This window comes from Semicossyphus pulcher, unplaced genomic scaffold (genome assembly GCF_022749685.1).
Source record: "Semicossyphus pulcher isolate SPU_LCO1_2020_fin unplaced genomic scaffold, fSemPul1.0.p SCAF_6, whole genome shotgun sequence".
NCBI classification, from domain to species: Eukaryota; Metazoa; Chordata; class Actinopteri; order Labriformes; family Labridae; genus Semicossyphus; species Semicossyphus pulcher.
The window spans coordinates 20,145,209-20,289,387 of NW_027211737.1; the positions used below are offsets into that span (position 1 = coordinate 20,145,209).

General features: G+C 43.9%; 1 protein-coding gene and 1 long non-coding RNA gene across 14 annotated transcripts; both read right to left on the reverse strand.

The window, feature by feature from the left end:
• Window positions 1-1,906: 1,906 nt before the first annotated feature.
• On the reverse strand, window positions 1,907-41,380 carry LOC138610717 (uncharacterized). 2 transcript variants are annotated; one of them, XR_011309584.1, is made up of 4 exons: window positions 41,304-41,380; window positions 25,547-25,642; window positions 7,632-7,731; window positions 1,907-2,518 (listed from the first exon to the last, which is right to left on the reverse strand). It is a non-coding gene; the product is annotated as an uncharacterized lncRNA (long non-coding RNA). The 2 variants fall into 2 exon arrangements; XR_011309583.1 differs by lacking the exon at window positions 41,304-41,380 and adding an exon at window positions 38,811-39,156 and having other exon boundaries at window positions 1,909-2,518.
• Window positions 41,381-45,822: 4,442 nt separating this feature from the next.
• On the reverse strand, window positions 45,823-114,590 carry mef2cb (myocyte enhancer factor 2cb). 12 transcript variants are annotated; one of them, XM_069683606.1, is made up of 12 exons: window positions 114,360-114,590; window positions 107,007-107,135; window positions 84,667-84,884; window positions 75,246-75,449; window positions 60,486-60,629; window positions 60,150-60,287; window positions 57,847-58,036; window positions 56,354-56,401; window positions 51,468-51,640; window positions 50,092-50,221; window positions 49,629-49,764; window positions 45,823-49,375 (listed from the first exon to the last, which is right to left on the reverse strand). In XM_069683606.1, the coding sequence occupies exons 3-12, from the start codon at window positions 84,718-84,720 to the stop codon at window positions 49,033-49,035; spliced, it is 1,560 nt and encodes a 519-aa protein (XP_069539707.1). In that variant the 5' UTR covers window positions 84,721-84,884; window positions 107,007-107,135; window positions 114,360-114,590; the 3' UTR covers window positions 45,823-49,032. The 12 variants fall into 12 exon arrangements, with proteins under 12 accessions (XP_069539707.1, XP_069539708.1, XP_069539706.1 ...); XM_069683607.1 differs by lacking the exons at window positions 107,007-107,135; window positions 114,360-114,590 and adding an exon at window positions 104,747-105,076 and having other exon boundaries at window positions 57,847-58,033; XM_069683605.1 differs by lacking the exons at window positions 107,007-107,135; window positions 114,360-114,590 and adding an exon at window positions 104,747-105,076.
• Window positions 114,591-144,179: the final 29,589 nt, after the last annotated feature.

Consider the following 144,179-nt stretch of genomic DNA (forward strand, 5'->3'; position numbering starts at 1 on the left):
TATGCCGTGAAACATTTGCCCTCCTATAGACATTGTCATGTCAAAATGACAGAATTTTCAGATTTAAGACCTACAGAAAATACACATTTCAACACTGAACTGTTGTTGTGATCTTATATCTTTCAGTGTCTTATGACTTTTATTTATCTGGATCAGGGCTGCACGATAAATCGTTTAACCAACGCAATTGCGATGTGCGCATGTGCAATAGTTACGTCACAGGGCGTGCGATTGTGAAAATTAACTGCACGTCAAGCTGCTTCTCTATTGTTGCTTGGTGCAAATGGAGTACTCATTTTCTCGTTTTCCATCACTAAACTACAGGAAAAGTCCGTCTGATAGCAGATTAGTGCAGCTCTTTATGAGAGCACAGAGTGAACTGACCGCTGTGCTGCAGAGTCTGTGCATCGCCTACCTGTAAACTGTAAACATGCACGCGACGCTGCTGCCGTCACTGATAATGTCTGCAGGATGATCGAGGCAGGCTTTTAATTAAGCGTTGGGTTTTAAGTGTGTGTATTACTGTTATCGGCGACACCTCCTCCAGGTGCTCGTCAACGCTGTGGCTACATATACGGGCCACGGAGTGTACACTTTTAGCGGCTAGGAGACGATGAGCTTTCATTTCCAAAAGTTACAGTCAATGAGCTGATCATGCTGCTAAAACACACGTCTGAACATCGTTAGAAATGGTTGATGACATACCGTAAAGTAATGCATCTGCAGCCCGTAAGTCTGCTTGTATTCATATTATAAAGAAATGTGTCGCTCCACTTGAACTCTCTACTTTTTCGTGTGGATGTGGAACCAAGTGGTCCAATATCGTGTTGCCCTAATCTGCATGAACTTAGCCTTTGGAAAACATGAAAACAACGTCCACCACAAACCCATGGCAGTGGCTAATTGTAACAGCATTTTCTACCAGCAGCAGGACTGACTGAATATCTTGCACGAGACTTCGTGTCGCATCCTTCACGTTGATCCTAAGACACGTTGGAGCTGTTTGAGCACTCCTGGGACACTTGTTTTTGTTCATGTTTCCTTTCCTTTCCTAGTTACCTGTAGATGTGACACTGCTGGCTCCAGGGCATCCTTTGTCTCATCACAAAAGCCACTAGCAGTTGATACAAACATCAGTGGACACTCGTGGAATACACACCATCTCACCTGTCACGCTGTAACAATCACATTGACAAGTTGGTGCAAACATGAGGTGTAAAATTGTAAACAGACACAGCCATCAGCTCTGATTCCTGTCCCATACGACCACCGATGTGTGTTTGTGTGAGCGTCATGCGTGTGCTTGTATGTGTGTGTCTGTCTGTCTGCGAGGGGATAGGTGGAGGCCATCTTTCATCTCTCGCTGTGATCAGATATTCTACATGATATGATATGATGATACAGGCCCAATTAAGGGATGGGGTTGTGTGAAAAATGTGATGACAGGGCAAGCGGAAGACTAGACTGTGATCTGACATCTGAGAGGGGGAGAAATACAAGGGAGAGAAAGGGAGACAGAGAATGGGTAAGGGCGGGGGAGGACGAGGGGGGGACAGACGGGACTGAAAGAGGGGAAGAGTGATGCTGGTAGAGGAAATGAAGATGGGGTAAGCGTGAGAAAAATAGTGAGAGTGAATGTTAAGTAGGGCCGGACAGTGAGAATTAATATGATTAGGAAGGAGAAGGGGATGGAGAGTAATGAAAGAGGCTTCTTTTTCCATAAGAAACTATTTGTCAAAAGTGTTATGGATCATACTTTTGAGTTGTAGTCTGAAACATGTTTCTGGGACGCTTTGACAGATTTTTCTTTTAAAAACATAAACCTGACTTTCAGCATGTGGAGGAAAAACAACAAAAGCACGAGAAGAAATATTCTACTTTTTAATTGTTTCACATTTTGCCAGATTTGACAGACATAAAGAAGTACACTAAAATCAGCCCCCAAATGTTGCTTTGAGCTGATGGAAACAGGCGCGCTTCTGGGTACTGTCTGAAATCTGTTTCCCCACGTTGCCTAAGTCAGTCTGGATAAACTACAACTGTGTCAGGTGTAGGATTTTGATCAGCACGCACAGCGCTTTGATCACCCTGCCTGCTTTTATCAGCACGCGCGCTCTTTTCATAACCAAATAGGACCCAATTATGTCAAGCACATTGTTCTTTACCTGGAGTGCCAAAGCTCTACACAGTAAGGAGGAAATAACTCAACTAAAACATCACCTGAGGGATAAAATGCTTTTATTTAGCTGTCAAAAAGTATACTTGTTAGACTCAATCAATTACAGGAAATAAATAGCGGTTACAATGTGCAGAAAAACTTTATCCTGTAGTGTTCTCCCGTGCAAGAATGTAAAAAAATAAATGCATTTGCATATTAGTGCAAGGTATCAAGATTTGCAAATTGACAGGAATACAAAAATATAGATGAAGTGCAGGTCAAAGAAACCTCTCGGACACCTTGGAGCTCCTGTTCCGATGAAATTCAGGCTCCTCTCGTTCATCAGGACGACTCGGTTACCTAAAAAACACAAAAAGGAACGTGATTAAAACACTTTCCAGAACATGCCGAAAATTTCAGGTTATCATTCACCTTCTAGTTACATCAAAGCTCTATAAAAAGCACATCCTGTATAACACGTTTAACAACAAACTTCTCCTAAAGCGCGGTACACACTACAAGATAATCGGGGTGATTTTGGGCCCGATTCCCCTCTTCCAACAATCACAAGCAAAGTCCCGATTTTTTTGATGGTTCTAAAGATGATCTCTCCAGATGTTCCTGTGGTGTGACTGATGTTAAGATTGATTTTACTTCCCCCGATCTGCTCAGAAGGCCATCAATCTGTTATCCTGTTGTGTGGGTGGAACCCCGATGACAGCCAAGCACGCACTCTGTGGGTCGTCACGTGGAACCAAACGATAGCCAATGGGGAAGCAAGCTGACTTAAGGAGGAAGCACGACAACGGCAGCCATGGCAACAAAAGCAAACATAAAGTAGCATGTACAGCCCGTGTTCATGCCGTCTCCACCACTTCATCCACGGTTCTTCCTGAATTTTCAGTAAAAAGTCCAAAAACTATCATCGCCAATTCTTCCTGCCCGTTGTCCGCCATGTTTGTTTACTCTAAAGTCTCGTTTGACCGTGAGAGTTTTGCTAGACTTCCTGATTTGAGTGTCGTGACTCCGTGAATGTAATCTCTTAGTGTGCGCTGTTTTGGCGTAATCGTTGCTCTCCACACACTGTAGGAGCAAAACTGTTCATTCTATGATTATGTATCGTCATGTGTGGGGTCTCTCACATTTTCATCATCTGTTAACATTTGAAACATCTTTTAGTGTGTGCCAGGCATTAGTCTTAATTTAGGAGTAAGACTGAACCGTTGTGGGGAGAGGAGATCTCAGCAACCAGCAGGTTACACTTTTAAGCACACGACCTCTAAAGATACAGTTTTCTGTTGCTAAAGCGTGAAGGACAGCACTTGTTGTAGACTTTCATCACATCCCAGAGCTCGTCCCTTGAATGAAAGGAGTTCACTGAGCTGTGAGTTCCCGGTGTACTTGACAGTGACAAAGACCTCGACAATAGCCGCTGACATTAGTCCCCCTCATATCACGCTGCACTTTCCTCCCATTGTTCACCCTGCACTTCTCACATGTATTGTCTTACGTGATATCCTTAGAACCTGATAAGACGCCCGCTGAAGGTTTTTTTGTAGCTGAGGACACAAGCCTGGGAGTGTCTCAGGGTTACAGCTGCTTATTATTCTCTCATAGAGGAGGCCGGGAGACTGTAGGGTCTGGGGAACGCCTTATCGGATCCCCTTTACACCCCGCCTAACCTGGGTTACCTGCACCTCCAGCCCTTCCTCCATTACTCTAGCCCTACCTGACACTCCCTTCCTCTTGAAAGACATTATGGTATTACATTTCCCCGAAACTATAGAGCCTGCTGACAAGCATGGGAGGTATTCTGGGGCCCGGTGTGAATGTATAGCTTGTACAGAACAGCTGGTGTAATTTGAGACAGTAAGGATGCCCTACTGGCTCAGTTAAATCTTCAATCTGTGCTGTCATTGTCTGCATGAGACAACAAAGGGAGAGCAACACGTCACTTTAGGATTCAATGACTTGAACAGAGTTGTTTCCGAAAGGTTTACTCAAAATGTATTTGCCGATTTTTTTTTTTTTTACGCTTGAAATCTCAAAATTAGATGCATCCCGTCCTTAAAGTCAGCATATCTCTGTTTTTTTTTTCTCCAGAATGTACAAAAGTAGTGTTTTTGGCCAGGCTGTCTCCTTCAACAAATTTCTCTGATGCTTGCTTGACAGTACAGAGCAGTCCAGAGTTGGCAGGAGGTCCCTGGGCCATCAACAGCCAAACTCTAAAAGATGAAGGGAGGTGGATTCAGACAACTCAAGCACAAACCTCTGCCTGCTCGCAGCACCTCAAGGGCACGCGCTGCACCGCCTGGCCTGCCTGTCTATCCTCGGCAGCTGATCTTAGTCAAAGCTACGTGTGCCCCTCTCTGCATCCTCCTCATCTTCACTGCTGACACTGCAGTTTAAGGCCTGGATATGAGGATGATGTCCGCAGTGTGGGTATGTGTGTGTACAGGGCTTTGCTCGTGTTTCTCAGTATTTCTGATCATTTTGTTACATCGAACAACGTGTGATAGTCACCAACTGAGCAGGTAGATTAGAGGTAATGTACATGCAGCAAAGGTTTGCATGTGAAATATCTGGCCTTTAATCTATCAGTGATGTCACAGCTGGTGTTTACCACGCAGGGTAATAACTTTATACGAAGACATGTTTGTATAACACAACAACACTATTACAGAGATTCATAATAAAGGGGTTATACTTTACTTCCATAGAATTGATTATGATATAGAATAGTTATTTTCCTCTCTCAGAATTGTGGGCATGTAAATTATAGTTTTTCATCAGCTGTCAACAGCAAAACATCATGTTGACATCATGATTGTGATGTAGCCTGAAATGTGAGATACTACTTTACCTCTGACTTACACACGGTATTTATAATACTTACAGGGTGTTTGATAGAAACAAGGTTTCTGACACAAACCAGCTTTTCAAAACAGGATAATGCACGTCATGTATTACAAACTGGGGCGTATTTTTATTGCTCGGCCTTCATCCTATCAGTTTCTAAGCATATCCTTGACTGTTTACTGCACTGATAGAAGGCTGGAGACAGCACATAACAGAGCTTTACATGAGACCGATCGGGTTAGGGTTAGTGCTTATTAATTAACTATAATTGACCCAATTTAACTGAATCAAACTGATGGTTACATGTGGTGTGGTTGGTGATTTAAACTGTTGGATCATAAATTTTACACTGCTCAACATCATCACACTCTGTGTTTATGACGTCATTGTTTTAGGCCCTTAGCAATCAAAATAGTGACTATATAGTACTGTATAGTTCCTTTCCCACTGGTGCTTAGTGGGAAAGGCTACAATCGGGATTCAGACCCGGGTCAAATGACTCAGCAGTAGACCCAGGTAATTATCCCCTCGGCTCCAATCTGCAATGATGGGAACACAAAACCCGGGTCTACACACTTATCTCCGCCCCCTTTTCCGACGGGATGCTATGCTCCGTCTGTGACTTCTGTGACTCCTTGTCATCTCAGCTACAAATTCCGCCCGTCTCCATCCAAGCAGCGCTTGAACATCGTTCCTAAATTGTCGGTGCTGAGTTTGATAAACAGGCTGAATGAGAATAAGATACAATAAAGACCTAACCACCGTAACATCTTCACTGTTTACTAACCCTGTTTGCGGCGCGTTTGTAACGTCAGATGGTGACGCAGCAGAAAAGAGACTGACAGGAGTATACTTCACTGTCAATGGGAAAAGAGACAACCGGCATTTATAAGTGGGTCTTCTCAGGTCTTAAAAACCTGGCGATACAATATGTTTCATAATACAGGGGTTACGATTCAATATATTGTGATATATTGAGATACTGTAAGCAAGGTGATGTATTGGGATTAAAAAAAAATCTAATTTAGCCGTCAGCTCTGCACGCCGTGGGAGCCGCTCTAATTCTTTCGAATCAGCTATCAGTGGTAATGTTTGCTAATGCTAGCGGCATGCTAGGGATATGGGTTAAACCTTTTCCTGTCTCAGTTGACGTTGTTACATTGGAGTGTTGGATACAAATGGCTGAACTGCCATCTAGCTGTCAGGGATTTAGCACAGGATATTTAAGTGTATCGACATTTTCTTACACCCCCATACTGTATTAGACGCGAGGAACAAAAGCCAAAACATGGAAAATGAAACTAGTTTTAAAAACAATTATCATCTAAATCTTTACCTCACCAAATAGAGAATCTAGAATTTAAGTGTAATGAAAAGAAATGTATACAGTTGTTTTGTTTATCTAAATTTGGGGATTCTTTACTGCCAGTCGACCCAGATTTTCCCAGAGCACTGCAAACATGGATAGTTGCCATGCTCTCCATCACAATGCGCATTTATGCAGAAAAATACAGAATTTTTTGGGGAGTGGTCTCCCCTCATCCACAAAAAAGGATTTCATGTCAAAGCGTCCCTGGGGAAATCGACAAAGGCAGAAAGTAGTGACTGGTGTTGCCCCAAGTCTGATAACATGGTGGAGGAGCTGTATGCCTTGCTCTCCTTCTGCTAACTACTCCCAGTAGACTGCAGTCAGATGCCTCCACTCAGCATGAGGAGGCAACTGATGCTGCTGCTGATCTGCAGAGAATAAGACTCGACTGAAGCCCATCAGGGCTCGGAGAGACTGCTTATACAGACTCAGCGCAGGAGGAACACGGTGCACTCGCATGCATTAATGCATACAGGTACAAACATGATCTTGCACTATGTGTAAGACTACTTCATTTGCATTCTATAATCTTGGACTGGGGAAGGTTTGGATGCATACTCGCATACATACAGATGCCAAAATACAGACTAGGGGCAAGAAGTAGACACACGTGCACAAATGCACAGACGTGGATACCCTACATGCACAAAGATATGACTGACACACACACAAACACATCTCCCCACCACCCTATTCACTCCCTCTCCTTTCTCTATCCGTCTATGTCCGTGCTTCTGAACCTGAGGGAGACATATTCTTTTTCATCTGTCACTATGGATGGAAACAGACATGTTCAAAACACACAACAATGGCCTCCCCAGCACAGAGGAGGCTCTATGTTTTGTATGCTTGAAGCACTGCATTATCTCCTAAGTGTCTAGCAACCCCAGTATAGTAAATAATGGATGCTCCTCTTCCTTCTGAAAAAAACCCCTTCTTTCACATCAGGGACCAGTCATGGTTTACCTGTATAAATGCCCTTTCTGTGTCTTTGGAGAAATGGATAGCACTAAAGGATGTGGGTCAGACGATTTCATTAGCACAGCATTTCTCTCTGTGTCTCCTTCAATCAGCCGTTTGACAGAAGCAATGTCACTCAAAATGTCTTACAGACACTTTCATATGGAAGTCTCTGAGAGAAAGGATGCATGGACTGCTGATCCATAGCGGGGAATTTGTAAAATATGGCCCATATAACAAGAGGGCAGGATGGTGAATGCTTGAGAGGAGAGAGCGTGTAGTCACCTCTGAGATCAGCTGAATATCCTTCATGTCTTTCGCTCGCTGAATCCAGTCGTTATGCTGTTTGTTTCTGGGTCATGATCTGTCAGGTCCCCATTTTACCCTATAAAAAGAGAATAAGCATAATGTTAGTGTTGTAGATGTTCATATACAATCAAACAAGCATAAATACACATGCGAAGAAGACGTACAGCTGAACAAGCGCGGAATCAGTCATCTATGCCTTACTGGATCTTGCTTTTTGACCTACTTGTTCATCCTTACTTTGTACAGTTAACACTAAGTGGGATTAGACAGGACTATTGTGTGCCACTATGTTACTAAGTCTCTTTGGTCTCCCTCCTCCCCCATTCATTCTGAGGGTAACATCGAAAGAGTTTCAGCTATTGTGAATTATTTACTTGATTCACCATACGGGCCTTTAACCTCTGAGCAAATGCACAGGCAGCCGGGGTTAAAAATACACTCCCACAGGATCCTAGTTGACTCCACGTTCATGTGTGTGTGCGTGCGTGTGCAGGGATATGGGCTGGAAATATAAAATAGTATATAACCTGTGACACATGGAGCACCTTCCATTCTCTCTCTCTTTTACACGCACACAGGAAGTCATCAGTGCATCATTATGTGCACACTTTCTGTGTGTGGAGCCAGGCCGTCCCAGATGGGATTATTATAACGCAGCTTGATCTGTGCAAGAGCTCGGAGTGTGTGTGTGTGTGTGTGTGTGTGTGTGTGTGTGTGTGTGTGTGTGTGTGTGAGAGTGTGTGTACATGTTTGTTAGGGAGTAAGTGAGTCCTGACCTGTGCTTCATGACCTGAGTGAATGTGAGGGCGCACCTCGCTTTGTCTGTGAAAGTATAAAATATATAGTACAAGCATAAAGTTGTGCCATGCCGCACCATTAGCAGGAAGGTGTTTTCCTCAACAGCTCTGTCACAACTACAGAAACTAGCTTACATACTGTGTGAAAACATGCATGTCTAACGGAAAACAGAACGAGGCTGCAGCCGCCTCCTTGTCCGAATGTGTGAATATTAATGCCACCAAGATAGGTGTGCCTTAATGGATCTACACACACACACACACACACACACACACATCGACACCAACTCTGCTTGGCCATGTTGCCGTGGTATGTCCCTGGCATGCAGCAGTGTTGTCATGGATACCCCCAGACACATCCGCCATCCCGTAAGCGGGGGGATGCTGAGCGCTTCAGAGGGGCTGGCGCCGAACTCGCCCCCTCCTCCCCCAAACCCTCAACCCCCATTCTCTATCCCCCTTCCCCCCCCAAAAAAACTGAATCCCCGTCCCTTATTCTCCCCGAAAAACTGGCTCAGCTTCATAAAAGGCTCGCTGCTTGTCAACGGGGCAGGCCTGGAAGCACACAGACACAATCCTGTCCTGGTGTTGGGGCATTGCTCTCACCTGGAACGGGCTGTTAAGTAACTAAAACATGGATGGTGCATGAGATACTGTATGAAGTTAGAATACCACCAAAAAAAGTAAGGATGCACGATGTTGGATTTTTTGCCGATATCAGATGTGCCGATATTTTCCAACCCTTTTTGCCGGTTGCCACTTTCGATACCGATATATTAGGCATGTGCTTTTTTCCACCTAATTGCAGAGAACATCAAGTCTCCCCTGTAGAGGAATTGATATCATGCCTACTCTAATTGTAGTGGCCAAAAACTGCCATACTGCAGACATCTTGCACCCGTCTTCACGCTTGACGAAAGAGGCGTGGTGCAGGCAGTGCGCGCACACTCACGCCGAGTCAATATCGTAGCATTACGTCAAGCTTTTTTAGGGAATCATCGAGCATTTAAGCATAATTAAAGCGTTGTTTTATCGGCGGAAAATATCGGCAGAAATATGACATATCTGTCGATGCTGATATGTCATTTTCAAGCCATAATCCGCTGATACCGATAACATGCCGATAATATCGTGCATCCCTAAAAAGAAGCCTTAAAATCGATGCTAAGCAGGGGAAATGGCGTTATGTGTGTGTGTGTGTGTAGGTGTGTGTGTTAGGCCTCAGGGCTCTGGTTAAGCCTGTAGTTTATCCTGAACTGATCCTTTTCATTAGCCATTATCAATAATTCAACATCGCACTTGCTTTAATGGTTTAACGTGGGCAAACCGTCAATCGGCACACATCCACACTGACACACACACACACTCTACTTAACAGCACTCACTCTCTTGGCCCTGTGCCACTAAGGTGAATATAGATGTGTAAACGTGCACATAACCCAGTCAGAGCACCTTAAAGCTTTCAAAGGTAAATCCCTATCAATGTGAAAAACCATTCTGCACCATCAGCGCCGTCACAGGACCCGCTGATTTAGAGAAGAAATCATTTACGAGTCCCCTACAAAAGTCTGTTTTACTGTATATAAAGTTATATTTCCAATAAAAAAGGCCACATCAAATCCTCCGCTCTGAGCTGAGGAAATGAAAGGGTTAATCTTTTATGACGCGTCCCCTCCCTCATCCGTGCTCTCTTTTGCCCTCCCTTTCATATTCTCCAGCATGGCAGCGCTCAGCGGCTGCACATATGCTGGAGAAAAAAAAGGAATCCTCTTTGATTGGAAGGCTAATTTGAAGTGTCAATTATTCTTATGCAAATGAGGGTACAGTTTCTCACATCTGAAATGGGTTGGGGGCACAGATGGGTGTGCCTGTGTGTGTGTGTGTGTGTGTACAAATCCAAAAAACATACAGCGCCATTCCTTCCCCCCCCCTCCCCTCCAACTCTATACCTCTTAGGGAAGAAAGCTGACATACAAAGACAGCCGGCATAATGGGACGAGGTTATTTGCATGCACATTGTCCGCGCTGAACGGCAAACAGATCATAAATTGAGAACACAATGCCAAAACAGTAACAAAGGCGGAGAAGTGCAAGTCAGCGCCCAAAAAAAACGGCGGCATTGGTTCCATGTTGTAACGTAAATAATGGAATGATGTTGGGTAAACAGGAACACAACGAAGGCTTTGGATGTACCACGGGAAGTATTGTGGGCAAACAAAACAATTTACTAAAGGTTTTTGTCATCGAAACGCTTTCCCCCGTTTTTGCTTTTCCACGCTGTAGGTGCAAGCAGGAAATATAATCCCAGAGAGAGAGGTACAAGGAGATCCTGTTTAAAGAAGAAGGTAGGGAGAGAATGGGGGAGAAATTGAGAGCGACAGAGTGTGCCTAAAAGCATATGTTCGCGTCTAAGTACAGTGTGCGAACGAGTGCACGCTCCTCTTTATGGTAATTAAAGCTCCAAACGTGAGTCTGGATGAGAGATTTAGACGCACAAAGAGAGACAAAGTGAGGATAAAAGAAAGAAGAAGCAGACAGACAGAGGACTCTACATATAGAGTCTGTTGTCTGACCCTCTCAGCTGATGTGTGCTTCAAGTAAAAAAAAAAAAAAAAAAAGCTTTTCAGGCCCAAAACAGGATCAAACAACCTGCTGTGGAGTCTGGTTACACCATAACAATGGCTTACATTCACTCCCAGCTTCAGCTCACAAGCTTTTCCCCCCTCAAAGGGTGTAGAGGGAGAGAGTCTGGTTTTGGAGGGTGGGTGCGTACGGGTATGGAGGGGAGTATAGCGATATCTTAGACGATAATGGTGTTGAACAGATTAGATGGTATCAGCCTACCATGTTTGTTTTCAGCTGTCTGCTTCTAGCAGCTCTACTGAGATCCATGGACAACCCCGCCGGCGCTCTCAATCTCAAGGAAACTTCTAGATATGGCTGCAGAAAGTAAAGCACTCTGATAGATAGCCGTCTCAGATAAAGAGGACGAAGGACTGATTATTTCCGATAAACCCGCCAGTGTCAAAACCAGTTATTGTCCGAGTGATCGCATCGAACGTTTCATGGACTTTTAATTGACTGCCGCCTGAATGAGTCGCTCTTTTACGCTCCTCTTCATTAGCTCGGGATTTTAAACTCGGACGTACTGACGGATTCCTAAAGATGTCTTATAGGACGTCCCTGTAAGCTTCTCTGTCCACAGCAGACAATCTGATTAATCACGGAGCCACAATAGACAGCTACTATCTGCTAACCTCCTGCTTCTCAAGCAGAGAAAAGCAGCCCGGGCAATTTGTATTTGTTTTGCATTGGTTCAGTAGTTCTGGAGGAAATTAGTATGCAGTCAGGGATGGGAGAGCTTGTCAAGATCAGGGTGGTGGAGGGGGATCTCTCCCCACCCACCGCGTGGATCTACATTCATGAACAAGGTTGACAAGAAAGCTGACTAGTGTAAAGACAAGGAGCAAATAAAATGGCGGAGAGCAGCATGAATATTCTTTTTCATATGAGTGCACCTTCACAGACAGGCCCCCTTCCTTTATCTGTCTGTCTTGCATGTCTGCTCATCTGTCAAGACGCTCAAGTCTCTCTTTTCCCTTCCAGCCCCTCGTCTCTTTTCTGAAACCATGTGTCATACGCGTCAAAAAATGCGAGGGCCGGTTTTCTTTTTTGAGGGTGTTCTGCTGGACCATAGAGCGAATAAACATCCATGTCAGGAGAAAGCGATCTGGGGCCCTTCTCTGGCTGAGCCCGAGCTCTCCTGGGAAACACACAGCTCACACAATGGATAGAGGAGGCCTTTTGTTGAGTCTCTGGGAGCTGCGGGGCTAGCTCTGGATCAAACAGGGGGTGTGTGTACATTTCTGAATTTTGCACACGCACACACACACACACAAGTACGAGGGCAAACCACACTGACACGCGAGAGTGAACACACACACACCTTCGCCCACACACACACACACACACACACAGAATCACAGACTTTCCTCGTCTCCGTAAACTCAGTGTGACTAAGTAAACTTCTTCACCCTTTTGCAGTAGTTACCCAGGGCAGGAAGATGAATTTGAAATAGCCAGCAGGAGAAGAGAGGAGAGACAAAAGAGGAGAATGGTGACGTAAATCAGTGTTGGACTGATTTAAACAGGTTTAGTGTCGGTCTGAAAGGGGGGGCTGTTGTGTTGTACGATATAGAAATCACAGTTCAAAGCCTGTGGCCGGGCTCCCTCCTGGGGTCCGAGGCAGGGAAACCCTGCAGGGTAGCATCTCATGCTCACCGGTAGCCTGTGTGTGGCACAGTTGTTTATCCCATCGTCATGAGATGTTTCTGAAACATATGATCTAATATTGGCATGAGATAACGGGGGAGGGGTTTGCACATTAGTAAGATGCTCTATCAGCTGGTTATGTAAGCATTGTCTAAGAGCTGTGCTTGTTGAGGCTGAATCCTGTGAACAAATGTGGTAAGAAAACAGACAATACAATGTAACACTGCTACACTTTACTTCCCAGAATGCATTTTAATACATTTTATCCGAGCCACTGCCTTGCTCCTGGCCGTCTGCCCCTCGTGCAGCATCTATGGGAATTCTCCTCACTGAAATGAACTCACACTGTCTGACCCTATTCATCCCCAGGACTGCACTTTCCCTGGGACTCCCCCTTTTCCAGTCCCGCTTTCCCACAGACCCCTCTCCCTCTCTTTCTCTCTCTTTGCATCCTCCCCTTCTTTCTCCCTACCTTCCCACTGCCCCCCCCCCCCCCCCTTTCCAAGTCTCTGCCTTGCTTTCAACTCCAATTTTGGGCACAATGAAGTTGTTCTGGCTGACAGTTTGGCCAGTAGAATAAGTGTTGTTTGAGCCTGCTGTGTGGCCCTGTAGTGGGCCCATTCTCCCCCTCGCCGGCTCAGTTACCGAGGGCCTTGTTGGTGGGACACGGAAGCCATCCGTCCCCACGCTCCCACCCTGACCCAAACAATTAGCCTGAAAGCGCACGCACGCTCACCTGCGCCTCCTCTTTGCACACTAGCACAAAATCTTGCGACGATGCACCAAAATGATGTAGTTCCCCTAATTCTCAGTGAGTGCAGCAGTGTTTAAAGTCTTCATCCTTCTGTCTTTCAGATGCTTCTCCTCCATATTGCATCTCTTCTGGTGCCCTCGCTGCTACACCACAGCCAGGTTGGCCTGATTTACTCAGTTACTCCATGTCTTGTAGGACGTGTCAGAAAGGATTCTGTATTGGGGTCAGCTGGAAAGACAAAGCCTGCAGCCCTCTCTCCTCCGTCGCTTTCAGTAAGCATCAACCAGCCTCTCTCTCCCCCCTCTCTGCGCCCCCTTATCCCCCTGTTTCCCTGTATTTCTTCTCCAGATCTCTGTCTCTGCGTTCCAATCAAAGAAATATAAAAAAAAATCACACTATAAATATTCCTGTTGTGTGTATCCATCCTGACCCATACACACACACAAAAGCGCACACACAAACACAGAAGCCAGGACATGAGAAAGTGGCCGGGAGAGGCCCTGATGGGGGGGGACCATATGTCCAGGCGTTGTATATCAGTCGGCTCGCCCTCAGCGCTCCGCCGGACCACCATAACTTAGTTTGTCTTCAGCACAAAGTTTGGTCCAAGCTTGGCTGGGTTCATTAGGAAGCTATTCTCTGCAGCCAATGAAGCTCAACAGACCTCCAACAAAGGAGCTAATCACACCCACTGCTGCTCTCTCTCTCTCTCCCTCGTCTTAGCTCTGTCTCAAAAAAAAATACCCCTATTTCTCACACCTTTCAGAAAAAGAGACCAAATATAAGAAATGAGTCTGTGCCAAACAGCTGTTAACCAAGTTTTTGACAATACAGAACAATCTGTAGGCTGTAGAGCGTGGAGAATAAACAACCACAGCAGAAAAGCTAAATAACGACAGAAGATACCTTTCACTCTTCTGTGTCTGGACTGAAACAAAAACAGATAATTGCGTCTCAAAAGAAGATTCACACCTGCACCTGTTTGTGTATGTGATTTGACCCGCAGAGTGTCATGTTCTCACCTGACAGACACTTCGCTGTCTCGGATGTGTTACCGAGATGCCGTGTGTAGAATGTACGCCCTTACCAACAATGTGTTTTGTGCGTGCAATTTGAGTGCATGTGCGAGCAAAAAAGGGGATGCAGCGCGCTGACAATGGAGAGCCCCGGGCTGCCGAATACTTGAAATGACCTTGAACCTCAGCGTTCTCCGTTCCCGTGGCTGCAGGGACGGTGAGCACGTCTGTACGTTTTGTGCATGTGTGTTTGAGGAGAAGAACAATGAGGCTTTGCACTTTTGTCTGTGCACATAATAGCTCTTCCAAAATTCTTAACGCAGACAGTCAAAATATTTCCTATAAATATGTAGGAAATGACGTGGGTGAGTTTTACGGCGATTATATTTATGAAAGAGCTAATGATCTCTGCTTGAGTTGGACTGTTTTTAACATTTGAGTGCAGATTTATCTCAACAAAATGAGCTGTCCACTTTCACATGTGTGTCCTTCCCAGCCGGCAGCGACTCTGTTTTCTCGCCCTGCATCCAGCAGAGAGAGAGGCTTGCTCCATACCATCTCCCCTACTGTGCACACAGACTACAGGCAAGCACGAACGTGGCTGATCTTGACATGGCTTAAACACACAGACACTGTACGCTAAGGGTGGTCTCAAACCACGCAAATGCACACACAGACAGACACACGTTTGATGCACGCCGATGAAGAGGACTTGGTGGGTTAAGGATGGTGGTAGGGGGTAGTGATGGCGGAGGGAGACCCAGCGAGGGGCGGTAAAGGCCATGTCACCGGGCCCTGCTCGGACACAAATGTCAGCAGCGGGACTACCTGTACGTGGAGACCCGGCGGTGAGAGAGCAGGGGATGATCGAGAAGAAAGGGATAAAGATGAGAGGAGCAGACAGAAAACAAATGAAGGTACAAGAAAAAACCTTAAAGCTAAAATGATTCGGGATTAAAAGAAACAGAAACAAGCTTTTTGAGCAACATGACAGAGCCAACCTCTTTCCATGCAACAACCATGAAAGAGTTTTTATTTTTACACGTCTGAACACCAGCGGAATATTAACTGATCCGACTCCCTTTGCAACATCAACACAGAAGGTAATTTTCCAGAACCTCAGTCTGAAGCGTTACTCAAACCGATGCAATCCCGTGTGCACCCCTCCCTCCCTCCCTCCCTCCCCTGCCCTGTGTTACCATCCCTGCTCCCCATCCATTAGACGTTGCACGTTTCAACTTCCAAAGTGGAAGGGGGGGGAACACAATGCCCTCTGCAGCCTAAAAAACACTGAATACATTATAAGTATTTTGCACTTGCACTTTAATATTCCAACGGATGCAAACAAACAAGCACGCATACAGTATACGCTGAGATCCTGCAATGTTTCTCTCTCTCTTTTTTAAAGGTCAAAACACAACCCTGCACCAGTGTGAGGCACTTTGAACACCAACAAAACACTTCAACACATGCTCTCTATGTTAAAGGAGATAAAATTCACTTTCCAGCTCCTCAGGTAACAACAGAATGGATGTACATTGTGATGCATTTTGCTATTCATCCATTCAGCATTAGTGCAGAAGCTCTTATATAGACAGAGAATGGGGGCTGTAAGTAGGGACCTTGTATTTCAGGTTCAGTGTAATCAACGTGTGGGTTATTTTTGTGTACGTACAAAACGCACGATTTAACTTCGGAAATTGGAAGTTCAGACACACATAGTCACAAGGTTACACACAGCCACACAATGTGGCTCTTATAGGAGCTTAGATCCTAACAGACAATAAAGAGGGAAAATAATACCAGTATAATTTATTATAACATAGGCATTCAATTTTACAAATAGAGAGCGTTTGAATGAGATGAACTTAATAGGATTTTTACTTCAGAGCTATATTTTAACGTTTAACGAAGGTCTTTCTGCTCTTATGGTCTGTTGTTGCTTTAAAGGGCCAGTTCGCCAATTTTCAACCTCAGTCCTATCATGCTATTATGGGGAGCTAATGTCATTATGGTAGGAAAAAAAATGCAGTTTGGCTGTGTGCCTTTGGAGGATGCTATCCACTTCTACAATGGGCCCTGGAAAACCTCAGGGAGGCCAGGGAGCTTGCTAATTACACTTCCTCAATCTAGGACGCCCGCCTCCGATGTCATGTTTTCTTTTAGACGATCCATCGGTATGTTCTCGTCATATTTCGGGTTCTATACCACTCTGAGCCATTGCCTGCAGCGTCTCTCGGTGGGCCGTTCCCTTCAGAGGGAGTGGCGCAATGCATGCTGGGTGTTGTAGGAATGTAGAATGGGCGAAACCACAAGCTGTTTGTACAACTTTCTCCACAGCTATGGCGACAATTTCAAATATCATTGCCTCTGTTGATTTCAGAGAAGAGATTGCTCCTTTATATGAAGTGTTTCCACTTTTAGGTTAAATGATAAAAATATTGAATAATTGTGAAATTATTGATCATGATTCTGAAGGAAATGTCTACACAGATTGTATATGCTATGATCCATTGCATAATTGCACAAAAATGTGATTGAAGTACACACAGACTTGCACACATATACACACACACTTAATTTCCAGATGGCCATAGTGTAAAAGGTCTGGCTAAAACCACAACAAAAGATTGCCTGAACCAAACCGGAGACCATCTTCCTCTCAGAGCTCGTCTTCAGAGAAAAACACGTCCTACACCCCAACTCTTAATACAATTTCCCCCCCCTCCCCTCTCCTTCATTTCCCTTTGTTTCCCCCATTTCTAACCTCTACCTGGAATCACAGCAGAGTTCCTCAGTGAAAGCACCGTGTTCTTCTACTCATCACCGACACTTTTATAGAATCCTCAGCCAGACAGTGGTGATTTGTGCCTGTGTTAAAGCAGAACTACTCCTTGCCTCTTTCACAATATAGATTGCTGCCATTATCTGGAGCCATTCCTCTATCTGACACACAGAAAAAGGAGGAGAAAACATGGGGAGGAAAAGGATGAAGGAATTTCAGCCAACCGCTGTATGAATTGCTGATGGGACCTGAGTGACAATTTGGTATGCAATTGTCAGTGTCAGTCACAGAGACGCTGTCATGTCTGAGTCGCGTCATGTAGAGCCAAGCTTTGGTTTGTCAGAGGACAGTTTTACATTCCATTGTCCAATCAGCATCAAGCTCGTATTTAAATGGGGACTAAATAGGGTTTTGTTCATATATACAAACACATACATTTGCATTGAGTTCGGACCTTTTGATTGTGGCGGAACCCGAGCAATATTTCAACTAATGTGGACTGAATGTGGCGGAAATGCAAATCCAACGCCGTCCCCTTTTCACATTCAAAGCTTTTGTGGCCGCTGGGCATTGAGGGTGGGAAAAACCTCGAGGCGAGGGGCTTCCACAGGCCACTCGTCCGGGCTGTGAATGAACCAGTGCCCAAGCGGGGAAAGATGGTGTGCCAGTGGTGCGCTCCCTGCTAATTGATTGCCTCTACTAACAAGAGCATAATGTATTCTATTGTGATCATCCTTTGCCCACGTTCATTAAGCCAGGAAGCAGCGTGATCTTTTTCTTTTTGTCTTGCTCCTGCCCCCTCCTCCCCTTCCTCCCATCCTCTTTTTTTTCTCTCGCTCCTCTCCACCCCCCCCTCCTTTCTCCCTCTCCCTCTCTCTCTCTCTTTCTCCCGTGCTGGATGGGAAAGGTGATGCAAAGGTGGTATGACAGGCAAAGCATCCCTCACCACCCCGAATGCAAAAACGAAGAGGAACAAAGGACAGATGGAAGGAATGGAGTAGGTGGCTGGTTGGATGGTGCTGGAAGGAAGTAGGGATGAGAGGATGAAGGGAGAAGACGAGGACGAGAATGGTAGAAGAATATGGAAACAAAAGGAAGAAGGCTGGAAAAGAAGACAGAATACAAGTGTGGAGAAAAAAAAGATCAAGTTCAGAGGAGCACCTCTCCCCCATCTCCCTCCATCCTCTCTCTTTTTCTGCACTCTCCACCCTCCCACTCCATCCTCTGTTCCTGTCAGGTTCCCACTCGCTCCTGCTCTCTTCTTTCTTACCCACCCCCCCCACCCCTTTTCCCCTCTTTCCCCCCTTTTCACCCACCTCCCCTTTTTCCCCGCTTCTGCTCCTCACCCCATCTCTGGATCGCCTGTTAATAAGAGCTGGCGGGACAATAGTGCCATTGTTGGCCGTGTTTGGGAACCCCGGACTGAAACAATCGCTGTTTACCCAAGCAGTGGCACAGCCCGGACCCTCTCCTTCATTACAGCCTGGGCCGAGTCTGATTAAGTCTGCTCCGCAAGTGCTACAATGAGACACTGAGCCAGCCACCAACACTCATCCTCTCTCCTCTCTCTTTTGGCTCTCCCTCTGTGTCCTTCTCCAACCCCTCTTTTTCTTACAGTCATAACTTTATTCTGATTTTTTCACACTCCGATTGCAAGTCTGTCGCCCTCTGAGCTACTAATTATTCATCAGCGTTGACCAGGAGAATCATATTAACCACAGCAAGAGAAATAAACACCGATAAGTATAAAGAAACGGAGCAGAGATGGCGTACAAGTATTTCCAAAACCATTAATCTGATCTATTTCCAAAATGACCTTCATAATCTAGGACAAAGCTAATTTCTATATCAAAAATTCCCACTAGGTTTGAACATGCTGCAGGCTGTAGCAATTTGACTGACTGCTGAGGAATAAGAGAAAACTCTCTCTCCATTATGGTTCGAGATCATAAAAAAAAAATCGGCATTGGAGGTAGCGTTATGAAGCAGATGCTCGTGGCGGAGACTCACTGAATCAGTGCATTGAAAGGCTTTTCACTCAGCCACGTCCCTCAGCTCTGTGGCTTGTAACAGAAGCATGCTAGCAGCACTATGCAAAACAGCATCATGAATATGCGTAATTAGGTGGGACTGGTGTAATTTTTCTGGGTTATGGGATGTGACATTTGTGGAGCAGGAACATACATCAGCGTAAGCACGACTGACAAATGCGTAATCCCCTTTCTCTGCAATAAGGCTTCTTTTTTTTTTTTACACTTCGTAATGCGGAATATAGTTGGGCTTCATACGCTTAACGGCTGCATGCAAAAATGCAGAAAATCATCCGGATAATCATAAACATGTAGTCGTGCGTGCGCAGACGCGCACAGTTGGTTACATAAAGAGACTAGAGAGCACACTTTGCATATGGCGCTGAAATAAATCTGTGCATTTCAACCACGGATACAAGCAGCACAACAACAGAGATGGATTTTTACACCATAGGAAAGGGAGAAAGTAGGATATCAGATATTTTTATCAAAGATAATGGAGGAAAGGGTTAATTAATAAATAAATAAAATACAATATGGCCCAGTCTTGCGCGGCAGATGAGCACAAAGACTGCTATTGCCAAGCAACACTGTTAAAAAGGACCGATGTGCATGGATGTTTAACATTATATGCTACTAGATATCGGTTGGTAACTATTGCTACTAGCCACCAGGGAATGCAGCACAGCTAAAGCAAATTTCTCTCCATTCGTACCAATTTTTATATGAAATCCCTGGAAAAGAAAAATCTAAGCATCCATTGTAATATATGTTTTTTTGTTGCATTAGTATCCAATTCAGATGAAAGGAACCGAACATGTGAATGCGCAATAAGGACATGGACATGGGCATAGGTACACTGACAAAAGCATCTATTAATAATTGGATCATATTCTTACACAACCAGACGCACGCACACACAGAAATGCGTGCACACTTTCAACACACCTCTCTCGCTCTTCAGAGAGAGCCAATTTATAGATACTGTACTGCACCCCCCCTCTCACCACCTCTCGCCTCTCTCTTTGCCTTGCCATGCCCCTTTCCCTTTCCCCCATTCACCCATACACACACACACCGGCACACACACACACACACACACACCACCCTGCCACAATCCACCGCCCTGCCACACATACGGAAGGGGAGGACACATCCCTCATAGCACCCAGGAAATTAACTTGACATTTGATGCAGACAGAAAAAATATATTTCAGTGGGGGGAGGGAAAAAAAAACAAAGTGTACTAACGCAGAGATAGCATAAACCCATCCCCTGTTCACCCTTCCCCACCCCACCCCCCTTAAGCCCAGGGACGCATTCGAGGGGGATTTCAGCGATCTGCAATGCAGACGCCACTGGGTGCCCACGGAAAAAATGAGCTTCATCTTTTGCCTGTCCTTTTCAGTGTATGCTGTCTGTCCCTCTTTGTTTCCATCTTTTATGATGCCGGCGCTCCATTTTCATATCCACCTCCCCTCCCCTCCAGTTTGCGTCTCTTTTTTTCCATTTGGGAGGAAGTTGAAAAAAAATGTAAAACAGTGTTGGAGGATCACTTGATGGTGCGTGCATTTGAAATTAAGGCACAGGCTTCAAGCCGCTCCTTGTGAATACAAAAAAAAAATGAATAAGATGTTTTGAATTGTTGTTGCCATGGCGTTTCTTTCAATTTAGCATTCATCTTCTAAAATCCTGACCACTGTCGCACCATTACATCCCTGCATTGAGCTATTATATCCAAAATGCTTTGTAAATCTGGGTTAATCACTTTTAAATAAACAACAAACATACGTCCACTGCTTGCAATTTAATACGAAGAAAAACTAACCGTCCTTTCATTTACTCAGATTACAGTGCGATTCCAATTTCAGGGCGAGCCGCGTAGAAAATAGCGTGCAGCGTGATCTTGCATATGCTTGATAAGATTAACGATCGCATCAAAGGCCCCGTAGTAACCTCGGCAAGGAGCCCAAACACCACGAGCGAGAGCGGGCCACAATTAATACATCATTACAGTTTATACCCGTGAACACACAACACACAGCAAGACCGCCGACCAGCCAGTGTCTGTCTCAATCTCCCCGGCATTAGACATGCAGGAATGTTAACATCATTATGCACAATTGTGAATGTCTGTCTGTGCCCTCCCCCTTTTCTTCCCCTGCCATATTGTGTCTGCTGTGTGTGTGTGTGTGTGTGTGTGAGATGTCTAAGAGGGCGGCATTATTTAAATATATTGTTTTTCGTATGCAAGATGAAGCAAATTACATATTGTTGTATATGAGAGCCTTTTACACATGGAAGTGTTAAACCACATTTACATTAATATCCGCATTTTGTCGAGGGAAGTGATGCTGCAGGAATTCATTTGATGTAAATATACTTTCTTTGCAAAATGATTGAATTTCTGTTTTAAGGTTTGATTACATAATTCAAGGATTTATCAGCAAATTAGCAACATTAGCATCAAAGCTTTGAATTAACTTGCCTCACTTTGAATATTGCAGCACACACACATTTTGAACTCTCTGCAGTGCTTTGTTGTATCATGAATTGTAGAAAATATAAAGGATTTAGTATAAAGTAAACTGACTTTTATTAAAAACATGTATGTTTTTGTACGTCCTGTGATGATGCATCTTTGCTGCAGCCCCGATGCTGTAATTAGGTGCTACTTTTTTTAAATACTCTTGTCGAATCTCCAGGAAAATAAATATGAGCATTCTGTTCTTGTGGGACTGACCTATTCCGCCATTACCTAATCCAGACGCTCACTGCCCGCGCTCATGAAAATGTCACATTTTTGATGAAGCTGAAGTTTTTAGCGGGAGGGCGAGGAGGTGAGGAAGAGAAGGATACATTCATTAGCGTCGCTAATATCTGCTCTGCATTTCTCCGAGGCGGCGTCGCCAAATTATTGCATCATCCTAACACGTACACGCACTGCGATGCTGTGTGCAGCCGCCGAATCACATTTGCATTCACTGCCTTTTGAATTAACACTTTTTGTTGCAGCCAATATAAAAGAAACAATACAAAGCTGCATATTATTTAAGCATTGTGGCAGATTTAACCAGGGAAGTCTACACATTCTTGTTTTGCAGAAGAGATTTAGAATCGCTTTCAAAACCAATATATATTTCTGCCAAAACTTAAAGGAAGATTGTCCAGCAAGTGTTGTATACAAAGTCCTTGGCATCCCTCTGCTTACACAAACAGCCCTCCTGCCACCTCGCTGTTCCTCGCTGCCAGCGATTTGCATTCATTTGCATGATTTTACGATGTGCATATCCTTTGTTCTGACTGTATGATGATGCAGAAGAAACCCTCCCTACGCAGCGCTATTACACGGCCCGCTGAAAGCTACTTGGATATTACTTTTTCTTTTTTTTAAAACCTGTAGTTTTATCTGTGTAATTATAAATTGACGAGACAAGATTTCACACAAATACTGGACTGATCCTGTGGCACAGCGGCGATAATGTAGTGCATCAGAATGAGGAGGAAAAAGATGAGCATGTTGTAGATTTGTGGAATTTTTGAGCAACCGTGGAAAGGACATATTGTGCTATCGCTAAGAGGCATGAGCATCTGCGATATATGGCACAGGGAAAGGATTGCATCCAAGCATGAAATATGGAATTACTTGACAAATAGGAAATAGGAAAATTATAGATGGAAACTAAATCATTGTAAAGGAAACACATTTTATAATATTTCCTCTTTTCTTCCTTCATAAACAATTAAGCTTTATTTACTGTACTCTGCACAATTGCTCAATTTGATGTTTGTGATTGGACCTCCTGCAAAGCCTGTCTGTATTCTGGCATCTTTTGTTCTCTGTTGTTGTTTTATCAGTGCAGACAACATGCACACTCACACACCTGCACATACAACATTGACGGTTTAGCGCTCCTTAATCATGCAGGCACATGCAGACGACTTCATTAATCGCAGTGGGCTTGCACCGATGATACAGAAGCCGGCCTACACTTGAGGGTTTATATTCACGAATGCGGGCGCCATATTATAAATACTCTCCCCCGCTGGCGCTGTGAATGTAAGCAGCTGTACTCCAAATATGCATGCCTGATAGATGATTATGGATATAGCATAGGAAATGAAGCAATGCAATGTAAACAAACCGTGCTGTTTAGTAAGCAGCCTGTATTTTCATCGGTGCTTATGTCAGTGTTAGGGCAAAATTTGTAGCGTGAATGTTTTTGTATTATATGAGATTAGAAAAATATTAACCATGAGACATTTTTGAAAGAGTGAAGAGAAACGTCACCCTCAAAATAACATCCTTGTGCTCATTTCAAGTGGGAATATTTACTAATGTTGCACATTTGGATCTGCGAAGATGAAAAGCTGTCCTGGTTTCCTGTTTCAACTTCAAACCCATGACCCCGACATATTCTGCACACACGCCAATAGCTGATGGGGGGTTAGATGTTAGAAGAAAACATATACCTTTCTAACTGAATAATGCAAAGTCACATATAGGGGGTCTGATGATCCCAACACACTTTAAGGGCTGGGCTTTTAGCAGAGAGAGCGAGGTCTGTCTGAGGTTACAGTTCAGTACGTATGAAGTGCGGTGAAAACGTTTGACGCTTCACAGATGTTGCATTTACTGTCTCTCGTCGGAGTCTCAAATGAAACTTGATGTGTTTTATTTTTTAGTGGTCGACATTTAAAGCCGTTGACCCGCCTCTACAGCTTCCTTTTAACGAATGCCCGGCAGTTTTTTTTTAACTTTTCTAACCCTTTAATATCTTTGGACAACCTGATTAACACCAACAACGATCCTGGCTACTCACAAAAGAAGCAGCATTCATTAACGCTGAATAACAATCTAAGATATTCCATTTAAAGCATTGCTATGGTTACCAAAGCTTTAATTCTATACATGAAGGTAATTTGTGGAGTTTCCTATAAGACGCGGAGTCTCTATAGTATAGTCTAAATGGCTACAGACTATAGCGCCGACTCTTCCTACCCGATGACTTGCCCTGACCTTCTAATTGGCCTTTCTGAGCATCACACCGCATGTGTGAGTATTGGGAGTAATTAGGACGAGTAACAGCACCGCGCACTGAGGCCCATGGGCGCTGACATACCACCTCAACTCTTCAGCCACTTATTTTTTTCCTGTCTTAGCATCTGCAAGAAAGAAACTTTTGACTGGGGGAACACGTAGAGTCACTCAGGTACATGTATTTAGTTGACTTTTTGTGTATTAACCACTGGTTGGTATGGTTCCATATCATCAAAGGCAAAAGCATGGCATAGGAACCAAGTGCACTGATATCCTGACACTTAAGCCCATTAGAGGTCATCTACTCATAGGGAAATTGGGGTCAAAGTTGAAATACAGAAAGCACAGATCGTGACCAGCGGCTGCTGCCAGCTGATATAATACATATTTCCTTGTCCTGAAAGCAAGCCCAGCTCATTAAAATGTTTGTCCGTCTTCAATAACACAAAATGTCACATTTAATAATGGCCGAAGGTCTAATTGATGGAGCAAGATGTTCCGCACGCAATGCAAACAATGCCACGGCCGAGCCCAATTAGTGTTACTGCGAGGACTCAACAGCTAGTGGAAATTTAAAAAATCACTTCCTGGTCGTAGCTACTGTTAGTGTGTGTGTTTTGTTGTGTTGCTGTGATGATGAACAGTGAACAGTAACCTCTGTTTCCCCTGTGCTTCTTGTCTTTGGTTTGGACCACAGGGCAAAGAATGGGTCATGGGATTTGATATTGCCCACGATCACATCGCCTGAGCTCCCTTCAAACCGCTGTTATTCTGTTTACTGTGTCCTCTGGACCACTACTAACATCTATGCCTTTATCCAACACACACACACACACACACACACAGGGGCTAACTTTGCTGCAGGCAAACAGACACACACGGACACACACTCGCACAACAGCAGAGATAGACACAGAGGAGAAAAACACTCACTGCCAACAAAGAAATTTAGCTGTTTTTGACAAAATGATCAATAATTTGTTGTAATTTCTGTCAGATAAATATGAAAATCATCTGTAAGTGGTTTGTGAATCTGAAAAATATAACATAAGTTGTTTCTACAAATTGTTGCAAGCAAATACACAAAAACCAAATGTTTCCATGGTATTGCACATGCCTATACATGTATACAATATAGGCTACTTCTCTATACACACATAAACACACATGCATTTCAGTCATCAACCCAAGCTCACCTCATGTGGGTCCATTTGAGAGCAAAATCCCAAAGATCTCGTGTTGACCTCTGCTCCCTGCTGCCTGCAGTCCTCCACAGCTCCCACTCCCCATCACTGCAGCAAAGAAAGACACACGCACACACACACAAGGAAGGAGTGAATACGTGTATCAAGAGGTAACCTTTACATGTTGAATAACTCTTCCTGAGCAAATCACAATTAACATGTTTCCACTAAAAAAAAGAAAGGAGGGGAGAGCAAACACACACTTCTATCTGTGGCAGAGGAAGGAAACAGAGGTAGCATTTACGGAGCTAAGGATTCAAATTGGCAATAACTTTGTGCAAATGTCGTCTCAACCTTTACACTTTGCCACAAATACAAACGTCAAACTTGGGGCCTTTTATATGGCACATGAGCGGCTGGTTTACAGATCATTTGAAGGTCATGGGAGGTGCTTTGTGTTACACTTCAAATTTTATATGAAACCTTCTTTAAATGTTAACTAGAGAGTCTAAAGTCGCTTCATTTAAATACCTCATATTAAACTGGTAATTTGGTCTAGGCAGTAAAGTCTTCAAGGCCCGTGTTGTTGAACCCAGCCACCCTTGACTTGTGCCTCCTCTCGCTAGAGTGAGGTCAAAGGTCAAATGTCAAGGCTAAAGGACAAGTCCATTAGAGGTCAAAGGCAACTATTATAGATTGTCTTTAGTTAGCCTGAGACCTGTTTGCTGACCTTGCACGGGAACATGCCGATGAACTTGAGTGCTTTCTATTTTATTTTTTCAAAGTCTCTCGTTTATGCGTTGATATATTTTTTAACAGTAAGCAGGAATACAAAGTGTTACACTGTACAGCTCCTGTCTCCTACGTCTCTTTCCTGCTGTGTTCCCGAGTGATCGTGAGGCTCTTCTGGCATGTCAATATCAAACTGACAGATGCCACATTTTATTAGAGCTCCATGTCAAAGCGTGCCTCACACTCACACACACGCATAGCCACTCGCTCGCACTGAGAGCCCTACTGTAAGGCTTTTTACATGGCAGGATTTAATAACACAGAGCACACAGAAGTCTTATGATTTAGTTCTCTGTTTTATTTAGATTTTATACAGCCTTCAAAAAAATGCATTAAAATAAAATATCCTGAAAAAAAACATTTAAATTCAATGAACCCTTTAGTCGCTATAAGAAGAAGCGATGCAAACAGTTAGGATCTCTTTACACAGGTCATATTCTCAAACACTCGTTGCAGTGTTCAACACAGTTCTGAGTGTGTTTTGCGGTTGTGTGGCAAACCAGTGTGTGTGTGTGCGTGTCGAGCCCTACGGCAGGGTTTAGGGTAACCATACAGCTCCCCCCCCCACCCTCCACCTTCAGCCCCGTTCCCTTTGCGGCTTGTGTGGCTTGTCTCATCCCATCTCCCTCCTGCTCCTCTATCTCCCTCCCCTCCCCAACCCCCCCTTCCTTCTCCTCACCACTGTTCTGCTTCTAGCCTACATGTGTGTGTAGGGTGGGTGGAAGTGTTGGGGGGGTGGGGGGGTTACACTGGCGACGGCGGTGCCAAGAATCAACCCCTGTGTTGAAGCAGGTGATGATGAATATAATGTAAATCGTGTAAAAAACACACACAGGAGTTATTCACACAGAGAAGGATTTCGTAGAGCGGAAAAACACACATTATGTTTTAGTAACTCGCTCTGATTTTAAACACAGTGTAAGATATTTCAAACAGGAAACACTACATATATCTTGGAGTGATACCGAGCTGTGCCTCCCTCACATCGTGCGACTCCTCACCGATTGCACCTGCTTATATGACAAGAAGAACCAGTCATAGAACAAAAGCATTTCCTTCCACGAGAGGTGTGTCTACTCTCCACCCCGGTGGCTCCCAGTGTTTCATTATCCAAAGTCGAGGTCTGCTTTGCCACCTAGCTCCCCCATGCTGCCTGTCTCATTTCCTCCCGGTAACAATCCATTAGCCAACGCCAGACTCAAACACGCACACGCTTAATTATTCGCACTTCTTTGGCAGCACGCCGGGGCGTACCACTCATCAGAGGAAACGGGGATACAGGGGAGGGAAACAGCTGATATTGTATGCATGTAAAAAAGGGACAACGCGCTGACTATGTAAGGACACGCAGCTCATATAGATATATCTGCCTATAAACAACACGCTGCACTGACACACAGAAATACGCATGTATGGACAGAAACAAATGTGCACGTTAACGACAAATATAAACCAAAACTCAAACTGCAATAATAGTCAAATACCTCTGATAGCACACCTTCCTAAACTGAACCGTAAGTGTGTGCGTGTGTGTGTGTGCGTCAATGCCCCCCCCAAAATAGGGATGATGTGTGTTATAATTCATCTTGAATAATTTCCTGCACATTCTTCTTCATGCTCTGCCTCAGGAGCACTTCAGGATGAAAGGAATGCTAATGCTGCGTCTGTATCTCACTGAACAATGTGTGTTTGTGTGCTGTAAATGTGTGTGTGTGTGTTAGTGTGTGTGTGTGTGAGTGTGCCGCCTCACTAAGCACATTTATGATAATTAACAGATAGGGGAGGTCAGCTACGGTGTGTGTATGTGACAGTGAGAGTGAGGAAGAGAGAAGGAGATGGAAAATGAGGGAGGGAACAGTAAAGCGCTGATTTACATACGCTGGAAATACTGTTACCGACTTCCTCTCTCTGCTTTGTGGCATTTGTGTTGTCGGGTGTTTTTTTTTTTTTACATTTAAAAAGATAGGTTTCCTCTCACAAAAGCAGACTGCAACTTTAAATTGACAATTAATCACCACAAATAGACACATAAATATATGTAACTTGATATATTTAGAGATGCTGTGTGTTCCTTTATAATGTAGCCAAACCGAGCTCAATGACAGCCGGCCTACACACGGTTTCTTGGGCTTAAAATAAATAGAAATACTTAATTGACATTCTTAAATTATAAATAAATAAGTTCTAATGACTGTGGTGCTACTATTAGCACCCGTGCCCAATAAACGGCGTGCAACAGAGAGCCAAGCACAGGCCGATCTCGTAGATGACAGTAATCGAGGGAATTAATACATGGAAATGAAATGCTCAGCATGCACAGCAGCCGACGACAGTAATTGAATAATTGACTCTCACAGCTCTGTGTTCCTGTCCATATACCCGCGCACAAATTTGTATGCGTTAATGTGTATGCGTGCGCGTGTCTATGCCAGCGGACATTTTAGGTCTACCCTCCTCACACTCTCACTACTGCCAAACGCCTTAAGATGGTGGCACCTTGAGGCAGAGAGAGACACTCGTAGAGAACCTCCTCCTCCCTTTCCCCCTTCTTCCACCTCGGGTCCTCACGACAACACAGGACAGGCCCCCCTTCCTAACCCTTAGCCCCCCTAATAAATATTTAATTCACCCCTCTCTAATAAGGATATTAGGCGAGTACACCCCAGCCCTGGCGTATATGCATGAGTCCTTTCTCATCAAATTTACATAAAAGGGCCAGATGCTAATGCGAGCGTAGCAACTACTGCTCACTATTCTATAAGCGCTGGTACTGGCTCTCCAGTCCGAGAGCCCATATAATTTAATTGCCGAACAGCATATATTTTTCAAATGGTTCCCCGTATTCAAATTGCACCGAGGCCTCAGTACCATATGCTTTACAAAGCGCGCAAAGACGGGCATATTTTAATTGTAGTGGCCGCATGTCTACAGTATTTATGCTTACTTAATGCAGCCTGAAGCCCCTCCCCTTTTATGCAGTGATCCATAATACAGGCGTGCTTATGCATAATATGAAAACGGACGAATCTGGATGCGCAGACAATGAACACGGCGTGTTCCGTTTAACATATGTCAGAGCTCGTTGGAATTATCTTTTAACAACAACAAAAATAAAACTATTTCAGGTTTAAAACCTGCAATATGCTGATCGTGTGAGGGGATATACTGATGGCAAATTAAGAGACACACAAATAGTGTTATCACTCAGAAAAAAAGTACATCCAGTGCACTGTATGTTAAAAAAACACACCTCACAGACCACTTAAAGGTAGAGTAAAGCATATGGCTCGAGCGCCCCGATGTTTGTAATTAATAGAGGATGAATAATGCAGTGACACGAGATATATTATTTACACCCTTTCATCTTCGAGGAGGATTCAAAGCATATTTCAGATGCAATTATACTAATTTATTTATAGTGCATAGTATTTGCATAATCAAAAGCCAGTGGAGCACAGAGATGCTACAGGACAGGCTGCAGCAGCTTTAGACATGAAGTGCTAAAATAGCATTTATACACACAGGCTTATTGTGCACTGCTGCTGCCACTGTATGGATATCTAATGATGCACTTACACAGCTGAGAGTGTATTCGACTAGTTGTTAGTGTTATTATAAATACAAAGTGTATCATGTGGCATTTTCATCATGTTGTGCGTTCAGGTTGATTTGTATGACAGCATCATCAAATGACTCGAGTATGAGCTCACACAGCACTGACTGCTTGTTTTAAACAGTTACCACCATGTTATCTATATTATAGATTATTATTATTTATGTTTTTTAAGACTGAAATTGCAAGTTCTTCTTCTTAAAATTATTTTTGCCTTCGTATTTGATTTATTTATGTATTTTTAACCAGGGATCAGGTTTAATGGTCGGTGCAAGAAAGGAGAGAAATCTAGAGAGTTGCTTGTGAGCATCCTGGGGACTATATTAGATTTATTTAAATGCAAATTCGTATCATAATTGGGTCAACCAAATTTTGTCTTCACATACTTTACCCTTAAATGTTGCAAATCTCAGCTAAATGGACAATTAAGGGAATAAACACAAGCGCAGATTTGCAGTTGTTGATAAAATTAGTCTGTTTCATTTTTTCTGGGACTCATTTTTAGTTGTAGGCACTTTGTAGTTTAACTGTAAAAGTTTGTCTGTACACATTTTATGTACGTCATAGAGATCCATTTAATACTGTAAGAGCCAAACAATCCCACCAAGCCGCACCACGACAAACAAACCCCGCACACACAACAACTTCAAACACATTATCTTGCATATTAACAGATCGTTGACAACGCGTAAGAGAGCAAGGTGCCTGTCTAACATGTCGGCCGTGCGTATCCACGCAGTACGCTGAAGGGGAGGGCCGTACAGCGTGGCAGAGCACAGCATGCCCGCTGCTCCCCACAAGACGCTCAAGTGGCCATGCATGATGTCATTAAAAAGGGCCCAACCATGACATTCCTCAGTGGATTATTGGCAAGTTATGGCTTGCTGGTCTGTTATGGAGGGAGGTCGATCGGATCCCTGCTAATCGCCAATGACACCATTAAGGGAGCCAGTGACACCTTTTGCGTGCTTGTGTGTCGGTATGTGTGTAAGAGACGGACGTACGATCTTAGCCTTATATATAAACCTCAAAGTCTCACAGCCTAATGAATTCATGGCTAAAACTAGAGAAACTTGAACTAAAACAATTAACCAATGCATGCGGCGACCTGACAGGAAACATTTAAATAGCGTAATGTGTGTGTACGTTGAGAAAGGGAGTGGGTGGCACTCTAGTTTCTCGCGTATAGCCCCACACACACATGCACAAACACACACACACACACACACACGCACAGAAAGCAGGAATCTGTCCTGCATTGGCAGGGGCTGATGCTGCCATGCGCACGGTGATCTCACCTACGGTTGCCGTGGCGACACCAACCAGAGGGAAAAGCCTTATTGTGTGTGCGCATGCGTGTGTGTGTGTGTGTGCTTGTGATTGTGACAGAAGCTTGAGCTGGAGGAAGAGAGGGAGGAGGAGGAGGAGGAGGAGAAGGAGGGCCTGCAGGAATTCACATTGTGCCCGGCTTGTTTAAGGTTTATGCCTCATTCACTTACTACCTTTTATCAGAGGGGAACACTGAACCGGCCCTTTCAATTATCAAGGCAGTAAATTCAGCATGGCTGTGTCGTTAAAAAAGCAGGCCAGTGGTTTAATAGGGAAAGGGCCAGTGTACGGGAAGAGGAAGGGGCCATGTCGATTAATTTGCATACGCTATATGGAGAGATGAAGATAAACAGGAAGGAGGACATGCAGGGAGACATGCTCAAGCTCTGACAGTCATACATGCATGTAACCTGCACACACCACTGTTCTTATTGCTCCTCCAAAATAAACTCCCCTGCTCCTACCAGCTGGTATTGTTGAATTCTATTAGTGATGAAGAGCTAACTCAGACTATAGGGGTCATCTGCTCATCAATGGGTGGCGGTGGCCCGGCTTGCTCCACAGCCATGAATGCACTGAATTCATTACCCCTGGTGCACAGATGGTGTCTGGCTGCCTGTCTCAAGTTCAAGTTCATGTCCAGGAGACGCACACACACACGGGAAGAGAGAGACAACATGGCCCAAGCCAGACAGACAGACGTTGTTGACTGAGACACAGCTATTGTTCCCCCTTTTCATCAACATGATGTAGTGGCCTCACTAGCTAGCCGAGACGCCTCGGTCAGTTAATCGCTGAGACAAAACATGCATGCAAACGCAGACGTACATGCAGAGATGCACATGGAGCTTCTCGCCCATTAAGGAGGATGAAAAAAGGCTCTGCTTTTCGGCTCAATAAAATAGCTTTGGCTAACGCTGCTGATGATGCTTCACGCTAGCTCTGAATATGACAACTTTCTCAACTGAAAAAGAAGCATACATCCAGCCACTGTTATTGCAAATCTGATCTGGGAAAAGGCCGCAATGAGGAGCAAAAAATCCAGACATGTATTACATATAATAACAAATAGCACCCGTATGACGACTATATTCACGCCTTTTGTCTAGCGCAGAAATTACCCATGGCACATACATATTATAAACCTGCTCCTGCACCTGCCATACAGGCCCAGAGGAAGCACATAAAAAAAAACCCCGCTCACGCTCACGTAAAATATGCTGATTGCCCGTCCAATGAATATGAAAACACCGTTCCATGGTCGCCATGGTTTTTTGTTACTCAACAAATCACGTGACAACAATGGCTGCGGCACAGTATACGTGTGAGCGTGGAAGGAGGGCACAGCCAAGCAGGCGCGTAGCTCCCTCATTTACTAAGGAGAAGTAGAAGGGACTGTCACCACCCATCTCTATAGTCAAATCACACGCCTGTTTTTATGAATATATGGAAATTTGGCACGGTGGAATGAATGGACCAGCTTTTTTTTCTCCCTGCAACATGCTACGTGTATAGCGTGGACGTTACAAATAATATAAAAGCATAGTTTGGGCCGGCTCAAACACTACAAGACACAATCCAGCCTCATTTACAGACACAGAGAGAAAAAGAAATGCACCTTTACACCATCAGGTTAGCTGTAAATTCCAGTTTAGAGGCCACGTCATCGTCACAAATAGAGACGCTTCATTATTTTTAGGGACTTAAACCAGCAGGGGTTTTCAGTGCTCATAAAAAGCACTAATGTGAAGCAAATTGCCGAGATTAACTTAATCTCCGGAGACAGGTAGCAAAGACCTGCATGCAAACCGCTGCCAACGCACTCTGCATCTCCCCCCCCACATGCAGCCCAGGAACACTTCCAGAGGCTGAGAGGGGGAGATGCATGCAAGTGTGATTTGCAGCGATGATGCTCAGTACAGTGCAGCTCACAGTTGCATTGCATTTCCTGTTCACTGCGAGGACTAAGGTGCTTTGTTATGTGATGCTTTGAAGGATGGACCTTCAGGTAAGTATTGTGGAGGGATGATTCAAGCCATAGTGAATCTACTGAATACTGGCTGTAAGCCTCTTAACCTCTAAAACAGAATAAACACAAGCTTAAATATAGAACAACGGGAAAACATTCTGCTATAAGAAAAATAGAAACACATTATGTAAAGGTTCGAGAAGCAATCTGGATGCGGTGTTGTTGCAAATTTACTGGCTGATATAAGCTGGTGGCTTGGTTTAGAGAGTTTTTTTCTTCTTCTCTGGGCTGACATTAAGTGTGGCCCCCAGACTTGGAAACAGTGTCCCCTTTCATAAAGCTTGAGGACGATTTCAATCGACTTAACCGAGCACAATAAGACTTGTTTTATTCAGCGCTGCTCAGCCCAAATTGTGTTCTCAAATTTTCTTTCGGGTAAACGACCTGGTATTGTGTGCCGTCTTTGACAGGGGTCGGGAACAAGAGACACTAGTTTTGTCTGACGGTGTGAGAAAGTCGGCAAGGGACCTTTTCAGCAGAGGCGGTGTTGAATTCAGCCTCTGTGGCTCTGCTTAACTCTGCACTCCAATAATCCTCTGTTGCAAAATAGCCAGATTCACAGATTTGTGAGTGCATGCTGGACTTGACTTAATCAGATACCTGAAATTTTAAAGAAGTACACACTTTCACCGAGGGTGCGTGATTGAAGATAAAATGTATTCTCAGCGAGCAGGCGTGTTTTAAACACGTGGCCTGAGCCGGAAACAGTCTGTCATCTGACAGAGCCAGCAGTCATCCAGTGCATAACAGCCTCCTCAAGCTGTGTGTATGGGTTGGAAAAAATTGCATTACTTATTTATTGCAAAATAAAACCCATGCAGCTTTAAGCTTTAGTAAAAAAATGTAAAAATATATATTTTATACAATATTTTTTGATATCAGAGAGTGGCCATATTTCCTAAAAATCTATTCAAATGTTGGGTTTGTAATTTAAACCACTTTTTTCTCTCACATATTTATGTTGCTTCTATAACATTTTCTTGCAGCAATTTTAATCTCACATCGCTCTCGTTCATGGCCAAGTTCAGACACAAACAATGCACCCTGATGTCACCTATTCAAACGCCCCAGACATCTTTGTGCAACATTATCTGCGCTCTTATTAATTCTCACGAGAAGTGAAAACGGCTGGATCCGCGCGCTCGAGAGGGGCCATGCAGGATTACAGAGTTGCAGCACATCCCTTTCAAATTCATAAACCCCGCATAGTTTTAAGATAATGACCCAAAGTCCTCATTATCAGTACAATTGGCGAGACATTACGCATTCAGGACCGTTACTACTCCAAGTTTAGGAGCGCCGCGTCGGCTGGGGCTGGGAAACGTCGCCTCTTTCTTTGGGGATGCAGATGAGTCTGGTGCACTTGACGTCTTTTCATGACCCCTGTCGGCCCCCATCCCCTCCCCTCCTCCCAGCCCCTCCAGGCCCTCACGGCGCTGTCTGTCATATTGGGCCGGGGCATGGCATTGCCACTTGCCCCACCGAGCGTGGGAATGGGATCGTCCAGTCGTTCACATCTCCTGCACTGCGGTTAACGGAATCAATTAAGCAGGCCCGACCCCCCCACGTCTCCCCAATCCCCTCACTCACTCCCTCCCTCCCTCCCTCTTCTGTCACCTCCCTCCTGCTCCTAACCCCACACTCCCCCACCTCTCTCTCTCCCTCTCTCTCTCTCCATTTTTGTCAGTTCACTATACGTCCTAATTATTACTGTTTGGGATGCCAGCGCCGTTTCCTGGCCGGACTCGATCATGCTGAAATTTAAAAAAAAAAAAGCGTGTAGGTGCACGTGGGATTTTACAGAATCTCTAAATGTCACCATGTGACTCTATTAAATTCTCAAGATAAGCTTAAATTTCATTCAGATGAAATAAAAAGTAAAATCATAGCTCATGTTAGAGGATCAAATAGGCTATAAATATTAACGTGCAATACCTGCCCTGAAGGGAAGTTCAGTGTGTGTGTGTGTGTGTGTGTGTGTGTGTGTGTGTGCATTAACATTTAAATATAGTTGACTGTACAACAATAATATGCATCATGTCCTCTGAAAAAGTTCTTAATTAAATTAACGGAAGTGCACAATTAAAGTTCCCTCCTGATGAGAATATCAAAATAAAATGAATTCAAAATAATTTCAAAATAAAGTCAGTGTTATGAATAGCTCTCGCATTCTGTGGTCCATGGGAGGGGAAATAGAGCACGAGTCCTCCACAAGTCCTCGACGAGTCTGGAAGTAGTTTTTACTTTCGGTTATCTAGCTTTATGACGAGCAGAACACTCATACAGCTAGATAACCAAAGATAACAACCCACTTCCCATCTTCAGCAATAATCCACATGTTCATTTCCTCTTCGTGGGCTCCAAGTTTCCACCTCTCAGAACTCAAATATATTAAGCAAAAGTCATCAGCATCCCTTTTCAAGTCACATTGTGCATTATATTCCTTATATTCCCACTATTGCACAGCCCGGACTGTCACACACACACACGGTGTAAAAAGGCGGCAAATCTTGGAAAAAAAATGATATATTATCCCAATGTTAATGTCACAGTCACTTGACATTAACCAATATTACTGAGTTGAAGCAGGCCTTGAAAATCGCGGGTAAGGTGCAGTCATCCTTGCACAGGGGCCCTAATTTGCAATGCAAATAGCTCCAATCCCACAAAAGGCTCTTTCGCCTCTATTAAGTCGTTGTGGCAGCAGCAATAGATATCCTGTGAGGCCGGCGGAGAAGAAACACGGCGGAGAAGGGGGGAAATCCGGTTTCCTGTGGAAAGTGCAATAACGGCACAGGGAATTAGGACGCAAATGTGTCGGATTATAAAGACAGAAGCTTGTTTTTTTGCCCAAAGAGTGTCAGGTTGTCCTTTCACATCCAGGAGCCGGTGACTCTGAGCCAAAGGGTCCGTTCTGCAGGTTGCATGGTCGCTCGGTCTGAAAAGAGTGTAGGGGGGGGAATAAGGGCCATCCCCAAACGATAGGGGGGCTGGGGGTGGCCAAAATATGGACCAACCCCGGTGAGGTCAAAGGCCTCGGACCACGACAATGTTACTGCGGTGATGTCATGAAAAAAAAACGCAAATGCACCCTCCTTTCCATGCACAATCTCCATCCATCCATTACACAGCGCGCGCTGGAATAAGTCCGCCTTGCATCGAGCAGTGTGCCTGCTTTCTCTCTCACACAGGGATGAAAATGGATGACAGGGAAACCATATGTTTTTTTTTCTTAAACAGAAAGAGAGCGATTCAGCTGCTTTTAATGGGAGATGCGTAAAGATTAAGCCAATTTAAAAAAAATATATCAAACAACTGAACGAAGGGAGCATCCTGGAGCGTCTTCTGTCTGTCCAATCAAGGCGATATTTTCTATTCGCAACAACACGCTACCCACTCGCTTATCGCCTCTTTCCTCATACACAAGGCACCCGTACAGGAGTTAAATCGCTCTCACGTTCTCGGTTTTGCGTCGAAATCCTTTCTAGCCTCGTGTGTTTTTGTCATCGTCGCATCCGAAGGGTAGACTACAATGCTATTCGGGTACAGGCTGGGTGAAGAAGTCGCCTCGCAGCGGAATAAAGCCCCAGCGCTTCTGCATCGTGCACGCGTGCTAACCTGCTCACTTTCCCCCGCCGATACACGAGAAAGTATAGTTAACGGATAGCTCGGCACAAACGGGTCAATGTATGGGATCTTTGGAACTGAGTCAACAATAACAGGCAGCGGAACATGTGATGGATCATGCGCAGGAGCATGAAGCTGCAGGGTACCGAGTCACTTCATGGCACCGCGTGCACAACTTTGATTCTGTTTGGACCATATAGCACTCCAATTAAAGGGGGGGGGGGGGGGGTTCAGCTCTTATTGCAGGCAACTTGATTCATGTGTGTGAATTCAAGTGAAATATCATGGTGATGAAGTAACACCGTATTATTTTCAATGGCATCATCTGCTTTTTTTTCTCTCTCTCTCTTCAGGTGTCCCATTCACTTGCTGTAGTTTTGCATCTGACTCTCAAGTTTACTCTCGTTTGGTTTGTGGGCGGGGCAAAGCAGAGGTGTCTTAATGAGCGAATATGAGTCACGAGGCCTGTGCATTTCAATAAGGGATTGCTTCCTTACTTTGTACCTTTTAAATGTTTAGCCACAGCGTTCATCTTTCTAAATCCAGTCATACATTAAATAACATATTCCATATTATGCGTATGACACAAGCTAGCAGCCTGAATATGCCCAAATGTCACCTGTATAAAGAATCTACCAAAAGAATCTCCTTTTACGCATACATTGTTCGTCTCTCCATTTCTCGCCCTGCATCGCCAATTTCCCCTCATCCACAGTCATTGTGTCCCCCTGATGAGGACGCGATGAAGAGTAAACTGCAAGGCCAACTTGATATCAGTGCGATCAGCATTATAAAGCGCACCTCATTAGGGTAAAGGAGGCTTCAGAACGGGCCTCCCACACAGAGGCCAGGCTTTAATCACTGCACACCAGTTTTTAAACTCACAACCTGCTGATCCTCTTGAAATTATAATAAGCTGTATTTCCGTAAAGGTTAACGACACAGTATTGATGAGTCGAAAAATATCCAAAGGGCGTAATTGTATTCGTGTTATAAGTTGTTTGAGCAAATGAGGCTTTCGTGCGTAAAAACATGGATAAACAAAACAATGAAGCTTTGTGTGTGTGTGTGTGTGTGTGTGTGTGTGTGTGTGTGTGTGTGTGTGTGTGTGTGTGTGTGTGTGTGTGTGTGAGACGTTATTGAACCAATGTTAAGCGAACTTTTAACTTTTGTTTTAGCAAATAATTTCCATTTAAAAAATAGTTGCAGTTATTTTTAGTGAGGTGTGTTTCTGTGCGTAAATGTGCCTTCCCATTTTGTCATTTCTCGAACACATCGGCACATAACTCCCAGTTCTCACACTGTATCCAGCCCAACAGCAACAGACAGTGTCTTAACTGGTATTGAAATGGGCCTGGTAATAATGATTATTTCACACATTACCAGTTTTAACGAGATGTTGTATTTTTAAAAAAGCGAGAGGAAAAGAAGCAGATAGCCAGAGACGCGTCTGCTGCTTTATATATACACACTGGCGAATAGAATTGGAGTAATTTGCAAAAGGCAGAATTCAACAAAAGAAACCTGTCATGAAGTGCCCAATATTAAAGTTATCATTAATAATACAAAGCACAAACGTGAGGCAGCCTTTACTAAGTTACCGGACAGTTTGAGTGCGTCTAAAAGGTGCCAAAAAAGTCTAATCAGTGCGCCTTCATTTCAGAGTGTGTGAGGAAACAATCACGCTCCCAAACTTCAGATTTCCGTCTAAATACGCAGAATCTCTCTTCGAATCATCAGTCCTTTGCACCTCTTCACAAAACATCTACGTTTAATTTCTGTTTTTTACCAATAGCCTTGTATTTAACTTTTGCGCACATGGGAAGCCTTTACGCACCAGATTTTCTCTACGCAGCTTATTATACAGGCACAAAAGTTGCACTTACTTCCTAACGGTGAGTCAAATCACTGCAGCCGGCCGGAAAGCGTCCCAAGCAGGAGAAGAAGAGCGGTTGGGTCCGTGTGTACCGTCATGTGGTATACGTTCCCCTCAAAGATCCCAGCCGTATTATTTGGTGGGGGGGCATCACTTTAAAACTGCCGCTAACACTCGGTAGCCTGCATTAGGCGTGCTTCAGCTGCTCTGTGCAAAGCACGAGCATATCCCCAGCACATGATAGCCGAAGAGGAGAAGAAGAAGCAGGAAGGGATGGGGAGAGGGAGAGAGACAACTTTCCCATAACGTCTACAAGCACCAAATAGAAAAGTGCATGCACAGTTGAGCTCTCAGAGTGTGCAAGTTTTTTTTTCTCCCTGTTGGTGGTGGTGGGGTGGGATGAGGAGGGAGGGAGGGGGTGATGATGATGATGATGGGGAGGAGGAGGAGTGGTGGGGGCTAGGAGGGGATGTAAAGTCCATCCTTCTGTGTGAGGAGAGGACGTGCTCTGAAATTCAAACAAGTTCCCTCGGTTCTTTTGTTGCACGCACGAACTGAGGCAGCATTGTTCGCGCTTTTGGCGTGGACCTCTCCCTCCGGTTCCCCTGACCAGGTTACGAAGTGAGCCTCGCAGTTGGGTGGTAATGAATTTGCTGCAGGCGTATTCGCTAACGCGCTTTGACAAACGGAACGCATTTACCGGTTTTTCAGACAGAGGGGGGAATGATTTGCTACATGCAATTCCCAAACTAAGTCTGGAATGAGGCCTATCATACAAAGGAAGGGGAAAATACAGCACTTTAAAGTTCACTCCAAAGGTTTGATTGGATCTGTGTGTACAGTTCGGGGCCTGTGCTGGACCTGTGAATTCACCTTGCTCCCAGAAGCCTAATAAGAGGTGATCTGATAAGACTCGCACAGAAGCGCGCGTGCCCCCTCCCAAAGTGGACACACACACACTCACGCAGCAAAGAGAGAGAAAAACAAGGGAAATCTATCACACAGAAAAAGTTGGAATGAGCTGACCTACTTGTCTGTAGCCTGTACCAGTAATCCTGTGTCTTCAGCTCATTCTCTTGGTGATGACACACTTTTTTTTTGTTTTTGTGAATAAATTATGATGCTTGACTTTTTCTGAAAAGCGAGTTGGAGCTCTTTACTCTGCAAGAAAACCACTTCTCCCCACCTCTGGCGCAAACGCGTCAGGTTACACCTGCCCTGTTATCATTTCACCAATACAAAAAAGAGATATACTGTATATATTTTTCTTTTTTCATAATGTTATTATTGTAAACGTTGGAAAACCATCATGTGACTGCAAGAACAGCAAACGCAAATCAACCATTTGTTATATTACTCCCCCCTTCTCTGCCTAATTGCAGGCGTATCCATTAGATTCAACCGGATTCACGTTTTAGTTTAACAGCGAGGGCACGTTCAATGACGTAGACAAGCATATCAGCTACGTGCAGCCATATTTAAATACATCAAGGCAATTAGCGCATCCAAATATGCAAATCCCGCTTACTACATAGTCCGCCCTGCTGCAGTCGGAGTAATTCCCCCCCAGCCGGGTCTTGGGTGTTTGATTGCCGTTTTGAAAGCCGACACAGCATTGTTTGTTTTTTCCAAGAGGCTTCGTTAATGTGACCGGGACGGAGCGGAGACATGAAGAGAAGGGGAACCGAGGCTCCTGCGTGGAAAGCCGCCCATGCGTAATGAGACGAGCCGCTCCGCCATTCTCTGTTCTCGGACGCCGTTGGCTGTGGTGTGCGTATTATTTTCAATATTGATGCATATTCAGTGGATCGATTTGCATTACATACTTCTAGCTCAGTGTTTATTTGTAGTCTTTTGCGTTACAGCAGATGTAAAGCGCTTGTTTAGCCTTTTATAGCGATTACATTTAATGCGTAAAATGTCAGTATTCATATTCAAATTGTAGCCTAATGTGATATTAACAGCAGATACATTAAATCGGCTTCACTTCAATCTTATTAACTGGAATTTTCTTGATTCTGAAAGATGTAAATCGGCGGAAGCCTTTGAATACTCAAATCCGGCATGCATGAACAAAGAGCTCTGTGCTGGGCAAACAATGGAGGAGATGCAGAGGTAAATCTGAGCAGGCGAGACTTTAACATGGAGCTCAGAGCAAGAGGAGAACACGGGCAGGCTGTGCACAAACTAATAACCAAAAAAAGTCTCCTGCCCAGTTTGTAAGAAAGCCAGTGACGCAGCGCTGACATTTAGGCTGCAATTGCTCTGGCTGTCTCCTCGGTGTCCGTGCACGCGCACAGTGGTGCCAGGGACGAGCGCGCGGAAGCAAGTGCAGTGCGCTTTAGAGATATATATCAAGAATAATCGCATAATATAAAAAGAAATCATTCCAATTTAAGCATCTCTATTACGTCTTTTTTTTTATTTAACAAATTGCACTTATTGCACCTCCACCTCTGTTTTCTTAGAGAGCGCGTGCCCTAAATCAAACGTTTTAACTCACCTCCAATTAACACAATCCGGTGCTGCTCCTGCTGCGCGCTTGTTTCCACCAAGTTGTTGGGACGTTTTCCGGAAGGACAAACTTTCTGCCACCAGCCTGAGCTGATGCAGTCCCTATAGGCTACTCCCCTCGTCATTGAACCCTGCTCTCAATCTGCTCGTGGCTCAACACTAGTGGTCAGGCTGGCTCACGTAAACACATTCAAAGCCACAGGAGTCCGTTTCCCCACCTATGCTGGGCTACTTACTATAAAGAGCAACATTTTTCCTATATATGATGTTACGGAAATAGGACATTGAAGAGTTCATTCATCATCCTCTGATTACCTGCGTTTTCATCATCACCTCCCAAAATCTGAAGGACACACACACACACCTTCGTTTACCCTCACAGGGCTCGTGTGTGTTTCACGCTTTTGCTGTAGACAAAATCAAAGCATTATTCTCCAAATGAGGCTGCGTTTGTGTTTTTATGTATTGTTTTTAATGCCAGGTCGACGTGAGAGCAGATTTTTACAGGGAGGGGGTTTGGAAAGGTGTGTGTGTGTTTGTAGATGATTTAGCAGAACTTGTGTAACCTCTTATTCTTTCGATTGGTGAGTGTTGCCTTCCCCTTAAAACCGAATCATTCGTTAACATCATTTCTTTCTGGGAAAGACGGACGTTCAAAATTAGCAGTGTAAATCACACGAGGTCTTTACTTTATTTCTTATTACTTCAGTGTTTCTATTTCCGGTGCTTGACCCATACACATGCGTTTAATGAAGGTTGGGGAGGAGAGAGGACCGCTGCTGGGTGATCTTTAGGCTATTTGAATCACGTCATTTATGGACTTCGGGTTCGCTGTTTGTGTTAATGAAACGACCTGGTTGCACTGAATGGAACAGCGTGTTGTTTTAATAGAGCCATCAGGCCGCGTGCTCGAGCCACAGATAAACAACTGATTCCAAACTGGTGAGGAGACGTGGTTTAAAAAAAAGACGATCATTTTAAATTATATCTCCATTTCTCTATAAAATGCTCGCATACGAAGACACGAGACAATAATTCGGCTACAAACAGATTTAATAAAAATGTAATCTAAAACGAGGAAAGCAAAATAAAAATGCTCCGTGGTTTTACTTTTAAGAAAATATCCGCGTGCCGGAAAACACTTTTTTCCTCCCAATTTTAAGGTCAGACATCAGTGTGTTGCGTTGCAGTCTGTTGAAAACAACAGTTTCGTCTGGCTCTGAAAACACTGTTTTGAAATAGTTGTAATGAAACACCTCCAAGATAAAGAAGCAGTTAGTTATTTCTCCAATAGCAAACCGGTAGATGGAAAGGTTAGGAGCCTCCTGCACGGTGTAATGGTCATCACTTTGCTTCTTTTATTGGACAGGCTTAGTGAATTTTATTACTATTATTATTATTATTTTTATTATTATAATTTGTATTATTATTATGCTGTTTTTACTTTTTATTGCACAATATCCTTTTTAAAACTCTTATCTGAAACATGTATGTGTAGATTTCAATCGTCAAAAGTACGAAAGAAATATTCCCTCTCCCAACACTCACTCACCGTGAGAACTGTTTGTGTGTCGGTTACTGACGTACACAAGCTGATTTATGTTCGGTCTGCATGAAAAGCATGGCAGACTGAGGAGGAGGATGAAGGATGAGGGATGAAGGTTAGTGGGGATCCGGCTACACGACTAAACGCTGACATCTAGTGGTGGTTTTGGAGAACGTCGCTGATGGCAGCCTCCACTGTCACTGCAGCACACGCGTGCACATGCCACACAACCGAGTAGGATCATACACATTATTAATGCGTAACAATGAGACACACATAATGCATGCACGTGACGAGTCTTAAAAAATACAAGATGTTCACTTGATCCTAAATCACCGCAGTTTATTTGCCGGATGTGTGGATCCTACAAAATAAATGTAGCCACATGTATAAAAACACTTCCTTTTCTGTTCAGGGATTGTAGTTATTTCATCTTAATTGGGTTTTATTCAATTTCAAAATGCAGTCTGCTTTATTTGAACGATAGAGCTTGTTATTTCATATGTTTTAATATTTTCTGACCTGCCTCTTGTTTTTTTATTCGCCTCGTGTCTGTACGTTTTTACCAGATTTAAGAAACCTGCCTGTTAAATCTGTGACGCGTCTGCTGACATCACCCTGACCTTTGAGAAACTGTGAGAACTGTTGTCACAACAGATTATTTCTGACATGTAATAAATTATATTGTGCCTACAGTGACTTTTATCAGCCGTCTTCACCACAGGCTGCTGGAATTTAACCCTCCGAATACACCGTAAACGCTGGAGACTTAATGTAACGAAGCAGTAGATGGACGTCATGAAGAGCGGCCTAATTAAAAGCTGCCAAAAGGCCTCAGGAGGCTTAAATTAGCGGACAGTTATGAAGAAAAGGTAAACGGCATTATTACTGTAGAATGTGTAAAACTATCACACCACAAAACTCACTGATTAAGAAGACACACACCCTATCGGAATACTGCAGTAATACAGCAGATACACCGCACCGTTACAGTAATGTCACACAAACCAACTCTTGATTACCGTAAATCACCTTGTAGAGTGACAGATAATTAGTCTATGTTGGATTGCAGCCTGTTGTAGACTGTGAAGGGCTTTCACTGGGGATAGGATTGCGTTATGTTCGATTTTGTTCACATTCAGTCAAAATAAAACGTGTGTTACATTACTTGTGAGATATCAAAACGCTGTCTAAAATGCATTTACTGTAGCCTACTTCTTCCTGGCAACATAATTCAATGTTTCAACAGTTTTTAGTGTTTGATTTTCTTTCAGATTTTGACTCTTTTTTTTATTATTTTATGTATTAAAAAAAAACATTGACTCCAATCTAAATGCTTAAAATGAATATGTTAATAAAGCTTTTTTTTCGCCACCCAGATGGAATATCTAACTTTCAATAGGCTATAATTTAATAGGAAGAGTCGCAATCACAGAAAAGAGAACCGAACTTTTAAGTGACATATTTAGAAAAAAAAAGGCTACATTGAAGCATTGTATTGCTTTTAAACAAGTAATATTAAATAAATCATATTGATACACTTAAACGTTTCATGATGATGAAACACTTGCTTCATCCTGTAGTTAGACCTACACTTACAGTTCTAATAATTTACGCACGTTTTTTTGAAATCTAATCGACGATACTAAAATTAAAGAGCTTTTTACATATATGTACAGAGCTGAAATAATATAGAAGACATTCCTATCTTTAATTTAAGCTCAGTTTGTTTCCCTTTTTTCTTTCAGCCTGGCTTATCAGGTGAAAGTTTTGATCCAAATGACACCTTTATGATAAAATAACGATTAGCCTAATTCTATGATTATATCACCTATCCCGGACTCTAACGAAAGAGAGAAAAAAACTCACAAAGATCAGAGATGCTATAGGCTGTTATAAAAAAATAACAGAGCAGAAACGCCACGTGAAACTCGCTATCCAATTTCAAAGACAGATAGGAAGTGTCAGTGGTAGATTTTCGTTTTGCTTGCTTGTTTTTTTATTCACCCTCTAAAAGTGACAGGCTACCGTGCACTTAAAACACACACGAACTGAATTTGACGTTAAAATAAAACATGAGTGCGTACCATGGGGTGGAAGAGAGAGACACGAAGGCCTTCAAAATAGGCGCGTCACAACCGGAACATTTAAAACATGACAGAAATAGTGATTTTAGATTTTTTCTAATAGGTGTCGGCGTTTAAACCGTAATTACACCATCATGTGTTAATAAAATGTGCAACTAGTGTTACCGATTGCTATATTTACAGGAGTCGAGAATGCGTCATCCGCCGCCATCTTTATTTAATACGCAGTATTAACGTCTTTTTTCAAATGACTCTGCGTCAGACTTTTACACCAGAAAATAGGAAGAAAATAATCGATTTTACAGAATGAACTCTTACTTCCGGTCTCTCTTGTTTTTTTTTTTCCTTCTCATTTTTCTTATTAAGGCATAAATGAGATAGCCCTGGAGTAGGCCAAGACCAAGTGAGTGTGTGTGCACGTGCATTTAATTGTGTGTGTGCGCGTTGGTGTTAAAGGGGGAATTCTACATCTCTCTGATTCGTAGGAGCAGATCACTGTTTGCATTCTTTATATGTTTTTCACTGTGAACTTAAGGTCCATGTTGTGTGTGTAATGTATCACAGTGAGAGATGATGCATTGCAATGTTAGATAAACCTCGGCCTTAAATGTCGAATAAATGTCTTAAGTATGAATACTTGTGTAAAAATGTTATATTTTTCAATGTACATGAAGCAAATGTGAAAATGATGCATTGCCATTAATATTTCAGTACCACTCAATGTATGATGTCTTAATGTGATGCTTCTGTATATAGCACTTTTTCACTGACTTCCTTTCATGTTGCTATTTTCTGAGTCTGCACAGTATGAAGCCACAGAGTCTGGAGATGCATGCAGAAACAAGTCAAACACAATGAATTCACACCGAGTCACGTCAGGATAACTAAGAAAGCCAGTAACTTTACTGAAATCTCTGCAAAATACAAATAGCCTTTTTTCCCTCCAGCAGAGGAGACTTTCACTTCACCCCCCCTCCATCCGTGTTCACTACATACAGCTGAATCAAGTCTCTCGACTTCTTACAGAGATGTGGGTTTAATTTAAAACCATCTTAGTCTCAAGTGGCGACAAAGGCCAGCTTATGCCGCTGAAAGCCGCTCTAGCGCTCCACAAAACATTAGTTCCAAACCTCCCCCAGTTTCAGGTTTATACAAGCTACATTTGATACTACAGACTGACTTTTTTTAAGCATTGTAACATATTACTCTTTTTTTTTTTCTTTTTTTTTTAAGAAATTCATTTTTCAGCTTTTGAATACAACTTAAATAAACCACAAACACGGTGGAGCAACAGAGAATCCCATGTGAATGCAGGGACCTTAAGCAATGTTATTACATGGTTATTACACATGGCTGTACAGATGTATGGTCTCCCCTTTTGACTGCAAAACATCAGCTGAGGTACTGAGCGGGTCAATTTTGAGGTACCAACATTAAGTCTATATTATAGTAATGAACATTAGAGAACAACTGATCAACAGGTGATGAAAAACAGAAAGAAAAAGAAACAAATATAGAAAGACAAGTTTACTGTCTTTTTTGTAAAACTACAGCACTTCTTTTGAGTTAAATTTTTGAATGCAATGCACAGGAGAGAGAACGGGCGAGTTATTGTGCTTGGTATCGACAATGCAGCTCGATGTTTGGAGCTGCACTGCACCGACTGAAATTGAAATGTGAAACCAATTGTACATTTGAGCAAATTCTTTTATTGTCTTGTTTCAATGCTTGCAAAAACCATAAATGAATGTGAAAATAAAAGTTGAGTTTACAACACAGAAATGCCACTGGCTTTGGTTTCTCCACACTTTCGCTGCCTGAAACATCATGTTTTTTTTCTCAACCTTTTTGTTATTGAGTTTAAAAAAAAAAAAAAAAGAGAGAGAGAAGAAGAAGAACACCATTATAGAGGCTCTGCCCCTGTTTGACTACACAGACTGTTTACAGTAACAACATAGTGAACCTGCATGAAATATGCACATAGAAATATCATAACACTTAAGTGACAGCAGATACGGGAGTGGGAGGCAGAGAGATATGTGGCTAGTTTCATTGTTTTTAAAAAAGAGAAAATCAAAACAGCTATTTTATTTCAAATAAACATTTGTGCTTCTGTCCGACCAGCATCATCAGTTTGTCCCTGTGTATCTGACGCTGAACACCTGCTGACTGATGTGGAACCCTGAAGACTGGAGCATGAGGAGACACAGGATCAGACTAGGTTTGCAAACAATCAGGGATAATTACCCATAATGCACTTTGATGCAAAATGATTTGACATGAATGCAATTCAAAATAAAATAGTTTAGATTGGGCTGGAGCTTGTGCAACATGAACACAAGCTGAGATGGAGCAAATAATGTCTTTAATATTGTCTAATTCTTTCTATTAGGTTACTGAATTGGATGATAAATGCGATGCGTTCAAATGCATCTCGAGGGTCATATGTCCTCATGAGTATGGCAGTCCTGTGCGTCCTGTCTCAGCATGTATCCCTGTGCCTCCCCTTGTTCCAGCCTCCCGACGTTTTCCACTAACAGGACGTTTTTCAGCATTCAGGCCCGTCTTTCCTCCGCCACACAAACCCTGGTGATGTTTCCCAGCTGGTTTTTTAAGGTTAGACTAAATACACCCCTGAACGCCACTGCTCAGGGCTCAAATGAAACAAACCAGACAACATGTGCAACTGCACATAGAAACTCCACTAAGAAACCAACAAAAATCATTAGTATATATATTTATATATTAGAAAGCTATACACAAGCATGTTAATTTCACAGATTTTTTTTTAAAGATTCTTAATATTACCATTATTATATATAATTAGAAATACACGTTTAAAAACAAACCTCTACAAAGATAAAACAGTTCAGCAAAGCATTGGATCTCAGTCTGTTTTCATGGCTTAGGGCTTCAGAGCCCCGTCGATTCCCCTCTGGGCGATCTATCCTTCTCTTATTAGCAAAGCTATCAAAAACACATTCTGGCTTATAGAAACTACAAAAAGCCACAAAAATGCTTTGCATTGTATTCCTTTCATATGAAAATATAAGCAAGTGTATCGTACAATTGTTTTTTCCTTTTTTTGTTTATTAACACTGAATATTAATACTAGATCCAGAGGTGTCTCGATTACACTAACGTAGCTCTCGGATCAAAGGGTGGTCCTCGCTCGGCTCCGGCCTGTCAGAGGAGCGCTAACATCCTCAAAGGTTTCCGCGTGTCTAGCATCGGGGCTGCCTGTTTACCTGTACAATCCTTCAAATGTTGCATAATAGCTTTTTCATTTAGTGAGTAAATAAATCTTGTAATGTCTGGCAACTTTTGACCCCCGCCCTTCCCCCCTCGACCCTCTATTTACATAAATACGTTGAACCTGCAACATGACATCATCTAATGTTAACACACATTTTTGCAAGGGAGAACTGCAGAGAAGGTATATAGCAATGAAACTGACACTGTACACATGTATTGTCTGTCCAACTCAAGTGCTAAGGTGTTTCCACTGGACACACTCACTCTCATGTTTTTTGTCTTTTTTTGTCTCTATCACTGATATATCGCTGAGGCAAAGTGTAAGTACGTTTTATGAAACAGAGTACCTGACTATTTTTTTTGTTTATTTGTTGATATGCATATATGTACACATACACACACGTGTAAAGATATATGCATATGTGATTCTTTTTAGCCACACACAATACAATTTATGCATAGTTCCCCAACAAAAATACCCCCGGATCCTAACCCAACCAACACCCGCCCCCTCCCAAACCCCCTTACAACACCCCACTGGTTTATATAATGTCAATATGTATAGCACACGCACACTCAGCAAAAAGAAAATAAAAAAGGAAAAGAAACTCAAACATATTTTAGAAAAGGGCTGTCCCTTTTCTTTCCTTCAGCGTTAAGAGATAAAGGAGGGAGGCCGTGGGGTCGGGCGGTGAGTGACTCATGATATTGAGTGAAAGGAGAAGGAGGAGGTGGTTGATTTGGGGAGGGGGGGGGGCATTGTAACGCTGCGTTGTTGTCAGGGGGGCTCAGGGCGACTCGGGGCACTTGCCGGGGAGAGGACAGAGCTATCATGTGGCCCATCCCTCTGACAGGCGCACCCGTTTAATGGAGGGGCTCTCGCGCTCGTCCAGGGCGGGCCGGGCCAGTCCCAGAGGTGAGTGGAACTCGTTCCTGTGCTCGTCACGGTCGCTGCCCTCGTGGGAGCTGCTACAACTGCTCAGGCTGTCGACGGGGGAGCGTCCCGAGTCCTGGCGGGACGAGGGGTTCTGTGGAGGTAACCCACCGTAGCCCCCCGGTGTGCTGCTGTTGCGATCTCTAGGAGGAGAAACAGGTTCGGACTTGATGTGCAGGCTTTGAGCAGAGGGCAGGGACAGATTTGAACCCTGACATAAGTGAGAGCTAGAGCAATTTCTGTAGGAAGGAAAGGAAACGCAAGGGGTTACAGAGTTACAGAGCAAGAAACAAAGTGATCTTAAAGTATGAATGAGCAATCATGCATGCACACACGCTCTTAACTTTTAAACAGGGAGGTGTCATATTTGTGCTGGACCTTGAATGTGAAGTTTGAAAACAGAGACTCTTGGCATCTTAAAAAAAAATAAGTCTCTGCGTGCAACATCATGCATTTGAAAGCAACACCTCAGATTAAGTTCAAGGCGCTCACCCTAGCTGTCCGAGGGCTGAATGCTGCATGTTCTGAAGGTGTTGCTGCTGCCACCCGCTCATCGAGCCGAGGTGAAGGGAGCTGCCGCTGTTGAAGCCAGAGAGGGAGGACAGGTCTGCGCTGTTGAGGGAGTACTCTGTGAACAAACACACGGGAGGAGGATTTAGATTATAGGTTGTTCACGGAAGTTCAAACAAAGCTGCAGAGAGAAAGCAGCTCTGATAAATGCTGCTGGGACGCATTAAGGGGATCTGTGGTAGATGATGGGACAATAGCACCCTCTGCTGTGCAACTGTTGCATTACACTTCAATTTGGGAAGGAGGATTCAAAAGGGACACACATCTAATTTTCTTTTGTTTTTTTTTTGTTATTATAAAGACTGGAAACATATTAGATTATTAAAAATAGTTTGTAAGAGAATAGTGGCATAAATGTATCAAAACAACACATAGTTGTACGCACCGGTACCATATGAAGTGGAGATGGCAGATGGGTATCCGCCCATGCCTTGTCCTGGTAGAGTGGGAGTTGCTACTGAGACCACGGGTGTGGCCAATGACTGAGCAGACTGCGAGTTGTTTATTCTCTGGTTCTGCGACAGAAGAAGAAAGAGGGAGAGGTTTGAGAACATGAAATCATCCCTCAGACAAAAACAAACAAAACACTGAAATAAAACCAGGAAAAAGTTTCTTTCATTTCTTTGTCTCGCTCAACAGATGCTGAGAGAATGAATGTGATGCCAACTTCAGGGGGAAATTAATCACTTGACACGCGGCACGGCTGAACCCTGCCAACCCTATCATTTACCACCCTTTCCGAGGGCCCGCTGTCGCTATAGTAACACCATCCGTCTCCACAGCAACGCAAGGTAGCGGCGGCAAGGGAGAGGCACTTTACAGCAGCGGAGGGGCAGGGAATAATGGAGGTTTGATGCAATATGGAAGTGTGCTCTTTTGTTCACCTTCATTTCTACAGTCTGAGTAATAAAGGCGGAGAGACGTGCGTGTGCAGCGAGGACTCTGTGTGGATTTGAGATGAAAAAAAAAGGAAGAAAGGGAGGAGAGGATACACAAGGGCCGAGGCAGAAAAGAGGCCAGGCTGCAGTTACTCTGACGCGCCACTGGGTGGCACTATTTACCCTCACAAAATGTCACGAGGCGACAGAGGAGGCTTCAGCAGAGTCAGCAACAAAAAAGGTGAAAGTTACTCTGGAGTTGGGACCGCTTTGATCAAAAAATGCAGGGATATTATGAATTTATCGCAAAAAATTAAGGAGTTAAACTTTAAATTAACTCAACTAGGGTGTGACTAGAAAAATGCTCAAGCTCCAGATCCTTAAAGCCCTTTCAGGGTTGTTCTGGTATTTAAATTTGAGTGACAATCTGACTTACCAAAAGCAGATCGACATCCTCGGACTGACGGCATTAAAAAGGGGAGGGCAATAAAGTCACATTAGTGAGTGTGAGAAAGAATGGACGAGTAGCTAAGTGTGGATCTAGGGATGGAGCTGCTAGAGGACGGAGCCAACAGAAGCAGGAATAAGGAGGACTACTGTAACTACACTAACTTTGCACACCTTATTAGAAAGCAAGAGACCAGGGCCTTTCGTATAAGCACTACAGCGACAGACACAGCAGAGGAAACTCATCTGACAGTATATCAGACTTGGGTTAAAGTGCATTTTAAAGAAAGTTGTTGGTTTGGAGCAAACAACAAAAATGTCACATACGTTTAGCCGGGCCTATCACAAATAACCTTATGAACCCAAGTCTGATATAAAAGGAAGATATACAGTAAGGAAGGTGGCAGGGGGAGGGAGGGAGGGAATGATTACTCACGATGGAGGGCATGTTGTTCTTGGCACCGGGCGGGATGAGCACACGTAGGTCAGGTTTGCGGTTGTTCATGCCTAAGTTCATGGGTGGAGGAGATTTAGCCTGCATGTTCTTGTTCATGCCTCCTGGAGAGACCAGCAGACCTGGGGAGTTGCGATGGTTTCCATATCCATTTCCTAAGAGAGCAACGACAGAAAGAAAAAGAAAGACATAAATACAAGAGTATTCTTCTTATGGAAGCTACATGTTCTTATTGAATCTTGGAAATCCCACTGTCCATGAAGAACCTTTATCGGCTTGTGCTCTTCGCTAATGTCTCTGTGTCAGATTGTATTGGCTCAGCGGTCTGAATAAACATGTAAACTGTTTCAGAAAGGGTACTCAAACAGACAAACTTTTCTTGCCATTAAGATCGCCACTGTTTGCTCGGCACTCGCACAACGCAGGCCCTTTCAAGCACCTCCACCCTCCACCTCTGTCACTGTCGCTGTCACTTAAGGCTACATGTGCCCTGCAACAGCCAGCGAGTCGTGTAAAAACATCTAATTACGGGTAGCAGAACCACAGAGAGGGATGGGACCCATCATTTGTCCATCAGAGCTAAACACATGTGCGGTTCCTCCAGACAAAGACCCTGCCTTAGGGCTGCCACCAGATCTGCATCCCCGCTAAGTTTGGCGGGCCAAGTGCAGCACCCATTTCCTCCTCAGAAACCAGTGGGGCCGAATCCCAGCAGCAACATCATTAAAAAAAAAACGAGAGTGGAGCATTCTTGCGAGCAACATAGTCTTTGTTTCTAACCCAATCCCGCAGGCTGTTTTTCCCCTTACTTCTGCTTCCTTCTTCCAGAGGGGTAGAACACAGGGCACTGTGTGGACGTTCCCACTTGAAAGACGGGCAGGAATTATACGTTAGACATAAATGAATTTCCTAATCATATACTCCGGGGGAAAATGAGTCGCAGATGTCTTCCTGGGCAATTTCCCTCGCTGATCTTTGTTTAATTTGAGAGCGAGGTTTTTGTTGTTTGGAAATGAAAAGTCTCAAAAGCTCAATTTGAACAATCTGAAGAGTAAACGACCGCTAGCGGTGAGAGAAAATGAGGCCGTCTGACAGAAAACGGGAAAAACAGTGTGTGTGTCTGCTGCTGAGCGTGTGTGTGTGTGTGTGTGTGTGTGTGTGTGTGCGTGCCTCTGCTGGCATGTGTGATGTGTGAGCTTGTAGGAGTTGATGTTGACAACATAGACTTTGTGCGTTTGAACGTTTTTCTGTATGCAATTTAATGCATGATTCTACATAAGCTCTCTTTTTGTGTACATAAGCACAGCGTGACTTTATCACACATGCTGTAAGAGTGATTTTGCATATGGATGCACGTGTGTGTTTTGTATTGGACCCTCTTAGTTCCAGTGTCAATCTCACATTAGCAAAGAGGCAGCTGCCTCTTCAGTTTTCCCGCTCTCTCATTCTCATGCTCGGCCCTTTGTGAGATCGAGTGGGTGCATGTGGAGATAGATGAATGAGACCTCACACACACATAAAACACACGCCGCACGCACACACACTTTGGTAAATAACCCAGCAGGAAGTACATCAGTGTTTCTGTACAGATGAATAAAAAAAGAGGCTGAGCTTTGCGGAGACATTAATACACACTTTGGTCAAGATGACACGGACTTCATCTTGGGGACAGTTAATCAGACATCTGTGTATCGCCGCCCTGTGGAGATGGCTGCCGTCCAGTCAATTATCCGCTAGATGACTGTGATCATGAGTGGCACAGGCCAGTCCTTAAGCACTTCAAAAGAAAAATCATTAGCTAATTAAGCTAATGAAGCAAGAGCTGGGACTCCAATCTTCCTATTCTGTAGCTTGATCAGCCTGATTTCAGGACAGTGGCATTCAAAGTCGAAGTGATTCGACTTTTACATCAGCTGAAGACAAGATATCAAGGTTTAATTTCCACTCTCCTCCTCTAAAGCTGCGTTCCTCGGTCGAGCTAGCATCAACCGTTTAGAGGAAGTACCAAAATTAAACACACAGCCCAGCCTGGAGTCTGCTTTGCTACAGCATAAAAGTCACACAACATGTGATCTGAGATTCAGATAAAGCAGCTCTTTGCTATTTCTGAGGTGTGTGAGGTCAAAGCTTGAAGGATTGCAATCTGCCTCCAAAGGTGCAATGGTTACAAGTTAGCACACTTCGACATGTTTGACAAGCCCCCCCCTGCAGCATCTATCACACACACAGGCTCACACACACACACACACACACACACACGCACACACACACACACACACAAAGGAGAGGAGTGGTTACACTCATGTACATTTTACTGTTACTGAACAAATTTCTGATGTCCTGTTGTGGTCTAACAGGCGCGCTCCGTTCTATTCCCCATTCACACACACTCTTCCGTTGCGGTTTGGCTAAATGTGCATTCAACCCTGAATTCTCCAACTGAACTAAGGTGTCACACTCAGGCTCACAAACTGTACAGTTGGTGTGAGGTGCTGCCAAACATTGAGACACACATTGTTTGATCTGCCGTTGTCAGTTGGCTCTCAGCTTTCATTTCTGTGCGATTCAGGCCGACGACGTCTTAAAGATGTTCAGTGTATGCTACTCATTTGAGGGAGTAATTGGTGCATGATGGAGGTGTGAGGTGAGTCTCTCGTTAGTTCCTCGCAGAGCGCTGATCGGAGCGGAGATGACAGCTACATAATTGCACAAATGGAGGTGGGAGGTTTTTACAAGCCGCGGCCTTGGTCTGGAGCTCCCTTCATCAGCTCTCTTTCACTCTGTCTGTATCCCTCCTCACCTCGCTCTCTCTCTCTCTCTCTCCCACCCGGCAAAGGAGTTAACAGATTGAACACATACTGTATATAAGGGAGCGAACATACACATGCACTTACACACTTTCCACAGTATTTCCACTGAAGAGACATGATGACTCAGCCTCGCAGTAACAGGCCCTGTTTGCACTGGACTAGAATTACTTTCAGACCACGTTTAATTTAGACTTAACCCACATTTAAGTCATAAAAGGACTGTTGCTAGGCAACGAACAACAAGATGAACTCAAATCTCGCAGGCTGTGAAACTTTTTCATTTACTTTTTTCTGTCACAAGTTGTTAAGCTGGTGTCAGAAAATCTACATAATGTCTGCATCAGAAGGCTGCTGTCACAAACAAGGAAACAATGACCCCATGGAAGCATATACATTTACATTAGCCCATTTTAAATGCACCAAATATGTGATTTTCACTAAGATGACAATTCACGCTATATTCAAATTATCAGGAGACTTTTCTTATGTGAAATATGGTCGATAATCAGTGATGAAATTACATCTTTTAAAGAACACACGGCAGATTTAGACACAATTAATGTCTACAATCCTCCCAGACTACAGAAGGACCACATGTGATGTTTGTCTCTCAGGCTTTAAAAGCTGTAAACTTTTCTCTCGTTATGGACGGAAGAGCTGTTACATCTGAGGTAGGAAGGAGGTGTTGTGTTGTTTTGCATGTCTGAACCACACACTCATCGACACACACACACACACACACATGCACCCCTCCTATGTCACTTAGGCCACTTAAGACACTCATACGCAGGCCAGACAGCTACTTGTACAATCAGCTTATCAAAACTCCCGTTGAGCATAAGAGGAACATTAAACCAGTCTTTGTGGTGCCACCTCACACTGACTCACTCAGAGGAACATCATTAAAATGGCTGACCAAGTTCACAGAACACTTCCATCTGTGTTCCCCTACTTCTTCTCCTTTGCACACATGCGTCTACCATCAGTGGATATTCATCACTGGGGTCCCCCCCCCCTCCCCACACACACACACACACACACACACACACACACACTCGTTCTCTCCCCCCCCTCGATGAGATTTAAGAGCGCTTTGAATGGAATCTTTTAGCTCCCACATGACTCTCTCTCCACGTCGTGTTTTTCGCTGCTGCCGAGCGACACTCGGCTCGCACAGAGCGCCTCTGTTCCTCCACTGCGGTGACACAAAGGCTACATTTGAAGCATGCTCTGCAGCACGCCGTCGACGGAACACACGCCACAACAAACGGGCCTGTTGTGCGCGTGATGAGTGACCAGACAGAGAAACCAGGCAGTGACCCCTTGTGATGGAGCCCTTGGGGCCAGACGAGGCTGCCCAGCTGTGCCCCCCTCACTCTCCATTTTTACACTCTGCACTGTACGTCCAGGCCGTAAAATTTAACCCTTTAAAAGAGGCTCTCTTTGCCATAAACTTGGGCCTGACATATCCTTGGGGGCAATTCCACTGACACACAGAAGCTAACACATAAGATTCCTTACACATGTTGTTCAGACATGGGTCTCTCCGCTCTCCACAGGATCATTATGGGATGGTGAGCCTCTCCAAACATTGAATTAATTTGATTGCAGACATATGATAGCAGTTAACTGTGTAGAGAGTTTGTGTAGCCAAACAACTCGGTCCAAATGAGAGCTATGGTTGTTGTTGTTCAAATTTAGGCCCCTAGAAATAAAGATTAGTCTCTTTATAAGGAGAGAATTTCGCTGTAAATCTCTAGTGACTGCCTGTCAGTCAGTCTGCAGCTTCAGTATATAGAGCAATTATGTTCTGTTTCCCCCCACTTGTTCTGGCGTTTTATAGCTGAACGCAGGCAGGATGTGTCACAGCCTCGGCACTGGGCAAACATTCCCAGATGAACTCCACGACCGCTAACATCAACACATCATGGACAAAATCTCCACTCGGGTTTGGGTTACTATTAGTCATGCATTTTACGGCCCCGAGTGGGTGAGTGGGTGCCATGCATGTGTGTCTGTGAGGGTGTTTGTGTGCGAGAAGAAGAGGCCATTCCTTACCAGCACTGGTGCCTGCGCCAGTGGTGAGGTCAGCACCCATGAGGCCACCTGAAAGATGAAAGAGAGAGGAGAGCAAAAGAGCGAAAACCATTAGAGGATAGACACCCACGTTACATCCACTCTGCCTCCTGTCTCTTACCTCGCTGGCCTTTCAGAAGCTAACTCAATTTAATCACAATCCACCGCCTGTGTGTGTGTGTGTGTGTGTGTGTGTGTCAGAGCATCACATGTGTCCTGATACCAGAAGTAATACTGCTTCCCACTCAAACTTTAACACTCCGAGCAACTGGACACAGAAGCCGCCGTCCAAGAAAAATGACACATTATTATTTTTAAGCCATGCGAGGTGGAGGAGTGGGAGGGTCTGTGCGGTTTGCTGTGGATGCTGCGAGCGCCAAAGCTCATATTTAGTTTGTGCTGGCGCTTGCAGCATCCAGTCGTAATGACAGGGTGAGGGTGTGGGCAGCAGCCTTCAGACCAGAGGGACAGAAAAAGGACTTTGGACAACAATAACAAACCAACAGGCCCTGATTTGCTTATGTCACCATCAGCTCGATGTCTATACATAAAGGCCAGACGTCCCATGTGTAGACGCTCGCACTAAATCAGGCAGACTGCGGGCTGTGATTTTTAATGTGATATTAAATCATCAACTTGCTTTTAACAAAACACAGAGCAGGAAATATATGAATATGAAGCCGCAGAGGGATGATTTTAGATCATGTTCTGACTTTAGGTGGAATAATGCGGTCAGCTGTCATAAAATAGATCCCGCATTTGATGTGTGTTTCTATTTAAAGATGGAGTCACGTTTCTATCATTATTTTTATCCCTGGTGTTTAATTTGTCTTATTTTATTTTGTCACATTTTATTGTTTTACTTGTTGCCCTTTTTAAAGGGGGGGTATTATGCTCATTCAAGCGTCATATGTAGCTTAGCATAATTTACAGTTAAAAACACACCAGTGCTCTGTGCAGGCCCTCATACAGTCTCTGCCTGAAACGACTCAATCAGTTCTGTCCCTTTAAGAAACCCCACCCCTACAAGCCCGCTGTCTTCTGATTGGCCAGCTCTCCGAAGCCATCACTTTGTGACATCACAAAGTCTGAAACCTGGCGTTCACAGCAGCCTGCAGACTGAGCTGAGAAGCCTGGGGATTACTCCAACATACTTTTACCTACAGATTTGAAACTTCACCCACGCTTAGTCTGGACATCCAACATTGTAACATTATATATATATATATATATATGTCATAATACCCCCTCTTTAAGTCTTGCAAATTGAAATCTATTGCTGTCAAATGTTGTTCTTATTACCCGCACGTTTGTTCCAATGTGCAGCACGTTGGGCTGCACGTTTGTATGGAAGGTGCTGTTTAAATAAAGTTGAGTTGAATCATTATCCAGACTAAGAGGCCCACACAGCTGATAAGGTAGACAGATGGCTTAACAGCCTGTGCATGGGTGCATGCGTGCATGTGAGGCCGCACCTGTGTTACCTGCACTGGGGGGTCTGTGAGTCACTCCGGGGGACATGCTGTTTCTCTGTAGGCCGTGGTGCGCCAGTGGCAACAGGTTATGGTTGCCTAGGGAACCGCCGGGATGGCTGTAGATGAGATTGTTCTGGTTGCTGACGGGAATGGACACGGGCATGTCGTAGTTGGATGGGGGCACGGCCTGCTGGGGAAAAAAGAGACACAGAGACAAGTTTGATTAGACTTAAGATGCCAGAGAGCGAACAAACCAGAATAAGTAAAGAAGCAGTCAGAAAAGAAAAAAGGCAGAGACAGACAACAGAAAGTAGACAGTCATGCGTAGATGGAAGGTACAGAGAACGAGACCAACAAAACAAGACAGAAAAGGTTGTTTTTTGGATGCTACTACAGTCACATCTTTCTGTTTTACCCTGACATGTTGTGACATCTCTCAGTGTGAAGCAGAAGGCTGACCTGATGCGGTCGCTGCGTCTCGATTCCCTGAGATGCATTCCTGGTTGACTACATTTAAGGAAATAAGCAGCCTATGGTTTACTGGGAATAAAGCCAATGGCATCCCACTGTTCTTAAAGAGCTAAAGATAATTCAGTCTGTCTTCACCTCTCTAAAAACAGTCTGCAGTACTTCTTGCAAAAAGTTGCTCCAGCACCGGAGAACTGGATGCAATTAGGAATCACTTATTTTCCTGTCACGTGGAGCTAATGCTAAGTGTTTTTAAGGGGTAGACGCCGATCAGTCAGCAGCCTCATCAGGAGCACGAGGAGAGGTTAGTCTGCCCGGCCCCGGGCGTCTAGTTTGTCATGTTTATTGTGTCACTTGGCTGAGGGGCTTAACCTTGGGAGTGCCCTGGAAGTGGTTGATCCTGCATGTTAGCTTTAGGAAGTAGAAAATAGGGCTCTAAATTACTGCCATGTGTCTCGGGGACTGCACGAGGGAGCTCATCAGACTGCTGGATGTGGGATGTGTTCCTTAGCACTGCTGCGTCTTCTTCAACTTTCTCCCCAATTGCTGATTTTTTTCCGCAGCCAAATATTATTTCAAAGTACAATGACGGTTACTTTTACCATATTTCATTGCAGGGCTTTTTGCCTTTTTTGCTTTTACTGCAACTTTACACAGGAGTGGGCTAGCTTAACTGTACGGATGCTTTCTTTTATAACCAGCGAGGGGCTGTCTCGGATTCTTTTGTTGGAGTTTTTAAACCTCATGACTTCTCTGTGCGGTATTTTCTAATAGTAGTGGAGCTGTCTGTGTGCATTTTTTTCATGTACGTTCACCCGATCGCTGGGTGTGAGGGCCCCGTCTGTGAGCTGTCCTTTAACTGGTGCCATCCTTCCTGTTTTTGCTCATCCCCCCCCCCCCACAGTCCCCTCAACAGTCCCCTGCAATCCAGAGGCCTGGTGCTTGGCAGCCACCCTGACCACACACTGAACTGCCACTTGTTGTGTGCAGACCCACGACCCCCCCACACTGTGTCCCCACCCAGCTCCGATCCCAAACCCACTCCACCCCAGCTCACCAACCCCTGCCTTGCTTCTAACCACATCTCCCCTCTCTGCTCCGCGCGGCTCAGACATGACTGTTCTTCTCTGACTTATCTACCATGGAATTATCTCTTTCTTTAAGGCACTAACCGGTCCAATATGGTGCTCTCTGGATGACGGGCGGGCTCGGATTACATAGAAAGCGGCCTTTATTTTGTGGTTTCTTGCAACTTCTGTGAAATTAGCAGTTTATTTTATAAATCCTGAAACTGACATGTCTGGACATGTTGACTTCCATTAACAAACATGCTGTTTTAAAGATGCTTTCAGGTTATTAAAGCTGGTAGGAGTGATAATTATGTTTTATCAGGTATGATGATAATAGTTTCATTGACACTGCGTCTGTCCTTGTGGCTGGGGGTGACTGAGCGCCGTGTTTTTGTGCAGGAAAAGGAAAAAGCACATGCAGACCGCACCTCCTTAGAAAGCTAAGGCATTATGGGTAACAGGTTCAAGGAGGGAACCCAGTTAGGTTAAAATTTGTCATAAGAGCAAGTCTGCAATTACTGCAGAACAAATGCTAGCTAGTTATGGTTACAGTTCTGTTAAATGAAAGGGCCATCCCTCTGCTGTAAGCAAGCAAATCAGAGAAGTTGAAGTGCACATTATAATCTTACACTTGTTTTACTTTCACTCTCACTTTGTGTATTTAGTCTAGAGGCAAACACTGGTGGTTAGCTGGGTTAGCTCAACAGTTACTGGCCAGTCAGCGTTTTTTGTTAGCCCGCAGCGTAGTGTCAACCCAGTACTTACAGGTATCTTATGGGTTTTAATCATGTGATCAAACTCCTCGTTAATCTGTTTGTATTTCTCCTCAGTGCGTGGGGTGAGGATGAGAGCAGACTCGAGCTCCGGGCTCTCGCCGCCTTTGTTCTCCTTCTTGTTCAACGCCTGCCAGGTCCCACAACCACAGAGATGGACGCAGGAGAGACACAGGATGAAGGGACGGAGAGACGGGTGGGTGGAAGGAACAGATGACGAAAACGAGGAGACGAGGAGGAAGTGACAGAGGGGTGGGGGGGGGAAAAAGGGGGAAAGAGAGGAAAGAAAGGTAAGAGGAAGGCTCGGGGAATAACGAGAGGTACTTACACACAGTCTCTGTCTGCTGATCATCAGATCAATGTCCTCGTTTATTTTCCTGTACTTGTCCTCGGACTCGGGGCTGTGGCCGACCGAGTCGTCTGCGTCGGGGTCTGGGCTGTCACAGCCGTTTAGGCCCTTCTTTCTCAACGTCTGCAAACAGAGCAGTTGCACAACACAGTTGAAGGGCTTTGCGATGTAAAGCAGGTGAACAACTTGGGAAGGACAAATGGTGATGAACTTTTAGGAGGCTTTATTTCTACAATGAACCCTGCCAAAGATAAGTCAAATTAGAGTGTTTGAACAGAGGTATGTCTCCATTTATTTTGAGATTTCTAAAGTACTTTTTCTTCACAAAAATTGCTCATAAATTGTTCGACAAAAGTTCTTGAACTTTCCACTGAATCATGTTGGCAGGCTGCACTCTAACCTCCATCAGCACAGGGTGAAACAAGGATACAGTGGCTGCTTCCTGACACATAAACATTCAAGATGACACAAAGGATTTGATCGCATCCAATAACAAGACATAACAAATGATCAAACTGTGGACCAAATGACAAATCACGGGACCTTGAAACCTCATAATTACGCAGGGAAAGGGAAAAACTTATAAAAGTAAAACATATTCCATAACCATAATCATCAGAGGGTCATAACATGGAGTTTAAGTCCAGCAGAGGAGTTCATGACTGTGGAATAGCCGCTATTAAATGTAGCAGTTTCTGTTTTGGCCACCTGATGGCCACCTGCCCCTGTTAGAGCAGCCAGCAAACAGCACAACTCTCCACTCGCTCACCACTCCCTCTGAGCGGGGCGAGAGACACAGACAAAGAGAGTTAGAGAGAGAGAGAGAGAGCTGCCTGTGTCCTTCCTTAGATATTGTTGACAACCATAACAACAGGGATAAGTTTCAGAGCGCATTACTGTGTGTGATAGCACCGGGGTCTGTTTGCTCGAGCGAGCAGGCACGTAGCGATAGGTGCTGTGTTCGTTTGCCTCGTAAAGTGAGAGACAAAGACGGAGCCGGAGAGAAGAAAAGTACAGTAGCTGACAGTTAGAGATCTCATCAAAGGCACCCCCCCTCCTCCTCCTCTCCTCCCTCCCTTTCACTCCCCCCTCCTCCTTCCCTCTCTCTCCTCCTGGCTTTAATAAAGGGAGATTAGTCTACAGGAGGAATATCACGGGCCTGCTCCTGTCTGTGCAGTCGTCGCTTCACACTGCGCTCTCCTACTTTCATCTGAAGCTCCATATCAGACAGACGTAATTAAATTTACTTTAGCACACCCTGTATTTGAAGCTGATCAAGTGTGTGTGTCTCTCCCTCTCTCTCTTTTTTCTCTCTCGGTATATGTTGTAGTGTGTGTGCGTGTCGGCTGGTGTGAGTGTCTTGTGTGTGGGAGGGGAAAGAGGGGAATGAGTCTGTGTTTGTGTGTGCATGTGTGGGTGTGTGAGAGTGGGTGTTAGCGTCGAGAAAAAGAAAAAAAAAGCAGCGAGAGAGAGAGAGAGACCAAGCAGGAGAAAAGGAGGAAGATAGATGCTAAGATAAGTTAATCTCAGTGAACTTCTTCCTCTCGTTTTGTTTTTCTCCCCGTCAGTGCTCGCTCGCTGAAGCTAGTCTACTCCATCACAACCAGCAGCAGGAGTGACAGGGAGCGATCTGCCTGCTTAGAAAACAAATAACAATCCAGTCATCTCTCATGTCAGCACAACAAAGGGCTGTTTTGAGTGTGGTTTTAGTGAACTTAGAGGGCTCCTTTTGTGTGTGTGATAACTGTTTGATTCCTGAGGCGTCTCGTGGCGAGGCAGCTACTGTAAGCGTGTCAACATTCGCTGGCTCTCCTCCTCTCTCTCTGAATCCTCACTTGGCCCCCAGAGTGGAAATCTGGAATTCTGAATTTGAAAGCGTCTCTCACATCTTTTGACAGTCTTCAGGAAATCACACCAAACAAATCAGCCGCGGCGATGCAGGAGATCTGACTTCTAACAGACCCACAGTGAATCAGGCACTCTTTGCTCTATCTGAGGTGGATGAGTCAAAAGAACAAAGGGGTTGCAGAGGTTTAGCACGCTGTCTTTTTTGGCAAAGGCGTGAGATGTAAAAAACTTCTCACTGTTTCTTTTGTGGAGTTTCATTCCGGCCCTGGCGATGCATCATATCGAACTGACAAGAGCTGAACCGCTGGCCTTTCTCCGCTCGCAGGAGAATGCGTGCAAGGAAAAAAAACAACTTTTTCTTCCTACTTGCGCAGATTTCTTCCTCCACCTACCGCCAAAGCAGCTCAGAGTGCAGGGAAGATTCACTTCCATTCTGGGAAGAGCAGAGCGAGGGCTGGGGTAAAGGTGACACCCATATGGGGTAACTGAGATGGTGGTCTTGCAGGGGGAGGGAGGGGTTGGGCGATGGTTGCGTTGGGTGTTGTTGGGGAGTTACATGACTTTGAAGCATGTGGCCCGGGCTTAGCTTCCCAACAGGGCTCAGCACTTTGAGGGTGCGGTACAAGGGCGGTATTCCAGTTATGCCCACCTGTTTAAAGACTTCACACCTGTTGCCAAAGGCTGACACACAACCCGACAACCAATCAGATGCGCTGGAGCGCTTTTATAGCCATAGAAGGACCTCCACTCTCACCACCCTGCCGCCCTGCTCTCGTCATCTTATATATTTTCTGCCCCTCGCTTTATCTGTGCCCTGAATTCGTATTAAAGCGCCACCGAGCCGTCGCCTGCTCCAAACAAGGCCTCGAGTCAGTTATTCGGTGACATCATCACTATATAAGACACATCAAAGACACACAGCATATTTCAAAATGACTGGGAGAATAATGATCATGGAGAAAGAGCTGCTACCGTTATATTGAAAGAGAGAAGTATGAAGAGCTGGCATGGAAACAGAGTCTTTGGGGAATATGCTAATATTCTGAGGATTAAACAAAAACACTTTGGTGCAGCTCGCTTGTGCCAGGAATTTTATGCACACAACACCCACCCAAATGATCATTCGTATATGAAAATTCAATTCAATTTATCAAGTTACTTGGGTTTTAAGTTTGCGCAAAGAAATGCTCATTATTTTACTCTCACACAATGACTGCTGGCGTCAGAGGGAGACTTTTTATAGAGCATTATTTAAGTTTATAGCTGTTTTATTGTCTTAGCAAAAGTCTCATTTTTTAATGTTAATTATTAATGTTTCCTTTGTGCTTATCGTGAAGCAGTTTTTGAAATATGAAAGACTAAGAACCGAACTGTGAAGCGAGACATAATTTCTGTTTAGAGTAAAAGATTAATGGAGAATCGGGGGGAGTGTAGGGAAGATAAAAAACAAACTATGAAGCTACAAACTACTACAACTCCACGCTACAGTAAATACAAGAAAGAAAGAAGGAGAAGAAGTACGAGAGGCAGAGAGGAAAGACTCCAAAAAAGCTGTGTATGCTAGCTTGGCTCTGTGTCTTTCTCTGTGGCCCCTTTGGAGGCTTGCTCCTAATTAAACTCCTTCTTCATGATGCTCCCTCATGACTCGACTTGTCACAGGGCCTGTGTGAAGCAGGCGCAGCATAGACACGGCGTCCTACATACTTAGACACCCGTCTCATCGGTACCCTTCAGCTCTGCGCCCTCAGCTAGGCCGACCTAGACTAGGATGGAGTAACACGGGCTAAAGGACTCCGTTCAGCAGGGTTAAGTGAGGCAGCCTGGGCTATGCTAACGCTTTGTGTTATTACATCTGTCACAATGTTTTAAGTGTAGGAAGCTTGCTCTCGTTTCATACTTTATGGTGTGGGTGTTAACTTTACGTAGCTGTTGAGAAAAAACAGTGGAGGATATTTGGGTGTGAATTCTGGGTGGCCCCAGGGGGTCTGCGAGGGACAGCTGACGCCTGCCCAGACCTCCTGCCATACCAGGATCCGTCTGCTCGGCATTCTGCCACCCTGCTCACCCTCTCTGCCCCTCTATCCGTCTTTCTGCCCCCTACTTCCTGTCTCAGTCTGCTGCTCGCGCTCTCGTCTCTGTCCTCTTCCCCTCACATCTCAACAGAAGATGAGTCAAAACATTGTTGGCGCGATGGGCACATCTTTATTTCTGATACACTCAGACCAGTTGATGGGTTTTGTTTGGAAAGATCTTCATGGCTGACCGTTCCCCTCTGCAGTTATTTTGGCAGCAGCTGAAGGGTACGACACATTCAATATTGTGTTTACGGCCGTTGGCGACAGCCAGGCCAGTAAATGTTTCTCAATGTCTTCAACCCGACGGCTGACAGCGACAGTGCAAAACCCTTCTGCAAAAACAGCCAGTTTATAATAGGGCTTTTATGTCTTTGCCAACTCTGCATGGTCTTCAGAATACACAAACTATTGTGAGCTAAACCAAGACTTATGAAAGAAGATAGTATAGTACCAGAGAACAAAAGTTCGACCCAATAAATGCAGCCGTTTATGCTTTTTTAGTGGCAGTGGATGGAAAACAAGTTGATGACAGACAAGCACAATAAAAAAACATTAATAACTGCAGCACTTATGGTTCATCATGTCTGCTGTGTTGTTAAAATATTATAACATTTTACTGGAACAAACAGCCTTTTCTTGGCAGGGTTTTGGCCTACGTTTGACACAATGTTAAATACGATAAAAAGCAGATTGATTCGTTCTATCGAGGACACTTTTTAAGGACACGGCGGCATGCTAATGGTACAGATCTGCCTTCAGAGTGTGTGAGAATCTGTGTAGGTTGAGTGTGACCACAGGGTGCACCTACAGTAAGAAGTGCAGACTCTTTGGTAGCTGGGCCCAAAAGGGAATCACAATGGAATTTAAAAGGATCCCAAATAATTTCAAGGAAATGTCATCTAAAGCTCCGAGCCACAATAATTAAGGGGGGTGTTTTGATTCAAACAGTGTTCAAAATGTCTAATTGGGAGGTTATCTTACAAACCTTGCAAAAAGATTTAGATCATGATCGTTTTAGGGGGAAAAAGTTTGGGAAACATCTGGGACTAAAACCTCGCTCTGTACGAAAAGCTCCATTTTTTTCAATGGACATTGGTTAGGAGAAGTGTGGTCCAGTGTCAGCAGGGTTAAGGCAGTGGGGAGAAACATTGTCCCTTCCCATCACTAGTAATCTAGATGTGGACCCGCTGTGGATTAAGACCCCCCGCACCACGGCACTATAAGAACCCTAAGTGCGGCCTCGTTGGCGGCAGGGATGGGGTAATAGTATGTTTGAGATCTGCTCTCATTCCCCTCATTTCTACTTCTTTTAATGCCCGTCTGGCTCACTCATACTTGCTCTCGTTTTTGTCTCTCCCCCTCACTCTCTCCGTCTCTCTCGCTCACTCTTTCTCTTTCGCCGCTTTTCCGAGTGGAGGGAACATCAGAGGGATCAGGCTGGCTTAGCTTATTGGAAGCAGATGGCAGACCAAAGGCAAGAAGGCCACAGTTTCATGAAGCGTGGTTTGAACATGCCAGGACCATGTCGAGGGGCATGCCCATGGATGATGGCTGCATGGTGTGTCTGAGCGTGTGTGTGTGTGAGCGAGGGAGCACTTCGGGTTGATTTTGTAGGTTACCAATCTGAGGAATGGGACCCCAAATCACAGCCTGTCCCTGCCTGTTTTTTTTTTTTTTTTTCAGTCATCATCTGTGCATCCCTTTGCGCTGGTTGAAAAACGATTGCATCAATGAGTTTTCAATGATTTGGTTGGCTTTGAAGCCCCTCACTCCTGGTGCATGCTGCTCTATAATCAGGAATCAAAGGCTGGCATCTGGGATCCATCATCCCTGGGCAAAGTGGTCGTGTGTTCAGTAATAACGCTGGCTAAATGTGTAATTACTAGCTGTCTAAGGGTTACTAGATTGATTTAAGATTAAGAAATCGGACTCAGAAGTCGAACAAAAAGTGTTAAGAAGAAGCGAGAGAGACAAAAGCATGAAAAAGATGGTGCTGTGCGCCACAAGGTTCCTTCTGCAAACATTGTTATGGTGCATGTGCTAAAATCGCCAATAAAGAAGAGCACGCTGCAGACGAGAGCCCACTCACAGACCGACAGTCGCAGCTAGCCAGGGCACAGCACAATACCAGATGGTGCAGTGTTTCCCATATGGAATAGACAAACACTAAGCACATGTCAGAATCCAACACTGTTTGCTACAGCAGCATCGCGGCCCCGGGAACAAAGTGGTCATTCAGACTAGTCACTACACTGTATAATTACCCAGATAGACATTATGAGACACAATGCCAGCTCAGTGAAACTGAATAAAGAGGGCACTTATGTCTACACCCTCGACCTACCCATCTTTCATCCCGTCTACACGCCGGTTGCATAATACGGCTCTATTCAAATCACAGAGATGAGAAAGCGTCTAAATCAATTGGACAGGGCTAAATTGCGTGTGGAAAACAGTCTTACACTAGTTTTCTACACTGCAATGACATATAGGCAGTTTGTTTAATGTCATTGTGTGACTGAGCTGTGACGTAATCAATACAGCCTTCAAATTCAACAAATTAACTCTTCAAGTAAAACTTCAAGTCCCCCTCCAGCCGCCTCTATTCCTCCTTTGTCCCCGCACCAATCATCACTTATCGTCTTTTGTCTCTCCGTCTCTTATCGCGTGGTGCCACAGCAGGAAAAGGGACCCTGAGGGAGGCCTCGAGTAACAATGACCAGCCGGTTGACCTCTATGCTGTGACCTTGAGTTTCCACACCCTGTCCAAAGCAGCAGCCGTGGCAGTGGAGGGGAGGGGGCTGAGGCCGGGGGGGCGTAGAAGCTCCAGGCAGGGCAGGGAATGCCATCTATAAAAATAGCTCTTCATTATTCTGTATTTTCCACAAATAGTTTCAAAGAACAAGGCGTCATTTCATCTTAATGGCTGGCGTGAATTGTTCTGGGCTGTGTAGTGGAAAAGCGTTGCCTTTTTGGCCTCAGAAGTGGCCTGCCTTTTTCACCGCTCCACACCACAGGGACCACATATTGGCACATTTCAAACGAGTCTATTTTTAAAACCTTCTTTTTGTTGTTGTGGGAGTACCTCAGACTTCCGCTTCAGTATATTGACCTTAAAAAACACCTCTGACTGAGATCCAAGTGCTACTTAGTTTCTCGTCTGAGGTTCTGCTTTTCTGGGCAGCGTGCGTCTGATGTGGAATAAAACGCTCAGGCTTTAGATCATGTACATTATCTGTCATCGTGCTTTTAGCCTCTCTTAAAAAGTGGAAGCAGAATATAGTCTATAAAATAGGAACTTGGTAAACTCACTCGCTTTATGTCTGAGGCTGGCGCCGGAGACACATGTGTTCTGGTGTGCCAGCCTCAAACTCAGAGCAGACAAGGTCGAGCTAACAGGGTCGTGTGCTCTTCTTTTCTATTGACACAATTAATATAACTTTCCCAAAATGTAATTTCTCTGTGATAAAATAGTTATTAAAAAACGAGCAGAAAGAAAGCCTCTGTTTGGTGAAGTTTGGGACGGAGGAAAACAAGTGAATTGAATAAAAGACGTCTTTATCCAAGAGATCAAATGTTTATGATCACTGCAGGGTCTCAAACCGACGGTCTTGTGCATGTGGCCGCCGAGGGCGACTCCTCATGCTCGATCTTTAGAAACGGAGAGAGAGAGAGAGAGGAGGCTGAATGAATCGCCTGACACTTCGCTTACTCACTGCTGTGTTACAAAAACAACCACCACCCACCCTGTTCGAAACACAAAGAGGAGGGGGTGAACGAGAGAGAGAGAGAGAGAGAGATTCCTATTCTTCTACCCTCGCCCAGCAAGGACCGCCAGCAAGGCGGCTAAATTTAGCCTCACCACACACTATTTTTAGACCACTTTTTGAGGCATTTATTAGAAAAAGAGTACATCAAACACAAGCGAGTGAGGAGTGGTGGGTGTTTTGGGGGTGGTGCTTTATTTTGACCATCTTACAAACTAGTTTTTATGTGGTGAGCTGAGTTGGCAGTGACACGGGACCTTGAAGGAAATGCAGTGACTGAGAGTGGATACATACAGTGAAAATATGGACATGTATTTATTGCTGTCTGCTTTTTATCTTACCGGCCTTTTCTATGCATTTGAACAGACAGACACAAAGTTTTAAGTACAAACAGACGACGACGACGACGACGACGACAGAGAGGAGTGTTGACAGGAAAAGGAGGAGGACAAAGGGACAACTCCTCATGTCAACTCGGAAACATGTTTCACATTTATGTAAGATTTGGTAGCTTGCTTACTTTTTATGAACCCCTGAGAGTTTTTTTAACTATATTAAATCCTTCCTAAGCCAACTTTATGATTGTTTTAACCACACTGTTTTTTTCAGTAATTTAAATGTGTGTTTGGGTTAGCGGAAATGGCTACGACAGCTCGCAACTCTGGCTCTGAATGACGTCCCTGTCACAAGATGGCAGCGCCTATCACGCGGGTGTTATGATCGTTGTGATATTACTGCAATGTCAAATAGTGCTACGGGGGGTGTCTCCCTCCTGCTTTGCTGTGATGTATTAGAGTTCATTTGTGTTCAGTCCTGATATGCTACTTCGACCGCAACCACAAGAGAGAACTGTCAGCAGTAACTAGTTGGTGCCGGTTATGCTGTCCATGTTCTGCTCATGTATGACTATAGAACACAGCGCTGTTGAGAACTGGCATTGTATGGTCGATGTTTGTTGGAATATAGTGGAACTGTGGAAATCTCCGTTCCCTCGCCTAATGAGTCTTTAAGCTAACTAGCTATTGCGGCTAACTAGCCCCGCTGCCAGCTCTGTGTCACCCATCTTTATCTTTATTCATTTATTCATTGGTTTTAACATTGTAAATGTAAAGTTTGAACTAAAGATGAAGCTTTATAAAAAGTTTCCTAAGTTCCATCGCCTGGTCTTCAAACATGTATTTCTCAACCCCATATACCAGCTAGCATCTTGTCTTTTCTCGCTTATCTTTTAAGATGCTGCAGGATGTTTCCAGACTGTCACCAGAGTCTTTGTTTTAACACACTGCTACACTCTTACCCTGCCAATGTCACAGGGTTAATTTACTTAGCGAGTCAAAGCAGCTTCGGACTTTAATCCTCAGCTCACCAGGAAAAACAAGCCAATCTCTTGGCCACTAGTAAATACTGAAGCACCGTGATCGCCGTGACAACCCACTTTTTTTTCTCCATCCCATGTTACCCCGCACATTCCCTATCCTAAAACCAAACAACTCCACGTTAAATGAGTGTGGACATCTGTAAGACAGGAGATATGATTACGACTTTGTTGTTTCTCTTGGAAGCTGACACGCGTCAAAGGCGCTGAGGGTAAATCGGCGAAGGCATTCGGGCCGGTGTAATTAAACAGTATTTGAGAGTCATGAGAAGAAGTCATTCAGTGAGCTGATCAACACAGAAAACTCCTTAAGGCTAATGTTCTCCATGCTGTTTAGAAACCAAATAAGCAGAATAGCACACATGCTGGAAAATATTTTCACAAGAGCGAGGCAGAACATGAGCACACTGGCACTTCAGAGAGGAGATCACATGTCCTGTTGACTTGCTGGAGAAAAATGCCTTTGATAAAAGATTTCTTTTTATATAAATGTTCTTAAAATCTGACAAATCAGACTTTTTTTTTTTTTTAAGTGTGTGGAAAATCCTGTTTCATGGCCAAACTGAAACATTGCGCAAGGCTTGCAGAGAAGCGCTTCGTTTTCTCGAGGAAGATACCTGCTCGATTCACTTTCTCTGTATGTTCCTTCATTTCCACTGCCAGCCCACCCCCTCTTACTTCCCCTCCCTCCCCCGCCCGGTGGACTGTCACTGGGTTGAAATCACACCTGTGCTTCTCACACATCTCGGCACACGGGTGAAACATACGCAGGGTGAAACATGGTGAGGGAGCTTTGCTGAATCTCATTAGCCAAGCGGGTAGTCATTAACAGAATGACCTTTGGAAATAATTACCAGCCTTCCTCCCTTCCATCCCTCTTTCCCTCCTCCCTCCCTCCTTCTCTTCTCGCACTCATCCATCCCTCTACCCCCCCCTCATTCAATAGTTACTTCTAGGTGAGGACGGAGGAAGAGAGAAGAAAAGGGAGGGAGAGAAACGAGCCGAGGAAAGGTGGGGAGGCAGATCCCCGCTGCTGCTGTTTAAGATTACAGGGTGAGCTGAACTTTCAGATTAGGTTAATCTGCTGGAAATGGGATTGGCTAACGGCCTTTCCTCTGGCAGGTATAGGCGAGCAGGCAGGCGGGCGGGCAGGTCAGCTCAGTACCAGGAGCCATGTGCCGTTCCATGTGATGCTTGAGCCAATGGCATCAGAGTGTGCTGTGCTGGCTGAGGTCATCACAATGCCGTCAGCTCTGCGGGGTTCAAGCCAATTGTCACCGTGTATGTACACACGCATGCACCCATGCGGGGCAGACGTTGTGAGAACACACTTACACAGGCCAAACACACTTTGGTGTGCGTGCATTTATGCAAAATAGCCGTTACTGTATATGCAAACACATTAAACGCACATATCTCTGCATCCTTCCCTCTTTTCTCCTGCGTTTGTCAGCATTTACAGGATTTCAGCTCCAGCTCGCGGCTCCCTCACTATCCCTTTAGTTGTTTCACAAACCTGTGTTCTTTGTTTCAATGAGGGGAAAACAAATATATTGTGGAACAGGGATTTGGCACAGCCCAAGAGTGTTGTTGGATTTGGGGCCATTCAATCACAGCCAGAACCAGCCAACACTGCTGCTTAGGTTTTGGGGCTTGTTCTGCAATCATGGGGAGGGAGGGAGAAGGGGGGGGAAGAAAGGACTCTTTCATGTGCTATTGCAATTAACAACCCCCACACTGGCATAATACATCACCAATAAGAGCTCAAAGTGATTGTTCGAACACAGAAGAGTGGGGGAAAAGGAGAGATGGATCTGTTCTCTTGTCATTTCCCAACACGGCTTCCCTCTAATGCTGTTCACATGTCCAGGAAACTGGCCTGGCAGACGGCGAGTATAGGAAATCTATCTGCATGTTGGACTGTTTAATGTGGAGCCAGAGTCAGAGTGTACTGTAGACCTGCCAGGGTGACACCGCACGGACGTCCAGTGATGGACGGTCCGCCTCTGTGTTTGCTTTCATCGAGCTGCGAGAGCCTGGATAAGTTTAGATGTCTCTTTAAACAATTTATTAATTAGATGGACCTCCCTTGTTGTTTGTGCAGAACATGATGACACTGTGTACATGTTTTATTACAGTCTCTCCGCGGAGTTTAGATATCCTGTAAGGCTTTACGTGTGGCTTGGGATTAAATGTAAGCAGTCAAAACACGCCCTCGGTTTGTTTTGTGATTATTATGGGTTTCTGGGTGTCATGCTTTGTGATTGAGACAATAATAACTTGATTAGCAATGCTTCTTTTGTCTTACAACTTGCGCTCAGATGAGGGTTAGCTTTGCTTTCTTGGTCTTTTGCTTTTGCAGATATTTGCGGATGTGTCATTCCCAGCAGAGACTGTTTTCAAGTGAGTCATCAAGACCTTCTTTACCACTCTTCTCTCTATCTCGTACTCTATTCCTCTCCCGCTCTACATTCCTATTCCTGTGTCTCACATACAAACAGCCGTTGACCCTTACATAGATTCAACATAATGCAAAAAAAAGTCTTACAGATTATGTACGTCGGTGAAAAACTGGATAAGAAAAGAGAAAGAAAGAGGAGAGGGGGAGAAAAAAGCCCTCCAGCCTCTTGTAAACATGCTGTAGCTCGAGAGGCTGTGCAACACTCTCAGTGCCACTCTCTCAACAACGCTAATTATCAACCAAAGACATGCTAATTACATAGAGCTTTATTGCTAATGTAGCAGGCCTCTATGCCAGCCGCCCACACTGTGAGCTCCGCTCCCCTACCTCTGCCTCTCCTCCCACTACACCTTCAGGCACCGCAGCAACACAGGCAGAGAGATGCGAGCGTTTTGTATACTTCTAAAGACGAGAGCTTTCAACAAAATTGGAATTAAAGACGTCACATATCAGATGTCATATTTACGGTCTTATTATTCCTCCAAGGGGGAACTTTGATTAAATCTACACCCCAGTCGTTCATCCACTTCTTGACCTCCTCCTCATCATCCTGCCATCTCAACAGGAAGTCCGCTTCGCTCCTGCCTCCTTCCCCCCCGCCCCGAAACTCAACAACCCACCCGCGTTCCTGCACCTGTGACGTAGCCTAGCAGCGGCACACAAGGCTCGGCGGGAGAGATCCAACCCCCCCCACCGTTCCCCGCCCTCCCTTCCCTCTCCCTCTCCACACACCCCTCCTCCCCGCCCATGCGAAACGTGCTAGTGTCGGCCCCGTGGCCAATCCCGCGGCTAAAGCTGAAGGCCTCTTCAGATCGATTTCCCCCGCTGTGAGTCGCTCAGGGTACTCCAGGGATCACAGTGTAGGTAGAGCTCCACAGCGCTCTCCCCCCGCCAGGCTCTTTAGCGTCCTCCCCTGACATGGCTGTTTACACGTTAGCCATCCTCTGCTCCCTAATGGAGACACAGTTAAAGAGAGAGCTTCAAAGCAGGGAGCTCTCGTCACAGGCACTTGCTGGAACATGTGACAGCTCTCTTCATGGGCCGGGGCAGGCTAATACACTCACTATACAGCGGCTGAAGGGCTCAGTGCATTACGGATATAAGTGCTTATGGGAAGAGTGGGGATACGAGTGGTCGCAAAATTGGTTAATGTGAATTTTCTAAATGCATAGAGGATTATTTTTTATCCCTTCTTATATACATGGATACAATTAATTTTGCACAAACTGTGGAAATTCATATTTATTTCTAACACGGCTCAAAGTAAGCTTTAGGGAAACAGGAAAGATGTAAACAGCTTTACTGATTACTGTTTTACAGCATATAACTATGACTGAACTGATTCCATGTTTTAGACAACAGTCTAAGTTTAAAAAGTCATAGCCTTCACAAGATTAATAATTAAGAAGATGGCTCAATAATATGAATTATAGGAAGAGAATAAGAGCACATAGTACATTTCAAAAAAGCAGTTATGCAGTCGCTTCTGGATTTATTTGTGCTTCTTAATACTGTCCATGTTAATGCACCCTCTTTGTTTTCATCATTAAGGTCAGTCATATGTTGAGTGCTGGTTCCACTTGATGTATGAGCTACATTAACATGAGCTACATTGATGGAACAAAGGCAATAATGACAACAGCAAACCACTCTCAAGTTTGCAATATACCGCCGTACATTTATGTTGTTTTTTTCACATGAAGCACGAGGTTATCATATAAAGGATGGGAACAAATGTTCAAATTAAAATCTCTCTCAAAGAATAGAACAATTGATATCAATGTGTAAAATGTAAAGGTTTGTAGTCAGGTGCAGAGCGCCATCTGGAAAAGCAGGAGTGTTCCCCGTGGGCCTGCCCATCCACGGGCGGGCAACGAGCCCAGCAACACCCGTATGAAAAGATAAAAACATGTTCCATGCTGCGGTAAGGCTGCACAGCCAGCTCCATGGATGCGTGTCTGTTAAGGGTTTGCATCGCAACTCACCGGCCCCAATTTTTCCCTTCTATCTTTATAAAATTGTGAGCGGACTGAGGTTTTGTTTCCTGCATAAAATGCATCCTGGTGGATGTAAAGAGTTAACATTAGGCTGCACCGAGCATGCATTAACGATGAACACTAGACAGCTGTACACAGATGAGGTTTTCTATGACCTCTATGCTGCCACATGTTACACATATTGTGTGCTAAAAAATCGAGTAATTGTGGTCAAATTAGAAATTGCAAAAAATGTAGGAGTGAAAGTCATGAAACACAACATTTTAATGCTTCATTACAGGTAAACATGCATGAAATGTGTATAACATGTAAAATGTTCTGTTTAATGTAATGTTGCACAAATAAAAAATGCTATTTGATTTGCATATTTAGCACAATATACGCATCAAATTGCTTCAAAGAGTTACTGTAGGGAAAGAATAATGAGTATATACAGTATGTGACATTTTCAGACAGTTGAAAAATCTGCCTTATTCAACTCTACTTTGTGGGACAGGTGCAGTTTAATCAAGCGTGTTGTGAGTGTAAATGTGTGCGCGAGAGAAAGGGATAAACTCTGCATGAATGCATTGCCTGTGTGTGTGTGTGTGTGTGTGTTTGGCCCACCGGGTTTTGTCAGAGCTACAGTGTGAATGTTGCATAACAGGTTCACATTGAGAGCGTAAGGATCCTGGAGGGTGACGGCGTCATTTCCTGCTTTATCTACCTGCCTACTGGCCTCCCTGACAGCACTGTTTAACGTCGCCTTGAGCCACACCGGCGACATGTGTCCAAAGCAAGTCAGATCAACATCCTCGTCTAAGAGGCGCATCAATGGTGACAAGACACCAGAGGCAATGGCTGGGGATTGTACTGTACACCACAGGGGAGAAGTCTGAGAGGTCCAGATCTATGCTAGGCTAACAGCTTAATGTTATAAAGAACACAAAACATAAGGAAGCTGTTTAAATAAACATATTGTCTTGAATAAAAGTCTTTTTAAAAGGCGATTGATATTGGGACTGAACCCTTTGGGAAGACAGACAAACTATGGGAGCAATTATTTCTTACACTGTGTGAGGTGTGAAGACTAAAAGAGAGAAGTAAGGGTTGCTGAATGAGTCACAAAAGCTGTAACCATCTGTCTGTTTGAGCGTTTCGGTGTGTTTGCATGAGCGTGCACGTGTCTGTGCGTGTGTGCGTATGTGCGCCGTCTGTTTTTTTTCTTGTATCTTACCTCCACAATATCGGAGTTGGTCCTGCTCTCGTGGGGCTCGTTGTACTCGGTGTATTTAAGCAGGACCTTGTCCATGTCTGTGCTGGCGTACTGGAACAGCTTGTTGGTGCTGTTGAAGATGATCAGGGCGATCTCACAGTCACACAGCACGCTCAGCTCGTACGCCTTCTTCATCAGGCCAAACTTTCGCTTTGTAAATGTCACCTGGGGAGGAGAGGGAGAGAAATAGGGGGGTAATGTTAACTAAGTTAAGAAAAATAGAAATCAACCTTCTTTTTTGACGTAAAAAAACCAAACTGTAATGCAGGAATAAGTTATTAGTTCTCTGAGAAACACCATTAAAGGAAAGTGAGGTCTGCTCATGGTTCAAAACCCCCTGAATGTAACAGTCCACGCACCATACTAGGAAAAAAAAACCCGAAGCTGGCCGTGCATTTAAGGAACTGAAAACACTGTGTCTCAGACAGATAACGGCAAAGAAGATCAGTTATTGCTTGTACATCAAAGCGCACGGGGGTTCACCGTGGAACATATGTCACGTTAAATAGTCCCTTTCATATGGCCTGAATGCTCTCGCTCTCTCGCTCCCACTCACACACACACACACACACACACACACACACCTCTATCTGTTTTAATCTAGAAAATAGCTGAGGCGTACTATTTTCTCTCAGTGACATTAATGCACAATGTTCAGTTGTTGTGTTGCAATCAACAGCCTCTCAAAATGAATAACAGGCCATTGATATAAATAACGGATGGCTTCCCTGACTGCGCTTGAAGCTGTTTGTGACACTCAACTTAAACCACAAATATTGTTTTCTCTAATGGGGCCCTTTTTTCTCTCTCTCTCTGTTTGAGGCCCAGGACCGGTACCTTTAGTAACACACGCATACAAGTGCCCACATTGTCAAAATAGAACAGCCTCTATTCCTCTATTGTTTGGATCAAAACTAGAGCAGTGAAAGTGAGTTAATTCCAGTGAGCTGCACCTGCTTTCCCTTCCAAGCCATGTGTGTAAGCTCTTTGGCTGTATGGGGAAAGGAGAAAATGTGCCACTGCCAGCCTTGTTCTCTGAGCAACACAGCTTTCTTCTTTTAATATCGAACTCGCTTTTTATTTCCTTCTGTGACTGCGTGTATTATTTACATTGGAGATCTGTATCGACAAAGCCTTTTTACAGACAGGAAGTAGTGCCAGAGCTGCGCCCAGCTGGTAGCTAATGATCACAGTTTGTTGATTAACTGCATGTTTGTCTATTCTCTTCTGACACTTAAGTGGGCCAAAAAACACAGAATGAAAACCTCCGAACACTCAGTTAAAAATGATCTGAATACAACAATAAAGACGTTAACTACAGGGGTATAAAGCCGTCTCTGTGTGTGGCAGATCAGGGTAATGTATGAATAGATTTGCAGCATAAATCTATCATGCATTGCCCTTCACATCTTCTCTCTACAACTCTGAAAGAGGAGATAGGATTGAATGGATATTGATAGATAGTTTTGGATTTCCTGAAATCATATCTCCCAGGATGCACCAGGGAAACTGAATATCAAACTATCCCCTCACCTCCACCCTCTCTCTCTCTCTCTCTTCTTCTCCCCGCATGAACTGCAGGATCCTGGACCCGCTTCCCCTCCTGAAAGTTTTCCAGTGATGTCACCGCGTCACGAACGAGCTATGTGTCAGACAACAGAGGCTGAAACCAGAGACGCGACTTTCTGACTCCCTACAAACCGGCGTGTGCGATGTCAGGTTGTGTACTGCGGCACAAACACTCATCTGATTCACCGACGGCGTAAGGAGAAAAAGCTCCCCTGGGCTCTAAATACCATGCTGACATTTACACAGTCATACGGAGATGTGAAAAAAAAACAAGTCTCAGTCTAAACAGCGTAAGATCAAAAGGTATCCTGTGACAATAAGATTAATTGTCATATCCAACCCACTCGGAGCACTAGCATCCAGACGTGTGCCAGCCTTACAACAGCATACAAATCTAACAGAAAATAAGACGCAACACCAGGACATAAGGTCAAAGCTGACTTTTCACGACCAGGACATGTCGAGTGTTGTCTTCCCCTGGTGTTTGGATACAAGAGGGCACCAGGGGCAAACGCAGGACACAGCTAGCTGCCGGCCTGGCTCCGTTATCACCCACTCACTCTGACACACACTCTGCTGGGGCCATTAATGTTTCATAAGGTGGCACCATGTGGCACACACACACAGGGGGTGGGGGGTGCATGTATGCGAGTCCCAGAGGTTGAAAGACGCTGGTCTCAAAGGGGCGGAGGTCCAAATGCTAGCCTGGATCGCAAACAAAACTGTGTATCTAACAAGTAACTCCAAACTCTGACATTTGGTACTTTTCTTTTAACATGTAAAACGAATCCAATCAAAGTTTTTTCCTGAGCCTCACACTTTAAATCAGGAGCCTAGCATGCATTTTTCACATATTATAATTCACACGTAGACTGACTTTAACAACACCACAGGAAGAGAATAAGTGTGTGATTATGAAAAGCCTTAACTGACCAAACAATAACACCTACATAAATATCGCACCACCGCACCCCCACATCTCAATCTGACACGTACAACCTGCTACCTCCAAATCACATATATTACTAACGCCATGCTCAGACATCCAGAAATACACAGGCTCATACACGGAGCATGCTTGCTTGCACAAACACATTTTAGAAGACAGTTGGCTGTCTTGATGGTAAATACTGGTGCAAACATCATGTGGGATGTGCTAATTTGCACTGTACCTCGGCTCCGCCATTTTTTATCTTGAGTTTCCCTGTTGTTACTTCATGGCCTCACATGATGCAGTCATGTGACCCTTTTAGCTCTTCAAACTTCCAGCAGATGATGTCACCGGCAGCCTTTCCTGTGTCAGCCCAAAATGGCTCATGATTACAAACGTGTGGTCCCTTTAGAGAAAAGTTTTCTGAGTAAATCAGCTGTAGAAATCCCATTTTATTTCTTGTTAAAACAATTATACTTCTGGCGATTGTGTATTCCGTTGAACAGCTTTTCCTCTCGCTGAACGAGCCCTCTGTCTTTGCTGTTAAACCAAAAACACCCTTTGTAAACCACCCGTATGTCAGTGTGGGTGTCATCTTTGTTTCCTTGGTCAGTGGGTGCTGTTAGACACACCACTATGTTGATAACAAAGAGCACGACATTACAGCACATTTGCGACCATGTGTGCTGGTAAAAGGGACCACTGTAAGTGTGAGTGTGAAGCCGACTGTGTCTTTTCACAGTAAATGGGTAACCAGAGTGTGAAGCCTATCTTCATATGCACGCACACAAAAAAAACATGCTTGCACCAAAACACGGGGAAAAAAATTGTGTCGATTTTTGTCCGTTGTTACACATAAATTTATGAAGATGTTCTCATCGGGGTAATTCTCAAAACCAAAGCAGCCGTATTCTCTTTAATTCATGCTTGCATCTCTTCGTATCTACTTATAAATACCGATTTATATAAGCACATGTTGTTATCTAGTTTTATTCTCAATGACTTTGGCCCATAATGAGCACACACTTTAAAAGCATAGCATCATGGAGACTCATAATGACACCTTATTCGTTCACCCCTGTCCTCCTCCACAAACTAGTCCCAAGAGAGAGAGTCAGACCCATGCACACACAAATGTATTCAGACGCACGCCCATGTAAACACACAAACATGTCGCAATCACATCCTCTTTTGGAAAATCTGAGTTTTTCTTTCTTTAAAATTTTGATTGAATTAATTTTCTTTATTTTCCTTCCTTCTATGTTTTTTTTCCATTGAAGCTAAAAAATTCGTACGATTCCTGGGGTACAAAAAAAGGCCAAATAGAGGGACAACAAGAAAAGCAGGGATAGTGGCTGTTTCTGTGCCACATGGGTGAGAGGGGAGAGAGAAAGAGAGGAGGGAGGGAGGGAGGAGGAGGGAGAAGAGAGGGGGCGGACGTACAGGAAGCACATTTGTATGCATTTCCTCTCATAACAGGAAGAGGCCAGTGGCTTCCCCTTCACAATGGCTTCGCTTCTGCTTCCCACCTCCTGCCTGCTTCCCTGGGGGAGGAGGAGGGAGGAGGTGGAGGAAGAGGAGGAGGAGGAGAGACGGGCACCAAAAACTGCTGGTTAGCAAACCAAACATGGCCATGAGGACACACACACACGCTAAGACACACATACATAGATGTCAGTCAGCCACTGAGCAGGACGATGGGTCTTGAGACAAACACTTCTCCCATTGTCGGAGGCCGAGCAGGAAGACACGGGCTTACGCAAAAGGAATCAGAGGAGCCAAAGACCTGGTCTTGAACTCTGCCTCGCAGCCAAAGAAGCTGTTAAGAGGAGGCATTACCACAAAAGAGGCTTTGTCCCACCTCTAATATATGCTCTGCTCTTCTCTCTCCTAAAAAGCCCACTTATCATCCTCCTTCAGTGCGCCTTCATACGAACAGAAGGCCACGAGACTCCCGGCTGATTTTAAAGGATCCACCTTAAGTTCTACACTAACCTGTAGGACTGATTGATTGGTGTCTTAATTATGCCAAAGGAGTCTTAAAATACATGCTAGTTTTTTTATTGTTCTCCGTGGCGGAGCTTGTAATTTAGTTTCAGGAACACACTGTAATGGCTCCTTCTCTGTATGCTCCTGTTTATGCTGAAAACCGCAACTAGAAAAGGATATACCCACTGACAGCAAAAAGTGGATGTTACATTGCGAGGCTCAAGTTAGTGGCCGGAGTGACAAAAATAACTCCGTTGTCGTTCATTTGAAGTGGGTTAACTTTTGTCGTGGCACTATGGCTGACACAGTATGCATCATATTCACTTCTCATTAAAAGAAAGCAGCCGGTTGGGGGTTTTTTAGGATTAAATGTCCAACTACAGCTTATTGTTTTACTGATTTCTGCTGCAAGAAGACCCTATTAACACCTGCTTTTTTAACTAAATAAATATTACGAGCATAATTTGATTATACTAGTAAAGTAGGGCGTATAGAAGTTTTAAATAAACTGCAAATTTCGGTCAAATACATTTTTAAAAAAGCAGTAAATCTCCTGTCTTTGTGTAACAAATATATTTTCATTATTAGATTTTTACACATAATTTTGAATAAATTGAATCAACTGTCTTCACTTTAAATACTTTAAATTAAAGGCCACACATAATGTGCACTGTAGCAGATGAAGGAATCTGACAGCTAGACAAACCCTTCAGACTCTCTAGTGAGTGAAAATAAGAGAGTGAGGTGACAGAGCAAAACACGCCATGTGAAGAAGACGCGAATGAGAAACGAAACAGAGAGTAAGAGTAGGGAATAAAAAAAAAAAGAGATTAAATACACAGCGGAGAGAAGGTGAGAGCTTCGTGAGCCCTTTTCCAGGTGAGGTCTCGCAGATGAGCGTACGACGGAGAGGAGTGCCACTTGCTGTGGTAAAAAAGAAGGAGATGGTAGAAGGTGGGAAACAGGGAATTAGAGGAGGGGTGCAGGGGTGAGTAGCTACCCTGTGGGCCTCATTATTTTCCTGCTGTTAATTTCACTCGCACATTTTCTCACCCCAGTGCTGTTGATTAGAGAGAAGAATGCTTTGTCGCTGAAACAAAAAGACCCCTTTATTTCAGCGGCGGCGCTGCAGTTTGCATTGACAGGGAGGAGAAGCGGCGTATGTAGGAAGACATGAAAACGTGTAGTTTATCTTCCAAGTGTGTGTGCTAGTGTGACTGTTGTTTGTGGGAGTGGGGAGATCTCCTGTTTTTACTTCCTGTCACTGATGACCTGATCCATGTTTAACCTTTGGCCCTGGGTCCCTTCCCCCTTGGAAACCACATGTCTCACACAAGCGCACACACATATACACACACAGATTTGCACAAGTCCTCCTAAATTAAGCCCACCGAGTGTACTGGCTGGAGAGGTTACACTAATTAGAGCCAATTGCAGTAAATTAGTCGATCCCCAGGACTGACTCCAGAGAGATAGATGTGTTTTAAACGTGTTTACAAGCATGCATTTGTCTATGCTGCACAAACAAGACACCAAATACACCATCAGAGCATGTGTCTGAGTGTGTAATCTGCTATGTTTCGAACCTATGCCAGTGCGTGTACGTACACACACACCTGTGAATGTATTTCGTGCTGTAGGTGTGTGTGTGTGTGTGTGTGTGTGTGCTAGCTGGAGCAAAAGAGTGTACTCTGTGTGTGCAGCGCATGAGTTTATGGCACAGGGGGCCCTTTCATGTGCCCGAGGCTGGGAGAGGGTCTGAGTGGTCGGGGGGCTTGGAGCCAGGGCTCACACACTGCTGCCCACTGTCCAGAGCTCCGGGCAGCCAGTCAACGCCAGGGAGGCCTGGCCCTTCTGCCCCTGCTCTCGGGAAGTGTTTCGGGGCCTGGGGGTGGCAGCCCAAAGTGGCCGCCCAGAGAGAGCCCGGCCCTGTGCCCACTGTGATGCTGCCGCTGCACGGTGGGCAGTGTAGCCCCGTAGGTGGCAAGTTAGCGTTGACAGCCACACAGAGTGGTGCCACTCCAAAGAGGACGGCAGTCTGAGGTGTGTATGTAGACATGTAGGAATCAAGGGAAGTTTTATATTAGCTTTAAATTTCTTATTTGAAAGGGGAACTGTACCATGTTATGATTTATGTTTATTTTATGTCAAATAACTATCGTTAGTGATATAAACTATATTATTTTAGTATGAATCATAAAAGCAGAAGACCAAAAAAGAAGTTCTAAGAAGATGCCAGAACGTTTTACACCTAGAAAAGTATTTAAGGAATGTGAGGTTGAAATCAACACTATACAAATTCCTCTGGTGTTTATTTGGCTCGGGTTCTGGGACATTTCCTCAAAAAGGAAGTGAAAATATGCAAATCAAAAGCTTCCTTTTTCTTGCTGTTTTTTTTCTCTTTAAGGAGAAAATGTAAGTTTCTGTGTCTTGTGATGTCCGCCTCTACAAAGTGTGGTGATGTCATTTAATTAGGTCGTAGGTTGAATGACACTTAGTGCCAAACGTACCTCATGCATGTGGTGCTTTCCACATGACTGGATGACATCATCTCGGAAGAAATTGCTATCCAACTTTTGCAAACAACTAAAAACGTAATCTATCATTTAAGAGATCAAAACAAGAAAATCCAGCGATATATTGATTTTTTTTCTCTCCTCCCTCTCCTCTCTCTCGCCTCCCTCCTCCTCCTCCTCCTCCTCTCTCTGTAAGTAAAGCCCGGATATCTCAGGCATCGATTCCCCTCAGGTGTCCTTCCTGTCTCCCTCTTTCCCTCCTTATCCGCAGGAGCCGGAGTGCCTGGTGCGACTGGCGGGCCCGGGCTAAGGTGGGATGAGAGAGAAGGGCTGAGATAACAGCAAGGAGGAAGTGTGGGTGCTGCTGCAACATGATAGCTGTAGTCCTCATGTGAAACTCTGTGACCTCCTCCTTGCTCTTCCTCTGTTTGCCACTCTCTTTTTCAATAACAAATACATAAATCAGGACAAGGAGCACATAGGTACATACTATCAGACACCTTCCCCACCTGTTTTTGAATCTTTCTTCCATGTATCTTTTGCACACATTTTTTGTGCTCTAAACTCTTAACTCTTTTGATATAAGTGGGCATTTTCCTATGATGTCACACTTTATGTCTGGTATCTGACAGTCTGATTGGTCAACAACTGAAAACACAAAGAACAGTAAGGATATCAGGCCGTATTTCAAAGTATGACAATGTCTTTTATGACCGATAAGCTAATGTTAGACAAGAGCTAATGTTTGCATTTCACCACTTGCTAGCTTACTTTACTTTCCCTTAAATTCCCAGCTAACATTAGCTACGCTAACACTACATTAGTTAGGATTTTATGCTCTTCCAGACGGAAATATTAGTTTGTCAGCCACTAGCTAACGATACTGTTAGCTAGTAAGTGGCTGTAAGCTAACATTAGCTGTTGTCCAAACATAATAATGGGTTAAGAATTATGTTGTTTTAACTTGAGAAATGTCACTATGTCGCTCTGGATTTTCACTTATCATATTCTTTTCAGTTGCTGCTCTATCTAGAAGGAGTTAAGGGATAACAACTGTCAGATGTCTTTAATTTTAGAGCTTCCTGAGCGTGACGTCAGAGAAAAATGGCCGCTGTCTGAATATGGTGAAAGCTATGTATCACAGACAGTAAATCATGCTTTCTGGAAGTTCCTTCCCCACACTCAAGTTTTCGCACCCCTCTTACTCTCCTCTTGTTACTTGCGATCACACTCATTGAGATGAGTCAGGACAGAGGTCACAATCTGCTTCAATTACTCCTCCAGTATTGACCGATCGATTCCCCGAGCCTCTTTGTGTCACTTTACTCTGTGAGAATAGGCTGCAGGGCTCTCATTGTGGATGTCGCACGAGAGAGAAGCGGCAAACCAATGAAGTCGGACTGTGATCTTACAAGGTGTGTGTGTCTACGTGCAGGTTTGACCTGTGATCCAGGGGCCACGTTAGCAGCGTATGGATCCAATTGGGCTGCCAGGAAGCTGACAAAGTGTCAGTGGTCAGTCGTGCCACAGGAAGTGATCAATTGCAAGCCTCGGGGGCAGTGAGAGAGCCGCGTCTCTATCTATTTCCTGCCACAGACGGTGGTGTCTGCTTGAATCACGTCGTCCACAATTTATTATGTCTCTCTCAAGTAATGCCAGCTGTTCTTTAAATGTGTCCTGCATGACATCCATTGTTGCAAGGTTTGTTATTTTTCCTAAATTACTATGTACAGCATCTCTGGTTTGAAAAAGTATCTCTTGCCACGCAGAGGAAAGCTACAGCACTCGTACTGTTACTGATTTAGCTCAAGAAAAATACTGATTCAGTGTTTGTCTCCCCTTCATCTCCGCCCTGTTGGCTCGATCCAGTGTGTCACTCTCGACCATCCCATCTCTGTTTGGTTGTTTGTTTATGTTTTCTCCCACCCTGCCGCTCCGGTGCCGCTCGGTAATATTCCACTGCTGGTGAGCTAAACTGGGTGGCATGGTGTGAGAGGTTGGGTGTGTGAAGGGTGCTACAGTTGTGCGTGCAGGCCGCAGCCCTCAGGGCAGGCAGTGATATGCAGAAGGGTTTCTTTTTTTTTTGGAGAATTACAAATGTTTTCATGCAAATCCCTTTTTGGAAAAGTCCCACAGTGGTTTGTTAGATTTAGAGGAGACAAAGCGGCCATTATTCGCCAATGGAACTCCTCCACCCAAAGCAATATCCCCTCATACACTTCTCTGTTGCCCAGTTCACATTATTGCCCAGACTCCCAGAAGACCTTCATTGTTCAGGGCTATGTGGGGTGTAGGGTGTTTCTCCTTCCTCCCTCCTCCACCCCTCCTCCTCCCCACCCTCATACTCATCCATCCTCCCCTCCCCCCAGGGACTTACCTGTCTGTTGCGTTCATCCATAATCCGCGTGATCTGAATCTTTTTCCTCCCCATCGTCCCCGTCTTTTTCTTTCTCTCCTCTTTCTAAAGAACTTTATGCTTTCTTCACTCTCCTCTTTCTTCTTCTTCCTCGTCACTCTTCTGCTCTTTCTTTATCTGCCTTTTTTTTGTCTGCTTTCTATTTGTTCCAATCAACTCAAAGATTCCAGCATCCGTACCTGCAAGAAAGAAAAAAGAGAGGAGGAGGAGGAGGGGGGAGGAGAGGAGAGGAAGAGCATTAAATGAAATGAAATATGGCAAAATACTGAGAGAAAAAAATAATAAAAGTGGCATCATGGCAGCCACAAGGGAGGGCGAAGAAAGACAAAGAATCTGTCAACAATGTTGTGAGAACCGCTGTGTTTTTCACTGTCGATATCATGCAAATCAGTTTTTGCATTTTTTTTTTCCCAGGCAGCGACTATGAGAGGAGACAGCGCTGTCAGGATCTCGCTTCGTTCACAGAGAGTTTGACAGTGTTTTGGAAGTGCCGCTAACTTAAACGCTCTAATCACCGACACTGTAACATTACCTCCAGACTGAGAAATACATTTTGTTTCTTCCCACGAACTGCACTGTATTGACAGTGCTGGTACTGCCAGACACGGCTTCTTCTCGTCTATCTGGAGCTCATCTTTAAAATGGCAGGCGTGAGTCGCGGGATAGAATACAGATGTAAAACCGGGCTCAGTCTTTCCATCTTCTGGTAAAACAAAGGCCGGAAAACAAAAGATTAAAGGTGCCAAGAGTGATCTTTTGACACATGTTTAAAGGACATTTCCAGGAGACAGAAATTAAAGTAAATTCCTTGAACTCGATCCACATGAAGACGTCGCATCTGAAGAAATGCACTTTGCTTGTGTACAGGAGTTGAGGCCAGCAGCTGACGAGCCGGACTGCATGCGCGAACAAGAAACCTGCGCTCCAAAAAAGTTTGCGTGAGTAAATGACTGTGTGTCCATATGTGCGTGCACGTGTGTGTGTGTGTGTGCTAGTGTGTGAGTTTGGCTGAGCCAGAGCTCCAGTGCATCTCTCCAGAGTGCTAAAGTAGGCCAACCCAATCTATCTCAGGGAGGAGCAGAAGAACTGTTGTTGTGTTTTCTTTTGACAGTAGAGGTGATAACGTCCCTCGTTATGCAAATGAGCATCCCATTATTTAAGCACAGTGCAATGCAGGGGAGCTGTCAGCGCCGTCACATAAAAAAAAAAAAAAAAAAATCCTCCATCTACCCTGCCTTTTTTTTCTCTACTTTCCCCTTCTTCTCTCTTCTCTCCTTTCTGAACCAGATTTCCGGCACCTGGCAGCACAAGCATCAGACATTGATGTGGAAGACGACACCGCTTCACCAAAAGACATGTCAGTCTCAGTCTCTCTCTCTATCACTCTCTCTCTCTCTCTTTCTCTTCTCTCGCGCAGCCTCGCTCTCTCACATTCTCTCCTTTGCATCGGCCCGCACACATACATGCGCATTGTAATGCACTTCCTTTCCCCCCTTCTTTCCTTTTTTTTTATCTTCCCTGCTAACCTGAATCCATGTATTTATTGAGTAACATGCATGAGAAAGCAGAAGAAAGCAGTAAACCCCTGAGGTGAGCGCAGCACATTGCTATGCACTTGACCTCTTTGTGCGAGAGTAGGACATTGATAATGAAAGCGCGTAATAGGAACATCCAGGGATACTGTGGCTCTTAGTGACAGACCAAGGCCTGTAGCTGGAGTGTATCACTGTAGATCCTCAGTACAGTAGTGTTTAGTGTATCTAAGGGTAAGACTAGGTGATGTGGGCCTTATATTTATTACACAGACTCAGAAAATCTATGCAATTTTGAAGGACTAAATCACATCGATTATAAGAGATTTTCTGCGAAACCCCTCCATCGCACAAACATTTAAAACAATACGAGACAATACAATTTGAACAATGATGAAACGCATGACAAAACCCTGCCCGAGTTGATGTTTGGAGTACGCCCACTTATGGAATCAACGTGAAACAAACACAAACGCATCATTTGGCAGTTAAGACAACAGCCGGACTGCGCCATCATAATAACAACAAGATCTAAAATAACTCTGTGGCAGCTCTGAAGAGGCTATCCAAAACATTTTAGCATTGCTCTGCACAAACACACCCATCCACAGACAGAAAAACAAAGCGCTGCCCTCTGGAAGAAAACAAAGAAGGATGTTGTCAGACAAACTAGGATTACAAGCCAACACCGAGGCGCTTTGGCACAAGACAGCCAGACAAGGATATCAATCAAGCCGGCGTACCTCAATCACAGGCTGACAGCATCATCCCCTCCCTGTCTTTGTACTCAACACTTCCCTGCCCGGGCATCGCTCCAAACAAGGAGGCGTTACCTTCGTGATCCCTGCCTCCTGGCCTCCACCTCCTCCTCCTCCTCCTCCTTGTTCCTCCCACAGCCCGCTGAGCAGAGCTGAACCTCTCAATGTCAACAACTGCTGGGGCAACACCTTAGGCCTTACGTAACATTAGCGCTAAGACTAAGCCCGTGTCCTGAACATTTAATCCCCGCTTTTGGCTCCCAGCGCCTGCCAACGCTCCCTGAGGTGAGGTTCTGCTGCCGCTTAGCCCCGTGTCGGTGCCTCCCCGCCTCAACCAACCAACCCCCCCCACCTTCTCCCACATCCCTTCTCACGGTTGCCTCCTCTTACCTCCTCCTACACAACGACACAAGTTCCCTTCCCCTCCGTCCTCACATCACCCCCCCCTCCACTTTTCCTCACACCCGCCCCCGTCCCATATGAGTGCCAGGCCGCTCCTGGATAAGAACCGAGCACCCACCTCCTCATCGGGCTCCCTTCCCTCTCCTTCCCCTCGTGGTGGAAAGAGCATCGGTTAACTTAACAGATTACCACTGAATCACTCAATCCAATTTAGCCTCATGACGCCAAGAAATGAAGGGAAAGGGTGGAAACAAGCGCTGCTTAGCGAGCGCGGCCGAGTTGCACGGGACAGTCATCCTCAGCAGGAATTTTTCGCAGAGGAATGACACTGACTCCTGACCTTGAGAGGGCAAATAAGGTGAGGAAGAGGGAGAAAAAAGGGAGAGATGAAGACACACAGAGCGACACAGAAGAAAGAACTAACAAGCTTGTGCACATTAAGCCAATTTACTAATCCCAAAGTAAGGCGCAGGGGAAGAGGGAATGAGCCGAGGAAGATGAGGTGCGCACAAAAGAGTCTTCTCTGTGGAGTCTGACTAATGGTACGCCTGCATTCACACCAGCCTGGTAACTGGAAGGAGGCCGGGGCGGGAGACTGCAAAGGTCAAAGGGCAAGCTGGCACCAAGCAGACAGAAGGACACATTCGCCCCTTTGCTTGTTTTATATGTGTCCCGACTGTCTGTGCTTTGAGTTGGAGAGGTGACAATGAAAGAGAAGGAGAGAGGAAAACAGAGAAATGTAGAGAAGAGAGGGAAATGGAGTGAAGCATAAAGAGGGATCTTTTTGAACAGGCACCAGGCCTCTCCAGGGGGAGGGGAGTAGCTGTACCCACGACCCTCCCATCTGTTAAGCAGACGGACGGAGAGAGAGAGAGAGAGAGGGAGAGAGAGAGGGGGATGAAGGTTGGGGGAGGATGGAGAGGGAGCAGCGATTCAGCACATAGATCTAATGAGGGTTCTCTCTCTCTCTGTGTCTCACAAGTGGAGCTGAGAGGACGATGGGAACATATACACTCAGTGCACCACAAGGCTTGATTCTAGGTCGCCTCTCTCCCAAGTGTTTAGTCACTAAAAACTAATATACAGCACACGGCGCTTTTTCACATTCTAATAGACGGTCTGTAGGGTGCTTGTTAATGTGGCTTTGTTATTGAGGACAGACGCGGAAGGCTACTTCTCTGAATCAAGGGGCGGAAAAAAAGAGGAACTTTACCTTGACTCATACTCGGGATTTATTCGTCACTTTGAAAGACAGCTGCAGGGGTTTTGTTTGTGACTGAGGAGAGGAAATGTACAAGAAGCCAAGTTCCTAGAACGAAAGTTGCGCACAACCATGCATGTGATTATTTCTGCATTCAGAGAATGGTGAGGAGAAATAGTTGAAAATTGAACTCCTGTGCAGAAATGTGCTGATGCGTTATTCTCGAATCCTAATTCTACACGTTGTAGCAAATTGGGGAAGGTGATTTATCGTGACAGGATTGGCGATGTTTTTCCAAGAAACCCCACCTCGGCAGCACAGCCGAGGCTCGTGGTACATCTGCAACACATTTGGTAATAGCATGTGTCCTGAAAAAAAAAATATATATATATATCACCCCTGTATCCCCTATCCTCCTAGGAAATGTGGCTGTGAGGATTTGAAATAACATATTACAGTGCAGTAAGTAAACCTTTTAGGAGGTGTATGGTACATTAAATAAACGCTCTCTCTTTTTAAATAAACTCCCATTTCCTTGAAGAGGAGGACCAAAAACACGCTTTAATATGGTTTTCCAAATACAATCTGAAAAGTCAGTACACACACACACACAGTGCTCCATTTCTACACGAGCACGTCTGTCATGCGGAAGATTTTTTTCCTCGAGAACATTAAAGTTTTTTCCCCCCAGATTTGTAGATTCGTGGAGGTTTCTTCTTCTTCTCTGTGTTTTTGACGTCGCTCTAAATCCACGTGCGTGTGTTTGCGGGTGTGCGTGCCTGTGCTGCATTTGGAAACACACGCGCACTTTATCTCCTGTCACGATGGATGGAGATGTACCAGCAGGAATGAAAGGAGGGGAAGGATCAAGCTAAAGGAGCGAGTTGATGGCCAGGCAGGATGGGAACAGGGAGAGAAAAAAAAACGTGTATCAGGTCTCATTGTGCCTCTAATGTCATTACAGGCAGTGACTCCTCTATGTGGCACGCCGCACTCCCCATCTGTCAGAGCGAGATAGGCAGGGTGACGAATGGCTATCACTGCTACTTCCCTCAGCCCCCACCAACACCCCCGCCCCCCCACTCTAATGTCTGTATCTTTTTCCAGAGCTGGGGGAGAAGAGTGACCTAAACCTGGGCGGTAGCCCACGCGTAGGTGGGCCTCTATGGCTCTGAATCTGCGCTGATATTAGGACTAATTTAACATGTTAGCGGCTAAAGAGATTAGCAACATGTACATCTGGGGATTAGAGTGATAGTGGTGGATCATCTCATAATGTGTTCATTCCTCTCTTTTTTCCTCCCAGCGAGCGTTGGAGCTAAACTTGAATTTGAGAGGCTGCAGTGTGTGTGTTTTTATGTGTGTGTTGGAGGATATGTCTTCACCTGTCTCTCTCTATTAGCTCATGATTTAGGTGGATCATTAGTGAGACAGTTTCACATGTATTCTATTTTCAATCTCTATGTGCCTTTGAACTGAGACACCTGTCTATTGATGAGGAGGAAAGGGAGCCAATAGCCTGTGGTTGGCACAGGTTTTACACACTCCGCCGAGCACTCGTAACTGTGATTGACATTATGGAACAAAGTATATTGTTTTAAGCAGCAGCAGAAGTGCTGCAAGATGAGCTCTCAATTTATTCGCCAACCCAAGTTCAACCAATTTCTCAACTTAAAACTTGAGACTTCAACTTTAAACTAAATTGATTTTCGTTCTAATGAGACTCTGCCAGCGCTGTTTCCCCCTCTTATCCTTCAATCCAACAGCTCTGCCCCGGGGTCTTGGGGGACAGAAAGACAGGAAACACACACACACACACACACACACACTTTTCACATACACTCAGTTCGCCGGAAGGATGTGACATCAGCAGGCACAGACAATCAAAGGTGCTAAAGGTGCTTCCTTCCCTAAATTACACTGTTCACGGAGAATAAGTGGGGAATCAAACAACGGATGAGTGCAAATAATAAGAAGCGATTTCTGATTTCATGGGGCCATGTGTCCATAAACTTTCATTTATGAGGGGACTCGTACTTATATTATAAGGGGAAAAACGGGATATAAATTGTGTTCAATCTGAAAGAATTTAAGCTAATTAACTTTTTATTGTGATATTTTATTTGCATATTTGTGTGTAAATCGCAGCATTAAAGAAAAGTATGTTTTACACTTTTTACTGCCGATAAATTCAGCGCCTTTGCAGCACAAGCTTCAAGCAATCAAACTGAAATATGTTGAATGTCTGAACTAAGTGACGCTTCAATTTTAAATGCACGATAAATAGAAGCACAAATGTAGGAAAGATAAACTGTGCATGTATATGAGGATTTTTTTTAACGTGCATTCAGTCATAATATCAGATTTCTACCAAGCGTCCTGCTGAGCCGCATTTCACTGCAAAATCTCCTGTTATTTATATAAAACCACTTTGTGAGATAAAATCTGATCAGATTGTTTCACGTTTGCACTTTAAGATTTCATATTTTAATCTGAAGAGTTTTGCCTCCTGTAGTCTGACAGTGTCAGGTAGTGATGAGGGGGTATACATGTTTGTAGAAGAGTACGGAGCCCTGCCCTTCGTTTGGGCAGCTGCACGTCTCACTCAGCACCTGCAAACAGGAACCTTGGGCCATCAGAGCCGCAGTGGAGACAGGTAGCCATCCGTCAGAGCCAGAACACAGACAGGTGAGAGCCATCTTTCCATAGCCCATTGCTGACTTCCCCAAGGACAAAATGACTTGACACAATGCGTCAACCCCCATCTTTGAAAGGAGGCCAAGGGCTGTAAAGCCACAGCTGCTGGGCCACGGGCAGACGAGCGAGGGGGCGCACGTGAACGCCAGGCGAAGCCAGACAGACGAGGACGGAGAGGAAGAGTAGCCGTCGTGGTTAAAAAGGCATCTCTTGTCGATTGTCAGCATCTTTGTGTTGTGACTGTGGCTTACAGCCATGAATGATAGCAAAATAAACTTAGATGACCGCAATGACAAACTCGCCACACATACACACACTTGTGCCAAAGTGGAAAAAATGGTATCAGAAAAAAGGAGAAGAGAAGAAAAAGCAGAAGCACAGCCGAGCCACAATTTGGAGAGGCCCCGGAAAAGGCTGGAATGAATCACCATTTAGTGCGTTCAGTCTTTCCATGGCATGAGCATAAGGAGGGGCAACGGACGCATTCAAGTATAAAGCAGAGATAGAAAAGATGATAGAGAAAGAAAAACAGCTTAATAGAGGTGACAGAGTTGAAGGTGGAGTGACGTTGAGCAGAAGGGCCGAAAAAGATGCAAGTTATTGAAATGGTTTCGAAGATGGAAGTGGTGCAGATTGTGGTGATACGCACATCTGATGTTTCAACGCAAATAACTTCACTGAAGTTTCACTTTATCAACGCTGCCGCAGTTTCTTTCACTTCTTCCTCTCTGCGTCTCTGTCTCTCTGTTTCCAGCCACTGTAACAGTCTGGTAGAAGGCTGTGCTGCAGGTCATGTTTTCCAGTGAGTGTAAACCCACTGGAACCTACGGACCAGGTGAAACAACTGCTGAGACTGAGGGGACGGGAGCAGAAGAAGTGTACATCTGTGTGCACTGATAATTCCCTGCTTAAAACAAGCACAGAGGAGAAAAAAAAAAACAGTGTAATGAACCTTGAACTGATGCAGTGGAATTGCACTATAAACCCTTCAATGAGTGTTCCCAGCCCCCACAGGAACAGCCGGGAGTCATGTCACTAAGAACACAAAGCACTGACATATTCACCCAATTATGTTCCCTGCCGAGTATGACAATGTCTCAGGATGTTAGCAATGTTCTCCAGTTGAAGGGGGGGGGAGAAGGGCAGCGTGTGTGTGTGTGTGTATGTGTTTGTGTCAGAGGTTTGAAACCGAGGCAGCACGGGCCACGCTTACTTACAAACTTCCCCGTATTCGCGCGGCCTCACTCTCCCTCCCTCCCCCCATCTTGACTGTATCACACCCCAAAAAGAATCACGTTTGAGACGATCCGCTGATGATTTCATCACACACACACACCCCTCCACCTCCTTTTTACTCTTTCTCTTTGCCACAGCATTCTAATCACCCTAATTAAAAGCTTTGTTCATTTAGAAATCTCTGATGACAATTTGTTTCACTCTACCCTACAGCAGTGGTGGCTGTGAAGAGAGGAGAATTAAATTTGATCTTCTGACAGCAATTATTAAATGCTCCCTCCTGGCCTCAATTAAGGCCCGCAGGCTAATGCTAACGTGGCTAGCCCCTCATGCGACCACGAGATGCCGGCGCACTTCCTTTTTTTTTTTCTCCCCCTCACCGGCTTCATTTTGTCACCCTTTCCACGCATGTGTATGCGTGTGTGCATCTGTGCGTGTCTTTTGAGTTGGCGGGTGTGGAAATGCCTGCTTGCTGTCGGGTCATTATCTGTTTTGAAAACTTACTGATGGGAAAAATGATTTCCTTTTTTGGTCGGGTGAAACCAAATCAGCGAGTGCGGGCGGGCGGCTCTACGGGGAAGTTGTGGAATTTACTATTTTTCCTCGTCTCGCCTCATCAGCACATTTTGATTCTACAATGAAACTATTACGTCAAGTGATTATTTATGAAGTTAGCTAAAGCTGCTGTGAGGGGCCGCAACGTATACACAGTCAAATAAATAACAAACACTGGGCTCATGTTACTTCAGTGTGTATATGCTTTTAAAAAGACAAATAAAAAGTATATATGGTAAATGGTTAGCATCGCCCCTCCCTGTCATTGTGACACTCCAGCAGCATTTTATGTCATGGTCGCAGCCTCGCCGAGCTGAAGTGAGAGCCACAGCGCTGCTCCGAGTCTACGCACAGCGTGTGGGTAATTTGCAGAGAAGTAGAAGGTTGCACACTTCAACAAGGATGTCCTTCATAGATTCGACCTTCTGTTTTTTTTTTTTTTTTCATTCTTTCTCTGGTCCCTGTGCTCTGCTAGGAAACCGAGTAACCTAGATCGTAGAGGAGAGAGAGGGATTGTGACAGAGAGGAGGAGAGAGGCAGAGGAAAAGAAGCAGTAGAGCAGATTGAAGGGAGATAGAGTCAGAATGTGACACCCCACCACCCCACCCAATACTTAAAGAGGAAAAAAAACCCTCTTCCAGGGTGATGTCAGGTTAGCTTTTCTGCTTACCGCAGGCTGATTGTGCTGATTATTGGTGAGCATTGTTTCCCTGTTGACGCTGCGCATCATTAAACAGAGATTGTTCCACTGTTAGTGTTTGTTTAAGCGAGGCTGGTATAATGTTTCCAGGCACTTTCTCTTCACCACAGACGCACACACACACACACGAACATTGTAAACTTGAGACACGAGTTGTATATGCTGCATATGTACTTCTAACTTCTCCTGTTTCTTTAATGAATCAATGACACAACATGAATACGCGTGTTTAAGAAATCTCTCAGCACATGGTCTGAGGCGCTCTCAGTGCTTTACAGTTCCCAGGGGAGAGCTGGCGGCGGGGGTGCGTGAGGCGAAAGGTTGTATGGATTGTGGAGGGCGTGTTGCGGCATACGCTACCTACAGATCAGCCTCTGTTTAGGGGAGTGGCCCCCACCAAGGCCAGAGCCGGGCCAGACCCAGTCCAAGCCTCTCATTAGTCATCGGCTGGGTGCCGCGCTTTCTTTTTGGAGTGGTTAAAGGGGGGAACCGGCGAGGGTCTGGCAGTTGCACCGTACTCCACTCCCAGCACCATCACAACCCGACCTCATCAAAGCGAGCGCTCGTAATTTGTCACAGAAAGCAGCCAATTAACATATGTTAGGGGAGGAGGGACGAGGAGAAGACGGGGAGGAGAGGAGGGGAAAAAGATAGCGTATGATTAAAGAGTCTGCACAGCTGCACAAAATCAAGATGGCAAAGAGAGGTTTGAAAGAGACCTCAGAGCCAGTAATCTGATAAAGCTTACTGTTACTTAACCCCCATAAGCAGGAGGCAGCGAGAGAGAGAGAGAGAGAGAAGGGGGGAATGAAATAATAGAGACAAACAAATATTAAATTACTGCTGTGAAGCTACAAGCTTTGGCAGAGTGCCTCTGCTCTCGATATGTGGCTACAGTGGAGGCTTCTGTATCACATGGAGATGACCCCTCATGCCAAAGCACCACTGCTGTTTGACCGGGGCTATTTTTAGCTCGCCGCTCACCGTAGTGCTTAACACAGTTATGCTAAAACCTGAACTCCTTTTCTGTTTGCTTTTTTTTTTTTTTCCATTCTGAAATTTGAATTCCTGGCACACCGCAGCAATTTAGTGCTCTTTCTCATGAAACAAAAGGTGTTTCTTCATTTTTCATTTATTTTTTCTGCCACAAAGTCTCCGACAAGTTGCTTACATTCTGACTTGTTTGTTTGCTTTCAAATTCTTGTTCCTCATGGTTGGTTTTTAACATGCTGCGTGTGGTTATTTATGCATGTGCGCACGCCTGTGTGTGACTCTGCGTCTGCCTCTATGTGTGTGTGTGTGTGTGCATTTATATGTCTGTTATTGTTGATGTTGTTGTTGTAGGAACATCTTGTGAAGTCAGTTGTGTGATATTTTGCCTTGTTGTTGGATACGGTGGCAGGCTGAATGCATTAGCAGTGCACGCCGGTGCCGTTCTGTGTTCTGTCGTCTCTCCGCCACCTCTGCCTTGTCTCTCTGCAGCGACTGATCACACGGGGCTGACAAGCGAGTTTGGGTCTTCGTCTGCCTGCGCCATCCTTCGCTGTACGTGGGCTCTGACTCTTTCAGAGAGCAGAATAAGAGAGGCGGGAGGAAGCTTTAAACAAATTTGAGTGATTTTGAAATTGTGCGTCAAGAGTTGGGGAAATCCCCCCTAAACAACAAACTTGAGCAACATGTCCGTACAGTTATTAGACAATAAACAGCGTTTTAATCGTTAAATAAAAGTTATTTAGAGGTAAATGTGGGATAAAAACGGACTGTAAAACCACAAATGGCTGTCAGAGAAGCATACCGTACACTATATATAAATCATGACTGTTTCTCTTTGCCTCCTCTTCCTCTCTCTTGCACTCTTATCCTCGCCATCAAGCATCAATCGTTATTTATTTATTTTTCCTATTTGGGAAGTGAAGGGCTAGAGTGGAGGAGCGGAGGAGTGAAGGAGGAGCTGGGGGGGGCGGGGGGGGGGGGGGGTGGGGGGGGCTGTGTTTGGTTCACAAGGCTCTCGCTGCTTGGTTGAAATTTCTCTTCTCTTCTTCTGCATGTTTCGAGCTGGTGGTTCAGTGAAGGACCTGGCTGCCTGGAGTCCCCCCCCCCACACACACACACACTCAAATCCCTCTGCTGCGCGCACAGCTGCACCGTTCACATAACCTCGCCTGCCCCCTCCTACTCCCCCCCCACCCCTCCTCTAATGATAGCAGAGCACGTCCCCTCCACAAGGCAACAGCTTTTTCCACTTCACGTACATACACACAAACTTGTTGTGCACACGCACGCACACACAGTGGGCACAACATATCCCCTTTTTTCCTTCTCTCGGTTCCTTCCCTTCCTCTTTTTCTCATATCATTCAATTTCTTCCCCTTCTCTTCACCCTGAGAAAAATCCCCCGGCCTTATGACCCCGAGGAAGGCCTGAGAACGTCAGCCCCCAACACACACACACATGTACACACACTTTAAACCCACTCCTCCATGTCTAAAACTCCCCTCTCTCTCCCTCAGCACAGCGAGTGACCTGCATCACAGCTGTGTGTGGGAATTTGCTCGGGTGGGTGTGTTTGGAAGAGGGTCGAGTGTGTGAATGTATGTGTTTGCACATACCTGTACATTGCTGTGTGTGATGCATCTACCTAATACACATGTTTCTGTTGTGTGTGTGTGTGTGCGTGTGTGTAAGCAGAGGGGGAGGAGGGAGGTGAGGGCAGCTCTGGGCTTCTGCTGAGCCTACTGTGCATTATCCCAAATAAACAACTCATTACACGTGTACTTAACCAAGGGGAGCTGGCGAGCAGTGGAAGCTAATCCCCGTTATCGTTCCCAGCGTTTCTCTTCCGATTAGGCTACAGGGGAGGAAAAGAGGAGCCCGAGAAGGTAGGCTGCTCAGAGCAGGAGGAGGAGGAGGAAGAGCGAGGAAGAAGGAGGAGGCGAGAAGAAAGAAAAAGCATCTGAGTTAACTTCCCACAAGTGCCTCTCTCGCTTCTAGTATCCCTCCTCACTCTGTCTTCCTCGCTCCCTCTCCCGCTCACCCTCTTGCCTCCTCTCCTTCTCCTTCTCCCTGTGGATTTTCGCTCTGCTCTTCCTTGTTTTTTCGACCATCTCTCAGAACTGGGTCATCGACAGACTGTGCGGCAGCATTTTGAAGAACATGGGAGGGGAGGGGAGGGGGGGAAAAAGCGTGTTCTTTCTATGAGAACAATCCAAGGCTTCTTTAACAAGTAGCCCGCTTATCAAATTAAGCTGTCAAAAGCACATTAATAACAGGCAGCACAATTCCCCCTCGCAGAGAAAAAAACACAGTCGAAAAAAAAAAAAGAGGAATGATTTCTCTTTCGCCGCGTAAAGAGACGGTCCACCAAGGGCAGGGAAGCTTTTCAAACATCCCTCCCTCTCTGTCTCTCTCTTTCTCTCTGCCTCTGTCCCACTCCTAAGATGATTATGGGGCCCCTGTTATGAGGGGCCAAGATGTAGAGTGCCACTCATTTTAAGGGTGGACTATATGCTCGTGTTTAATAGAATAACGATGTTCGTTTTGTTCTACTTTCTATAAGGCAGATTTGTGCTGACAGTTAAACAGATGAAAGAGAATCTCAGGGCGACAATATGGATTCAAGACCAAATAATTGGACGCTTTGTGATGCCGAGTGTTATCTGCACACATAATAAGTTTGACCCTGGGCAATCTGAGTCCTTTCAGAAATAAATAACTGTTACTGTAGTCTGAAACCTAACATCATTATCATTAAAGCACTCGTTTGCACACACGCAGGCCTCCATCATTACTAATCTCATTACTCCTCCAAAATGTGGAGCTGTCCCGTAACAGAGTGAGATCAGAATGCGAGGGGGAAACGGCGCACAACAGACACTTTCTTTAACACTCTCGGCGCTGCTCGCATGCCACACGCCTGAGACGCAGAACTGAAATTAACAAGACACCTCGGCGTGCGCGTGGCGGAGAGGAGAGAAAACCACCCTGTGACCTCTCAGACGAAACGTCTTAAAAACAAACTTCTCATTTTGAAGATGTTTTATTTCGCTGTCATGTTGACACTCCTCTGTGTAAAAGGAAATGTGTCGTTTTTTTAATCCCAGACAGTGTCAGCTAATGCTAATGCTACACTGAGAGTCCTTTTGTGTTTTACACCAGAGGCTGACTTTCTCACACCCTCAATCTGACTCCCATCCTGTTTGTTCGGCCCTCGAGGGGGCTGCTCCGCCGCTGCCCCGGAGTAGAGTGGGCCGGGCCAGCCCGGCGCTGGATGGATGTGACGTGGAGGCCCCGGGACTCTGCCGGAGCCGCGACAGGTATCCCCCGCACTTCCCTTAGCTATTTATAAAAGCACGAGTCCAGCGCAGGGCCAAAAATAAGACGGAGGCCATTTTTAAACCAAATCATGGAGGCGGTGCGCGCATTTTTGTTCACACAGGAGGAGAAATATATCCCTCCGAAAATTAACAAAAGATACAGAATAAGTGGAAGCTCCTGTATCTCTGTCCTCCTACTGAGCATGCTCAAACGTACACACACGCATACACACATAAACAGCAGACAAAAGTCAATATCAAGGCTGAGCTATTTCTGTAGAGAGCACTATTTAGGAAGTGTGGGCCGGGTGCCAGTATTCTCCTCAGTATCGTCTGGGCGTCATTGCTCTGCTGCTGTTATACAAACTCACCTCTTTCCTCCCTCACCCGCTCCTCACCCTTTCCACCCAGCCCCTTGTTCCATTGTCTCTCTCTCTTTCTCTCTCCCTCTGTGTGTGTGTGTGTGTGCGTTTCTCTCCCACACACACACACAAGGTTATTTGTTTTTCCACTGGGTCGAACCGCAGTGCCAGGTGAAAGCATCTATTGGCAGGATAAAGAGAGTGGCTGGTGTGCGATCAGAAGGCCCCACTCTGCCCAGCAAACCTTGAAGTGAAGCGGCGGGCTGGAGTTTCAAACAAAGTGCCCCCTCATTCATTATACATGCAACTGCACTGAAAATCTCCTTCCGCAACACCATCTCTTCTCCTCTTCTTCTCTCTCCCTCACTCGTTTTTTTTTTTTTTTCCAGACAGAGCATCCATAAAGTATGAATAAAATTAATGACATCACGAGCTGCACTTTGGAAGAGCCACTGTAGGAAAAAGCCATACATCACGGGGCAGAAGGAGCCGGGACGAGAAAATGTGACAGAGGGAGAAGAAGGGGTGCATGAGGGGGGCGTTACTTCACCCTTATCCACCCTAAGGGCTCACTCCATATTGCTTAATGTTATTGTGCATTGTTATAAGTTTGATTGAGCAGAAACATCTTCTTTGTCCTGCTTCCTCCTCACTTTTTACTGACCAGCCAAGTAACAGAAGTGTTTATAATAATCCTGTGCCGCGCGCTCTCTTGCAGTCCAGCCTCTGGTGTGGGAATGGCACAGATGACAGTGGAAAGGAACAGTGCTGTGGACTTTGGCAGGACAGCGCCTGGTTAAGCTGCGCGCTCTGCAAGAAGAAGAGGGAGAGAGCGCCGAGCGTGGAGTCTTATAGAGCTGTTTCTCGACTTAGACGGTGTTAACAGCATTTTTCAGCAGCAACGGTCCCCTCGGAGTTGAACGGAAAACCTCCTGATATTACAGACTTTGCCCAGATATCTGAGACTCTAAGGTGAAAAATAAAGTCTTGCATTAAAGACTTCCTTGGAGCAGAAAAAAAGAGATACATTTATCAATCACTCTGCCTATTATTGGCAATTTAGTGTGACACTGTTTCATCACACAGGAGCCTAAAATCGAGACCTTCTTCCTCTGAATCGAGTGTGAACACAAGATCTTCTAAAAATAAGCGATAGCAGCAGCAGCAGCTGGGGAGCGGCGGCGGCGGTGGTGGCGGCAGCAGCAGCAGAAGCGGCGCAGATTGTGGCAGCCGAGTGAGCGGGGCTTTCAGATGGATGTGAGCGCGTGTGAGGCCGAGGCACAGAGCTACCTCTGTGCGTCTCGCCGGACTCTGTTGCAGAATGACTCGGCTATGTTGCGCTCGTGACAAAGATAAATTACAGCCACTGGAAAACATTTCTGCATTTTTTTTTTTCTCGCCTTCTCCACACCTCTTTTTCTTTTTTTCTGGCACTGGGGTGTAGCCCGAGCGTGTGCCACACTAAAGGGTGATGGTGAAGCAGAGGGAGGGAGGGGAGGGGGTCTGTCTCTGAAAATATATTAGGGGGTAAGAAGTTTGCCCCCTCACCGTTCACAGGTCAGGCACTGTGTTTTATGATGGAACATGGCTTCTGTCGGCAGATTTATGCACATGTACAGCACACACTTCTCCCTCAAAGTCCCTGAAAAGGATTCCCAGTTAAAGCTGGATTTACCGCACAACATGTTTAGAGGCCGTATTACAGATAGACACTGTGTGTGGCGTTACAGACCGGATCCTGTGTGTTACACGGATACAGAGTGAAATAAAAAATCTGACAGGAAAGCAGCTAAATTAAGTGTGCGATGAGGAAGTTAATGAGCTCATTTCTAAGTGTGTTAAAGTCTCGATGCTGAGGGCCTGCAGCCTGATGTGAACTATCCAGTGTTTAGACAAAGAAATCCAACCTCTGTTCTACTCTAAATGTTTCTCTTTGTCTTATCATTCAGACTCTCTGCTGCCTGCACTCCTCCAGCCTCCTCGCCTCCCAGGACTCTCCTCCTGTCCAAATATTTCAGGGAGCAGGCCTCAAGTATGGTGAGGTGTTTCTGGTGTCTCTTTAGGTGGGCTGCAGCTGACGATATGATTGTGTGGTCAGCAGCGCAGAGCGCAGACCACCCAGCAGGCAGCTGCTGCCATAATGACCCGCGGGCCGGGCAGGAAACAGGAAACAGGAAGAAGAAGGCAGGACATCCTGTTCTTCTTTGCGAGCGTGTAAAGCATGACATCACGAAAGCATCACTCTTAAACGAAGAACATCTGATCAGAGGCCGAATATTGTGTCGTTTAAGCTCTGATAAATTTCACTCGGCGTTCCTCTCTCTCTGTGTGTCTTTCTCTGCGTTTCTGCGCATCTGTCTTCCCAGTGTGCCTTTTCAGCACTCACCCTGACACTGTTTTCCAGACTGCTCCATCATCCCAGACATCAAATCCTACCCTCTTCAGCGCCAGAATAAAGGAGAGAAAGAAATCACGCACTTTCATTTGAATATACACCAGCAACAACCTCACAAAACCCCCGACCAAAAAAAAAAAACAACAACACAAAAGCTCACAAACATTCCGACGCGCAAACAGACGGAGACGAGACACAAACTGGAACACACACACACACCTCCCAGACAAACAGCACACGCTGACAGACAAACACACAAAGAAACAGCGAACACAAAGCACAGCACAGCCAGAACTCTACTTTATGCAGAAATATTCTAAAGTGTGTTTTACAATACAATTAAACATCAAAGGCGGATATATTCCTCTGTGATCTTTAACACCCCAGTGAACAAACCCCACACACCCCCATCCACTTACAGCACACACACACACAAAGTTGCTGAACGTCACCGCTAATTACTAGATAGAGACAGAAGAAGACTATGCATCATTATGCACAAACCAGGACGTATTCAAATATATGCATTCAATCCAGCCGAAACCATTCAAGGACAGTGTTATTTACTTTACATTATTATTCCGTAAGTTTCCACAGTAATTGCAGCTCTTATGAAGGAATACAGAAGAGTGCTCCTAAGGCAAAGAAACATTTGGGTAAACATTTCCAACAGTTAGGACAATGAAAGGGAGATCTGTTCAAGTGAGTAGATAAACACATGGCGAGGGTGAGCCCTACGCTTTTCATTAGTGCTGTAAAAATGGATGCAAAAGAGACTTTTCCTCCCATGTAGCAAAGGAGGGAACACCTGCCTCGTGCCATAAACAAGAATACAACAAGCCCCTGAGTTAGTATAAAAGTTAAGTGTTTTCATCTGCCTGTAAACAGGCGAGAAAAAAAAGTTATTCCAGTGAATGCTTTAACATTTGCACACTATTTGTGTCAGATAAATGCACTTAAAAGGCAGCTTATCTTTATTCTATCACGTCTGGTTTTCAGGTGTTTTCTGCTGCTTTTATTTTGAAAGAACAAAAGCCAGAATATAGCGCATTATTTGCACGATTTACAGACATGTCTCCTGACGGCTTAAGATATTATATACACCTTATATATGAGGTAAATATGATTGCGCACAATTGACTCTTATATTAGCTTCTCGCTCGAGCCAAAGGGCATGAAGTCCAATTACAGCACTTCAATATCTACCTGCAGATCTTGCCAACCTGCAATCTGCAAATGAGTGTTTCACTGTGCAAACTCTGCAAACCCTTTCCAAAATATTTGAAACCATTAGAGCCAGAAAAAAAAACTTTAAAGCGGCTATTAAATTATTTGCTTTAACATAAATGCTTCTGATGTTCCCATTAGGAATAATGTTTTCACAGATCTGGTTTTCCATAAGGAGGGAATCTTGAAATGTGCCTTCTGTACTGAGGCAGCACAGTGGTGTTCTTTACTGCTCTCAAAAGCACATTTTCACAGGCATTATATTAATCATGTATGATTAAAGATATCAGCAATAGTCTATCCTATGCTGGCCACTTTTCAAACACATGTCCAAACCCTGACCATGGCACACAATGTGTCCCTTCCCTTCACTTAACTAAAGCTGCACTGAGCCCCTGGTGCACAGCAAAGTGCCCTGACAATCGGCTCAATGCCCCGGCCAATCACAGGGACACGTGACCTCCTAATCCCTCTCTGTGAGAAGGGTAAGAGTGTGTTGTCACTGTTGGTTTTGTGAATCAGCGCCCAAAATCCCAAATGATTTGTCAAGAGGGAGAGGTCTTAAGAGAATAAGAGAAACAAAAGCAGCGCAGGCCGGATAGTGTGGGTGTCGCTGTGTGTGAGTGTGTGAAACTAAAAGACAGACACAGAGAGGAGGTAGACCATGCTTTTGTCTAGGCATTTGTGTGTGTGTGTGTGTGTGTCTGTGTGCGACTGCATAGGTGCGTGTGTGTGTGTGTGTTTGTACAGGGTCTCTGAGATTACAGAGCTTGGCTGACAGAGTCCTCTGTGTGTAATCGTGGGTCCACATGCGAGTGCTCACCTTCCTCTGAGCGGATTAACCTAACGCTAAATCCCAAGAGAGCAACAGGCCAGACAGGCCACACAGAACAACTTCATTGACGATGGGCAGGAGAGGGAAGGCCATGTGTAAAATGGTTATCTACTAATATGCTTTTATGTATTTTATCACGAGTTAAAACGGCATAAAGATTTATCAAATATAATAAAAGGACAACATTCAGGACACTGCATCCTTGTAGTATTTAAAATGTGACTTAAATATTACATCTACGTTATACAGGCTGTTTTTTACTCTCCTAATTAAACAAACTGTAAAATGCAATCAAGCAGTAAATGTTTGAGTGTTTGCTGCACGCTTTTCACAGTTGGGTTTATATGCTGTTGTACAAAGCAACACTTCTTCTGTTAAAAAATTGCAGTTTTGCAGAAAATATCTCAAATAAAATGTATTTAAAATATAAAACGTCTTATAGTTCTAGAAATATGCTGTGCATATTATATTACTTTGATTAATTTAAAGAATCTCTACAATTTATTACATATTTTTTACTTTTAAAATGTACAGTTTTTATTTCATTTCACAAAATTTAGCTTAAGAAATCCACAAGAATATGAGTAGAGAATGTCATCGAGATTTACTTTTAAGACTTATAATAGTGAGCATGAGTTACATGCACACTGCCAAGTCAGTTCCAGAAACGGTCTAAATTAAAATGAACCGTGCTGTAATTTAAAATTTTATAACCATCCTCAGCTCATCTGCAGGTTTCATCAGTGGGCCTTTTGTCCACTGTAAAACTACAAAACAAATACATTTTATTTTATTTACCAAGCTGCAACCTGTGAAAGCTGCCACAGGTTAATTATGGTGTCATTATTAATCCTCTCACTGCAACAGGTTCACTTGAGCCACATGAGACTCAACTTAACACTAAAGTCACATTTTAATGTGTCTTTCATGCTGTAGTGAGAAAAGTTTAAATGATGTAAAGTCTGAGAGAACTAAATTATATTTGAGCCTGAACGTGTCAAAGCTGCTCTAAAACACTGGTTTACAGTCTGTTATCACTGAGTTAACACTTAAACAAGGCTGTTTTCTCCTTTAGTGTAAATTATTAATGTTCACATCAGTCAGACTTTTGTGCTATATTCAAGAAAGTTGTCTATGTGCAGGTCATCCTGACTTAATGTGTAATTAAACAGGGTTAATTGTGATCATTAGTGCACCGTTTGGTATGTATTGCACAACTAGTTAAAAATTATGAATCCACAAAGTAAGGCCATCTTATGTGGAGCGAGTTTCCCTAATTTATGTATAATTATCTTAAATATTAAACAATGTATTTTTTTCCAAACCAGTTATTTTTTTAAGTTTCTTTTTGCAGTATTTTATAAAACTGTATAAATCAAGGAAGTTAGAGACTTCATTTAAAACTACTAGAGTAACTTTTTATGTGCCATCCCATGGCTTAAAAGAGTAGAACATACTGTATTGTATTGGAGGGCAATCTATTGAATAGCTAAGGCTCTGTGGCTGTGCGCCTGCATGTGGACATGAGAAAGCTACACAAGGTCGACAACTGTCTCCCTAAAACACGAGACAGCCCCTGACTCTGCTAATAGACCATAAACAGCTACTTGATGTCAGCTGGTAATTATATGGCACAGGCTAGTTGTCACCGGCATGAGTCGATCAGGGTCACAACAAATCAATACACGCAGTAACTGTACTTTGTTGATGAGGCAGCGCGCGTGAAAATAGACCCTAAAGTTTCCCTCTGGAAGATTAGAAAATAGAGATCATATGATGAGCGGTGTGTTGTGAATGTTTCGTGGTAAGTGAAGTGCGCGGTACTTACTTTATTTCGCACGAAATCTTGTCCGGATGAAGTAAGTGAAAGGCTAACAAGCGGTCCGCCGGTTGTTTTCGGTCCGGCCGGGTGACAGGAGGGTTGAAGCCGCTGCTTGCTGGGGACGGACTTCGCCAAGACGCGCTTAAAATCCAGGAGCGCAACTTAGCAGAGGACGTCGCCGGGAGGAAAAAAAGTAACCTACAGTACGTGGTAGGAGTCTCTATAATGTCAGAGCAACTACTCTCTCTCTCTCTCTCTCTCTCTCTTTCGCTCTCTCTCTCTCTCTCTCTCTCTCTCTCTCTGGTCGGACAGTGTCTGCGCAGGAGGCGGTGAGGACGCTTCGCCTGGTCTCTCTGCGAGGTGCCGGTGGAGCGGAGAGGAGGGACCCGGTGGAGCGATGATGGTGGTGGAGGTGGAGGTGGTGCTAGTAGGTAATCTGCCGGACGTCTGGAGCTTGATGGTGATGTTCACAATCTGTTTCTGTTCATTTCCCACAATCCTGCCCGAGTCTTTCCCCAAACCCTCTCCTTCCTCTCCCAGTGCGAGGAGAAATAATCGATTTTTTTTTTCCTCTCTCTTTTTTTTTGACTCCTGAAAGGGGGCGGGCTCACATTTCCCAACTCTACTTTAATGAAAGAGGCACGGCTCTTAATGCTTTATTATCGCGCCAGCCCCGGTAGAGTGGACGCACAATTAAGTGCTCAGAGAGGACCACTAGAGGAGGATGATGGGGGATGTGTGCTTTAACTAATGAACCAACGGAGAGCGCGTTAAGCATCTGCAGCCGACTTTAGACAGATGAATCCAGGGAATAGAAGTTGATGTTTTTGTTGTTGCTGATTTTAGATGTCAGCTCAAATGGAAAGTGTTCAAAAACTTAACACAGACTTACCTAATATGATACAAAATCAGCTTAAAAATTCCATTTGTTTCAGGAAACACTGACGGCAAAATAGAAATAATTTAAAAGTTGCCTGTGATGACAAAATCTCATTTTTTAAGAGGGGAAAAAAGACTTTAACACTTGTTAATGCATTAAAAAAGAGTGGTGTCGATAAAAAGTAGGATCAACTTGTGTATCTTGTTCAGTAAGCTCCAAATACCACCATCTTTCTACTCTCAACAGATGTCTTCCATGTCCCTCTTTCCCCCCGAGTCTCTACAAACTTTCCACCACCCGCACCACGCCGCCAATCATCCTCCAGGACCCCGGCTATCTCCCGCAGATAAGCCCTGACACAGACAGTAAGCATGGGGGGGAATTACCCAGCCTTTATCCATCCAGCCCAATGATTTCAAAACATCCACTCTATTAGTGTGAAGATAACAATTAGAACAGCAAGTTTGCCACTTCAGATAAGACGCAGACAGGCAGCGCAGCCGGCTGTCTGTGCAGAGATGTATGCCAGATAGGCCTTGTAATACTCTGCTTCTATTATACTCGCATTATATGGCTGCTGGATCAGTTTAAAGATTGTAAGTGGTTGTGTTGAGTGAAGCCTGTTATACTCTGACGCACCATCAGGTCTCACTCTTGAGTTTTCACAAATCCAGCCTCAGAAAAAGAGAATATATCATCGGTTTGGGTGTTTGCAGCACGTCAACAAATATGTTTGGATGTTTAAAGTTTTACTTGTGGTCGATAATCTTTATTATGCTTTAAAAAATGACGGTTTTGCACCTTAACTTGTGCTTGTCAGGCTGAAAAAGGTGCTTAAATCATCCCACCTTCCACCCTCTTAGCACACATATGACTCGTAATAAACTGTTGTTCTAACGCAGACAGCTAGCTTAGCATTTAGCCCGTCTCTGCAGACATTGTGAAGCGTAAGTGGACACCAAGCAGCACCCTAATCTCTCCCTGCCTTTGAAGTTCACCTGTGAAGCATAAGCCATGTATGCACCCACCCAGTCAGTCCGTCAGTCAGCGATGGAAATGGCGCGACATGAAATCAGTTAATAAATAAATCAAGCCGGCTAATCTGCTTGACGGGCGGACATTACAGCCTGTAACTGAAGCCGCCGGTGTCTGATGACTCGGGATACCACCTTCACATCACCTGACCCTTTAATCTTTAATAGCATTTCCTCCAACCCCCAGACCTCCATGATAATCAATAAGGTGTAGTCTATTAGGCACAGTGGGTTCATGAATGCAGCACATTGATATCTACACATTTGACACAATTGTCTTCTTTCAGACCTCTGAGCTCTGATATGTCACTGACACATGGACACCTATGGGTGCCCGCATGTTCCTACATACCACGTTCAATGTTCCTTCGCTTGCCGTCTTGCGTTCACTCGGTCTCGTAGCTTCCTTTGCTGTCTGTCAGCGATTCATCAGGAGGTCCTTTCAGAGCTCACAATGCTTGAGGTTGTCTTCGGTTGGCACCTGGGAGGAGAGGTAACACGGGGAAGCGTGAGGACGAGAGCAGAGAGAGCGGAATGGTAATTGTTTGCGTTCACCTAGTGAGAGCTCTCCACGTTAACACATCTTTGTGTGTGTGTGTTTAATGGCCATAGGAAATATAGAGGAATAAATGGGGGGAGGTGGATTGAATACATTAGAATGGTTAAAAAATCATTAAACGAGGCAAACACTGGCTTATGCATATTCATAAATGACTGTCTGACTTGTCCACAGGGATAAACTTATAGTGAAGGCACTAACAGCCTCGTTCTGAGCTCACACGTTTAATGCAAAGTAGGGAAGACCTACTGTATATTTTGCTCTTGAGACTGCCAAGTGGGGGTAGAAAAAGCTCAGAGCATTATAGCCACATTATTGTTACCCTGTATTATGTTATTCATGATGACTTTTACAGCTGAAAAACAGGCCGAGAATTGTGTTACATATTGTTGGAATTTGTGTTATCTTGTGCCAAAGTATTCAGCTTGTAATTATAAGGAACAAGATGATTATTTTTGTGCTATCTGAAACTCATCAGCCGATGTCCCTCCCTCACACTCTCCGAAAAACCCAATCCTGGACTTGTGTTTAGGCTCGTGTGTGTGTGTCAAGTGTGGGTTGACACCCTAATCAAAGCCTGCTGCAGAAAAATCAACAGTTGGCCAAAACAATTATGTAATTTCAAATATGTCACAGTGTGTATACAGACACACACGCACACACACTTTTGGGTAAATGCAATTTTCGTGAGGTTTGGCATCAGCCGTGCATAAGAAAGAGACGGAGGGGAAACTGCGACTTCATGTTAAGTCAAACACATAAGTGCGGTTTGCTGATATTGATCTTGCTTGGATTGTTTCTTAAGCCTCTCCTGGCAGTCACTTCACAGCATGTGTCACACAAACACACACACACACACACACGCACGTGTAGCACAGCCCGCCTGAAAATGTGTGTTTTTTTGTACCGGCAGGGAGAAAGAAAGGAATGCCTCTCCCTCTCCCTCTCTCTCTCTCTCTCTCTCTCAAGCAAGAGATAAACACAAACACATTTTCCAGGGCAAACAGGAACAGCCCGGGCTCGGTGCAATCTGTTGTCGATCATGCTCACGTGAAAACACAATCTGCCTGTCACAGTCGATGATGTTGTCAAGCACTCTGCCTCGCTGCTCCTGAGAATTAGCCAGCTCCGCTGCGGAGGCTCTGCGAGACACATTTGTTGTATGTCAGAGATGTTTGAGGATGCTCCCAGCTTCATGTGGTATTTACTGCTTTCAGTCATTCCTCCCCGCGCTCGCTCCCTAATGAATTTCAGAGACATTTGAGGCTTTGACACTAGATTGATGCTACATGATGTGACGACCAAACTCGTCACAGGGGGTACACAAAGACCTGCAGGCCAACTGAACTCACGGGCTCAGCTGTCGAGCTATAGATCTTACACATGCTCGTGTGTGTGTCTGAAGGCTGGACTGATATCGGCGTTTGAAGGCCAGTCCCATTTCTTTAGACGCAAGTCTCAATACATTGTGCTGATATTCAAATATTATGAATTATATCTATTTTTGTTTTGAAGTTTTATTTTGAAAGGATGGAAGTGCAACTTAAGAAGCATTTAAACCGACAAATACCATTCAATTCTGCACATGTTTACATGTAGGAGACCGGGGAATAGTTCTTAGGCCTGCAGAAATAAACTCCAGGAAAGAAACAAATATAAGAAGAAGTGCATTTAAAGAAATGCACATGACAACTTATGATGTATATTTTTAAAGGCCAGTTTTAGCTTGAAAAATCATGTTAAGGTTTATAATAATGTGAGCACACTGTGTTATACTACATATAATCTACATTTTAAGTTTTTAAATAGAGCCCATTTACACTGCACCGTCCTACATTCATGCTTTGTTCCTGTTAGCAGCTGACACCCTTATTCTACAGGACTTGAAGTTAAGGTAAAAAAAACATACTTTACAAGTCCTCTAACTCTCTGTACAAGAGATGAGAGACATCTCCTCGGTCTTTGCGTAAGTCATCCAAAGCGTTATATCACACATGATTCCAGCTCCTTATTAATAAGGTTTATAATGAAACTCAGAGGGCAATATCATCAGTAATTACAGTCGCAGGGATTGTACCACTGAACAGTGTAATTAGGGGAGCAAAGGTGAGAATATCACTTTTAATTAACTGGAATCACACTGTATGTCCTCATATTACAACAATATATGAAACAAAAAAATCAGGAATCTGGAGAAGTATTTATTTGTACACTCAAATGAGCTTTTGTAATATACAGGTGACATTCCCCTTCATTATTTTAGACCGCAGGTAATGATTCTACTGCTGACAGAAGCAATATATGTTTAAACAGAGTCAGGAACACGTTCACTAATGCGTCGAGGAAATTCTCTTAGGAAAAAAGTATGATATATGTGGATATAACAAATTAATATGAATAAATATGTCATATGTAAAACTTTTACCATGGAAATCACAGTCATCTTGAAATTAAGCTTACAGTAATTTCATTCCCTTCCATCTGTGTCATTATAAAAAAATACTCGACAACAAACAGATTTCTGACTTTAACTGATCTCACATATCTTATAAACTTTTTAACAGACTTATAAACAAATCTGTCACAGCTCTGGTCAGCTGTATTTCTACTATTTTTCTAAGCAGGAATGAATAACATAATCTAAAGTTCAGTCTCCTTGTGATTAGCTGCTGTGTTCCGTAACGGTATGACTCAATTACCAGAAAAACCACACAGCCTTATTTTCACTAACAGTTTCTTTTCTGCCTGGCTTGGCCATTAACCGCGTCTGGCCGGCATGAAAATCACTGCACCATTTCATACACTTCCTCCTCCGTACAGTTCAGTTTCAGTGCAGCACCATGTTGGAATCAGAGCGGACCTGGATGCAATAACGACGAGAGTCAGAAGGCCTGTGAATCAGTAATGGCCACATAACGACCCCTTACGGAGCGGTGTCAAACGAGAGGCAGCGCGGGTGATTTGCATGTGTCGTGTTTAACCAACAGTTTTCTGTCTGTACACCTTATATGCATTATGGATGAGGCACAAGCTGAACAACAAGCTCTGCCTTTGTTCTGCCTGATGCTCCAGTTACATCATAGGAAAAGCCCCACGGTCCTGTGATGCCGCTGACTGCCTGAGACACGGAGCCGCTGGGCGAGGCGTTGTTTCGACCTGTTGCTTCTTCACTTTCTTATACTCTCATTTATGTGTATAAACAGACACATATTTACCCCTTAGACTAGTGCCGGCTGAGAAATACACTCCTATACTTTTGCTGAACTTAAATCTGCATGATGATGGTTTTGTCTTTTAGGAATCTAACTGAAACTGTGTCACTTTTCTTGTCTTCTTTATGGATAAAGTTTGATTCAAACACCTTAATAATCCTCCTCTCTAGCTGCATGTATGTATAATGCAATTATTAATGTCAGCAGATTAATTAACTTTATGAAACTGTCATAAATGCGTCCACATTTTACAATCCTAAACGTATATGTGACAGGCGCCACCTGCTACATAGGAAGAGCACATTTTGCCTGTAGAGGTGCATTCAGGCTCTGCTCTGTAATTAAATATGCTGCCTGCAGGGGAGCTCTGCATCTTTACACCACAGAATAAACTGGTTTATTGCGCAGGTTCACAGGTTTCAGTGGGTTTTTTTTAACCCTACATTATGTTCAGTCATTTGATTTGAGCAGAAGTTAAATACCAGTAAACATTACGCCACACACAAACATTTTAATCATCTTATTGTAATTCACTTCCTGTTTTATTCTAATTCCTGACAGCAGCGTTTCTCCCCCCTCCCCCTCTTCCTGTCTTCTCCATGCTGTAGCTCGTATGAACCGCCAGACTTTCTGCCTGTATATCAGAGGCTCAAAGTTCTCTTTGTCTCCACTAGATTGCTTCATGTGAGGGGGGGAAAAAACTCACTTTCGGCTAATGATTTTTCCTCCTTTGAATGGTTGGAAAGTACTTCCCTATGAACTGCTCCAACCCGGGCACAGCTATTTCATTGTTCTCGCTGACCTTTCGCTAATTGAGCCCATAAAGGAGAGATGCCAATGTTACATTTTTGTGTCTCTGTTCAGAGGGAGCCCACCGGTGTTTCCTGACGTGGTGCAAAAAGCAGTGACTGAAACATTGTAAGAGTTTAATACGTCGAAAAGGAGTAGAGCCTCAGTGGGACATGTTCCATTTGGACGATTAATTACTGTGCTTTAAGAACTTCCATACAACACTTTAAGATTAAATATGTTTAAATGTTTAAAATGTTAAATGTTTATCATCCTTACTTCAAACTAAAAAAAAGACCGTATGTTTGATTGTATCTGACAAGGACCTCTTGTGGCCATCTAAATTAAGCATGACTTTAAATAGCATGTGACTTATTTCCCTTATTATATAACTTTCAGGAGTGGTTTCTTTAAACTGTGACCATGGTAGTTCCCTAAACTTAATCAAAACTATCATCTTTACCCTAACCGTAACCAAGCCAAATCTTACAACAGAGATCTGTGTAGGTTGACATATTTGACCCTTCACTTCCTCATCATGTTACTCTTTTGATTGCTGTTTTACTGTTAATATGTCCGTGTAAAAGGGCCTAACACCTTTGTTGTAATACATCCAGCTATAGCACAGAAGCCTATACTCATCACTGTTTCCAATTCCCATCATAACCATTACACAGCAGAAGTCCCTCCTGCAGCTGTTGACCTCAGCCAATTCCCCTGACAATTAAAGATCACTCAGCATGGCTGTGCAACTTCTCCCACACTCTCAACAAGCAGCTGATAGCATCTCGCTGTGAAGAAAAGCAAGTGGAGCGGAGCGTAATGTGCGTCTAAATGAGGGATCTCCAGCTCTGATGTGTGATAGCGAGGGCCTAGCGACCATCGGGCCTGCGTTACACGGCTACACTCGGCGGAGTCTAAAGCTCTTTGTGCCTCCAGGATCACCCCGACTCATTCTTATTCAGACATGATCAGAGGGGAGGCAGGCAACTGAGATTAGCTGCAGATCAAAGGAGCTGCTGCCTCGCGCCAGCTCTCGTGTTTTGTAGATTTAGGCGGCCCCGGCGCACAGGCAGTTGTACAGTGGCGGCAGAGCGTCGTACTGTTTTCTGGCCTCGACTGTGCTCAGGGGGGCAGATGCAAAGAGAGGTTTTATGCAGGAGGCCGGACTGCTGCTGGAAATCCTCCAAAATGAAATAATAAAGACAACAGAGGAGAATGAAAAGGAGAGCAACATGCTGTTACTGTAAGCAATGAAACAAAGACACATGTACTCTCCATACCATCACAACTTAAACTGCTCCCATGTGTTGAACGTCTTAGTTCAGAGATAATTTGTTTAGAAAATTAAATGCACTTTCTACAGTAACATATCTCGAGTAACTCAAGAACATGTGGCCAATTGGTGCCCACTGTAGCAATGGCAACTAACTACTACCTTAACTACTGCTATGCTTCCTGTCAGCAGCTGTTACGGAAAAAACTAACGGCAAATTACTTCAATGCTGTAACTTAAACTTCCTTTTAATTTACACATAAACACCAGTGGAAACATCAATAAGCATATCGGCACTTAATTACATCCCACTTAAAGTTAAACAAGCTAAAACAAGCAGTAACCACAACTGTTTGTCTTCTATAGTTTAGCTTTTGTATAATGAATGACTCTTAACTCTAAATAATATTTGATTTTATCTATATACACAGATAAACAAAGTCCGCACTTCTATTCATTCTGCTTCGGGAGCAGCAACAATGGACCTAACAGCAGAGTGTGAAGGTAAAATGACAGGATGAGGAGAGTTTCAAAGGCAGAGAGGCAACTGCGTAAGAGCGCTCGCCACCCTACAGAGAACGAAAACAACGCGTTTCCTCGACTCGGCTGACCATCAAAGCCGTGGAATTCAGGGGCAGAAAAGCTAATAAGTGAGGACCAAGCGGTTCCTGTAAACTGGGTCAAAGTTGCTCAGGTTAATACCAACAGGACAGTAACTTTCCCAGGTTTGAAATGACGGACATGAGTGCATTAAAGTGTGTTAATTTCCTCTTTTTTGGTTGTTACAGGGATGCAAAATGAAAGCAGAGCTACATTTTACCGGCGGCACGAGGATATCAGATTCAGGAATAATATTAATTCTCCTCTTATTTTATCCAAAAGCTACAGCTGAATCAAAAGTTGAAGGACAGTATCCAACAGTCATTCACCACTCATTAAAATCAAACAAAGCCTCTACTTCAGTATAAAATTCCATGTGGTTGTTTTGGGATAAATGCCCTACAGTAAAAAAACTAATTCCTGGTTAGGAATAAACCCTATCTGTGACAAAACTTTCCTTTTGTTTCTGAAGTTTGCCCAATATGTCTTACTTAAACAGCAAACTGCGTGACGCATATTGCAAGTGAAGTGTGTGTTTGCCACTTAGGTAGCTGTATATCTCGAGGGAGTGAGTCATTTCCAAAGCAAACAGCATGTTAAGGCCACGCTCTTTTCTCCCACTGATAATTCCAGATTGTGCAACGAGATGTTCTAAGCAATTACCCTTTAAAGTACCGGTAACCTAAACTGACTGTGAAGAATTAGAAACAGAGAAACAGCACAATATAAAGTTCCAGTTCAGAGACTTAAACCATTCCTCTCGCCTTAGAGGAATAAAAATGCAGACTGTTAAAAGTTAAACACACACACACAGCTTCAGGATCTGCTCTTCTGTCAGAGCGCCGCAGAGGTGATTGACAACAGCTGGGACATGACTCCTCCTTTAGAATAAGACTTTCTCTGCTGTCTTTCTACTTTGTCAAGAGCAGAGAACTCAAAGTAAACACCAATTAAGTCTTTTATTCAGCCGTGTTCATACTTGTATCCTTTTTTTCTGCTTTGGGCTTCATGACAAAGACATCATTCATAGATCCAGCCTGGCTATAATGAAACAATTAGGAAACGGCACTTCAAAATAAATCTTCCAACAAATTGAGCAGCTTAAATATCAGAATTATGGCTTAATCTGTTAAACATGTCATGACCCACTGTGCCGACTATAGTTTCAAATCCTGATGGAGACTTTTTTTTCTCCTTTACTCCTGACAGAATGAGATCCAGAGGAGAGGAGGGAAAAAGGAAGGGAATAGGTGCACTGCGAAAACTCACCCGTGCCGTTTCTCTGCTTCCCCAGGAAGTCACACCCTTCAGCACCAGCGAGGGCCCGGCTCAATCAAACAGTTCCAAAATATGTAAAAAAAGAAAGAAAAACAAAGAGGTATCTTAGAAAAAGATAACAAAATGTAACAAATAAAAAGCTTAAAATAAATGTCCAGCATGTGATAAAGCCAGACCAGCTGGCTTTGAATAGAAACCCCCGATTTGGGTTGTGTGTTTGCCCCCGATCTCTGCCTGAACTGAAACCAGGTCTGGTTCTTTCCAGCCACCCCCCCTTCCCCCCTACCCCCTCTGTCCCAACTGAATCCACCTGTTCCCATCACTCCTGGGTAAATTTAGCCTTTAAGGGACCAGCAACCCCCCTTCAACACACACACACACACACACACACGCACACCAGACCTTTGTCAGCACTGGCATATATGTCCTGGATTATTGCCCCCCCAAGAATGCTGCCATCCTCACAGTGGCAAAAAAAGACTCCCCCCTCCCCTCCCCCCTTCACACTTCCACGAGTCAAAACTATACAGACGACATTCTTCTCAATAGTCTTGTTCTTTTAAAACAGAGCTGTTACACAACGAGCTACATATCTATACATTTATACCACACTTTATTACACGGCTGTGTTAAATACTTGATTCTGATTGGTTAATCACTGCATTCCGAGGTCTGCTTATTCTCGATAAAAGAAGGTTGCTATGAAGAACAAACCGTTGCTAGGGATACAGCTCTAACTATACAATCCAGAGGACTAACTGTAATCATATCAATCCACCAAAATAAGTCTGGTAAACTTGATATCGACTTGCTTACAGAGGGAAAAAAGAAAAGAGGCGAAACAGGGAAGAGAAGGCAAGAGAGGTTAAACAATGCATAAACTGAAGACTAAGACAGAGAGATCTACAAAACTGAAGACGGCACATGAAGTACACATTAAACGGAACACGGTGCGGGATATGGCGGTGAATGGAACAGAAAATGTCAACAGACTCTGACAGTGACGAGACAGAAAACTCCATCAGGTGCTGTGCTGAACGTCCCGTTCACGTTGTCTTACTTCACCAGGACTGGAAACGTTTCCATTTAATGTGAGTAATAATAGCTAGGTTAGCTCATTTTAATGTGAGAAATAATGAGTTAGCTCATATTACATATTACAGAGGTAACTGTTATGCTATGGGCGCAGCTCTCACTGTGAGTGTAACAGACTACTTTTTAAATGGAAAACAGAAATATAATCATTTCTAAATTAATCATTTGTGTCAAATTATTGATTTCACAAGTAAATAGCAGTGTAATAAGTGTAATAATGGGTCACGGTTCCATTCCACAATAACAACCTACTCACTATACATTATCCCTTACATTAAAGGGGCCAGCTCTCTTTGTGTTATGGACAAAATTAAGAGCTTATTTGTTTAATTTGATGACCTCGGGCATCATAACAGCAAAAAAAATTCAATAATTGTTGCTGTAAAAACTACTGTCACGCCTTTAATACCAGAGTCTGTGTAATCTGTTTGAATCATACATAAATATTCCAGTGGAGGAGATTAGCCGGCATTGATAGCATCTTGCAAATGTCAAAATACCAGGTGCACTGGTATACACCTATAATTTGGTAATTATAAGCTCATTTAACTGAATATATCTATGACTAAAATCCGCCCACAGTCTTGTTTTTCCAGGGAGAAATAATGCTCAGGAAATGTCGCTTTATCCATTAATACCTGATAAAAATCATACATCTCCATCCAAGAGCAAAGTTTCCCTAAGCTGCTGGCATCCTGACTGTAAGCCATTTCTCCTGCTAAATGATACATTCAGAGGAATGTAAGTATCAACAAGCTTTAATCGTTATATCCTCTGTGACTGTTTTCACATTAGCTTTGTGGGGTTGGCACAGGGTTAATTGTATTTTTACCAAGTGTTTCCCAGTCATGGTCTCATACCTGATGCCAAACAACACACAAATGAGTGTGTCATATCTCCTGTTAAAGAAGACAATTTGTTAATGTGCAGATTGATGATATTAAGGAAAGACGAGTAGAGTAATGATTGGTATTTTCCCAGAAAACATCCAAAATAGGAAATCCTCTGTGAGAGCAGATAAAACAAAAGGTGTTCCCCTGATGATAGATAGTCACACTGTTATATATTTAGTATTGATCCAGGTGTATTGTTTACATGTTTCTTGGCACTGATAATCAACTAATCTGTTTATTTTCGGAAATTTCTGTCACCATGACTACCTGTACACCTATACATTGGGGGGAATCAGTGTCTGCCCAGGCTTATCTTTGTGATGACCTCATGGACAGGAATTCAGTGATGGTTTTGAGTGGGGTTGGAGGTCTAGAGTGGTTGATGGATGTTAGTGGGAGTTAATTCGATTATTACTCCCACAGATAAGGCAGGGATTCAGTTTCAAAGTAACCTTCCCTTGGTGACATGATTAGTACTGTCATGTGACAAGTTCAACGATAATACACTCACCGCTTGTGTCTTAATTCAGAGGCTGCATCCTTCGAAGGACACGGGCTCCGACAGATGAGTCAATCGTAGCCTGGGTAGAACGCTAAGGCCGAACTGAAATGAGACGATCTAGTCTACGGAGGATTTCCTGTTGGCGTCACCAGCTGCTCCTGACCTTATCCTTGCGTCAACAAACGCCGCTCCTGTCGCCAAGCAGGTAGCTAGCGGGCTTACTAGCTAACATAACTAACGTCACGTAACTAAAATCTATTATTTTAAAGATAATTTGTTTCAAGGCCCCTTTCTGTTTTTTTTCCAACATTGTATAGCTCGCTATTCATCTGAGTTGAAACCAATAACATTTACGTTTAAAAGAGCACGGGGGAAAAGCAGTATTTTTGTCATTTGACTACAATTATCACTTAGGAAAATGCCCAGTAACAGTAACCAGGTCAGGTGTTGATGTGTAAATTATTATGTGTTTGTATAGATAAATTCAGCTACAGTCTCATGATTTTCCTCCTGATTTTTCAGGGGCATAACATAAGCCGTGTCCCAATCCAGGGTCTGCAGCCTTCAAAGGTCGTATTTGAAGGCTGATTGCGTCACAGAAGCGCGTTGAAGGCTCTCCCAATTCGAAGGCTCCTTCAGATGCGGCTGACAAATGCATCCTCCATTTCCCGGGCCGCGAAGGATCCATCGGGTGCATCCTTCATGGCCCAGTGTATCCCGAGATGCATTGGGCGCCAATTCAAAGGAGATGGCAGATTTTTAATAAACAATTTAAATGTAAAGGTTTTTGGTTCCAACTCAATTACAGATACACAAAAAAATAGGGCCCGCTAGCTACCTGCTGTTAGGCGACAGAAGCGGCGTTTGGTGACGCAAGGGTAAGGGTGGGAACAGCTGGTGACGCAAACAGGAAATCCTCTTTAGACCAGACTGTCTCATTTCAGTTCGACTTTAGCGGTCTACGCAGGCTCCGTGGACCTCCTCCTTCAAAGGCTGCAGCTCCTGGATTGGGACACAGCTATAGACTACCAAAATCCAGCTTAATGACAGACCCTGAACAATACAAAGCCATTTGCATGGACACACATCCACATTGTTCTTTGTCCGTTTATTGGTTTGTATGTTTTGGCTGAAGACTTCTGCACACACTGCCCTGCCAGCAGCGACCTGGTGAGCGGGCATTCTTGCTCTCTTCTCTCCCTTTAATTGATGCTGTGGGGGGACTAAGTCGAAGGACAGAGGACTAAAGCCTGGCTGTCTTTTTATGAGTGTGGCAGGGTCAAGGAGGGGAAAAACAGAGAGCAGCATGGCACACATGGTCTGTGGCGCACTGTCGACCACAAGAACCAGCGGGGCTACGGTGCAGTCAGTAAACTTTAAGAGTACGTCCTGTACTTATCAAACGAGGGCGAGCGAGTTCACATACACTTCGTTAGGTTTCGGTGTAAGGATTTTGCGTCTTTATTGTGCATGTGCATTGTAAGAAGGGAAATCACTCATTAGAGTACATACGTGTGTTCTTGTGCATATCTGTGTGTGTAACTACCGAGGGTGAGGCTGTGTGTCCGTGCTGTGGCTCACACCACTGTGGGCTACGCCGGTGGGGAAGCACAAAGTGTTCTGTCAGCTGAGAGGTGACACGCGCTCAACAGGAAACGTCGCATGGCGTCTCCTCTGAAAACTCCTTCACTCTGTTTTATTTTCTCTCTATTTTTCTGTTGCTTTATCGTTAAATCATCAACAGAAAATTAAAGTAATTATTGTAATGAACACGCTGACAGGTTTATGTAACTCTGGGTGGATTTATGAGGGCTTTTATAACGGCTCTACAGTAGTCTGGGGCAACCCTACAGCCGGGCTTGGAGCTGGTGATTATAATATACATGCAATATAATACATGCATGATTACATTTCTTTATAAATGATAACAATGTAGAATACTATGTAAAAAAAAAAGTCACTCTTTTTGGTGTTTTTTGATGTGTGTAATCCAGAAGGATCATTTCTTTTTTCACCCACAGTGCACTGAATGGCGTGAGCTGACTTCAGCGTGTCCGCCCAGCCCTCCGCTCCACACAAGGTCGCTCTGTGTGTGTTCAGCCTCGGAGAATGAGGGGAGGCCACGGCGCACAATCACCACTAAGCACATACCTTTCTGCCCCACAGCCCCACCAGCCCAGACACAAACCCAGGGGCTGTATGTTTATCGAGCGTCTCAGGGTAAGACTGCTGATTTAGGACCACTGCTCGGGTCCCCTTTAACCAGCGTTTTCATCACGAATCACTCTCAATGAAAAGGATTGGAAGCGCTGACTTAAAAATCAGCACCCAAAATCTGATATGCTTGATAAATACCAGCCGAGGCCTTAACCCTAACCTGGACCGCAGTAGATTAACAAGGGTTGGCCGAACCCGTCCTCTCGAGCTCTATCCTGATGAGCTCTGTTGGTTTTATAAGAGGCCCCCTGTGACAGGATCTGATAAAACACAGCAGGAGGAGGGCTTGAAAGAGAGCAGGAGGGTACGGGAGAGAAAGATCGAGAGAGACAAGGACACAGAGAGATTGAGAGAGCGCGAGAGCGAGAGAGCGAGCACACACCTCAATCCAAAAACAATATTTTGACTGAAACCTTACCCTCCCCATCTGGCTCTTTTGAAGGGTGGATTATGACTGGTGCCATGGCTAACTCTTTATCCCACACTGTTCCTTCTGTAAGTTCACTCTGACATGTTCCCCCAACAGGACAGTCGTACAGGAAATAAATGTGAGTCATGTGACCACTGTCGGGCATTCAAAGCATAAATTATAAGTACATAATTTTGTAATTGAACGACTGTGTAATTAATATGGGTAATATACAGGCAATAAACGTCACATTTTCTCAGACGGATATATTGAAATTAAAGAAATGTATATTATATTTTTTGAGTGAGTGGCGGCAAAAGCTCTCCTCTTCTTTTCTTCTTTTCATAGCGTGATTCAAACTATAGCCCGAGGCGCCATCTTTAAAGTGACGGGCGGTCCAATTGAAACGTCAGACTCCTATCTGCAATTAAGGGGGAAACGTTAACAATATTAGCAAAAGAGTATAAAATGAAATAGGATGACTTCTTGATTAGCCGCATAAGCCTTCACAATTAGACTGAACCAAAGTCACAATATCAAAACTTAACACTTGATTAATATTCACGCTTTAAGTCGTAATCATTGACGTTAGCTACAGTTAAACCCAGTCGTTCAATTAAATCTGAAAGCTTTAACTCCCGTTCTCTCCTTTTATTCCTCTTTGAAAGTTTTCACCCCAGAGTAAACCTGGCGGATGCTTTGACTTGGAGGCCAATAAGAAGTGAAACAGTGATGAACTTAAAATGCCATTTGAACCCAACTTTGCTACATACTTAACCATATTCAATAAAGCCATATTAAGTCAGTATATTATTCCGACTTTCTTTGAAAGCATGCCAAGCAAGACATTGCCCATAACTGTATTTTTTAAGTAAGGTTATATTTAGTATCAGTGCATAAGGAGTTGTTCCGATAGCTTGTTGCATCAGAGAAGATACTTGTCACGTCAGTGCATTAAACTATTCTGCATATAAATGCACAATCAGCAGGCAAATGACAGAATTTTATCAAAACTTTTCTTGTTTCGTTTGTTGTCTGAGTAGACTAGCATTTCTCGGGGCATTGGTTGTATGCAAGAAAAACAGTCCATGTAGAGCACATCGACCATAGCGCAAATCCCTAATCCCATCTCGACATCATCTGATGATGACTTAGCTTTATAAATATATTTATAACCAGACATTTGCATGTCAGTGCAGCTAACAATCTCAAACTCCATTGTTGTGTCTCAAAGACGGACTGTGAACAATGACAAAGGACATAAAGTAAGTCTCGGCTGGTTATCCTTTGTCACCAACCACTGGCTACACCGCAAGCCCCAACAAGTTGTCTGTCCCTCCCAGAGGCTTTATCGTTGTCAGACAATAGGCGATGGGTTCAAAGATTGAACCCCTTCTAGCTTGCAGCTGCCTGCCAGTTTTAGCTAACGTTAACCCAGGGCACACAGCACACAGAGGACGGCATGGGGCGGCTGTGGCTCAGCGATCCCTGACCACGACAGTCACATGTGGAAGTGTCCTTGGGCAAGACACTGAACCCCAAAGTGCTCCTATAGCCATTGGGTATGAATGCATAGATCCTGATTGGAAGTTGGCACTTAGGCCTCTGCCGTCAGTGTGTGAATGTAGGGTGAAGTGGTCATCATTATTTGCGTTACTGGTACATCATTACATTAATAATAAATATGATTATCGTAAAGTTTTTACATTAATAGGCTAATTCGATGTCTCGTTCAGTGTTGCCAGATCAGATTGACAGTTTCCAGCCCAATTCACTAAAAACCAGCCCAAATTATAACCTTGCCAGAAACCTGTGTAAAACCGTAAAACCATTACATAAGCAATAGAAGACGGATCATAAGCATGCAAAGCTTCATATCTCCATCAAATAACCAGATAAAATGTTCGATGAATATGCAATTGCAACCCAAAAACAGTGCAGTTAGACTGGTCTGGCGTCGTGGCGAAACCACAATAAAGTGCTTCACTGCCATGAAATGTGACACCAAAATCCAACCTATTTAAAAACTATAGGATTATGGAGGAATGAAACGGCCAAAATCAGACGTAGATAAATTAAAAATATAAATTAATTAATATGCCATTAAATGCATCAAAAATAAGGCATTATTTAGGCATTGATTAATGATACAATGTGACTTCAAGTGATATTTCTGATTTAAGAAATGTGAAAATAAAATGTATGTCACATTGTCAACGATGATGATGCCAAAGTAAATAGGTCCGCCTTTATTCATAGGATTGAATACAACTCATGTTAATCAAGTGGGCAAACATCTTTGTTGTTAACCATAAAATGACAGCTTGCTTGGTGTTAAAAATCCCACCAAATGTTGACAGAAGCAGCCCAAAATTCATCTACCACCCCAACGCTATTTTCCCCAGCCCAAGGTACTCAAAAGAAGCCCAATCAGGCAGAGACCCGTCCAATCTGGCAACACTGGTCTCGTTATGTAGCTTAAATATTGAACAATTTTTTATACTAATACTTTGAGAAGGGGGGCATAAAGGGTGGGACTCAGCCTTTGTAATGGGGGCCTTAAGATCCTGCTAACCCCTCCCTCCCCTTGTGTTGTGTGGTGGTAGGCTATAGGACTTGCCGTGATTTCAAGATATAATTTTCAAATTATTCGTAATTAGTTTGTAAATAATTCTGAATACGATATCAGAAAATTTGCATTCTTGCACACACCTTGCAGTATACCCAGTAATGTGAGGTTCAAGAAGTAGTGATAATGTTCATAATGTAGTCATATCTCAGTGAGAAATATAAGGCATAGGCACATGCATTCTCTCCAACCGTTGAGGTTATGATGACAAAAAAGTGTAACCTCACTTATGTCAAATGTTTAACATGAGAAAGTACAGTGAAGCAGCCTGCAGCCCTCGGCAGACCAAAGCCTGAGGGAGCACAGCGCTCTGGTGCCCAGGGAAAACAAAGTCTCAGGCCAGAGGTTTAGGGTGTAGCCTGGCTCCTCTGTCAACTGCATTTAACATGACAGAACACAACTCTGACTCAGACCACATAGATAGACAACTTCTGACTATGTCAGGGGAAAAAGTGATATGTCAGTTGTTTCATTGTGGCACAGTCAGTAGGACTGCCACGCATGCAGCTGAGTGGAAGTACTTGTTAAAAATATACAGGGAGAATTTAAAGGAAGATATTTTTAGACATTTCCTCTTTGTCTTATATGTTGCTAGAGACAATGGTTTTGCGATATATATCATCTTTTAGTTTTAGTTTGAAATGAGAATACTGTTTTTTTGAAGGGCATCTCTAAAACTAGTCTTGAATACACCTAAATTAGTTGGGACATCCCTGTCAGGCCATCCACCGTTGCATCCGCCTGATTTATATTTATATTTCTGATTTATACTTCAGAGCGCAGTGTGGTATTTCTCAAATTAGCATCTTCATTAAAAGGTGTCTTGTTTCTTCCATTAGATGCTGTCATGGTGGCAGTGCTGTAATCTGTCTGATGTAAATCCTCAGGCTTTGTGGTGCCTCTTGGTAAGGAACTCTGCAGGGCTTATACGCATGCCTGCCAGCCATGTCACACACACACACACACACTTACACGTCCTGATAAACGCACAAATACACACGTAGGCGTCTATACAGTGAGCACAAGCACACATATACATCGTACTATGACACTGTATGCATATAGGTTCTCAGAGAGAAAGAGAGAGCGGGACTTGTCATCCACCTGTCAGCAGCAGTAATCATTTCAAAGTGTTTCTCTAGGTGGCCTGTGCCACACGCCCTCCATGTTGAACGCCGGAGAATAATCATTTAAACGTCTCCCAATCAGCCCTTTTGCCATCTTCAATTACACCTTTCCACCCTTACATTTGTATAATTTTCTAATCTAGCCGAGGCGTGGGGCTGTCAAATGTGCCAGAGAAAGCAGCAAAGCACCGCCAAAGACTGACAGATGGATCCACCAAGATGGAGAAGCCTGTCTCTGGATCTTCCATATGCCCTGGCACTGCTGGCGGATTATGATCACATCCGGCTGGATTTTCGCTCTCATTATTGGATGTACTAGTGGTTGTTCTCTGCCTGTTGACAACCATGTATTTCCTTATACAATAAAAGCAGAGCAGGAAAACAAGCTTTCTAGGGAACAAGGCTCTGAATTAAAAATACATGTTATCGAATCTGCACAGAAATCGTGACAGAATAAAGAACGCACTTCTTATTTCTCGTCTAACATTACACAGGTTGACTCTGATCTAAGTACTAAATAGTGATTACTTGTGCTTACAATACCTGTGATTCTACCAAGTATTGATTTTCTGTCATTTCCCAAGTTCAGAACTTACTGCCTTTGCTGGAGCCACAGTGGGGTAAAAGCATTTTGAAAGGGCAGCTCTTGGTTGAACTTAGTTTCTGGTATTTCTGCTTTGAGTAGATGGATGTGGAGTGCCAGTATAACTCTGAGTCGGCCATTACAGTATTTTAGGTTAAAGTGCCCAACTGCCCACCACTCTCCAAACTAAAAAACATCTAAAGCCAAAGGACAGTGAGTTTCTTTTTCTTCTTTTACGACTGGAACTGAAATTCTTTGGCATATAAACTCAACGACTAGATGTTTTACAGCTATGTTCACTGTCTTTCTTACTTTCAATTGTATTTTAATTTACATTAAAGCTCCTGTGAGGAGTTTTTTGCTGGTCATGAAACAGAATGAAATTAATTCTGCTTACTCTATATGGCCAACAAAAGCAAACCAGACCATCGTGGATAAGACTGATTATTTCTATGCAGTTATTTTTAATGCCTGAAACAGCTGGTGGGGGGGGGGGGTAGGTGTCAGACGAGGTGATTAGCTGCGCACTGGCTTTGTTTACATTTTCCAGGGCCAAGGTTTAGTGAGTGATACATATGACTGTTAAAGAAAGCAGGATGAGATTATTGTTTTTTAAAAAAAAGACTTAATTATGTACAGGACAAAATCAGCAAAGCGATAAGAGGTACAGCTTTGTCCACAGGAGGCGCCAAAATCAACACGAACCCAAAGTTCCTCACAGGAGCTTTAATATACTGTATTATCTATGTGTTCAAGTTTCTTGGGACTGCATCTGTAACTTTCAAAGGCAACAACAGGAGGAATATAAATGTCAGCAACACAACTGCATGGCAATGACAACGTAAATAACATTTTAAATGCTTCTACAAAGACAGAAATAAAACATCAGTGGCAATCACTGCCCCAGTAATTTTCACAGATTGGTCAAACACACACACACACTAAACACACACAAGCTGATTAGTTAATGCAGCTTTGTTATAAATAAATGTGTTGCTTCAATTCGGCTGGCAAATCACACAGCTCTGGCCCGTGGTTTCAGACTCATTAGAACAGAAAGAAGAGATCTGTTGAGCAGGAACACGTGTCCTTGGCTTTGACTCATACACCTGATCTAATCCATCAGCTCTCAGAGTGAGAACGAGCCAAGGCCGGCACATCGAGAGGCATTCACCTGCTCGGAAAGTGTGAATGGATAAATATAAAAAAAGGTTTCATTCCAATAAAGACACATACATACATGTGTACATATTACATTTAAAGGCATATTTAATGAGTAGAGAGGCCGACATGAAGCTGTTTGAAAGCTGATTTTATTTTTCCCACTGCTCTTGATTTTGAGATTCGGTGAAAGTATCAGCATGTTCCCTAGAATACACATAACATTCGGCTTGTTATATTAACATGTGGCTTTTTATTATACGTGGATGATTAAGATTGATGGCATTTATACGGTGGCTGTAAGTCCTGCAGTACTCCTACTCAAACAGAAAAAAACATTACAAAGCTATGTCTTTCTTTTGTTGTCTTGAAGTATTCATCACAGGCTCTTGAATCAGGAATAACTGATTAAATATCATAGTCATATCGTGAACGTATTGATTAATTACTACTTTTATTTCACACACAGGCAAGAGAAAAATACGGGCAGCAGGCAGACATGGAGCGATGCATCCATACGTAGACGAGACATTAATCGTGTGACACACTTGTGCCTTCCTAAACACTTTGATGTGAACATGTACGACTGTGATCTACATGTATCTGTCACAAAGAAATAATTCATTAATTTTAAGCAAATTGCATTCATTTTGTCCAATTAATTTCTTTTAAAACAGAGTGTAATTTTCCAGGATGCCCACCATTTGCCCTTTTTAGTGACCATCACTGAGCTGTTGCGCCTAAAGCAATTAACTACTTAAACTTAAAAGCTGCTTCTTGTAAACATGTTTTTTTTTCTCTTCTCTTTTATTCCGTTGATATTCTCCGTTGATATTCTTCTCTCTTTTATTTCCTCCCTTTGAGAGCAGGTTCGGCTGCAGCCTCACAACGCAGATGTGACAATTTAAAAAGGCACACACGCGAGGTCTCCCCATCAGAAAACAGCCCTCCTTTTGTCACCATCTGTTTACAGGAGTAACAACCGATGCTCCACGTTATATTTAGTGTCATTCCTCGTTCCTCGCCGCCGTTTGATTTTTGCTGAGTGACAAGTATAATTGCGCCAGGTCCGAAACGTAAACAAACAACTGAGGGTGTCTTTACCGTTTTCAAAATAAAAGGCCCAAAAGGATATAATGGACATAGTAATTTTATAGCAACACACATTTTCAGCTGTTGTATAAAATGCATATACGGCCTAGAATTGAGACACAGACATTGCCCGAGGCCATTTGTAGAAAGCCTATCACTTCATTGATCTCTATTTTTTTTCTCACAGTACTCCCGTCCCTGCACCCTCAGATATCTGATAGATAACACTTCCTGTCATAAGCCCTCCGTGTTGAACAGCTTTTCTGTTTGAGGACAAGTGTAGCTGCTCAGATTTTCCAAACTGGACCTCTTACACAAACAGAAATGCAACACCTCTGCATCAGATTCCTCACCACGGCTGAAGGAAGGAGCGAGAGGGAGAGACAGAGAGAGGGAGGGAAAATAGAGCGTATAGGCTCTTCTACATTTATACCGTGTACATTTATAAACTAATATGAGATAATGTTCTTACCTGTCTATTCAGAAAACACATGTAATCAGTGCACTGATGAACAGTGTGTTCTCACAGTTGAAATCACCCTCCGACTGGTCATGAATGGAGTCATCTGTCGACACTATTTTCAGACTCACTCCTCTGTGATCCTCCAAACTAAACTGGGTTTTCCTCTCAGAAACCAGGAGAGAAAAGTCGACACAGATCACAAAATATAATCTTTATGTTTGAAGACAGCTGTTCTAAATCCTTAATTGAAAGTAGGAATCAAATGTACCATGAACACGAAGCGCTCAGAAATGTGAAGTAATCCGATGGAGCTGTTTTATGTGTTAAGGCGTAGCGAGGCACTTTTATGCTTTTCCAATAATGTGAGATGACACTATAACAGCAAAACTAATGTTTCACACTGACATGTGGAGGCTGAATATTGTTCTTTACATGAATTTTACATTGCAAGGAAGTCATAGTGACTCATCCAGCAACTAGGTCTCCTGCTGTTTAGCACAAAACCTGTCAAGGTTTTCAGGCTTTCTTAAGCTTCTCTTGGATTCAACTCAGAGGCAGAATCATTTTCTATTTCCCGTCCGATTAAAAAGTTACATTTTTCAGTTATGTGTCCAGGTATTTCACCTAGACTTTGTTGCCTGACGCTGCTCTGACAAAGTTCTTCTATTACTCAGATTTAAAGAAGATATTTAAAACATTTTAAAGCGTCTTTTAGTTCTTCAAGTGTGAAATGTAGTTTAGTGTTTGCCATATAGGGATAGGTGGCTAGCTAACGTAACTCTTCACCTCCCCTAAACGCACTATTGTCTTCCACTGGCTTATCAATGCCATGTAACAGTATTTGAGTTGCTTTTATATATCTGGATAACTTGTTTATTTCATTTGAAGTAAGATGTATGCTCACTACAACAGCAGAATCGAGTGGAGCTAGCAGTGGAGCTAGCAGTTAGACGACACCCGTCAGTGTGTTCTGATACATCTTCTGTTCAGCTGGTTTTCTCTATATTCAGTATTATTTTTTTTCTTTTTGAAATGCAAAATTAGATAAATAAACATGGTACATGCAATGCTGGATTACTCTCCATATACTAAGATAAGTTTGCGTACTTCTCTAACTCTACCTCACTGGGTTGTATACATCATTAACAGCATAGTCTCCAAAGTTTTAACATATGTGATAAGACTTGTGGGGTAAACTTCAGTTGGAAAATAAAATTGAATATAAAATTGAATTATAACTTTAAAGTCGCTGTTACAGCATGAGCTTTTATTTTGAAGGACATATAGACAAATCATGTAGCAAAAAAACTACCTTAATAAAGATCATAATATATACGTTTTATGGGACTAGATAAGATGTGTGTGAGGTGTTAATAAAAGTTGAATCTCATAGTTGTATGATATAAGAAAGTTTGAACAACTTGACTGACATAGTTATATTACAGGCACTATATTATAAATCATAGGGAGGAAAGAAGGGAGGTGCTGTTTGTAACCTGTACTTGATCTGCATATTAAAAGAGAGAAAGAATGACAAAAGGTGCCGAGGTTTGCCTCTGTGCAAACAATCTCCCTATATGAACACAGATAAACATCCCTGAATGTACTCAGAGCTGACAGAAAAGTGACTAATGAGTAATGCCTGTGCACACCCTGCACTGGGGTTATTAGGAAACAGGAAGTATAATTAAAGTATACTTTCAGACATTATTGCATGCTATTTTAATGTGATGCACTCTGTGTAATAAAAACTCACAGTCAAAGCTCCACTGCTTCTCCACAAGCTCCGGCCCTCCTAAAATACTTCCTTTTTTGACATCTGTGTGATTTTGATTAAAGTTTCGATGCACTTCTTAGTGAAGTTATGAATAGTACCTCATAGGGAAAACTAGTTATAAAGTAATGTGATACTAATATATGCAGGAAATGTTTACCATAGAGTACATACAAAGAGCTCTGCGTGTGCTGATTGGATATTGCTAATATAAAAGCAATATCACAAACAAAACACGCAGCAGAAACACGCAGACAAACAAATTAACATTCTGCAGGAACTGAAAAAGACGACGGAGCAACAGACAGGGCGGAAATCATCTGCCAGTAATTGTCTCTGCAAAACTTCCTTCTTGAGCTGAAAAGCGAGGGCTTGGACCTCCGCTGCAGCTGATAAGCCTTTGTGTGGAGTTCGTTATATTTTTGGGGGAGTGGTGCAACCCGACTAAGAGACTTTATTGATTCAAATTAATTAATCCACTTACAGAGGAAGGGGATTCTGTGGCTCTGCAGCGACTTAAATAGTCCACACAAATTAAACTGTAAATTTGTTGCCTTTAATGATATTCCCCAGTAATTGAATTGCAGGAATGCTTCAAAATATGTGGCATTAGCATGCAAAAACCATGTGTTTTAGCAATGGATAACCCAAATAAATTTGATATTAATTAATTTTTGATACGGTTAAAGCCTACAGTATTTAGTGTGATTGTAATTACCATCTCTGCGGTGAAGTAAAAGCATGTGGGTTTAGTGAGGGAGAGCAGATAAAGCTAATACAAATTCATTTTTCTGATGTTAGTGAATAATATACAGAAAATGTATGTGGGAAGAGGGTTACTGGTGCGTTTTTCACCGAAGAATATTTAATTTATTCAACAAATTATACACATTTTCCAAGTCATGTTCGTTTCCATACTGTTCACTGAGACTGCAAACAAGTGTATGTGCTTCAACTTTTATTTTATACTGAATTCAGGCTGGCAGTAAAGTTGCAGGTATCCCATAATGCTGCAGTTCCTCTTTTTGCCTCCCTAACACCTTGTGACAGCCGTACCGCAGCATCCTCGGCTAATCCGGACAGGAAAAGCAAAGATTAGACATTTTGTACCTGCACAGACGATTTCACATTCAGCCCATGACAACTGCCACTACCCGCGCCAAAAAACCCAAAAGTAAAACAGAGAGACGTGGTAGAAAAATAAGTATGACATAATTATCTCTTTCTAATTTACTAAGCAAAGTTGGTGGGATAATTGATGCAGCGTTGTTCATAGCACATCTGTTTTCTGTGACACTTGCCACAGTGTGTGTGTCTGTGTGTTTTGCTTGCTTCTGGCTGGAGACAGGTGAGAGTGCCTTCACACCTTTGCTGTGGAGGTTTCTGTCACACCGAAACACACACTTACACACACACATCCAACACACATAAAGTGGGGGCACACGCTTTAGTTAAAACACTTATCCCCAGCCCTGTTGTCTTTATGAATATAGAGTGCATACATTGTTACAAGCACACTATACCGGTCTGTAATGAAAACGATTTAATTATTTTTTTCTTCAAACATTATTTTATAAACCCGGGTTCATTAACGTCACCCCAGCAGTTCATGAAAGAGTCTTAATCTACAGATTTGTGTACGTAGGCACACATTTTCCCTTTTTTTCTCTAATATCTAATTCTTGGAAAATGTCTTTCATGCTAGCACAACCCAGTCTTAGGGCAGTTAGAAATATATAATGATGATTATAGTAATCACACAGGACTTTCACCTAGGAGGCCTGCCTTTGAGTCACATGTGAAATAAAAAGTCAGTGTTGACTCATTATTTAACCCAGACCTCAGCGGTTAAATCTGCTCCATCAACTCCCGCCCACGGCCCTTTTCCGCGTGTCGCCCCCCACTCTCCCTTCCCCTGCTTCAGACACTACGCACTGTCCTCTCTATCAATGAGGCCAAAAAAATAAATTAAAAAAACCCAGACCGAATTTAGAATTTCCTTAACCTAATCACATTGGTTTGGGGAATTCACCTAACCTACACATCATGTGTTATCGCAACTCTTTGCAGTGTTAAAAAGTCAGCAAAAAACCCTAAACAGCCTTATGACTGTGTTGGCCTGCAACTCACTTTAAGGAAGCCCATTAGCCTTTAGAAATTTATGTGATGTATTATGTGACAAAGTGTGAAAAAATCAGTGTGGGGTGGATGGATGGGTCAAACAAAAGCTTTTCCTCCAGAGACCACTGTTCGTGTGCCATGTCTTGTATGCTCAAAGTAGCATTGACCTACACTTTAACCCAATCATCTTCTCATTAACATACCCGAGTAGTTTTTCTGCTAACACCTCACAACTGTGAACGTTCACAAAATCTACACAAAATACCACACATTAGAAAAACTTTCTTCTTCTCCCCCATGCACTGCAGTGTTAAGAGGTCATGCTCATGTCACTTGTTGGCAGCAAATTTCAAACCGTTCCTCGGCTTCAACAAGCAGAAGTCAAGTAAACAAGTAAAAATGTGATGCCACCTGGATCTACATTTTGACATGTGTTCGTATTCTCATTCAAAGTTCAATTTGAACCAAATGGGGGTATTTATTCCTGGAATAAAATCTCACCAGTGTTAATTCCATGCCAACAAAAGCCAATGTTTATCTAGCTGGGCAGTCGTTAATTCCTGGGCCGGCACGAAGGCGCTGTAATGCAACTTACACCTTTTCAAACAGCCTCTAATGCTTTCAGCTCGAATGAATCTTGATGTGTGTACTGTGTATATTAAGAATATGCATAGAAACAGTTGTTGTTATAACACTTATTGAGATGTTGCATTTGGCCCTGGAGAGGCTCTGTCTAATGTGTTTTTTTTCTCCGCCAACAATGCTGAATCACAGTTGACGGCGTGCCATTACAGCAGGCGCAACAGGATGACCTCCCCCAGTCAACGCTTAATCCCCCTTCTTTAAAAGGACCCTATGGTGAGGGCTAATGAAATGCAACTCCTCTCCAGCTCCCCGGTGAGTGGAAGAGGATTTTTCTGATTGAAAACTTCCTGGAGGTGTCTTGCTTGGTTTGTGAAACGTTGTAATTACTGCTGGGGGTCTCCTCCCGCTCTGTTTGTAGGGGGGCTGAGCAGCGTTTGCTCGCGCTCCAGGGTTCTCCCTCAGTTCAGCACACTTAGGCCCGTCTAATTAGAGTCTCTGCCACGTCTCCGCGCCGCTGCTGTCTCCACGCACAGCTGGGGACAACCTCCAAATCACGCTGTGGCACACAAACGCTCACAGAACATCGGTCGGCAAGCAACAACAGGCGACAATCTCAATGCGATTCGAACATTAGCTCCTTCCCTCCTTGCCTCTCTCTCTCATTCATCCCCTCCCTTCTCCACTTCCTCCACCACCACCTCAGTCCTTTTTTCTCCATTCCGTCTCTTTCCCTCACTTTGTTCTTCCTGTTCTCCTCACCAAGCTCAGGCGCGGCGGCTACAAAGAGCCCCACATAGGAAGATGAGAGAGAGCAGAGAGTGAAGAGGGTTCAGATGCTGCACAGCGCTTGTGTGTTCGTACGTGTGTTTGTGTTTTTCCGTGTGTGTGTGAGAGTCTGAGGCGGCAGGAGATCGCCAGGGTAGTGAGAGTCGGTAGTACACCCGGAGGCACTGAGAAAGAACAGAGAGAACACTTGCCCCCCCATCAAGAGCAGTTGTTCAACCCCCCGAGGCGAGGTGATGCAGGGATGGGGGGGAGCAACGAAGGGCAGAGAGGTGGCAGGCAAAGCTCCACTCGTCTGCTTTTCTCTTTCACCTGTTCACCTTTACAGTCTCTTCAAACTCCCCCCACCCTCCACCCGTTCCTTATACCCAGTGGGTTCATGGAGACTGGTGGTGTAGATTTATTTTTTCACTTCTCCTTGTCTCAGATAAAGTTGAGAAAACAGCAGCGGCCTGTATAGTTGCAAATCTATACGATACGAGCAGGTGTGCTAATCTCTTGCACAGGTGAAATTCCCATGGATGCGTGGATGTTTGTTAGCGTTGGTTCGTGTACCTGAAAGTACTCTACATTGCGGAACAAATACCCTCTCAGTTTCTCCATTTGCTTTTTCATGCTTCACATTTATAATTAAACTTGTTGGCCCTCGGATTGAGCCGGAAAAATAAGTCTGCTGATGTCACACCTCACCTTTTAAACCCAGAGAAATAAGAGGTCGTCCTTCTCCAAGCCTCTGTGTTCATTATGTATGCTGCTTGTATGTTTCCATGTATGCATGCATGTGTTTCTGTGAGAGCGTGCTTGTGTCTAATGAGGCTGTGCTTGTTTCGATCAAGAGGGAGGAGTGCAAAGCAGCAGTTGAGTCATATACAATGAGGGATGAAACAGCATGCAACATGGAGCATGATGTACCCTCTGGGACTCGTATACACACACAGTGCACACAGGAAAACACATATAGAGTGTGCATCCTGATCAAAAACAACACAGACCAAAGAGCGGACATGTTTTGAAGAGGCCCTTGTGGGGTAATGCATAGATGCATTTTCTCTTCAATACGTTGTGGACTTGTATGAAAAACAAAAAAGAACAAGAGTGGCTGATGGTACCTTTTTTTCCTCCCAACAATACAAACCTGCACCTGGAGAGTCGAGGGAAGTGACCAAATCGACCAAACACACTCTCACTTCTGCTCTGGCTTTTCCTCCGTTTCTCTCTCTCTCTGTCTCGTGTTTGAGAGCACACACCTGCAGCCAGCCTTTAACCACGCGCCGTGCTACAGTAATCTGCTGACTGCCTCTGATTTACAGCTATACGTCTGGTGAGTAGCCAAAGAACTCTGGCGGCCTGCTAACTTGACACCGTACGCCGTTTATGTACACCATATTCCATACGAAACGGAAGGGCAACAAACAATGTGTGTGTCCTGGCTGTGTTTTTTCCCCAGTGAATATTTGAATTAGATGACAGTTAGTGAAAACTTTCAAAGTTATGGTAAAATATATACAAACGCAGGAGTGTCAGGGTTTCCAAATGCTGGATATATGACAGTTTCCTGGATAGTTTTATTTCCCAGTAGTTTTTTTAGTCATATTTTTGCCTTTATTTTGATCGGGGTTGTGTACAGAGGAGATGATGTGGAACGAAATGCAGTAGGACCTAAAAAAACCCCAAATTATGCTATAACATTTTGTTTTGTTTTGCTGTTTTTATTAGCTTCTATGTAACACTGAATTAATAATTTGGCAATTCTTTGTTTCTGAACGATATTGGAGCCTCCCCGTTTGGAGATGCACATGGTTTAGTCCATTTCACAAGCCCCTCACACACTGCCAATTTAAGGCAGGATAATATGCCTCTGTTACGTTTCGTCTTCTGTGTAAAACGCAGGCGGAATAGTGGAGCGAAGTTGTTCCACATCTGAGCCGGCAACAGAGGTAGTAACAGAGACCAAACAGAGACCAAACGAAGTCTGTGTAAACCGCAGAGCCGGCAGGGCGGAACAGCGCTGTGTGTGTGTAGGTGAAGCACGTTACGCTTCCGCAACGGCGAAACGCTGTGTAAAAACACACACTGGGACGGCTTTGCGCCGCCGTTGCTTGTACCAACGTAAAATGGCAAAGGCACCGTTACAGCACTCCGGCGGGACCGCAGTGTAAAAAGGGCTAAAGTAAGTCTAGACATGAATGGTCTAACGTGATTATTGTGCTATTTCGCATTTGCATGTTTTAAGAGAACTTCCAGGCAACTATGGCCATAAAAAATACATATGCTTAAAGAGAGCGAGCACCAAGAACGGAAGTTGTTTAGTGAAAAGATTAGCATGTGTTTGTAGCCTAGCTAGCACTGCAGTAGCTAGCTTGCTAAGAAATTAGGCATTTCTTTCCCCCTATTTTATCGTGTTACAAAAGATAAGAGACAAGCTGAGCTCATAAAGTCATGACTAAATATTTAAGACAAATTTTGCAGCAGTTTACACGAAAAGATATATTTTTATCAAGAGTGAACATGGTTGGCTGGTTTATCTCAGTTTCTAGAGCGGGCGCCCCATATACAGAGGCTACAGTCCTCGTTGCACTGATCGCAGGTTCGACCCCCACGGTCTGCCGATCATTTGGTGCATGTCATCCCCCGCTCTCTCCTCCCAACGTTTCCTGTCTATCTTCAGCTGTCCTATCAATTAAAAAAAAGGCAAAAAGTCCAAAAAATAATCTTTAAAAGACTGAACATGCTAGCGCTGTGAATGTGAAGAAATCTTATTTACTTCTTTTTTATGCAGTTATCCTTCCTCAGTGTGACACCAAGGGTAACTTATCATTCTAATTTTTAAATTAATGTCAAAAAATCATGAATATCGTTCTGGTTAAGGTGAGTTATAAATTAAACTAAATTGAGTCTTTAATTATTTTTGCACGAGCACCTCTCCCACTCTATGAGCACCACATCCTGCTTGGACTGTTTTCCCCTCATGATTTCACCAGTAGCCTAACACTGTCATTAACACTGTCAAGAGAGCAGCTCTTAAAACTAGGTTGGCTTTGCTTTTTCTCTCCAGCGTGCAGCCTGTGCGGATGGAGTTGTCATCAGTTTAGTCCTCGCCCTTGTTTCAACACATCCCCAGGGATCACCGCGTCTTAGGCAGACATTTACATTTACTCTTTTTACACACGTTTTTTTTTTTTTTTTTTCCTCTTTAAACTTGTTTCTTGGCAGGTTGACCTGTCGAGAGGAAGCCCACGGTGCCTCACAGCCAGTTGAGCTGCGTTCAAAAGCTGTTAGAAGTGTGTTAAAAAAAATGCCTCTGGTTTTCAGCCTCTGGGGAGCTGGGAATACTCCAGAGAGCAGCTTTTATACCAAATACTTGAGAATATAGAAAATAATATTAGAAATAAATATAAAGTTACGACAAGCAAAGGCGATTAAATCAATGGTTACAATCGTAATTATGGCTTTACAGATTATACATTTGCTAATCATACTGCCGTACCGTTTAACTCGGTTTAATGAGAAGAAGTAGATTGTATGCTTTCTATGAACTAACAACGCAAGTCTGTAGCAATAACACATAATATGTTGTATGCTTACGGAGAAGCTGATGTCCATACAGAGTTTCTCTTGGCTAGACAAATGAAAATCAGTCATGGCTTGCAGAAGAGGGAGGATCTCTATCGCCTTGTCCTCAAAAGCAAAGCTAATTGCATGGAGGCGACCATGTGAGCGTAATCTTAAAAAAGGAAGAAATCTAAGTACAGTTCTGTATATCACACAAGCCTGAAGCTCACACGCAAAACACATACATGTGCGCATACACAGGCGAAATAGAACCAGCACTGAAATAAAATGTATGTTGTTTGTTTGCATGTGTGGGACAGAAAGTGAGAGTGAAAGAGAGAAGCAGACAAAGGCAGAGCTGCGCGGCCTCCCATCTCAAGGAGGGAGCGAGATACGACTGAGAAAGCAAAGAGGACGTGGGAGGCGAGCGGCTGGGTGAGGGGTGAGGGGGAGCCCATCTAAACTCATTTTGAAAATCAGAACTTCTTTTCTAAAGTCAGCATTTCAAATCCGAGCGTGTCCCCTCTCATTTAATGCATCATTTTGCGAAGTGATAAATTTGTGAATTAGACATACATCCTTTTTGCTTTTAAGATACTGGGCCTCATAAGGGAGGGAGCAGTGTGGAGGATTTAAGAGCGTTTCGCCGTGTCAAACATTAAAACCCACAGGGAGAGCATCAGCACAATTAGACCGGGGTGAAGGGAAGAGAGAGAAAAAAAATCCACAGACAAAATCAGGATCTTAAGAGCAGCGGCGTTCTTCGTCTGTACAGTAACGTGGTTATCTGTCGCGGGTGATCCTTTTAAACGCTTCGTTTGCAGGGATAAAAGCAGAGCGGAGGAAATAAACTTAGTTCTGCCTCCAATCTGCAAATCCTTGGTGGTCATGGAAGATGATCCCAATTTGCTTCTGAGCAGCACTGTCAGATCTCACAATAATAAATAATTTAAGACTTTAAGCGGCAATTATGCTCGATAAATGTGGAAAGCCTGTAGACCACTGCTTGCCGTAGCCAGACGATGCTGAGGTTCCTGCAAAAATACACCAGTTAGTACTTATGTCATAGCCAATTAAGCATGCAGAGAGGTTAATGAGAGGGGGTGAGTTGATATCAGGTAAATTCACACAACCACAAGAAAGGTAACAATTAAAAAAAAAACCTACTTAACACTGTTTTCATGAACTTTATACTTTGAATATATTGACTTTTTTATATTTTATAACAAATGCTTTAAACAAGATTTTGAAATGATGAAATGTTCTAAAAGTATAATGCAGAAAACAATGCATTACTTATTTTTGCTTCTCAAAGACCCCCACTGTGAAACATGGTCAATTACATTGAGTTTTCTTATACTCTATATAAGTGGTGTTACTTTTGGTTGTGTTTTGAAAGGGGCCATATCTTTTGAATGGATAGTCTCACATTTTGCATGGGTTTCACAGTTTGGGGTGTTTATTGTCCACAGTGAAAAAGTCAGAACTGCCTAATTCCGTGTTTTGCTTAAAAAGGTCACCTCTGAAATGGGCCGTTCAGAACAGCTGCAGGTTTCTACGTAGAACCAAATCGACCAATCGTCATTCACCATCATTCCCCTCAGGCTGCCTTCTTGCACTAACTTGTAGTCAAGTCGTTGCAAATTTACCATTCCAATACCTCCTGGGAACTCCTGGGTTGCTGCGCTCCGGTGTGTCATCCTCCCACTCAGGGGAAGATTCTGGCTCGTACATATAAGGCCGAATAACCGATCCTAGAGCGGCCATGTTTTCTACAACTTTGGAGTGACACAGTACAGTACAGCCTGGCTGCTCCCCCGCGTTGGATCGCACACGTGGGGGAGGGGCTACGCGGTCAGCCTATCATGGCTATGGTCTGACCTTCGAATGGCAAAACAGCTTGTTCGTTTCAGGAGGAAAGAGAGGCTCCGAAAAATAATTAAAATATGTATATAATTTTAAAAACGAAACTAACTTCACAAACGTGATTCAAAAACACATCAGAATAATAGAAAATTGATAGCAAAGCTAAAATATTTCCCCTTTAAGACCTTCCTGAGATCCAAAGGACCCACACATAAGATGTTTCTATGCAAGCCAAGATATACTTTGCAACTTTTCTTTGTCTATTAATACATTTTTGTTAATTGCTGTTTAATTAAACATTAGAAAACACGTCATATTGTCCTTTTTAGTTAAGTAACATGCTTTATGTCACATCCATCAATCTTGTATGCATTGAATGCTTTGAATTTACTTTTATTCATTATATTCACATTCTTGTGGAACGATTATTTTCGTCATCGGTTTTGGATCGTTTTCTTGATCATGTCATTAAAATTGCATCTTTTCCCCAAACAACAGAACAAATCTAAAAATAGATGGTACTATTTATTAACGTAAGACACGGAAGCAAATCCTGCAGCTGGGTAATGTGTGGATGTGGCGAACACAGATTAACTGAAGTGAAACCAAAGTCAACAGAGAAAAACCAATCCAAACATTTCACAGTAACAAACTCAGATTCAAAAAGTAGAGCCGGAAATTTTATGTTATATTTACTACTACTTATTCACAATCACAATTACGTCACTGACAGAGAAGCCAAGTCTGACAGTTGCAATGCGTGCCGTTATGCAAACTATCAAAGCCATACAACCTTCCAGTGGATGAATCATTAAAGGCGGTAATGTTAATAAAGTTGTTGGCACATCTGAGGATTCACAGGCCTACCTACTGTATGAATATGCAACACTGATTAATAAATGCATGCCAGAGTATCATTAAAACAAACTTTGCGTACTTACAAAGACTCCTCGAAACAATGAGAGTTATAACTTCAGCTCATTGCTCTTCCAGTCTGGCTTGCAGTCAAACAGCGGAGTAAACAATAAGCAGTAACAATGTGAGCCAAGGCGTGCACGGAGGTAGTGCTGTCTGGTTTCAGAAGGCTGTGTTTGGGTTTGATTTCTCTCTCGGTGGTGTGGTTTGTTCTCTCAGGAGCTGTCTGCCTCTTCTGTAGCCCCATGTTTGCCGTTTGATTCTGCCAAGAGTACGCCGAATCATCAAGTCTCCCCCGGCTTTCCACAGCTGCTTAGGTGAGACACTAAATGTAGAACAATAATTACACAATTAAACAATAAAGGACGGGAAATTACTCTCTATTGCTGAATGTGTTTATTCTTTTTCACGGTGTAATGTCATTCGATTCATCTTTTTAGAAACTTCAATTTGAAGTAAACCTCCCCCCGAATCATCATTAGTTCCTTTTCTTGGAGTAAAATAGTGCCAACACAGCATTTACATTTATTACTGACGGGGAGTCTTTAATTCCAGGATGTGAGTTGTGAGGTCTGTTAAACAGCACGCTCATTTTCATTTTTAGGCTGGCGAAAGCTGCAGGGGGAAACAAAGCCAGAGAGCGGCAGAAAATGAGACTTTGGCACGGGCGAGTATTTACCTAGAAGAGTCACTGTGTCCGTTCGGGTTAGATATTTCAGTGGCCACTGGAATCCAGTCTGTGAATACCTGCATTGAGCCACCGGGGCTGAGGCAATGCTGCGAGGCCTCGGACAGGCAGGAGCCACTGGTCACCACAGTTTGAACACGGTGCCCTCATGCTGTTTGCTCCTCTCCTGTATGGCCACCTCTGTGTTTGCTCATGCGTGGATATGAAATAGCAGCAAATATGATGTGATGTGTGGAGCTGAGTGCCACCTCGCAGGAACCAAAGATGTTTATTTTTTTTGCTTATGTGTGGATGTTTGTCCAACTGCTGACCTGTCCTGGTGTGAATATGAGTAAAGATGTGTGTCCATATATGATTATTCATGACAGTTTGTGTGGTAATAATGCAGTTTAAGTAGATATCTTAACCCCCCTGTTATCCTTACATTTACTAACACTGTTCATCTTTGACCCCAGCAATTTAGACCTAAATTTAATTGTAAGAAAAACTTTTTTTTGTTGTTGTTATTTTTAACATTTGGAAGAAAAACATCTTCTACTGACTAGTACCGTCATGCCCTGATTTTTTCAGGTGCTTCCCCGGGGGGTTTTACCAGTGTACACCTGCATATTCTAGTCATAGCTGGACTGTGCATCACTTGCTGCCCACATTTGATCACGCGTTTGGCTTGGTATGTATTGTCTGAAGGGACTGCGCCCATGAAACTCAACCAGACATTCTTTCAAAGTTCTCTTTGGTAGTATGTTTTCCCCTCCCCCGTGTCATGTGAACTATCAGTGGTTCACTGTCACTGCTGCAGGTGTGGTGAGGTAGATTGGGGTTCGAAAGCAGAGGGAAGTTTTTGGAAGATTATAAAATTGCATGTTATTGTGACTTCAGTATCACCCTAAACAACCAAAACAAATGTGATTAAGATATTGATACTTGATGTTTTATACAGCTTAAAAAGCCTGGGGTCAAATTGACCCCAAAGAACATCAATGCAAACAAACTGTATACAGGACATTGAAAACATATGATCATGTTAATTTGATGTTTACCCATTTGTCCCCATTCAATTAGGAAAAGTCGTTAAAAATGAATCCCAAAAAATGATGTTGTTTAGAGACGTTAAACATTGACCCCAGTGGTAATAGCAGGGTTAAAGCATATGCTGTCGCGTGTAAACATTCTGGATGTATGCATTGCGCCGAGTGGTGTCACATATAATCTTTAATCTCTAATCCTGTTTATCTTATTTCTCAGATTCGATATCCTTTGAAATTTAATCGCATGAGGAAAACTGGCCAAAGCGCAGAAAAAGTAAAAAACATATATGGCATGCAATTTTCCCAATATGTTGTTAAACAGGACAGCTTGTCTTTTATCCTCACAGACATAAAGATTTCCTTTAATTTAATCCTCTCGGCATATAAATATTAAAGATTTCCGGTGCATTAAAAAAGCATTTAAAAAAAAGCATCATACTGCCAGATAACAATGACTCTATCAGCTGCAGAAGTTGCACCACTATCGCGCACTAAAGGCCGCCACAAACGAGCACGGAGCTCGAGTATTCCTGGAATACCACGGATGTGGCCACAGGGGAATGAAGAGAGCGGAGACGAGAGGAGAGGACCGGAGTGTAGGGGGGTTTGAAAGAGAGACGAGGGAAAAAGAGAGAATTCCCAAAGACTTAATTCTCCTCCGTTCTCTCTTCAAGGCCAACAAGGTCTCTGCTTTCCCTATCGTTAGTAAAGCTGGAATCCTACTGTGGAGAGAAGAAACGGCATTATAAGAAATGGCATTCTGACACTGCGCGCTGTCGACAGAATCTTTTAAAGTTAACAGGCCATATAATTCATCCACTAAAATATTAGTGCGTTCCCACAGGCCGGGGTTAGTCATGGCGAGCTGGAAGGCCTGTGTGTGTGTGTGTGTGTGTGTGTGTGTGTGTGTGTGTGTGTGTGTGTGTGTGTGTGTGTGTGTGGTGCAGCTGAAATAAGCTTATTATCAAATTTGACTCTGAAACTGCCTCATTTCTTGGATGCATGAAATGCCCCGTCTCTTCTGTGAGGGTGGCTGGTGATGCTGAGTGGCAGGTCCTCCACAACAGCGCCAGAGTCCAGTCTGTCGCCAAGGTGATGACGTTATGGCAACCAGCTGTCAAACGGCCGGATAACCGCCGTCGTCGAGAAAGACGTTCAGCAGAACCAGATGCTGCTGGTGTTTCCACCAATTAGGAGTCAGGAGCTGGGTGCCTGTCGGAGGAGAAGGAGGCCAACGGAGAACAGAGGAACAGCAGCATCACTGTCAGACAGGAGGGTACGGACACGGAGGAACAACAGGGCTGAGCTACGAGAAAAACAGAGGAAAGCCCTGAACGTAAAAGAGAAAATTATACCAGTGACGTTGCCCATAGTTACTAATTAATTAGTAAACTTTTTAATATAGTTTATTTTTTAAAATCTATTTTTATTTATTTTTTACTTTTATTTTGTTGAATTTCATAGTGTCCAATAATGTTGAGGGAGGGGGATGTTTGTGAATGTCAATGTTTGTATCAATAGACAGACAGACAGACAGTGTTAGAGGAACATTGATTGGGAACAACAGGACGAGCCTCCCAGTCTGGCTTCTGCATCATAACAGCAGCATAAACGTCCTCTGAACATGAAGAGCTCTGTTGTCTAGTCAAGCTTGTTCTGAATGGAGAGTAATTTCATGTCCTTGTATAAAAGTATACCCTATTGTTTGAGAATTAAGCGCAGCGTATGGGCCTGTAATTATACCTCCACAATAGCGGGTTTTCAGAGAAGCGCTGGAAATAGCATTTGGAGGGTTCCGGTCTGAGCGTGGAACTACAGAGCTCCTAACAGGCTGACAGGCTGTAAAATGGCAGAGAGCAGAGAATAGAACCAGAGGCTGCTATCGTTTTACTGCCTGTGGATTGGAGGGGGCCGCCGCCGCCGCCATTGTCCAGTAGCTTCCTGATTTGCACTGTGGTGCATGGTTTATAAATGTGGGCACGGTGCTATGAAAGCTATTGTTGAAGGCGAGAGTGTTGTAAAGAACATTTAGAGGCGAGGGCACCAGGAAGAGAGAGAGAGAGAGAGAGAGAGAGAGCAAAGTAAATAAGATAAAAAGAAGCCTGAAGAGGAGGCAATTAAACGAGGAACAGAAACAAAGAAGATTTTTTTTTATCAGTTGCACTCCGTAGCCGTTTCGTATCCTGAAATAACATCATGCTTTTAGCCCAATTTCATAAGTGAGCCGCCTGGCGTGGTGCCTAACTACCCAGCAAATAGAGGGAATAATATCATTATATCATATACAATACAGGGAAATCCCAGTGGTGAGCAGACTGCATGAGCAGCTGTCTGATTGAGACAGTAGGCGTGCGTACGTCTGTGCTTCTGTGTGTGTGCGCGCTTTAAAAAAGCGTGGGGAGAGGTGTACAGTAGTTGTGCATGTGTGCGTGTGTGTAAGTGTCGTCATTGACTTTGGCTTTACAGCAGGCTCCCGGGCAGTGCTTTACCTGGGACCTAATCAGTCAGTGAGCCTCACTACCTCCCGGGACCTCCCAGCTGGAGGGGTGTGTGTGTGTGTGTGTGAGAAAGAGAGAGAGTGAGCGAGAGAGGAAGTCTAAAGAGGGGGATGCAGACGGCTGTGCAGAACAGAACGGCCTTCTGGGAAACAGTTCAACCCCGCCTTCTCAGTTTCAGTGCCCACGGCTCTCTGTGACTGGCCACAGTCAAGGTGATCTTCTGTTCTACAATACACACCTGCACAGGTACACACACGCACACACACATGCGCAGACAATGCAATTGTGCAGAAACATTACAACATAATACAGACAGATTATAATGTCACTGTTATATTGATGTATAGGAGGTAAATCAAACTGTCGTTTGCAGCTCATTCACACCCACACACACCGCACACACCCACACACAGTCAGAATAAAAATTGCTGAATGTTGGCAAATAAAGTCGTATAATTTTCTTTCCATAGGCAAATCTGGTTTGCGCCCAAATTTGGAGGGAAATGCCCTGCACAAATTAATCAGCCATCAGTGTAACTCCTAACTGCTTCTGACAGTATTTACAGGACATGGCAGCCTTTGTCTGGAGCTGGAAGCGCCGAGCGCGGCGGAGCGGTCTCACTCGATGAGGAGACGCTGGACGTCGGCCACGCTGTGCTACAAGAGCACCCCTGGGCCTCCGTCCCCGGGGTGAGCATGGGGTTCAAGGGAGAAACCGCGCACCAGTCAACTGCCAGCCCACAAAACTCCAAAATGGCCAACCTCCACCTGGAGAATCGTTTTACAGGGAGAAAAAGAGGCGATGAGGTGGAGAGAAGGAGACCAGGGAGATGAAGGATGGTGAGGAGGAGAGGAAACAGAGCGGGTTGCCATGACAAGGAAGCAGGGGAATAAAAAACAAATAAAGGCGGGTGGCACCGGGGTTGTCAGCCGTGAGAGCTGTGACAGCTTCCCTGGCATGCCCGGCACCCTCTGTTACAGGAGTCTGGTGGACGCAGAAACTCAGACTCCATATTCAATTTACAACACAGTCCCACATCATTACACGGTTCTCTCTTGTTTTCATTGAAACTTAAGCCTCTCAGTCTCCTGTTTAATATAAACGCTGTTTTGTGGTTCTGTACCTTTCCCAACTAATCCTTCACAGTCATGGTCCACTGGTCGTGACAGGAAGACCACCTGTGGCCGAGCAGACTGTGACCTAAATGGAGCTTATGGCAGGTCAGCTATAGCATGTGTGTGTGTATATGTATGTCATTGTGCGGGTTTGGGGGAAGGGTTTTTTGATGTGTTTATCTGTGCAGGCTTGTATTGTTTCAAAGCACGCCGCATGTGTAATGCGTGTATGTAAATTTGATTTTCTTTGTAGATCACATGCTTCCATCAAATCTGCTCCTCCAGCTCACAGATGGGCCTGCCGGATAACGCCGGAAAGACAATAACTACAGAGGACGGGAGCCGGCGCACTGCGGAGGACCTGGCAGAGGAGAGCCGGCCAGCTATTTGTAATGGGGGGAAAACAAAGATGATATAAGATTTATTGAACCAACACAGCAGAGCAAATGAACAACAAATGAACAGAGCTCAGTGAAGGATAAAATAACACAGTGGAGAGGAGGCGTCCGCAAACAGCAGTAAAAGCAGACCTGTATCGATCCGGAGCAGCGAGCCTGCCAGCTACTGCTACCTTCCTCTTTCCAGGAAGACTCCGCACATACAGGATACACCTTAAGGCGTCTCATTGTACCCTGTTTGTTTGCCTGTGTGTGTGCGTATACACAAGTTACAGAATGTGTGCATATATTGCCCCTGATCTCACAACTCGGGGAG

What these genes read in the sequence shown, in the direction of transcription:
- mef2cb (XM_069683606.1), bottom strand. Translation starts at nt 84,720, where the DNA reads ATGGGGAGGAAAAAGATTCAGATCACGCGGATTATGGATGAACGCAAC. An exon ending in TCAGCAGACAGAGACTGTGT is followed by an intron (nt 60,288 to 60,485) that starts GTAAGTACCTCT and finishes GGGACCTGGCAG; the next exon opens with GCGTTGAACAAGAAGGAGAA. An exon ending in CTCCACTTCATATGGTACCG is followed by an intron (nt 49,765 to 50,091) that starts GTGCGTACAACT and finishes GTTTGTTCACAG; the next exon opens with AGTACTCCCTCAACAGCGCA.